Source organism: Xiphophorus maculatus, chromosome 2 (assembly GCF_002775205.1).
Source record: "Xiphophorus maculatus strain JP 163 A chromosome 2, X_maculatus-5.0-male, whole genome shotgun sequence".
In the NCBI taxonomy this organism is placed as follows: Eukaryota; Metazoa; Chordata; class Actinopteri; order Cyprinodontiformes; family Poeciliidae; genus Xiphophorus; species Xiphophorus maculatus.
The window spans coordinates 15,419,574-15,563,752 of NC_036444.1; the positions used below are offsets into that span (position 1 = coordinate 15,419,574).

Genomic DNA, 144,179 nt, shown 5'->3' on the forward strand with positions numbered 1-144,179 from the left:
ACAATCTTAAATTTATTTCATTTGAATTTTATGTAATAATTGAACAAAAAAGTTTTTTGCAACTCTGTAATAGAAGTAAAAGGAATTTTCCTTTAGGAATAAATGTTATAAAATCAGGCTGGTCACTTGCCTTCGGTGAGTCTGTACTCTATGGAAGCACTGCTTTTTTGCAAGTAGAGCTGCAAGTCGTTCGGGTATGCAGCTACCAATTTGGCACATAGAAACTGAAATCTTGACACGTTTTTCTTCACTAAACAGCTCAAGCTTAGCCAGACTGAAGTGAAAGTGTCCATGAAGATTGGATGTTAGGGGTGCCGGTGCCACTGATTATGATTTGGAGAGGGTAATGTATTTAATATTATATACAATGTGAAATGAGGATGGATGGATGGATGGATGGATGGATGGATGGATGGATGGATGGATGGAACACTGAGTTTAGTCAAATTTTGTATTTATTATACAATATAACAGTACAGATAGAAGCTCAACACTGACAGAATAATAGATCCACCCAAAACAGCAGAGTATTTATGTATTCTGATCCACAGTGCAACTCATTTACATATACAGTATAAGTAGAGCAGCTTGACAACTGACTATATTAAGTTGGCCATCATATTACCCCAGGGTCTCAGCGTTATCTGTTCAATTTATTTGTTTCTCTTTACTCTGATGCAACGAGATTAAATGCTGAATTTGTAGACCCACATGCATGCAAATAGCAGAGCTAAATGCCAGCTGCTGCGAAAATAGGTTTCTCTGAAATTGGGCCCTAGAATCAGTGCCTTCCATTCATCGCGACATCCTTGAAAAGACAGGATACTTTGCAGAGGTAATGATCCTAGATAAATCAAGGGTAGTATTTGGTGAGGAGAAAGGAATATCTGAGGATTTTTTTTTTGTATGTCAAAAATGAGGCAGTTTGATTTATTGTCCAAGAAAGGATGGTTCTTTAAAATATGCAAACTTAGTCTTAAATTCAGTGCACGGATTAAATTAAATGCAGCGTATTTGTGTCTGTTTTGGTGTGGCAAAACACCTTTCACTGACTCGGTTTCAGCAAAATTTCACATCCCTTTAAAACAGGAGAAACACAGAAGAATCCTAAGAGAAAATCTGAACTGCTAGTGGAGCCAGAGAACTTTGATAGGATCAAAGTTTCATCAAAAAGCTGAGAAAAGTGACTTAGTGATAGGAAGTTTTTATTTTTTCACTATTGTTAAGAGCTTGTAAGGACTAACTAATCTTCTGAAGCATGGATTTAAAAGAGGGTTTCCCACAATTGTGGCTTTAAAAAAAGTGTTATCGTCAGTAGGCAGTTGGCTATTGTTCGTAGAGATTTAGTGAGAAGTCACTTGTACAAAAAGGTGTAGTAATTGTCTAGGCTTTTTATGATTATGGCAGTAGAAATGCCATCTATAATCACAAAAACAAATCAGTTCCCTTGTTTGGTCAAGGCATGAAGATTTTTTTTTTTTTTTCTGCAGATGGCAATGTGATTATAGACAAAGAACAACAAAAGCTTGTATTGAGACAAGAGCCCAATTGGCCCAGGATCACATGGACTTCAGGAGTATTGTGCAATAGTATCCCATGTCATTTCATTGTTCCTAATTTTTTATACTTTACGAACACAAGCTGCTGTGTATTTTATTGGGATATGTGTGACAGACCAACACAAGATAATTATGAAGTAGAATAAAAATGAAGCATGACTTTCAGTACGTTTGTCATCTGCAGTATATTGAAATGTTTTAAATAGTATCAATTGGTCTAAAAATGCACAGAGATAAGTAAACAAATATCAGCATCAGTAAAAATGAGCACTGTCGAAGGGATGTTTTCCATTTAGTTCTTCTGTGATAATCTGTATCATTGTCTGTCCTTGTATTTCCCTCCCTCTCAGTGTTTCTTCTGTTGACTCCCCATGGCGACTTCTTAATCAAGATGACAAGCAGCTTGAAACCACATCCTAATTGGATCCCCGAATGGTAAGATGTGAACTGAACATGCAGACATTCATGTCTGCTGAATCAGCCTCAATAAAAGATGTTACTTGAATTTTTTAGCAATATATTTTTTAAATGGACAGCTAAATTTGAATGGTTGTCTAGAATTGTATATATAGCGCGATCTTTAACTTCTACGTTGCACTTCTTGCATTTAAATTTGCATTTCAGTGTAGCTGCATGTGATAAAAAAAAAACCCTAGACACTTGCAGATGTGCAGATCTGTCAATGACCTCTACATCATAGGAGGAAACTCTTTCTATTTTGTAGGTTCCTGCTTGTTTTCCACTTTGTGTGCAAAAAAGTCAAAGAAAATGGAAAAAAGGTAAAGTTCACATAAATCACTTAGAAACAGAGGCTTTTATATCTATGAAAGTTGTAAAATTAGCCACATTTACAGTTTATACCACAATGGTATACATTTATTCAGATGGCTCTTCTCCAACAGTTTCATTCAGAGAATGTTCTTAAATTTTTAGAAAGTCTCAACACTTGCCACAGAGACTGAGGCCCCTTTTTTGGCAGTGCAGAGTGAAAATCTTGGATTTTTTTTTATTAGGCTTCTTAACTGGAGCAGCAAATTGGCAGAATATATATTTCCATCACTTGCTTTGTGGTTTTGCTTCTCCTTTATGAAGCATAGCGTATGCAGTCTCAAGGGGAGATATGTTCCTGCAGGAAGAGACAGAACTACTTTACAGGTGGAAAGAAACATAATAAATAATGTTTCAACTGAGAAGCATTTTGAAAAAGAGAGCAAAATCAACAAGCCATTTGGCAGATTCTGCACCTGCTGGTGAAAACTACTGGAAATAGGAAATATCTTTCAATGTGTACATAGAGCTCAGTATGCAACTAGCAAACATGCAACTTGGAATTATGTAAATATAACTTAAAGAGCTGGAGGCAATTTTGCGGGAGGTAAAGGGGTAGAAACATTATCTCAAACTCTAATAGTTGTACATTTTCATTTGCTGCCTAGGAATGTGAATTATGACAGAACTGACACTGTGGGGATGGAATAAAGGGAAATTAAATGTGGTACAAACTGAATTCCAGTATCTGATACAGGGAGGCAACTTAAAAGTGAAAAAGTTGAGAAAGCTCTCAGATGATATTCAGTATTAAATTCTGCATGATACTCACAGAAGCAGAAAGGGATTAAAGGTATTTATGCTTTTGTCTCATGTCCACAAGAGCCTGAAAGCCCATCGTTCTTCGATCTCATTGTCTCTCCAAAAGTGACTAGCATCCATTAGTGGCGGCAGGCCGGGTATTGAGATGAATGTGTTCCAATTTTCACCGCCCCTCTGAGTGCCCTGCTAAATCTTGCAGCATAGTGGGACTGTGAAGTGAGAGCTGTCGCTGTCCCAATCCAATGACTGCCTAAATGTCTCTCAGCCTAAATCTATACGCTGTGGGTTGAAAACTTAAAAAAGCAACCTTTGAATGTGCTAGTGCGGCTCCTTAAAAATAGGTACATTGACAAGGTTTATTCTTTTTTCTTGTTCTTTACTCCTCCTCTCACTTGTGCACAGTTACATAAGTCCATCTCCAACATGTAAGCACTTCAAATGTGTCCTCTCTCTGCCATCACAATGGGCTTTATAGCAAACAATTGTGTAAAAATATGGCAAGAGTCTTTTTTTTTTTTATCTCCAGACGCTGAGATCCCAACACAATAGCACAGAGGAAAGTGAATAACAATTTCTATTTATCAGCAATGCACTGGAGTCACAGTTCACTATATACAGAATCCTTTCCTTGTGAAAGCTTTTTGTTTATCTCAGCAGGGATACAAAAAAGCTCCTCATTTATCCTATTGGAAATTTCAAAGGAAATTATTAAAATATTTGCCTGAAGTTATGATATATTATTGTATGTCCTGCTGGAAGGTAGCAGCTTGCTGCTGCAATTTAATTTTTTTTTTTCAGACATTCCTTTATTGACTTTCTCATATTTTCTTTCTAGGTTTTGGTGCTGTGCATCCTGAAGGACTTTTGTTGTTACCGTTTTACTTTCGTCATCTTGTTATAATTTGTAACCATAGCAATGAGACAGGTGTGTCACAAGAATGAACAGCTGATTGACATCTCTAGAGCTCAAGTAATACTCCAAATGCGACCCTTAATCCCTGAGGAGTTAACCACGAGATGTCACAGATGTAGAGCAGGGTCAAAGCAAAGAGAGAGAAAGAGGAAGTTCAAAAATAAGATCTCCCCATCTTGCTTTGTTTAGTTCTTTTTAACTTAAAAAAGGAACAAAACACAATACATTATTTTACCAGTTTGTGAAAGCTGCATGCGACACATACACTGAATGCCTTTTATATGTATTGGTTTACTGACAGTGCTTCACTCCTTTTTTTAAGGATTATGACTAATCATAGTTCGTCCAACTCCACAGTCATATATCTTCCCTTCAAACACTGGTGGGAAATTCCCAACAGCCTGTACACATAGCTGTATTAGCTACAGGGCGACTTCAGGAATACTCCAAAGGGCACGGAAATGTGCAAGCAGGATTTGTTAGGGAGCTTTCTTTTAGACTGTTACTAAAATTGTTTATGCACTTTGTGGGTAAGCTCCAGGATTCAAGTCTGTACATAAGTCAAATTGCTTTTCAAGAATTTTTTACCCCTGAAAAAAATTATGTGTGAAAGTCAATTTAAGACACCTTGGGGTTTTTTTGTTTGTTTTTTTTCTTCTCTCGATTCTCTGTTGGGTGGCATTCTGACAGAATGCTTGGAATGTTGAAGTTATTATTTTTGTTTTTGTGTAAAGGTTTCGTGTTGTTGAACCTGCAATAAGGTGGATGATTAAGGAATTCCCTCCAAGTGAAGTCATTAGTTTGTGATATGTGTGCACGCCATAAATCTTGCTTTCAAGAAGTTCAAATCGAAGTAGGAGAGGTTAGTGAACTTCAAAATGAAAGCATTACAAAGTAAACCTCCTGTCAGACAATGCAAGTGTTCTTCACTTACGTTGAAGAACACTTACGTATTCTTCAACGTCTCCTTTAGGTATTGTAGAGGAGATGCTCTCCAGCACCATCACTGTTTGTATTTAAATGCCACAGCAAAATTTGGATTTTGCTCAGCCCCTGCTATGAGATTCACAATGAATTAAATTCACTTTATATATATATGCTCCCTTAAAAACACTAATGAACTTTCTCACATTTTGTCACATTAAAACCTCAGACTTAATTTTATTATCTTGGAATTGTGTGTCATACACTAACACAAAATATAGAGAGCAAACAAATTTAGAAATTAGCTCATCATCATCATCATTATTATTATTTGTCAATAAGTGTGTAATTTAATCTCAGAATAAATGAACAGGTATTGCACAGCTATGAACTACCAAGACATGGCCGTACATATAAACTGACATGAGCAGAGGGAGAATTAGCAGGTAACTCTGAAGAGGAGTTGCAGAGATGAAAGGACAACTGTTAGTGATTCACTTCACAAATTTGAATCTTTATGGAACTGTGACCAAAAGGAAAGTGTGCCACAGCTGACAGGGAAAACAGCAGATGGAAAAGAAGGTGCTCTTGTTTGATGGGAGCGAAATGGAAGGTTTCAGGTTACATGCAAAGTGCTGTGTGTGATAGAAGGCTAACACTGCACAACACACTGAACACACTATGCTGACGGAGAAATACGGTTCCGGCATCACCTTGCTGTGGAAATATTTTTCTTCGGAAGGGAGAGAGAAGCAGGTCAGAGCTGATGGGAAACTGGCTTGAACTAAACACTGGGCAGTCCTGGAGGAAAACCCAGAGGTTCCAAGGTTCTTGATACTGGTGGGAGATTCACTTTTCAACAGTAAACATACAAATAGAGATACATGTTATTGAGGAGTCCATTTAAGATTGCAGTATGTAACTTTAATTTAAAAAAAAAAAGTTTTTTACCTTGTTAAAACTATCACTATGTTCTGACAGTATAGTATGAGACACATAATCTGTGAAAAAATTGAGCTCCTTTGCCTTCTCCCAGTGCTCCTAGTGCTGATTGAAATATGTTGTTTGCTCAGAAACAACCAGTAAAAACCAGAAGGATGGTCTTAGTACTGTCAATCATGCTGATGTACGAGCTCAAACCTTTCCCACAGATTACTTGTCTTGTACTGTCACGACATTGACAGTTTTGACAAATGTAAAAAAAACAAAGAGAATGAATGGTTAAACATTAATACTAAGACTAAAATTTACAAAATCATCAGGTAAAACAGAAGTCTAAAAACAAAGTACTATGTTGGGAAAATATGGACCTTACAGATCTGAAAAAAGCTGCAGCTTGGGCAACAAGATCTAAATATGGAAGAAAAAATGTGTTGTTTTTTTTTGTTTTATTTTTTGTGAAAAAAGTTAGTGTAGGCAAGTTAAAACTGGGAAATATTCCCAATGACCACTCTCACTGCAGGCCTTTTTTTTTATTATCCTGATTTGTCAAACAGAAACTAGCGCCATCTGTTGGAGGCTTCTGTCCTCTCTCAGTGGATCAGCTCCGCCTTACATAGAGCGTGCTCTTGTGTGAAGAACTGCGTCGATACATGTCAACAAAGTCCCACTGCCCTGCAGCAATGACTCTAATGAGAGCACGCCCATGGCAACACAAGAGAACAAAGCGATTTGTTTGTGTCTAGTGCTGTTTGTGAGTGTATTTTGCCAATAAATTAATCAGTGTTTGGAGAAAGAAGCTGATATTTGAATGTGAACATTTCCCACAGTGCTCTTGGGCTGGGACCCCGCAGCAGGCACTGAGCTGGTAATTCTTCACCCTGTGATCAAAGGCTCAGTTCTCAGCGAGCTCCCCTACCGCCGTTGCTCGGTTCGCTTTGGCCTCCCTTCATTCCCTGCTCCTCACTGCTCCAATCACAGTCAAGAGCAACCAGGCATGAGCTATAACCCTGTGGCGGTGTTGCTTATTAAGGTCTTGCTTGGTAACCCCCTCACCGTGCTGAGTTGTACCCCCTCTAACCCAATTTCCTCTTCACACGGTCAATCTGCGTGCTCTAACTGCACCCAGACAAACAACCACTGATTTAACTTCTTGCTTTTGTTGAAAACTTTATGCAGCTGATTCAGTGTTTGCTATTTTCCTCCTTGTTTAACTCTCCGTCATTCACTCGTCCCACTATTGACAGAATCTCTTAGCAGCACTCCTAACGTTTTAGTTCGGCTATGATATTTCACACACCCTTTCCTCCCAGCTCTTTTTGAAGTTGTCTAGTTTTGCTAATTTTGTTGCTGAAAGTGATGTGAACCGATGCTTTTAGCTGCTGTCCACCATAGCCTCTCTCCTAATACACAGTTCAATAGCTCAAACTTGTCACTTTCTCGCAAGCGCTTTACATACCCATTTTTACTCCTCATATGTTTCAACAAGACGCAGGACTATTCTCAAGGTTATTCTCAGCTTCACTCCTCTGCAAATCTGGGTCTTTTTTTTTTATTATCTAAAACTATCAAAGAGCCTAGAGCATTCTGATGGAAAATGCAGAACAGGGTACTGTCATGACAGGGAAGGAAGAAAAAAGTGGCCCATATTTGGCCCATAAAAAACACCCGAGACAGTTGGTGGCTGCCTAAATGAACGTAGCCTGTGAGTATGAGTAGGTCTAGCCAAAATGATTGCTATAAAACAGGCCAAGCCAGCTGGGAGCGATGGTGCCTCTTTTCACCTTGGCTTGTCTCCATTATATGACCTTCCAGACCTAACACTTCCATATATCTGGCTTTCTCCACCTCTTTACTGATTTTCTGAAATATTCCAATTCCTTATTTTTCTTTATCTTTTATTAGATTTTGTATGCTTATTTTTTCATGGCTACCATAGCTTTTGTGCTCAAGGGAGTTTGAGAGTTTTTTTTTTGTATTGAATGCAATTTTAATTTAACTGCATTCAAAATATTCATATCTGTTTAACCTTTACCATTTAGTCACATAGCAACAATAAATGTTCATGTATTTTCTTGAGCTTGTCTGTTACAAATAAACACAAAGTAGGGCAAATTGTAAAAAAGTGGAGGAAGAGGATACATGATTGTCAAAAATGCTTATAAAGAAAAATCTGAATGGTGTGGCATGCATTTGTGTTTAGCTACCATTCACTGAACTTCCCGCTTTGCACATCTAGAGACAGAAATTATTTGAAATGATGTTCAATTTTGACCAGATTACACTGTAAAAGCTTCAGATTATCAATTTTCTAAAGGGAGCAGTTTGACTTGTGTCTCGTTCCCTCTCTCTCTCTCTCTCTCTCTCTCTCCCTCTCTCTCTCTCTCTCTCTCTCTCTCTCTCTCTCTCTCTCCCTCTCTCTCGCTCTCTCTCTCTGTCTCTCTTTCAATTGACCATTTTGCTACTTCTCACATTATTCTCTCTTTTTCCAACAAATCAGATTTAAATGGATGGGCAAGTCTTGGAAGGTTTCCAAAAGGTAGTTCTCCCTTTCTCATGTGTGACTTTTCATGTGACATTGCCAAGAGGTCCAAAGAATCATCCAACAAAGCTTGTATGTTTCTTCTTTATCATTTAATCTAGCAGCTGCAAATATGTGATTCAGTGACTCAAGTGGGTCAGAGTGATGCTTTGTGAAGTAGGTTTATGTTTGCGGTGGAACTTACCTCTTTACTTGTTTTGCAAAGATCATATCAGGATTTTATTAAACAAAGAAAAATACTCTGGGGTCCGAAGCAATGCCTGTAAAACATTGGAAATTTGTTTGCATTCTTAGCTGTACTCGACAACCACGTTCCGTAAAGGCCATCATTGCTCCTAAATTTAAGCTCCCAGAGGACACTTAGAGTCTGACAAGCTGCCTCTGGTGTATCTTTTTTTCTCTAATCAACCATCATTTAAACTGATCTAACAATGATTGGATCATCTAAAGTGACGTGACAAGTTGCACGACAATCATTTTAGCTTATGTTTCTTTTTCTAAAGGGCAAAATTTAAAGAATGAAACCTTGATGGCGAATCAGTTAAGGCTTTTCTAATTACCCACATGCCTGACAGAAGATTGGCCATTGCTTGAGACTTTTCAAGACCTTTTTATGTTTTTGTCTGCCTGTTGTGCGGAGAGCAGATGAAATCGCGGATGACTGGAGTCTGTTGAACATTAACTAACTCCAGCTTGTTCTGGATTCAAGCTACAAGATTGAAGTTTGAAGTACTATATTGTTAAGTTTCTTGTATCCAGCAAAAGAGATGTATGCATCTTTCCATTTGAAGAATTATGTATTATTCATTCAATTGCAAGAACCATTAACTTAATGATTTTCTGCTGTATTGGTTTAATGAGCAATCAATAAATAGCAATCGACCAACAATTTACATTTCCCTAAAAATGCCCTGGGATGGATTCACTTTGTTTAATAACTGTGTTTTAAAACTGTAATATTGTGTTAATGCTGTATCAACGATGTATCAATTTTATTAAATTAGAAAGGTACTTGTTTATGCTTGAGGCATTACTCTTTGCAATTGTCTTTCCATAAAATCCCAGATCAATATCTGATCTTTATCAAATATTCTGCCTGAGCCTAGTAGATTGGCAGCTACATTAAGATACAGAGAAAGATAGGACAAACAACCAACTTTTTTTTTTCTTATTTATTCCCATTTTTCTAGATGAAATCCCAGAATGTATTTGTGCTGATGATTTAGTTGGAAATGTATATGGACAAGGGCAAGTTTCATGTTATTTATCCGCAGTGTTGCTCAGGAATAGCTATGAATGGACTGTTCAGACTCTTCAACATTTTAATCGGATTCTTGACAGGCAAAGCTGAGAATGTTACAGAATTCATTACAGCTTTGTAACATGACGGGTCCTGTCTCCTGTCATACTGCCATTTCAGAACCATGCACTCACTCACAAACAACAACATGCTTCACACTGGTGCACTGGTTATTAAAAATGTACAACGAATGTCAACAGGCTCTCAGCGGAGAGTGAACCTGCGTGTGCCAGTCCTCGAGGGGCCTTGGCATTTCACAACTACCTCGATTGCTGTCTGCTATGACAAGGACATGTCATCCTTAAAAGCACAAAAGCTATATCTCCCCCTTTGTCTCCCCAGCCCACATTCTGCGTAGATAGTCTGATATATTGTTGTCAAATTTTTGAGTGGCAGGGATTTCAGCTTTTTTGCATTTTTTTTTTTTCTGAAATTTTAATATCTGTACCCTCACTCATAGTGTGAAGCATGGAGTTTATTCTTTGGTAAGGTGGGGAATTCTGGGTAAGCACCTTCCTTCTCTGACTTGTTATCTCATATCAAAGAGTGATTTATTTTTTTTCTTCAGTTTTTTCCCCTTCTTTTTCACCTTATTTATCACACTTTTTTGCATCCTAGTATATTCATCCTTTTCCCTGCTTTTCTGAAAAAGCCCTTGTCTTTCTCTACTTCAACACATGCGCACACCCAGGAAGGCTTTCTTTTGTGTTGCTCCTGTACACATTCTTGTACCTCACGCTTAATCTGAGGCTGAATCTTTCTCTCTGCGCCGCCACTCGCCCGCAGGCAAAGCCATTCCAGGTTCCTCTGCCTTTTTTGCCAATCAGATTGTTGCACTACCTCAGAGCCATTCTTCAAATTCGGCCTCTAATTGGGTTTCTTCAGCGATTAACTCAATAACAGCCAGCATATTAGAGCTTAATGTCTCTTAATGAGTCCATTTGTTGGCCTGTAGCTAATTAGGTCCGTGCTGTTTATAGATGTCCTAAGCTATTTGATGGGCATTAGTGAAACACAATGTCAATCAGGAATGCATTCAACCACATTTCTGCTTTTAGTCCTTTTGTACAGACTCACCAGACCCCACAAAGAAAATCCCAAAAGATTATACTTTTCTGGTTACTGGATCAGGCTGTGTAATTTGGGAGACAGCTCAGCATTAACATTAATGATAACTCCAGGGGAGCAGAATAAAATCCATTTAACGCTGACTGACAAATCTTCTTCCTCCTCAACAAGCATTCAGTTAGACTAGTAGATGATTGTATCCGGGATTTGTGTTAAGGAGACTTGTGTCTGCCTTTGTTAACTCTGGTAATCACTGAGAAATTAATGTCTGCCAATTGTAGACTGTAGACAGGAGTGGTTACTCTGTGTGCTTGCACTCCCTCATCTCCCATCAGCACTCACTGTAACATAATAAGAACACAATAATACATGAGACCCTGCAGGCAGCAATGGGGGGAGTGGAGGACAATGGGGCCTTTGCAGAAGCTATCAAACTGGGATCTTTGACAAAGTTTTGACAGATTAGGCTGACGTGCCAAGACCCTTCCTTCAGAGTGTGAGCCTGCACAAGACTTTGGCTTGATAGCGTAGTCTGTGAATGGATATAAAGTGAGCTAAAGGAGTTAGGTATTGGGACTCATCCCAATCACATGCCTCCAGGTTAGCATGCTGTCAAAAAGAGCAGGGTTTGTTTGAAGCAAGGTTGTGTGTCTGCACACAGCTGCAGTTGTATGATAAAGAGGAGAGGGGCCTGATAGGTGAATCCTCTCGTTATTCTGTTCCTCCTCCTGACTTTCTACGATAGGGTTCAACCTAAATTACATTTAAACATAAATATAAAGCTTTGAAATACTTCCTTCCCTACCTTCTATCTTATATACACAGTGCCTTGTTAAAGTGCTCATAGTTATAGAAGATTTCCACATTTTGTCATTCTACACCCCAAACTTTATTTTACTGTTCTGGGATTTTAAGTGGGGTGATGGTGGCTGTCTCCAATGGGGACAGGGTATTCTTCATATCTGTGTACACTCTTCTCCTCAACTCTGAGCTACCTCCTCAAAATTCCAAAACAACAAAAAAGGTTATCTCCACATCATGTGTTATTCCTTAAACCCTGTTCCACAATGGAGGTATTATATTCAGGGTTGAGTCTTGCACCTTGCTCAGCATGTTTTCTGTGTACTCTACATGATTTGTAGTCAAATGCAAAAAGGACGTCTTGTGCGTTATTTTATTTAATTTTTTTATAAATGACTTTCTTCCTGCCACTCTTCCATGAAGATCAAATTTGAGGAGTGAATTAAGGAATTTATTACCATGGGCCTGTTGCCTGCTTCTCTGATTTATACACACTTTCCCAAGCCTGTCAGTTTACATAGAAAGCCATGTCTTTGGAAGTTTTGCAGTTATGCCATACTCTTTGGTGCAAATATGTAACCATGGTTTCAATCTACCTCTGACCTGTCAGTCATGTTTCTCTGTATTAGTTATATTAAATAATGGTGTCTAACAAACCTTGCATTGGATTGTATTTAGACATACCTGAGTAAAGCATATACAACAGTTTTCATGGTTTTACTTGCAAAAAAAATGTACAAAACATTCAATTTTAAAAAAAGATGTAGTATAGTTAATTTTTCTCTTCTGCTTCACATTATGATTTTATACCTAGCATTTGTCTATCATATAAAATCCAAGTAAAATATATGAATGTTTATGGTTGAAACAAGAAAAATGTGAAGGTTCTATGGTTATAAAGACTTTTAAAACTCATATGCATTTCTTACACATGCGCTGCTGATTGTACTGTAAATATAAATACATATATTTTTTACAGCCTTAAGAGAACATATAATGCACTGCATGGGTTCTTTATAACTGTGTGTAGAAGAACGACAATCAAGTTCAGGTCAGTTTAGAATTTTATCCTCCCTGATACAATTACTGTAAAGCAGAAGTTAGAAAACATAAATCCACAAGATAAAACATAACATGTGATTTGTGAAATGACAATTTTACCTGTAAGATTATTACTTAAATTAGACACAAGTATTATATTCCTCTTAAAAGAAGAGAACTTTGGATTAAGTATCTTGTCCACATGACACATGGCAGGGAAGGAAGCTGATATTGAAAAACATAATTGATGGCTCTGACATAAAGGTTTCAGAGTTATTGACAGTCAGGGTATCAGTGCTGACCCCCATCCACCTCCAAAAGAACTCATGTATCAAAACTGGATCATAGAGGAAGGGAAAAAAACTTATTTCACACAGATAGCTGGATGCATACTATTTGTCTGGAAAACACATGGTACCAGGAACAAGCCAAGGCAGCAGAGGCAGTATGTTGGACGATGTTTTGCTCAGATAGGTCCTCCCATCCATTTTTCTGTTTTTCGTTTTTTTTCCATTTTTTTTTCATGGTGTTACACATCCTACCTATCAAAGCATTGTTGCAGAGCATATAATGTAGCTACAGCTTTTCATGAAATGATCAAAAATGCCTAAAAATATTTTGATGTGCAGAACAAGTTTGAGACGATGAGTTCTCTAGAACTCAACCCAATCGAGCATCTTAGAGTGGTACTTCACAAAGTGCTAACATTTTAGTGCATTAACAAGTCGGGGCTGTTTTACCATGTAGGGAGACCAACACAATATTAGACGAGTGGCCATAATGATGGGTTTAAATGCTTTAATGGAAGCCAGATTTCAGAAAAGTGAAAGATTGTGAGCGTTTTATGTTTCCCCCATAAGCTGTCTGCAGAATAAAGTTTATTAATGAGTTTATTCATTCATTCATTCATTTTGTGGGGGTCAGCAGTCCTCAGACCTCAGTTTGAGAGCCGCTGACCCGGACAAGCCGACCTATGGTCTCCAGTACTTTGCCTCCGGCTCCGCCTCCCTCTCAGCACCGACCGACGGCAGAGCCAGCCTGCCCGCCACCCCGAAGCCCCTTCAGCTCCGACTTGTGAGCTTCTCTCCTCCCAGTCTCCACAATCCGGGCTCGGTGCCACTCTGCTAACGCGATCCGACTCCTACCGAACGAAACGCGCTCATCGTTCCGTCGGAAGCTACAAAAGTCCAACGTTAGAGGAGTTTCAGCATCGGAGAAGTTTGTTAGTTTTATTTTATTTTTTTCTTTTTTGCCCCCGGATTCTGGCCCCGTCGCGGGGCAGGACAACAAAACCAGGCCAACAACGGGTGAGAAAAGGGCGACCATACGATGTGGATCTGGTACCTTCTGCTTGGTTCGGGGTCAGGCTCGAGAACTGCCGGTAAGTTTTGTTTAAGCGCTCAGGGGAACTGAGGTTGTTATCACGACGCAGACACGCATCAGTGCGAGTGGGAAGAGGACGAATCTGCTTCAGGGATCTGCTGCTTTTGTCTTCAGAGAAGTTGGCATGAACTTAAAAAATAGCGTTTCTTTAAACTGAAACCCATAAAAATTATAGTAAAACAAGAGAAATGGAGTCTTATTATGCCTGGCAACATGTTGAGAGTTTGCACAGCTTGTCCGTGTCATAGTTATATTAATGATTGTGTTGGTCTCCAATTTCCCTTTGCTCTGTTTACAAACATTAGCTTGTTGTTGACAAGACTACATATAGGCTATAGGTCTTGTAGCCAGTACAAATTCATGGCAATGTCACCATAACCACAGACATTTTAAAATGAAGTAATTTGATGTCTTTAATTTAGCTTTGAATTCTATAGTTTAAAGTTCGAAGCTTTGTAAAGTTAGAATTTCAAGTGCAAAAAGCTAATTGTAATTCTAAGCCATATTTTGTGTTTATTTTTTATGTTTTGTGTTTAGATGTTCAGTTTTTTTGTGGTGTAAAGCCACAATAAATTTACCACAAAACCAATGCTAACCTAAAACTAAAAAGTAACAATTATCAAATTGTTGCTCTCAAGACATTATTACTTTTGGAAGTGCAACTGCTTCTAAACCACACAATATTTCAACGGAAAATGTTAAAACTTAAACACAGCATTTATTGATTCACATTGAACCAGTTGCATAGAAATAGTTCAAACAGCAAGAGTAACAAGAGTTTCTGAGATTTTACAGAATATCATCATTTTGAGTTCATCATTTTTCTCACAGAACAAATTCTTATTCAATAAGAGAAAGGAAACAAATGCCAATACTTCCGCAATACTAAAGAACCTCTTTTAAAGAACATGCTGCTATAGCAGAGAAATACATTGTTACTAGTTTTCATTGATAATAGTGGTTAGCCTGATGACTGAAGTTCTTCATGCAGCAATTAGCAAAAATAGCTGGTTTTCATCCTTAGACCTGGAAGTTGGCATGAAGCCATTTCTACATCCAAATTCTGAGATCAGATGTAAATGAAACACAGCATAAAAAGGCACAAACGCTTGTTACAGATTCACTGTTGTCCAGATACATTTGTACTTGAAGTTCTAGAAACATTCTCTATGCACGTCGCTTTTATGAAGTTTCCGACAAAGTGAAGATCAGTGTGCTTGAACAATTGGTCTTTTTACGTGTCACAATCTATTAGTTCTACTCCACAGTTTGTATTAATACTGCAAACAACTCTGCCAAAATAGTTTCTGGGTGCCACTAAAGACACCCAGAAACATGAAATACTGAGCTGTGGAAAATCCCTGTAAGTTTGGAACTTTCTATGATATTTTATTAAAGAACTCCCGCAATGTGAGAACCACATCACCAGATCATCTGTCTATATGAATGAATGTAAAGAGTTTATACATTTAGGATATGCAGTGCAGGACATATTTTCTCACCCCACTCTAGGAAATAACAGTTTTTAATAAAACTGTTTTTGATGGAACAGTGTAACTGCCTTTTACAATCAGGACAGGACTTTGGTCTTATTCTACAACATTTCACAAAGCCAGAGGAATATTTGGAGTTCTGGTTCATATCTAATTCTTTCCTCTCTTCAACTCACTATAGAGGTTTTGTATTGGATTTAGATCTTGGTCTTGGAAGAAGGTTGATTTTGTATCTGGTGAGCTTTTTGCCATATGCTTTGGATCACTATCCTTCTGAAAGATTCAATATACACCCATTATTGTTTTTAACAGTTAAAATGTACTTGGATTTTTCTAAGTTTGTGATGTCCTGCAGTCTAACAAAGTTCACATGGCTTTGAAGAAGAAACAGTCCCACACATCACAAATTCATTTGCAATTAATTTTATCTTGAAATTATGGTTAATGTGGAAGTTAAAAAGTACAGTTGTTCCATTCAAAATAATTTTGTTGTGTTGTTTAAAAAAACACAAGGAAAGAATTCAAATCTTTATTTTTTTTTTCTTTTGAAAGGACTAAGCCCGCAGCTTGCTTTATTGCAGTGCAAGAGTGGTTGTTGAATGAGAATAATGGACACTCATGATGCTGAATTGTTTCCATGCCTTTCAATAATTACTAAAAAGCTTTGAACTACATTTTTGAAACACTTGGTTGCACCTCAGTTATTGAATGTCAGGCTGAACTTCTCATTTGCATAATGTCACAATCTGTTCTACTTAAAGAAAATCTCAATAAATAAATACATAAATAAAAATCTCCAGAACTTAAAAAAAATGAAATGAGGAAGAACAAAAGGTGTAGAAGTTGAAGTGCACTGTAGGTCACATGTATTTAGAAATTGTCGAACATGAGTGGGACCTGGTTCATGTCATCTCTAGTGACGTTTTCGGTTGCTTTTCAACAAACGTGAAATCTTTCAACTTTGGCTTGGAAATCTTCTAGCAGTTTCCGATGGACCAATGTCTGTGCTCTAAATTAGGGTGGTCAGAAACGACTCATCTCTACTGGTGAAGTGTGCAGTGAAGGAGAGATTCATGCAGGGTAAATTCAGGGTGTTGGGAGGGGGTTGCATTGCATGAAGCCTTGCACCAAAAAAATCTACATACAAAGTCATTTATATTCTTCTCCTGGGCAAATAGGGTGTGGAGACATAAGTGTACTGTTCACTAACCTCAGCATGTACTCTTGCAGTTTTGAACCACTCAATTCCATTTGCCAAATGCAATTAAGATCACATGTGAATAAGTTTGTTCACATGAAAAGTCATTAATAAACATGCCGTGCCGCAATCCTCCAACTTATATTCTTCTTCGTGGTTTGTGCCAGTTGAAACATCTGGTTGTTATTCGTGTGATGTGAGAATAGTGCTATCATTGCTAAATACACCAATTATGATAAAGCCAAAGAAACCCCCTCACGTTTTAGCGAAAAACTACAGTTTTTTTTCTAAATTGGGGTGTTTTCAATAAGCACATTTGTTTTCAAAATGCCAAATTGAGAAATTACATGGTCAATGGAAACTCAGTTAGTGGTTCATGTACATCAACATGAGAAAAAAACTTGTTATAGTCTGGAAAATGGAAATCCAGACTGTATGCTGCTTGAAAAGTGAAACGGTACGTGCTTAAGATCATATTTTGACAGATTGGGAAACCAGCCATTTAATAAAAATGTTAATAATTTAACTTAGTTTAGTATTCATGCACCCATCAAGTGCACATGTCAGATTATTCATAAATAAACAAAAAGACGAAGGGCGTTTTAGCCTCTTGCCAGTGTATCCTGACCCACTGGGTCCTTTGCCAAATGATCTGCATATGAACCTTAACTGACAGTTAAGCTAATAGGTTCTGATGAGGGTCATATTGATGTTACTGCCTTTTGGGTCTGGAGCAGTGTCCTTGTTCAGTTAATAACACACTGACCACTTAATACATTTTTCATTTTCAAATCAAAAATTAAATCACATCAAATCAAAATTTACAATAATAAAAGATGAAAATTACAGTTCCTATGTTAAACTTCGATCATTTGAAACATATTTTTTCTTTAAAATGTCTCCTTCTTGTCCTGTTGGGTTAAATACACTCTTGATTGCTTTATGTGTCAAAACCTGCCCTTGTATTTTTAGTATTGGCACACCAGCATTTTCCATAAGGATTCACTAAAATGAGAATTTCCTTCTTAATGGGATTATGGTAGCATTGTCCTTCAATGCTGCTTGCTTTAGTAAGGTTGAACAGTATTTGTGGTAGTAAATCAATGGTAAGGTAAGGACATAAGCCACATATTGTGTTTGTTTGCATGTGTTGCTCTGTCATTCAGGTCAATTTGGAAGATAGAAATCTGCACAGCTGTTAACAGCCAATAATATTATCTTGTGGTGCTGTTTGTTGTGGCGCTTTTCATTATAGTCATGCACCAATAACACCAGGTCTACGTCGAATAAAGTTTTGCCACCCAGTGTGTTATAGTTGAACATTTAGGTCATAAATCAAAAAAGTGACGACTGTAAATCCTAGGCGGCATTCATTAGGATGTTAAACACCATTGTGACATTTGCACAGATGGCAAACAGAACATTATTTTGGCTGTATTTATTTCTCCATCTTGACAATGACTTTTAAATGTTATAGTTATGTAGCATATGGAGTGTGTGTTTAGTTTACGTCATTACTGTTATGAACGTGTCCTACATTTTAGAAACTTTGCACACATAAGCCAGGTGATTTGAACACTTTCATATTGTTCCCGGCACAGGCTATTTGGGTCATTCAGTGAACTGGATAAAATAATTACATTCTTGCTCTGCTCATTGTTCTTTGTATTTCTGTACAGTGGCTTTGCTGAAACAAGTCACCTGACTCAATCAGTGTTGTGTGTTTGTGCTTATGTTTGCATGTTATTGGAGCAGAAAGGAGAGGTGAAGGCATGTTTTCACAGTGTCCGTTGTGGTTGTACTGGGGGTTTTTCCAGCTATAGTTAAATGGCTCTGAGATAGCCTGAGATTGAGTGTGGTTCTAGTTCCCATAGTCGTTAAACAAAGCCTCATGACTGGAGTCACGTTTCAGAGCCCAGTGACAGAGCAGCTTTGACAGCTATTAATGTCATTCTTACCTCATCATTTCATAGTCTAACAATACCCCTCTATTTGTTTAATAGGTTGCACAAATACAGTGTTGGTGTGCTATTGGACTTTATAGTGTTGGCTGTATAAGATTATATTGTATGTGTTCTGACCAGTCTCTGTGCTTGTCTGATCAATAAATCATGGTGTGAAATATTTTATGAACTCCAGTGTAAATGGATTGAAGTGGACAGCAGAAACAAGGGGGTAAAATAAAGTGGGGGAAAGGTTTTGAGCATAGCTCGTTATTGATTGGTTTTGAACTTTAATATACTATGAGGAAATGGATAGGTTTTCTTGGTTCTTTATTGTTTCGTTATTCTACTGTTTATTGTCTGGTACTGGTCTGTTATGTCTTTTTAGCCTTGATCACACATCCACTGACTTATCTAAATTCATCATATTCATCTTAAAACTTTTTTACTTTTTGTTGACCAAATAATATGCAATATCAATTACATACTTGCATGCACAATTGTTGATTTTTTTTGTTATCATATAAACAAAAAATTATAACAACCCAGGAGCGTACTCCATGCTGGCAAGATGTGGTAACTTTTGTTGCAGTCAAGCATATTCCTTGACTGCAAGGAATATTCCTTGACTGCAGCTTGTACATTAAAAGCTGTAATAGCTTTTAATAGCAATAGCAATGCATAATGCCTACATTGTACATTAAAAGCTATTACAGCTTTTACATTAAAAGCTGTAATAGCTTTTAATGTACAATGTAGGCATTATTTATTGTTCAGTATTGTCAGGTAGAGGTATAGTCATACATTTAACTCATGAGAAACAGTGATACAAAGTATTAGGTTGTTGTGAATAAGACAATGATATTTGGACAACATAATTCGTCAAATTAGATGACCTCTCTTTTGTTTTCACAAGTTAGCAAAAAATTAACAAATCACAAAATTTGTTTTAAAGAATGACTTAGTGTAGAATAAGTCACTTCAGGGTTTAACCTTTAAATTGCACTTCTCATACATGCAGTCTCAGAGTAAGGCAGGTCTTATGCTTAACAAAACTTTGAAAAAAATATCTGTCAGTTATAGAATCATCCAGTTCCAATTTAATTAGTTTCACTATTTGAATGCAGGACGATCAAATGCATTCTATATTCATTTAAAAAAACAATGAAAATACATTTCCTTTATAATTGTAAGCTATGTATTTTAGACCAACTTCATCACCATTTTATTATTATGTTTGTGGAAATGGCAGCAGCTCCTTCAATGCTGTTGTCAGTGAGTCCGGTGAGCAGGTTTTATTTGTCAGCTGCAACAACAAAATAATACAACCTAACTACTACTTCCTTTCTTTCTTCAAAGTAAGAGTCTGAAATATGAACACAACAGGGTGTAAAGCTTGATGCACTTACTTTTGCATCCATAATTTTACCAAAAATATATACTAACACACCAGTTAGATAATGCTGCTTGAGACAAACATCATGTAGATGAGATGTAGTAAAACATTTTAATATCACAAGAACCACTTGTGATATTGTGCCACATGATCTCAAAAAAACCCCTACTTGTTACACAATGTTATTTAGGGGAATTTCAGTGTCCATAAATAATTTTCATCCTTATTTTCTTAATTACTAAAGCTGCAATATACAAATGGGTGCAGCAGGCTTGCAAATGTTGTATTTGAAGACATGACGAAAAGTGTACTTTTTGTGCAAACATAACTTTGTGACATTTCTCATAGTTCACTGGCAAAGTGCAGAGTCCAGTCACCTATGCGTCTGCTCACTGTTGCACCGTGAGCCCTGTCACACCCCTCACACGAGGTTTTTTCTTTTTTTGGGTATAGATAATGTCTCAGAGCTTAATCCATTAAAAGAACAACCTTTCTCCCTAAAGTGATATAAAAGAAAACTAGAGCACAAATCATTAGCAGAATCTACAACAGAAGTACAGTTGCAGTTCTCACTGTTTTATTGTGGTTTTGTTTGAAACCGCAAATACATTAACCTTGATGTTATTTTTTTTTCTTATTTATTTGATCAAAAAAGAAGGCTTGTCAGCTGCCAACTCTTTCAACAAGGCCTGAACATTAAGTCAACTTCACTCTGCTGGATGACCTTCCTAACTTTATATATTCATCTAAGGTGACCCATCGGGGATGAAAGGGATCTGCTGTATGACTCCCATGTTGCTTTGCCTGCTGTCAGAAAGGGAATGGAGGCTGGACTGGTGACAGCTGGCTCCCCTTCTGTCCCCCGTGATTAGCAGTCATTTGCTGTCCTGTTTCTCACAGCCAGCATGTCAGCCAGTGTGGACACTGGCAGGCTATTTTAGTCAGAAATTTCAGCATTCCTCTGTCAAACCAAACAAACACTACCTTAAAGGTCAACAAAAACCCATAGAGGATTAGAGATAACATCAGGGCTACTGATCCTTTGTTTGTTTGTAGACTAGAGGGAAACTATGTGTCGTATACATCTCTGAAATTTTTTCCTGACTTTAACCTTTTCCCCTTATGATTCTGAGATTGCTGTCATTAAAGATGCAAGCTACTACTGAGTTCTGATTTCTTAGTAGGTTTTTTCTAATCTCACTTTTTTCTCCAATGGGCTACAACATATAAACTAGGAAAAATGTGTTACAGTTTTTCTGATACATGTAGTAATTTTGAATCCAGTAGAAAATTTAAGTATTGCAAGATTACTCTGGCTTACATCAGAAATTTAATGGTCACTTTACTGGGTATGCCTAATTAGTGCTGGATTGGATCTCAGTTTGCCTTAAAGGTTGACTCCTTTCTTCATGGAATAGACTGATCAAGACATTTGAAATATTCTTCAGGGGTTTTGGTCCATACTGCCACATATCCATCACACAATTGTTACAAATTTGTCATCTGCACATCTGTGATGCAGATCTTCTATTTCACCACATTCCAAAGAAACTCTGTTGGACTGAGATCTGGTGGTTATGAAGACCAATTAAGACAGAAAACAACAGACATCCATCCCTTCATGGACCATGTCCATAAAGGGATGGACATGGTCATCAACAAAACTTAGGCAGGTTGTATTTGATTCTTATTTGGTACTGAGGGACCAATAGCATGCCAAAAAGTATCTTCTACACCATCGCTCCACCACCAGCCTGGACAGATGCAATGTTGTTTATGCTAAATTCTGAGCCTATATCTGTCTAATATTATAGGATTAAAATAATAACCAAATACATGCTATAGATGCTATGATATTGCAGTAATATGAATAATTGCTGGTTTTATGCTTTATATAAATGAATTTAGATCCAGCCATCCATTTTCTTACACCCTTATCCCATTGGGGTCAGTGCTGGTGCCTTTCTCCAGCTTAAATTAATTTAGATGATTTCCTAAAAAATTTTTGGAATATTTATGTAAATACTGTGAAAAAAATTTTTTTAAATTGATGAATTTAGATGAAAAATGGTCAGAGTTGTCCATTTTTACGTAGTAAATATGTTGTAGCTGATTAAGGACATAATGTCAGATCCCTGGCTGATTAATTGATGCATCTCTAATCATGTACTTAAAATGGAATTATAAAGCCTTTATACCATAACTTAAAAATTTTCCCTATAAAAACAAAAACTAGTGACTTTGTCAGTCTGTGGAATTTCCTCTTAAGCCTCAAAAAGAATCATAGGAAAAAGTCAACACACTGCATTAATATCATGCTTGCTTTTCTGCCTTAGTATATTTTTGCAGTCTTTATTATATCCCTATATTGGAAGATTACATACATCAGCTACAATCCCTGTGGAGGTAATTATGCAGAACTAAATCTTTGTGTGAATAAACCTTTAGCCTCATGCATGGTTGTTTTGTGCTCCTGATATACCTAGAGCACTTTAATCACCATATTGATTGGTCCAATTTCATTCTTTTGCTTAGGTTAGCATAATGAGATGCAATGCAAGTTTCTAAAACTGGTCTGTCAGTGAATGCTACCTGTGTGGATTCATTCATCGAAAGGATTAGAATAATCCGTATCATTACTGCAGAACTCTTTCTGCTGTAATGCACAACCAGTAATTCTGATTGTTCATAGGTCTGGGACAGATTCTAACCCAAACACTAACAATCAAGCACTACTGGCACATGAAACAAGCCCTTTGGTGAAGTGAGCCTCACAATCATAATTGAGGAGCTGCAGAGTGTGAAATTTACAGACTGCACTGAAATTCCCTTTCCCACAAGAACATAGCATATTCGTGTGTCTCAAGGATATTAATCATAGGATTTCTTTTCAGGGTTTAAATGAGATTGTGATGTGGCATCATTCTCTCACAGACGTCTTCATATGGATTTGGTTATCACATCTGTAGGAAAATGTCGGGTTATATGTCAGTAAATTACATTGGATAAAAAAAATTCTATACCCCATATTGGTAACTACTTTTTCTGATTGTATATACCAATCACATATAAAGTAGGAGTCGTCAGTACTACAGTTGTCAAAATATCAAATACATTTTTCAGTATAACTGATAAGTGAATACTTTTTTTCAAGATCTTCTTTACACCAAAATTTGTGTGAACCATCCTTATCTTCTGGATTTCTCACAAGAGCGTGACAGACACAGACACTAGCCCTCCCCCTCAGTTGCAGTGGCTTGCCTGATGGCATATTCCTCATTTCCACAGAGAGGTGTGGCCACATCAACCCCTGTCGTACCGCTCAGGAGGCATAGGAGTAAAGAGAGTAAGATGGTGCCTGAAGTTCAAATACTCATGTAACATGACACGTTTGCAAAAAACCAAGGCTTTTTGAACTGTTCTTTCTTTGAATGTCTATGAGGCATGATGAGAAAATAAAAACTGAAGGCTACCAGTGAGCCCTTATGCAAGCTGTAGTTAGTGGTGGCTAGGAAGCTAATTAGCTTCACAAACCAGACAAAGCATTTGTAAGACCTACAGTCAGGCAATACAATTTGGAACATTATTCCAAATAATAAAGAAACCAGGCATGTCAAGAAACACAATGCTTATGAGACTTCCATCCAAAAGGATTTAGTGCTGTAAGACAATTCACTGCCCAAAGCAGCCATTTCACAAATTTTTGTTCCCTTCTTCAAAAGATTTTTGTTTTTCACGGGTCACATAAAACACAAAAAAGTTGCGAAATCATTTCAATCACAAAAACTTTCTGCGTGCAGACATTTTATACCGGCTGCACCTTTGGGAGTATGTGTGCTTGGTCAGGCGTGATTGAGTGAGTGGAGACGACAGCTAAATCTTGGTTGCTGTGAGATCCTGTCTGTTTGCAAAAAGCACAAGAGACATGTGATCTGCACCTCCTTCTGCACCTGATTGACATTAAGTTGACAGTGCCAATTGAATTATTTTCACCTATCACTGTGACCTCATTCACACAGACACATGTTTAATTTAGCAGCCTTTTAGGTGAAATTTCAATCTATGGGTATAAAAGCTATTATGGACCCCTGCCTCTTTTTCCTGCAGAGTTCATAGATGGACAAATAAGATCAATCTCAGTTCTTCTGACTTAATAATTGACAATTTGTCACAATTAATTTTACTCTCCAAACCTACTTACCTGAAAACCAGTCCATGACATGGAGCTGAATCTGGAGCTTCTCTGTGATAAATGGAGGATAAAAGGGTCAATATGGTAAGAGATTATTTCTCTGTTAGAAAAAGAGGGAAAGAGAACTGGAAGTTAATGCATGGAAAAGGTGTTGCTCCACCTCAGCAGCCACACAAACAAGCCTTAACTCCCTGAGCTAACTCCCTTTTGACTGCATACTCTACTTGATTCTTTCTTTTCTGACAGCCATGATTCCTTTGAACTCACAGGGCACGTATAGTTTGTTTGTGAATGAATAAGGTATGTGGGATGGATGTGTGATATGTGTATAAGTGTGTATCATCTCTTGGGCCAGTACCATGGGAGGCGAAGTGCTCATCTTCACAGGAAATAATCTCCTGATTCTGCGTGCTGTTTGCAGAAGCAGCTCAGCCAGCCAAAATCAAATGCAAACCTCTGTTAATTGTCTTAATGCTGCTTCACTGTTAAGCATGACTTGGCAACAGCCCCCAGGACTAGGCCACAAAGCAAATTGTTTTCAATTCTTCATTGAATACTAAACACGAGGGAGATCCTGCTTTTTGTGAATGAAGAGTAACCAATAAATATCATGCTCTGATTTTTAGAATCAAACAGAGCAGAAAATAAGGTTGGAAGACAAATTTATTGTGAATGGGAAATTGGACAGAAGGTCAGGCCTAGTTATCTGGTCTGTTATCCATTAGCAGAATCTAATCTGAAAGAATTTATGCCATGATTCCTGGCTCAGTCTGATTTAGCATAGCTTCATTTTATAGAAAACTGCCAACCAAGTTCTGAATTTACAGTTAAGATCAAAATGATTCATTCCCCTGAGAGATTAAGATTTACAGTTGTTTTCATTCAAAACAGAGGTTTATTTTTTATTTTGATGTCGGCCTTCTCCCAAAACATAATAGACCAATCTACAAAGGTCAAACTCTTTGAAAGCACTCTGAAAATATGGTTTAGAACCCTCCTTACCATCATACTAATGTTTAGCTCACTCCATAGATCATCTATTTGATTCAAGTTGAGACTAGCTGTATCCATACAACATAATATGCAAGCATATTTTAGGCCTAATGAAATCTGTTTTAGTGAATGTTAAAATTTTGTTTTATTTTTCTAAATTCAATGTTTTACAAGTGAAGACAATGTTGTATATTCCTAGCTCATTACAAAGAGAGTTCAGGAACATGGAAGAGCTTAACCACATTTGTGTTTGCTAATTATGTTATTGTGAAGTATTAAACTGGTTGGTGTTTTTATAAATGTGTGTCTTGTATCCATGAAAATATCTACAAGTTATGCTATTTTGCAAAAAATATATGTTTTTTGTGAAAGAAAATGATTTTCCTTTGACTAACAATGCTCCTCAACTGATGAAACAAAGCACTGGGGATAAATTTTGAGTGGATCTGCTGACACTTTCAGTAGCAGCCTGATATGAAACTGTTTCTTACCTTGTAATTTAAAGTAGTCCTAAAACATCAAAGCAAGCACAGCTGGACGTAGATCTTATCTGAACACTTGTCATAACCAGATGAAGGATAATGCATCTCTAATGTGTTGTCTGGTTTTTGCTGGATCTTGCTCTTTGATTTTCTTTATCTGATGTAGACAGTTCAGTAAGCACATTTTAAAGCACACTACCAATTTCCTAACAGTGTGTTTTTATTGCTTTGATGTAATTTTAAAACACTTCAAAAATATCTCTTTAATATCTATTAAAATACATCAAAACCCAGCTCCTTCTAAGAAAAGTAAAGAAACAGAGTGATTTCACACTTTTGAACATAAAATGATCACAATGTATCATCTATAGGCGATTATAAACTGAACAGACATCCTGTTTCACCAGGTGTTTGCTTATTGCTGCTGCCGCTAATCTGATGGAGCTGTGTGGGGGAGGTCTGGGCTGCAGTTCTCAAATGAGTTGGTTAGCAGCTTGGTTGAGGACTGAAAGGCAGAGGTTTGGGTACATAGGTAGAAGTTTGCCAAAGGAGGCGCTAAGGGAATGGCTACCACTGGAGATTTAAGGACTCCTCAAACATGCATGAATGAGTAAAAGCAACACTCCACACATTTGTTTTTGATGAGGTAATGACACTATAATATGATCTAAAGCTAAAAAAAAAAAAAAGATTTATGATTTTGCATAATACCTGACTTTAAAAGTTCTCAGACAGTAGTTTCTCCCTCCATTTGTATAATTTAGGCCTACAAATGCCCTAATAAAACAGCAACTTCAAAAAGGTTGGGACTTTTAAGGAGGTTTGCCAAAACAACCTCCATTTTGGAGACTCTGTGTTACAGGACAATACAATCTTAATAAATATTCTTAAACATTTATTTATAAGCTATTATCATTACCATGACTGTGGTTTATATAAATAATTAAATTGATTTAATAACGGAAATGCTGGTTGATTAGGAAGAGACTAAATGATTGAGCAGCATGCATGAACACTGTTAAATAATGTAGCTGTTAAATAACTCCAGATGTTTTGAGTCAAATGTGGAGTCTTTTAAACTCTTTTAAAGCTCCTCCAAAAAAAAATACTATAACTGCTTCAATTTTCTCAGAAATGTAAGAATTACTTCAACCTGTCTGTGAAGCTAGAAAGTTTAAACGAAATCTCACAGAGAAACCAATAAAGGTGGTGAATGTAATGATTAACCTTCATGTGATTCTCATCCACAGCATGGCAGCCATAAGTCAGGAGCTCATCTATCCTGAAAAAACCCACATGGTAGATTGTGATGGATTCTTCCCTGACTGACCTTGCAGTCACAGATTCCTTTCTGAATTTCTACACATAACGACAAATGAATGGTGGTGCTGTTTGCACCACAACTTGGTCAGCACTTCATACCAATCATCCTGACACCAACAGTAAAATGTAGTTAAAGTTTATCATGCCTACATTGATTAAAAAGGTGCAGAGTGAACCTTTGGCTAGTTTATATCTCATTTTAAAATGAACTAATTTGTAGGTTTAATTAATTCTATGCACTGATTATAGACAGAACGATTAATTACAAAAATGGATTTTGTCTGTCAAGTTACAAGTCAAGTCAATGCTTTCTTCATTTACAAAGCACTCAGAACAGTGCCACTTAATGTGCCCAACTTTGTTTCAGGTAAAACAAGCATATTATGCCAAATTCTCTGTAAGCACATTTTTGTACTTCTATTTGGTTCTTTACTACTTCCAGAAACAGTTCAAGTGCTAAAAAAAAATCAAGAAGTAAATGTGTTGGTGTATGGAAAAGGAGCCGTTTCAAAAACTTCCCCATCATTAAGTCACAGTCAGCAGGCACTACCCTCACCTGAGAACTCAGGCAGAGCTCCACTCGATTATTCAAAGATGAGAACATTTGTCAGCTGCTTTTATCGCTGTCTGTACTACACAATGGCGACTGGAATAGCAAAGTGTTTTGTCGTTAGCTGCAATGAACAAGGCCATGCAAATTCTCCTAGTCACAAAAACATAACTGTATGGCTTAATTTTATTTTAACCCTTCTAGGACTACCATTATAAAAGTCCGCATGAGCATCTTTTTACATTTTTGGATGCTGCAGAGTCATTATTAGGAGCACTCCAATGTTCTTTACATCTATAAAATCCTTATAAGTCCTCCTTTCCAAGTTTGTATGCCATTTATCAATAATAACTGATTAAAAATAGAAAATTTGCAAAACAATAACAAGAACTCCATCCGTTTATAATTTTTTTGACATATTTTTGTAAATATGAAGAGTTTCCTAACTTTATTTACCAAAGTTCCCAATACAAAAAAGTTGCACACAAGCCTTCTAAACCAAACACAATTTATTTGGAGTTTTTTCAAAGCTTCGTTTCAAAGTTACAGCCAATTTTCTAAAAACAATAAAACGAGGGAAAATAAAAAAAATGCTTTTATCAGTGCAATCAGAAAAAAGAAGTGCAGAAGATACATTGCACATTGTACATCAACAATAAAATACAAACATTTAAATGAAAGTGTGTCAGTCTTTGTGTATTCACATGAGAAAATGTCTGTCCACATGACAGACATTTGCAAGAGCAGAGCCAAATAGCACGTGCAGGAAACGGAAATGACTTTCATGAAATCTCACCTGAAGTCATGTGACATTTCATGAAATCTCGTAGTATTTCATTCTGTCAACGTCAGAACAACACAGGAAGTGATTGGCCAGACCCGAGCTGATCTACAAATAGAGGGATGGATGCCACATCATGTTTGTGGACCCATCCTTTTTACTATAAATCTGTGAACTCGTCTGCGCGCGCACAGCAACTCGGGGGGGATGTTTAGGGTCGGAAAAGGAAGCGCAATTCTTACAGTTTAATATGCAAAAAAAAAATTGCTCTACCTTACGTGGTTCGAATTCTACCGGCATTTGAAAAATATGTATGCATCTCAGATCGCCGGCGATCTGGTAGCCCGAATCGGGTTAATAATGTGGTTTCCATCAAAATTTCTTCATGCCCATTTTGAAGTATCACATTAGAAAAGGTTGATGGAAATGGCAAAATTCAAAATATGTAACCACATAAGCTACTCAGGTTGCTGCAGGGAATTGATAGGTGCTCATTACTAGTATGGGCTGACCCCTGTTCAGCCATCTGGCCACTAAGTTGCGAAAGCAAATCAATGTTGAGCAAAGGCCATGAGACACAGTGGCTGAAGTGGAAGAATGTTAGTCGTTTTGGTATTTTGATTTCAGAGCACTGCTGCTCTAGACGTGAGTCTGCATGTAATTTCAGCAGTAGGAGGTCTGACATGTTGAAGAGTGAAAAGTAAATGGTTGCCCGTCATGCGAGTCCTTAGAAGCTTTTTGGAACAGTTGTGGAAACCCATTTTGCTCATTACCATGACAACATAGAGGTCTGGGTCTTTCTGTATCCGAGTTAAACTTCCAATTGTTAGAGGGGGAGTGAAGAGCTTGGTAAAAGGCATAAGCAGCAACTAGGAAAAACTGTCTGGATTGCAATCATCACGAGAAACATTTCGAACATTAGATTGTATATTTACATCTGCGTACCAATTTATTTGATAGTATAATGTAAATTGGATTTTTATTAGCTACTAGTGACAGGAATCAACGGAACAATAATATGTGACAAAATACTATCAAGAGAATCTGAATGTTAGCTTGCAGTAAACAGTGGTGAGTTTAAAAAAACAACCAACAACAAAATAGACAAAATATTTGAATTTTACTGAATATTTAATCTGATAACAGTTAATTAAAGTGCCCTAGAACAGCTGTGACCCTTTGACTTCAGTAAATGCATTCTTACAAGAAGGGCTTCAAGATATTAGGAAATTGGATAGTGAAATTATTGCTTCCAACATTATCTATGACTTTTAGAATCTTGGACACTGTAATCTGTGTCAGGTTTTAACATATACGGAAAAGAGACTCCATCTAACAGCTAACTCATATATATATATATATATATATATATATATATATATATATATATATATATATATATATATATATATATATATATATATATATATATATATATATATATATATATATTGTGCAGTCCTCAGTTAGAAGCCAATGTGTTGTCTTAAAACTACATGTCTTTTCTCATTCTCTACTTATATAATTTGATGCTGCACCAGGATGTAAATTCAATGTTCTTATTCAATGTTCTAATAAAACTATAGATAAAAAAGAAGAAAAAAAATCCACACTCTCTCAACAAGAGCCAAATTTGGCTCACACCAGGACTAATTTTTCAATTTATTTTATCTTAATTTTTTTCAAATTAAAAATGTATACTTGTTTAATTAATTTTGGATTTAATCTTAAGTTACTGTAGAGTAGTCTGGAACATAAGATACAGATATTGACTGTGAGATTTAAAATGCCCAGGTCTGCAGTAAACTGTTATTTACACTAAGGTCTACAATAATTTATACTGACCAGATGATGTTGGGGTACAGAAGGTCACAAGTACACTATGATGTTTGTGTACTTAAGCTATCTACAGTATATGGAACAGCCAAGTGGTGTGAACACAACAAAATAAGTCTTACATAGTTATTTTATTATTTAGTTATACATCTTTGCTGATGGATCACAAACAAAATATTGTTATTAGTTGGCAGTGCATGTTTTGTTTAAGTGTACCGCTTAGTTATGTGTTCTATTTATTTAAAGGTTTAAATTTAACATTTGGATAGGTACAGGAAGGTTCTGTGAAGTTGTCAATCCATGGGTGAGGTTTGCCTTGGGTCTAAAACTTTGTTATATTATAAGAATTTTTAAAAATTGTTTGACAAGTTTATGATTGTTCATTTTAAATATTTTACACACACAGAGTACTATACAAGCTCCTTTAGCAAACATGTTGCTATGGTGTTTGAAAGTGTAAAATGCAAAGATATAGTTTTTAACATTCTATTGTAATGACAGCTACCCTAGTCTTGGATCACAAGAATTAAGAAATCCCTCAGATTTTCCAACTACTAGAAAATGGAAAAGTTGCCATAGCAATGACATTTTACAAAACCGTTTCTAATGGAGCATAACATGAACGTGAACACTTATTGTTTTCCCTGTTGGTGCTTAGTAGCTCTACATCACAGTGAAATACTTCTTATTTACTTAGCAAATAGATCATACTAAAATTTCTTCAGAAGGCAAACCTCGGGCTGTCATAGGAACTTGTACCACAGTTTGAGGATAATAGATCTGGACAAAAATGTGGCAGGAATGAGGAAGCATTTATAAACTATCCTTTTAGAATGTTTTGAGAATAACTTTTTTTTTATGGTAGCAGAAATCTGCTCTGTTTAAATGTGTTTGTATAGATCCACATTGAGACAACTTTGAGTGTAGTTAATCCCACAAAAGCCAAATTGTAAATAAACCAATCCCTTATTAAAAGCACAGTCATGTTGATTAATGGACATCAGAATATGTTAACAACTTGAGTTGTTCATTTTAAGTTACCGGAGACATATTTCTCTCTAGATTTCCTGACCTTCTTTCACCATAACTCATGTCTTTTCCTGTCATGGCTCTTCGTCTAAGTTGACCTTTTACAGAAAGCATCTGCAAAAATCCTATTGGAATGAACTTTAGTCATGTAATCATTTCCCACTGTCAGAATTCAATACCGTTTTAATCCCCTGCCCTCCGTTTAACTTTTTAACATTTTAGCTCATTACCACTGGAAAGGTGATGTCTTTAAGAGACACAACAAGAGGAGACGATTATAACAAGGAGATACAGAGTACATGAAATGGCCACTGGTACTTGTTTGCCCTTATCTGCATTCTGTTGAGATACACATTTTCATTGTAATGCCCTCATCATTTCCCCTTTACCCTCTTCTCCTTAATAAGGAGGCTCTATATTTCACGTCCCTTTATTTCTTTTCTCTCTCACCTTGCGGTCTCTCTTTCAGTTCCTCTATCAATCTCTTTGCCCTCGCGCATTTGACAGATACAGTTAATTCCCGCTGCTTTTCAACCCCTGCAGTGACTCTACGGCCTGGCTGCACAATTAGGAGCTCATTACTTGCTAATACACAGAGCGGAAGGGAGACAAAGGCAGTCTGTGCCGTTTTTGTGTTGTGTGCAGCTCACTTCTATCATTTTATCTCACTCCATCCCCAGGCACATTTTAAGAAAAAGGGTGTAATTTGTCTTTCCTCCTCCTCCTCACTCTTCTCGTCATTGTCTACAGTACGTTTTCAGCGTGGTACATAATAAACCTGTGTGTGCTGGGAACAATTAACGGTTTAATTTCAGACATCTTAGGATGGTTTTCTTCTCAAAAATATTATTATGTAATAAACTTTCACCTCCTGTGATGATTACATTTTTGATTGTGATTCAGTTTTGTATTTTTTTACACTCTGAAGAATTTGTGATTCATTTAGTTTTCTGACTGCAAGAAGTACATTGTGAGACGGTATTTAGGGAGTCTCTATAGATGTACCATGAGGTCAGCCCTTGCAGATTACCACAGTGGTGCTGTCTGCATCATCTCTCCCAATCTGGCTGGCTGTGCTGAAATGCCAATTTAGTCTGTGAAGGCTCTCGCAGCATGGTGATGGATGAAGGTTATGTCCTGTTTACCAGTGTGTTCTGCCACAGTTGACTGCATGATGAAAGAGACGCAGGGGAGTGTTGACATTTTGTTTTATGAATGGAATAGATGTGTGAGAGCGGAAACATTTCCTCCAAGACTGATGAACAAAAAGCAACTCTACCTATAGTTCAGGTTCTAGATTATTTTTTAGAATTGTTTGGGTTTGGATTTGCTTTAAGCCGTGATTGTATTGTTTTTGAAAAATATCTACCATTTTATCCAAGTCATAGCAATTAGGATATGTAATGTAACAATTAGGAGTTTATATTTTACCTAATAGGATTAGTCAAATCTTCTACACAGACTAATAGAGTCTAAATAGCAAAATGATAAAGCATTGGTGTCAGAGCTCTTTTATATTACAGATTGTGGCTATGTTGTGCTGGTTTACCCTTAACAAGAATTAGTTTTAAGCTTGATTCACACAGGAATTATTCACATTCAAGATTCAGAACTACAGGAACATCTAAAAAAAATTATGTCACTCATTTCAGAATGTGAAACTAGGATATTATGTGGTTTCATTACACATAGAGTGAAGTATTTCAAGCTTTTATTTCTTATAAATTTTATGATTATGGCTTATAGATAATGAAAAAAAAAAATCAGTGTAGAGTATATCATGAGATCAATAAGTATATCTTAAACATAACTATCTGACTTCAGAAATGTTGGTACATTTCTATGCACAACTTAAAGTGGACCTCAAGCACACCAGGATTCTGTACCTCTCTGCTCTTGATTTGCAAACTCTACTTCCATCTTAAAATGAGCATTGGACCAGTGGGAAACCGTACCCAGGGAAAGTCTCTGGTTCAGTAGTGGCCTACATGAATAGTATTAAATTTGTATCTAAATTTGTATCTCTAATTGCTCATGTGCTGACTCCAGGCTTATTCCACTTCTTGTGAAGCCACTTTTTACTTTACAGTCCTCTCGATGCTGTGGTTGTCCATCTTGCTGATGCACTTTTTCCTATCACTTTTTTTCCTTCCACTCAACTATCAATAAATATGTTTGCATTATATGTGCTTGTAGTATATAGTTATATTCAACACAATCTGCGAAAAGCTTTAGATTTTACCTTAAAATTCCCAAATGTGCTTAAATTGTATTTTCTTTTGGAAAAATTTGTAACAGTGATACGATTTTTGGCTTTCAGCAACCATTTTGAAGTCCTTTCTCGAATTTGATTCTGTGGCATGACCGTAAACAAGTCCTTCATAATCGAACACCCTTAAATGTGTAAAAAATAATCTTTTCAATTATGGATGGGGGAAAAATTATTCTGCAGTCATTGTAAATGTTTGATAGGAGTTGTTGGGATCAATGTTGGCTCAATCAGATATCAAGTTGAATTTTTGCATAATATGTTGGTGATTTTTGAAATCTTTTAGCCTACTTAAGGTTGTCAAAAGAAAAAGAGAAGAAAAAAAACAGGCTAAAATGTCACACACAAACACTGCTTCTCAAAGCTACCATTTGTGATGCAGCTACAGGAGTGAAACTCAGATTCTATTGATTCAAAGTCAGGCAGCATTTTCTGTTGTTATGCTGAGGCTCTTTGAGTGGTCAGCAGAGTTTTGACCAACTTTCTAGAAGAATTTGGTCCAAAATAAGGCTGCAGAGCATATTAAAAGCCATTTCCATGTGGATGGCAGTGTACAAAATATTAGTATTGTACAAAAATCCTTGGGGTGCAAGCAAGGTGATTAAAATTGATACTTTTGAGTCAATAAAATATTTGAGAAATCATATTATTTCTTTCTGCTGCATATACCCACACCTGATTGGGAACATAGATGCTATAGTCAACAACAAGTATGTTGAGCATTATGATAGAATGGAAAGACTGAAGACAATATAGCTATATGTACCAATATTCCATATTCCATGTTTTCCCAATACTGTATTGTGCAGCCCTAATGCAAAACCAACAAACAATACCATCCTAGATTTCCAGCTGTTCACATTCTTCCTAAGCCACCTCACCTCCCCCATAGCTTTTCACTATGCTTTTAATGTGTTGACGATTGATGATGAAAGACAAGTGGACTTAAATGTTGCATTATAATGCAACATCAAAGAAAACAGGCAGTCCCAAATTATGGGTTTTTACTGGAAATACCAATCTTTATATCTAAAGACAAATCAAGTTATACCAGTAACATGAGGCGTGATATCAGTGCAGCCTTTAATTGGTTGGATCATCTTTCCAGCACAGGCTTTTCACAGCCTTCTTTAATGGCAGACTCTGATATCTGAGCTGTATAATCATCTAGATACATGATGCGCAGCAATTAAGGGAAATGACAAGCTGCACATGGATTGCTGATGCAATGATAGTGTAACAGCCTATATGCAAAAAACAAAAAAAAATTTCAAGGAGCATTTTTGCAATTCATATTATAATTCATATATACTAAAGTTACTCTGATGCAGTGCAGAATTGTAAGGGGAGGGAGTGTCCTCTTTTTCAAAATTTATAACCGTGTCTTTTTTTTTTTTGATTCTCACAGCGTTCAGGAACACTTTATCAAAACAAAGACCCAGCATGTCACTGAAGACAGCTGATAGTGACCACATTGCCACATGCATCTCAGTCGCTCTGATGATGATGTTACTGTAGAGTAATATTTCTTCGAAATACATTTTCCCACTGTGTGACTGTGTCACTTCGAGATTGTCTATTCATTTACTGCATATACACACAGCTGAAAGATATATAGATCGAGTGAAAAAGGCCTGCTGAGTAAGAAAGCTAAACAAAAACAACATGGTTTCTGCTGAAGAGTAAAATAATATTGAATCTTCCTTGATCAGCAGTCTGTGATTCATTCATCTACATTTTGTGGCATTCAATATACTAGTTTCAAGACAAAAAGACCCCATTCTGCAGACCTATTTGCCTGTAAAACTAATGATTTGAAAATGTCATGTTGGCACATGAGGAAACAAATCTTGAGTGAAATTGTGGTGTTTTGATCCTCTCACCATTCCTGAATTTTTGGTTTAAAAGGTTCCAGGCCACTTGCAATACACATACATGCAAGCAGCAGTTAAATTTAGTATTTATGAAATGAAATGTGTGATTTGAGCGGCTACGCTCAGGCTGAAGTGTAATCAGACCACCGCCACTGCAGTAGTGGGTGTGATGTGGCGTGCCACTGCGCCGAGAGGCATCGCTGCATTAGCATATTCATAAGACTTTGAATTTTTGATGAGAAACATGGAGTAGATGTGCTTTTAATCCTTTCCGTTTGTTTATTAAACGTGTTTGTGGAGAAAGAAAACATATTAGACAAAATATTATTCATTATAGACTACTTTGTGCACATCTCTCAAGAGAGAATGTTAATCATGTCAAAAAATTATCTTCTTAATATTTCATATTTATTAACTAGTACAAACAAGAATATAAAATGTTTGTTTTAACTTAAGCATTCAGATGTCTTTAGTGGGAGTCAAGATGCCATCTTGACTTTTAACTCTATCTTGTAAAAATTGTCCATATCAGATTGAACGGACATCTGTTGTCCACAGTGACCCAGACAACAGATGTCTGTATTGACCCAGATAGTTTTTCCTCAAATTTAGTTCCAGATCTATATAGTCCAATTCAAACTTAATCTTTCCTCTGGTGAAGTTATTTGTTGATTTAAATGCATTCTTGGACTCATAGTGAAACTGGGAAATGAAATTCTCCTTCAGCTTTCTACTAAATACCCAAATATCCAAAGGGTTTGGATCAAAACTGACTGATATTGGAGTGTGTTTATAATTTTATTCACCTTGAAAAAAAACCCAACTTCTTCAATTTGAGGAAAACTGAGCCCAGCTCACTCACTGTGAGTATGGCGTTTCTCCCACATCTAGTCCAGTTGTTTCTGTTAAACAGCCTTTTTGGAATTGCGGCCCAGAATTTCATGTCTGGTTGTGTCACAGTAGATTTAAAACCTTTTTAACTGGATGTTGATATTTCCTTTGAAAGAAAAAAAATCTGTTTTTGCAGTCCTACCTGTTAGACCAGACATATAGAAAATACCAGAGATTTTCATCATGTTTTACAGCAGAATTAGCATTTGACAGAATTCCCTACAGTTCCTTTACCGTAATCTTGCTGTCAAAATCTTGATAGATTCCAAAATCTTTTTTGGTTCAATTTTCTCATTCATTCTAGGCAAACATCCAGTTTCTCTTATGTCAACATTTTATCTAATTTTTCTAAATTATTGCTAACCGTCTTCACTGCACCACTTATACTATGTGGATGTTTGAGTTTTGGTGTTTATCGGACACTCCAGACTGAAAAATTATTTTTCTCAGGGAATTTTGCAAAAAAAAAGGAATTTCAGTACAATCACACATTTCTGTTGATCAGTGGCTCAAGTAAAGTTCTTCATTCAAATTGATTGAAAAAAACTGTGTATCTAAGAAAACCCAACAGATTACATTGAGTCATTGACTCAGTTCACTCCTCCTTGATAAGCCTGTGCAGCAATCCTTCAACCTGATCATGCATGTCGCAACAGTGGAGAGATAAATCTCCATTATTATTGTGTGTGGGGGTGCAGGTGCGTGGGGGTGTGTGTGTGTGATTCTGACATTCTTTTTTTATTATTATTTAATCGTTTTCTTAGCCAGCTGAATTTACTTGACTTATAGTGTGTGTGTCTGTGTCTCATTTATGACGACTGTGTGAAAGAATATATCTTATTAATTATTATCATCTATCACTTAATTGGCCTATTTTATATTGTGTATTTTGCTAAATTAGGTAACTGGCTTTCCTGTATGTATTGATCAGATGTTCCTGTTTGTTTTAGCTTTGGCATGTGTGAATCAAATTTTCGTGTCCTTTTATGTTTCCTCATCAATGTGTCATAGTTGCATGGTATTCTGCTGAAATAGTTCTATAGATGTTGGATGAACAGATACGTACGCCTTCACATACATACTTTTTCACACAAAGGCAAACAAAATAGATACTGATATTCGATTGTGCAAATCGAATATCAGTTGTGCAAATTTTTTTTTTCCAATTTCCAAAATGATTCAATGTTTTTAAAATGTTCAAGATTAAATTATTTTAACCTTGAATTAATTCGTGTGTGAACACAACTATAGTGCAACACGTTACAAATAATTGTCCTTAACCAATATAACAATAAAAAAGAGCCTCAAAACACATTAATTGTAAAGCGTGCCATATCACTTGTGCATCTGTTAATTTTATTTCATTTTTTTAAATGGTCAGGATGCATGTCTCTTTAAATTTAGAATGTTTTGAATTTGTTAAATTGAATTATATTGAAGTTATGATCATACCACAGCATCTAAGTTATTAAAATTCGTTTTGAAATTGAAGGTTGTTTTTCATTTTTCTCTACATCAAAACCCAAAATTATTTCTAATTAGATAAAGCATGTCAGAGAGTTATTCATGCGTTAGGAATCCTCCCCGTTGCACCTAAATATAAACAAGAACACCTTGTAATAAATACAGTATATTCTCCACATCTTAGCAAAACTTTTTTAAGCTTACACCTATTATTAACATTCCAGGGTATGAGGTTCAGGCAGCCTTGTAGAGCAAAATGTAAGATTTTTCATTAGGAGGAGACCACACAGCAACCAGCAGGGATCTACATGGGCGAGACTCACTCTAAAAGCCTTGGCCTTGTTAAAGAGGCTGGATTATTGATGGTGCATCAGTGGGCAGAAATAGAGAACCGGGTGGAGGGGGGGAGAATATCTGATGTTGGAGAGAAAAGGGTCATTTAGAGGGAAAAGAACAGTTCTTTAAAGGCACAGCGGTTTTAGAAAACAACAGAACAGCTTGTTATATTGACTACAGCTACAACCAGGTTTTTTCTCTTTTTTTTAGCATTTGTAAAATGTTAAAACTTCAAATGATCTACTGATCACTGGGGTTACTTCGAAGATCTCTTAGAAAATCCCAAATGTGGACTCTATGTGTACAGTTTGGAGAAACACTTTGTAGTTTCAGTAAAAGTGTAAACTCCAGCAGAGTAAAGTAAAAGCTGAGTCAGAAAAGAAAATATTGATTTTGTTTTCCCCCTGTAAGCAAATCCTTACAGTACTGGTTGTCAGGTTTGGGGAGATATATGAACATTTTAATATCAATTGAGCACTTTAGTGTGTTTGCATGATATATCTGTCATCTATGAAGTCATAATAATGTTTTTGAAGACTATAGATGCCCTTAGCATTTTAAGGAAAGCAGGCAAAATAGAGGCTACTCACAGGTTCTTTGAAAGTGTCTTTCTTTATTAGAATATCTATAAAAATATATATTGAAATGCTCCAGTTGCACCTTTTAGAAAAAAAACCAAAACATTAAATTATTCTAATAAGTGCATGAGATTAGCACCAAACTATTGTCATAAAAAAGTAGATCATGTGACTGCTCAAATCTCCAAAACTTACGATCTGAATAAAAAGCAAGAATATTAAAAATAGCCCCATTTCACTTTAGTATTATTATTTTTTTATATATGCAAAATCATGCCCACCTGTACCAAGTATTTATATTAATATTTAAACCTAACTGTGTTTAATCCCTAACCTGCATTACTTATTACACAGCTCTAACCAAGCTGTTACATAGATGGTCATGTATGTTGACCTATCTAAAAATGTGTTTTAGGTGGATCTTAGCTTGTATAAAATATGTTAACTTTGTTAAACATCAAATATTGTAATATTGCAATACAATAAAGTATGGGTTGCTGATGATGCAAACTAGTGCATGTGTTTTGGAATAGAGGGAACCGATTTGTTTTTATTCAACTATTGGCTAACCAGGTGGAAATCAAAGCACAAGATTATCAGCTAAATTTAGCAGAAAATAGCTTAGACTGTCCTTCAACTGGTGCCATTTCAATCATTCAGGATGCAGAGGTGAGGGAATCATCTTAGAAACCACATCTGCATAGCATGATAATAAGTACATTTACTATTTGGGCACATCATAACCTTTATAGACATAATTTGTAGGCACAGCCATGATGTCTCCAGTTCTGTTGGTTTCATCAGATCATAGTATTCAGATTTTTCTGGAGCAGTTTTCATCTAAGAGTGAAGTGGCTGGGATGAAAATCAACACCTCCAAATCTAAGACCATGGTCTTGAGCTGGAAAAGGGTACAATGCCCTCATTTGTTTTTTGTTTGTGTAATTAGTTATGAAGACATTACTATTTCTCTAAACTTGCACCTACAGCTATCTGGCAGCATTGATAGAGTATATTGCCTGGACTGTGCGTTATTATTATGTATTATTTAGAGGCAAATTCTTTATCAAGCAGGCCTTGCTCTTGCTTTAGTGTATTATTTGAATCTTTGGAGCAATTACTGGCTAAATTAGTCTCACTGGTGAAATTGCGCTCCATTAATCATAGGCTGTCCTCCCATTAAATGTGGGATCACGGAGCCTATAATACATTACCAACAGTTTATACTTGCTGTTTATGAGTCCATCTTAACCGAGATGCAAAATAAGGATTAGAACATAAATGCAGTACAACACAGTCTCAGTGCTAAAGTCTCAAATCTATATTAGTCACTCTCACAATGGCAGCAAAAGGAACTTTCAGACATCTAGTTTTGTTGCATTCCTCTTTTAGCCACTTGGGTATCAGACGGGCAATTGTCCATCTAATCCTCTAAGAGATGAGAGTGGCTACATAAACACAGCCTCAGCCTATTAGTGTCAGCTCAGGATTAACATCACAGAGGATGTAGGCAAAGACGAATGTGGAGGGGAATAGGGACTGAAGTGAGATATAGCTTTGTGGCAAAGCTATTCACTGATCAAATGTGAAGGAAAAAAAACAAGGATCAAATGTAACCAATAAGGTTTTTACAATAACAAAAACTGTCAAAAATCAACCTTGAGCTCATTTTCCAAAAAGACAAAATACTTAAAATAAAGTTTCAGCAAATAAGAACATTTCAAGGTACATTAACAAGGTTTTCAAGTTTCTTATCTCTGTGACACAACAGTTTAAAGCAGTTAACCTTAATCACCACAAAGTTATACCTAGTGCAACTGTGTACCTTAAGACCATATCTATGTATCCTAACCTGCCCTTCAACAGTTATTGTTTCCCAGAGACAAAAATAACTTGATTTGTTTTTGTAAAAATATATTGCAAATATGTAGGACAATGTGTAAATGGTCTGTACTAATGAAATATTTTTGTCAGAGAGTCTTGTACGTCTCTGTGGAGGAATTTTGGCCCATTTATTTTTGTTTTAAATCAGCCATATTGAAGGTTTCTAGCATCATGAAGCAGCAATTTGATTGGATTTAAATTTTAAAATATGATTTTATTGATTTGAGTCATTCAGACTCAATTATGTTTTTCGGCTCTTTATCCTACTGCATAATCCAAGTTCACTTCAGGTCACAAACTAATGACTTCAACCCTGAGCATCATAGTTTCATTAACATCAGGAAGTTGTCACTAGTTCAACAGAAGAAACCAACAAAAAATATGTTGGTGAATATATCACCAACATATTCTTTTTTTTTTTTAGGCTGAGGAGTGATTTGCTGCTTAAAAAATAATTGTGTTTAAATATGACTTAATAAGGAAAATGTTTTTTTATTTTTATTTGGATGAGCATAGTTTGAATAAGCTTTTCACCCTAATAAGTGGACTTTGTATTTACTCAGATTATCTTTGTCTGATGTTAAAATTTGTTGTCAATAAGTGTGAAAAATAAGCAAAGTTAAAAAAAAATTTGTTAGGGGAACAATACTTTTGTTCTGGATACTGGATGTGCTTTTTCCCCACTGAAGAATTCGTTTGAAGACTGGCTGCTTGTGAGAGTATTCATGTTGCTCATCTTATTGGTTGCTCACCTTGTTGTTTAGCTGGAGCAAGCATAAAAGAAAGCAACGTCAAGTTTCGTTTTTGAACTTTGCCTTGGATATGAAAACACATACCAGAGGAATTTAAATCAAAACACAAAACGTGTTGAAATGTTCGTGTCCTAACCTTTTTGATGTTCATCTACTTGGGAACAAAAAATGCTGTTCCCAAGTGAGTTACATCAATGTGACTATTGTTTTTGTTTTCATGAAGTTTATTTTTGGAATCATGCTTCTTGATGAAGGAGAAAATAAATGAAATGACCTACAAACTGAAATAACCACTATCATAACAAAGTCAACACACACACCAAGGTTGACAATATTAAATGTCAACCTTCCCATAAATGGGAAATGGAGTAGACCAAGGGTATACAACTTTAAACTCTTGCCACAATTTTAGCCATAAAAAGTATGCTGGGTGGCCTTTTCCATTGGAAATTAAATTAATACAAACAGATAAAATAATACTCTTATAATAAATTGCAGACAGTGGTACAGTTGGTAGCACCACTGTCCAGGTGTCTCTTGCCCTTGGAGATAGACATTTTAAATGCTGTGAATGACCATGTGGACGATAAATAACCATCCAAATCTTGGCCTGACATTTTTTATTCCTGAATTTGGCCATAACGTGAAATAGTTTTTCATTAATGATTTTTTTTGTGTGTGTCCTAGAATATAAATCCATAAAACAATTTTTTATGTATATTTTGTCGGGTCGCTGGTCAATTTCCTACTTTGCCATTTTATAATTTTATCTTTCTAGTAATTTGTGCACAATTTTTAGAGGTATAAATTTCATCTGTCTGCCACAGGTTGCTTCATGTCTGCATTGACAATTAATGATTTAAGCTTTTCACTTTATTTTATTAATATATGGTTCAACTGTGGGGGTTATTAGAATTATTTTGGTTTGATTATTGTAATATTTCATTACAATCAACTGGCTCAGATAAGGATCAGAACCTAAATAAATGACAATACAGTATAAAAATCTTCTTAAAAAACGGATACAATATTAGAAATATGAAATATTTGAGAAATTTCAGGATTATTTCCAAATTTTAAACTGTAGTAATCCGTTTTCATAGCTCTTCATCAGACATCCTCTGACTGACTGGAGTGAGTTTAACAAGCATAGGTTTACATGAACATTTTTCCAACTTGCACTTTGTTCTTCTCACAGTAAAATTAAATTAGCTCAAATTTATTGTGGGCCTTGCTCAATTTAACTTTATTGTGAATTGCTCATTTAGCTTTTATTGCCAAATGACACTACCTACATAACAGTTCATGGAGCCAGCAATACCTCCCTGTAAACAAATGGATCCAGAGAAGAGATTTGCCCTTTGACACTGAAAGAAAATAAAATGAAACAAGCTTAACAGCAGCTCAGTAAGACAGAAGCTGGTTTCATACTTTTCCGGCTTGTTGTTTATTTCCATGGATGACTGATTTCTCTCTATCTATGGCCATTAAGACCTTGCTTGCTCTGATGCTCACTGCCTGCATCAGGCTTCCTGTAAGTCTGTCCTTGAGGTGGCTCTAATTGATGCAGACCAGTTTGTTTACACTTGTGCCTATTTTTATTGAACGCTTCAGTGAGCTGAAGGAACAGAACAGAATATCCCTTTTTCTTTAGAAAGTTCTCTCTCTTTTTTCTGTCTCTCTGTCTAGCTCTCTCTCTCTCTCACTCTCTAACCAACACACAAGAATATATTGTGTGTCTTGTATTGTGAAGGGAAGCGCCAAATCACCTCCACACCCCTGCTGCGCCTCAAAGCCTCGAGCTTGTATAGCCAACCCATTAAAAATCATGTGTAATTGAAAAATACTTTTTTTATCCGTGAACCTGAAAGTGCTAGTTTTTATTCAGGGCTATGCTGTATTGATTCAGCCCTTCTCTATCCTCCATGGTAGCAGACCTTGCTGCCCATGTGTGAATTGATATCATCAGGCTGGAATTTAATTCGGCATGCCTTTTCATGCGCACGTATATCCACCTGATTCGGTTGAGATATTTCTGATACAGACTGGTACATTACTGGAGATGCTTACATTCATGGTCCACAAATAAGAAGATGAGATTTATTTTTTAGGACAGAACTGGTTGATTTTTTTTGTCTTTTATTGCATTCCTTCCCTTGGTATTACTTTCATTTTCACTCCGTCCTGCAAACTGAACAATGCCAGCCCAATCAATTCTCCGGCGCTGTTTCAGTCTGAGTTAGAACCTTTATCCGAGGCTAATCAATGCGGGTCAGATGTCCAGGCCTTCTGAGAAACAGGGGGTGAAAGCCGTAACAGCCCAGTCAACAGTCTTCTCAGATTTAGATTTATATCACTGACCTTTCTTCTGCAGAGCACACGGAATGAGAGTTGCTTAGGGTAGCTATTGCTTGGGATCCAGGGGCGGAAAATGGGACCCTTCATTTTTATTAGCCTACTTCTCAACCATTTTCTTGCTTAATTGCTTAGTATGCCCATGTCAAGTTCTTTTTTTCTTTCTTGGTTTCTATTCATTCACTTATGCTTCTCTTTCAGCATCTTTTTCTAGCACGGTGACGCCATTCAAAGAATTAAACACTATAGTCAGATTATTTGTGCATCACAATACAGATGTACTGATTACACTTTTGTGGTCCATTTCCAATCTCTTGGAGCATTTTGTGACGCTTTTACCTTCTAATATTGATTGATATAGCTGATATTAGGGGCAGAGGAAATGTCACAGTGGGTAAAAGCAGGGTTTTTCTATTACTTTATAACAAACAGAAAATTATTACGGTGTTCATAATTTAAATTGTATTTAGCTTTTAACACTAGTTAAAATATCTGTCATTACTAACATTGCAGGCTTTTTGTATTTTTTCTAGAGAATGAACGTCACTCTGAAATTTCAAACAGATCTGCAGCATTTCTAAATCTATTATTTTCCATGAGAAACTGAGGTTGAAAGCTCCAAAGCATAGAATAGATCACCTTTTCTGTACAGGAAGTCTTGTTCTCTCTCCGTCTTACGCAGCCTTCTTCTCACATACTACATATACGCCTCAACATTTTGCTGAAGATACTTTTTGAAATAAATGCTGACATCCCTCTGAGTTTCTTTCTCAACACCTTACTAATAATGAGTAAACTATTATCTTTTTCCCTTCATAATAACTTCCACACTGAAGAGTGATGTTGGCATGACCTTGTAGGGCTTAAGTTTTGTGTTTTTACTATTTGGCAAAAGTTCAGAATTTTGAGTCATAACTGGTTGGTCTTTGATCAGGGCTGATTAAGATGCCTTTGTCTCAATAACTGTCCCTGATTACAAGGGATATATTTTCCTCCAACAGTAAAGTGCTCGGCTTATCTCTATGTTGAGTTTTGCAGCAACATTTACTTCTAATTGACTTGGCCAAACAGGACTGAAGGGATATTTTAAAGAGACGCTAGGCCATCTAATATGCTTTAAAGTTTGCCATATTTTCTGTAGCTGCTGTCAAGAGTTACAGTGTAGATTAGATTTTAGATTTTTAAGATTTAACGACCAAATAGGCTATCCAGCAACTAACTGACATGTAGTGTAAAATATTCTTAGGATTTGTGTGTGTGGGTGGCTGGTCATAGTTTTACATATTCTGAGAAATGCTTTGAGTGCACTGAGGTCTCCAGGCTGCCATGACCAGAAGCATTATGTGCTTTAAGGAATCGTACCTACTGGAAACTTAACATGTACAATACATTATGTTATTTTTATATCCTCGAAATAGGTAAAAAAAAAACTAATAATTTTCATTACTCTAAATTCAGTACTTTGTAATCTAATTGGATAGAATTTTCTAAGATCATTCCAACATTCAATTATATAACATGCAGTTTTTGTAAAACTTAGGATATATATTTTCATTTTTAATTTTAAACAAACACTTGTGACTAAGTTGCATAGAGTAATCAGTTCATTACTTTCATCATAATGATAAATCATACATTTTTTGTAGAATCTGAAAACTGAGTGCAAATTTCAAAACATAGGTGCTATAGAGAATGTTTTCCTCTAAATATCTACCCTTCAAACATAAAAAAGCAGATAAATAATGTAATTTCAGGGCACTACCTGTAGGTATGACTGAAAGTCACACCAGAAAGTGCTGGATTGACTCATTATAAAAATGAGCTACAAGCAAGATGTCTATTAAGCAGCTGAATGGAGGCAAGTTCCACCAGAAAGCCTGACTGCAAAACTAATATCAGATTATACTTATGCTCCTCTTGAAAACAGCAACCCTTCACTCTCTACTCTCTCACTGTCTAACTCTCTACTTCCTCTTCTGAGAGGGGAGATGTGCTACCAGCTCTCCCTGTTTCATGACTCTCTCTGTCTGGCTATGATTTCTTATGATTAGATAGAAAAAAGAAGTAGAATTAAAGCAAAGTTTGCAGGAGATAAAAACATCACATTTATTGAAGTTTAAGTTTAAGTGTTGGGTCTAGATGTCACTTGTGTGATTAATTTTAAAGGTAACTTCTTTTATTGTTACTGTTAAACTAAAATCTCCAGCATGGGGAAGTGGGATGATCTCGGGTTTTCTGCTACTGCAGCAATATTCAAGCATTAGCTGAAAAAAATTATTCTGCATGAACTAATTCTATATTTTCAGAATCCAGCAGTGGACTTAATATTGCATACCATTTGTCACCCAACGTGTACCTATTGTTCCACCGTATCTGCTGAAATTTCAACAAATATATGCAGCAGGTAATTTAATAATCAGTTGGAGTTTTATTTAAAACCACTGGGAAATTAGACCTGAGTTTATGCTGAAGGTACTTTTTCCTTTTAAATTAGAATTAATGTGTTCTCCTGAAGATCACCAGCAACAACAGCTGAACTGAAAAATTAGCAGGGAAGAAATTTCCCCTTAGTGATTCGCTCAGGCTTTATTTAAAACAAGAAGAAATTTAAATGCTAATTAAAAAGTATCTAGCCTGCGTCTCGAGCATTATGATTTAACAGTCTAAATGTAACCTGAGAAGACGCGCAGAGATAGAAGGGGTCTGACTGTGTGGAGAGGCTAAGATAGTACAGTCAATATTTACTCTGAGTAATTGGTCTACACTTTCTTCAGCAAGATACACAGCTGTCCAGAACCATCCGTGCCTTATCTCCTTCTCTTCTCCCTCATACACACGCACTGTGTGACCACGGTTTTACGCAACAGTGACGTTTTGCTGCTGTTCACAATGCTTCTAGCTACCCACAACATAGTAAGGTATATAGATTTGTTATTTTACAGAGTGTGCATGGATACATCCACTGTCAGATGGGAATGTTGGAAACAACATAATTTCTGCTTTGAAGTTCTATGTTATGAGTTACACTTACTTTCCTAATGAGTTAAAATTTCTTGTTACCCCAGTGGTAAACAGCAGAAGCATTCAGGCTTGTTACTGTACCACATCAACAATTTAAGGTTTGGAATGAGATGCACTCAGCTTGCCAGAAAATAGGGCTCCCAACCTGCCTACAAAAGATTTTCTGTTGGCATTATCAAAGAAACATTGGAACAGATTAGCTGTCTATCAAGCATTCTTTCTCCTCTGCACTTTTTGGCCACACACAGTCCCTTTGCCATTCTGCCATGCCCTGAAAGCAACTTTCCAATTAACCCGCTGCCTCCCTGCAACAGTCCTTTGAAGTTATTTCCGCATGGTTCTCTCTTACATTTGTTCTGCGTTCCTCTGAGTGGACATTTTTGGCATGTTTTTCCCTGGAGTGCTGTCAACACTGAGAGGCCTTGAACATATTTTTGCATAAGCTTGTTTACCTGGGTATGATCATCAGTTTTATACTTGATTTGAAGTATAAAATGTGTAGGCTAGCAGCACCATCATTAATATATTCAAAGACATCAGGAACGGAACAAGTAATCTTTATTCTATGCACATTTTTGGTAAACTGTCTTTTGAAACAGAGTAAAATGTTTCAACTTTATGTTATAAATAACTATTGATTTTGTTTGACCTATTAATGGAGAGACAATATTAGAATTGTGATAAGATATTTACCTAGGGAGATACGACAAGAAAAACCAGGGTTTAATGAGATTTTAGCTACATTTTGGGAATAACTAAGAATACATTTAGAGTTTACAAATGGGTTCAAAGATTCTGTAATCATTGTAAGAGAGTTAGATTCATATTTGACTAGTCCTTAGATTGTGTTTAGCTTAGCCCTTTAGCTCAGCAGATATTTCAGCATCATTAGTAATTAAATATTCTCTGTTTCCAGGCTACAGGTTGGCCATTCACAGTAATTTCAAAGAGCTTAGAAAACATTCACATCATGTATGTCACCCTCTCTTTTGCCACCAAGCACTCAGAAGCTGCCACTACAATAATTTACAAATGATGAGGACGTCATCCATGCTTATGCAACGTCATATGTCAGCCAACATAACAGGCAATTTTTGTTTGTCTGCTCTGGTGACTCTATCACCCAACTCAAAAACTACTTCCTGTGTTGCTTTAAAATGAGAGTCACAAACATACAGATTATCAAGCTTAAAATATTTGCCTTGACACCCGGGCACAACAGTTTATACCAAAACAAATAACACTTTGGGATTTAGAATTTCACTTTGACGAGAAATATTCAGTTCAGTTTTTAAAATGACAAGATGTCGTTTCACATCTAATGGACATTGATTAGTAACGTGTTAGGTAGGTACACTTGCCCTACAAGTATTTTGCAGTGCTGTAAATCCTTTTTCTGGTGATGCTGAGCAAATAACAACAAAATATAAAAAAGACAGCAGGGACCATAGCATTTCTGGTAGAAATTATAATCTGAAATTTGGGCGTTTTTGTTTGTCAATTTCTTCTCAAATGTGAGAGTGTAATCTTTTGCTTCATGTGAATAACTACCTAAATTTGCATCTCTGTAAGGTGACCTTTAATTTGAGCGATATTCATTTTGCAGTCGTGCTTCTCTCATAGTGCAGACTAGCTGCTGGCCACTCACAGTGCTTACAAAACATTCATATCTCGTCTGTCACCCTGACACAGCCCTCAAAAGGCTGCCACCATAATAATTTTAATGTGGTGAGGGCTCTTATTTTAGCTGATGTATTGTGCCCCTAAACTTAACGGAACTTTTCTATTTTTTTTCTATAGGAAGGCTTCCGTCACTATTAGTTTTTGTAGTGATACTACGCATTGAGATTAAAGGGTTAAATGGTAAGCTTCATTACTTTACTTTACTTTACAATATATCCAAAATGAATAAATAAATAAATAAATAAATAAATAAATAAATAAATAAATAAAGAACACCATTTGGAAAGGTGTAAAAATGTGTAGAAAAAGATGGGAAGGCTGGATCTGTGCAATGCAAATCTAAACAGCTTACTAAATAATATTTTTAACCACAGAGTGTCTTAAAAATGACATTTTTTTTCTTTCCTTTATTGTGTTTACCTTCAGAAATGAAAATATGTTTTTAAGTCACTTTTTAAGCTATTTCTTGGCTTTGCATGTCAGCAGGAAATATCTTATTGACAGCCATGAATTTACTCGTGAACCAAAAGAAGTCTGGATTCATACATAATAATTTTTTTTCCAACCACCCTTGTCACAAGTAAGGTGTTGTTTACATGAAATAGTCTGCAACATTTCTTGTGACTGATGCAATTTTGTTATCTCCAAACAAGTATAACAGATTAAACTGCCACAGAGAAATATTGCTCTGTGGCAGTGCTCTGTTATTATGGGGGTTATTTAACCCCCATAATAACACATTTTGTGAAAGCAGCAATTGCATTTTTTTTTAAATATTGCAAGTCTTGAATAAGAGTAAAGGTAGACATAATAGAAATTATAACACTATTTTCTAATTATTTTTTTTTTTTTGGTCAATTTTCAGATGGAAATCCCAAATCTAAATGGCAAAAGCCAAAACAGAACTTTACATCATCTCAACAGATTATCAGAAAGGTGATGTCATTTAAGTGACACATAGTCATGTTCATGACTGTGGGGCGCTCACACTTCCTGTCAGTAGTTAGTTGGTCAGAGGCGCAGCACAGGACAGGTCTCCTGTTCAATTATTATTTTTTATTGCTCTAAAATATTGAAATATTAAACTATAGAATACAATATTTTGTTAACAATTTACACAAAATAATGAAGCTGCTAAATACAGTTTTTAGGTTAACTAATCAGAAAAGTGACAAATTTTGCACTTTTTTTTTTTTTTCATTTATTCATCTCTTGCCCTGACACTTAATTGCAGTTACTGTAGAAAATTCAACTATGTTCTGGTTTCCTTCACCACCATTAATATGAAAAGTGATCAAGATTTTTAACGGCAGGTTCACCTTTTGCATCTCATTCTGAATTTATATGAAGTGGCCCTTCAGTGGACCATAGTTTTGGCGCTGCAGGATAAGTGTTATCCGTTCTGTCCGGAACTCCTCATTACTGTCACATAGCTTTGTTTACGAGTGAAACCGCTCGCCGCACAGTGTCAACTCTCAGCCAAAAGGTCATGTTTCACATTCCAGCCTATTATGCTGCAGCTGCACTGCGTCAACTAGATCGGGCCCAACCTCGATTAGCGTGCATTCTTTGTGTGAAAGTGTCTATTTCTGGTATGTATGGGAATCAGTGCATCTATGTTGAATGTGTAAAGTATGTGCTTTGTGTATGTGAGTGTTTACCAGTGTTTGGGTTATTATCTTTTTTCCATTAAGAAATTGCCTCGCTTTAAAGGAATAGTTTTGCCAACCGTACTGTTATTCCTGAAAGACCTTCTCAGTTTTAGTATTCATTTTTATGGCTTTTTTTCCCTTCTGCTTTTTAAACAAAAGCTTTGCCTATCATATGTTTATGCCTTTAAGGGAGTCAAACCATAAAGGTTATGCATTTTCACTGTGCTGCTGATGCATCCTTCATTGATTTATTTATGGAGTGAAGAAATTGTAAAATACTCTGTTTTTTTTCCAAATCAGAGAGCCAAAAGCTTCCTGGGAATAACTTCACCACTGAGTGTAACAGTCCTGGGAACTTCATGTGTGGAGATGGAATGTGTGTCCCAAGTGACTGGCAGTGTAACAAAGTGCCCAACTGCGTTGACGGGAGCGACGAGAGAGGCTGTCGTAAGTTCAAGCTTAAACCCCATTATCAAAACCTGTTTTAGAGCTTTCTAGCTGTGCCTGAAAGTGCCAGATTGCCTACTTAGAGCCATGTAGTGATCTTTCAACTCTTGAACCACAAAGCGTTACAGTCTTCACTGCTCTTCCCACCCGGTCCACAGAGCCACAAGGGCCAGTAAAACCTAATTCTCTGCCGACATAAATTAACTTCCCTCTTCAGCGCTCACATTGCCCTCCCCCACTGCAAGCATCCTACTCCCTTTTCCTCCATTCCTTTAGCCTCAGTTCAGTACCATGGCAAAACATAATACCATCAAAGACAAGACCAATTACTTCTGTATGTGGAAATAGGAACACATAATTTTACTCTAAGGCAACTGTAGTGGCTCATTTTTGATCTTTGCATTTAGCTGGCTCTCCTCCCTCTGGTCTGCTGCTCCTCCTTTTTCTCCCTCCCAACGTACTTTGAGCTCCACACAAAGATGGGATTGCTCATGAAGATTGACTTTGAGTTTCTAAGACGAACTGAAATCCCTATCATCCTGTTCATTTATTTCTCTGTGTGTCAGCGTCTTCCTAATTTATCTTATTTGAGGGTTTTGGTTTCTAATTTGCTTTATAGAAGCTGTTCTATTAAAAACATTAAGGCCACTTCTTAAAGGAGTTTTACCCTTTTTACCTGACTAAATTTGTTTTGTAAGAAAAGCAAAATTACAAATGGCTTATCCTCTCTTCTGTCACTTCTCTTCATTTTCTGTTCTCCCTCCCTCTAGCTGTCTTTCATCCCTCAGTTGTCTTCTGGGCACTTTAGGGAACAGGAAGACAACTCTTGACAGTGTCCCATAGCGCATCAGTACACACAAACATGCGTACGGCTTAGTGTCATCAGCCATTTAAGTCTGCAGTGACTTTTTTTCTACAGATTGCAGATTTTCATCTCACTTTTAGAGCTGTACTATAATGCTATGACCCCAGCATGTTTTGCCTTCCAGCCTTGGGTAGTCATTAATTATTGATAACCAACAGCAACATCACACAGTGACTGTAAGAGAGCAGTCGCTTTTAAACAGCTTTACAGAAATCATTAAAACAAAGACAAAATTATTTGGGAGTTTATACTTTATATTTGATGGTTTGATTGATTTTCTAAATAGACTTGCAGACCCTTCAATATTAATGGTTCATAACAATATTTTCATGTTTTTTTTTCTTTCTGTAGCTTAGTAATGACAAGATATTTTGTTATTCCCTCATGGCTAATAAGCAGTAAGAGCAAATATAGGTGAAAATTGTTTGATTTTGGTAATTAGCCTAATAAAATATTTTTATCAACTAACCACCCATCCAATATACCTGAACTTGTGACTTTAAAGTTGTGAAAAATAAAACTTGCCCATCTGGTGCGGATTCTGTACACCAGATACAGTATCTGTATGACCTTATATTCCCACAATTGTGCAGATTGGCAAAAAAAACAAAAAAACATACCCAAATCTTAAGTTTGTCCTATGTCTGACTCAGTTTACTTGAAGATGTTTTTATTAAGAATAAGAGCAGCCCAGTTTCTTTTTTTTTTGCTGATATTTTGTGAAGCGCCTATGCCAAAAGATCTTCAGCCATCACACTCGGCCGGCCTCTGCTGTCAGGGGACTATTTGCACTTGTTGTAGACAACTGCATTATCTCTTCTGGCGTAAGTAGGCCCTATTATCCCTAAATAGATGGCTAGTTGTCAGGCGGCTGCCTCATGAAAAAGCTCTTGCTCCAAACGGGTCTCTGCAGACACAGACAGACAGATAAATGGAAGAATGGGGAAAGGGGAAAAAAGGAAGGAGAAGAGGTGCGGGAAGGACTTATTATGATAGCTTCAGCAGTAGTTCTGTCAGGAAGGGTATTATCTAAGGAGGACACAATGCCTGGAATCCTTAGGGCTTCAGTACTTTGCTCTGCAAGCATAATCATAATTATCTGTCCCCTGCTAAGATGAAACACACACACACAAACTCATGTTTCAATATTTATTCAACAGAAGGGCATGACAGGTTGCTGTCAAAACTGACAGTTTGCTGTCAATTTGTCCGTAAGCAATTTTAATGTTGTGTTACAGTACATATTAATATTTTTTTAAAAATCACCTTAGTTATTGTAAAATATTGTTGTCAAACTGACATTATGTTTAAAAGTTGTTAGCTAGAGGTGTATCTATGTTTATTAATATCTGCAACGCATAAAAATGTTTGCAAATTACTTATAGATTTACTCTGCAGAATTTCACCCAGGTACCAAGTTTTTGAAAAAGTAAGAAATTTAATTTAAATGGAATTTCAGGTTTGCATCATATTTAAGATGGCTCAACATTACATGATGTAACAAGACTCAACATTAATCAATGAGGATCGGCAGTAGGCAGTAAGGTTTCCGGTTATCAGCTTGCGTTAGTAAACACTGCAATGGATAAGGAGGCTTCATCAGCTTCTGATGTAGCGTCTAAAGATAAACAAAATGAAAAAAAAAATAATTATCTAAAAGTTGGAAAGAAAAGTAGGTATAGTTAAAGAAGGCAAGGTGTAAGTGAGTAAAAGAAGATGAAAGGATGATTTGAAAATTAGAATGATAATTGTGTTTAAGGTTCATAGCAGTTTGAAAGAACTTAATGATTGAAAATAGAAAATAGATCTTAGAGAGAAACAGCTAAAAATTCTTTGCATGATCCTAAGGATGTTTATAATATACAAGTAATAATTATATAGAATTGAGAACTAAAATATTAGATAAGAATGTTAATTATTCCTCCTAGGCTGAGAAGGTTGTAGAAAAAATAGAATAAATTACAAATGAGTTACAGTGGGAGCATTTTATTGAAATGAGAATAAAGATAAAACAGAGAAGATCTTTAGAGAAACAGGCCCTAACTGTAAGAGCAACTGCCCAGATAACAACAAACTACAGCATGAAGCTGATTCTAGATATTTTCACAAACCGTCTTTTTAATAATGACCAAAATGTTGTTAAAATAGAGAAATATTATTAAATTTATAGGATTTATTGATTACTGATTCAGTGAAACTAGATGAAACTCTCTTGGTAAATAGAAATTGATCAAACAAGGGAAGTTTTGGTAAATGTATGAGATTTGTGGTAAAAGGATACTTTAGCTTAATTTAAAACATTTAGCTGAAGAAGGTCACAAAGTTAGCAAGAACTCCAAATGTGCAAAGAAGAGGTGAAATATTTAGGACACAGATGATTGAAAGGTCATTTTATGACCTCAGTGTTGGTTCAACAGCATGGAGATAAAATGAAAAGAAATAAGAGAGAATGTTGCAAATAAAAATAAGAAAATAAAAATAAGCAGAAAAAAGCAACGGGTTTGTTAAGATCAGACAACAAATATTCCATGATAAGAATGTTAAGATCAAAAAAACAATGAGACTCCAGCAAAGGAGCTGGAACCGTAGAAACCCAGACAACAGCTCAGCAGGAAAGAACAGGCAGCTGTAATGCAAATCATTCTCTCACCCATCATTTAAAGTACCTCCTGACAAAATATCAGAATATAAGTTACAATTTTAGTAGTGGAACAACAAAAGGTACAAAAATTAAAATTAGATGAAACTTAAACATGTCTCATGATACAAGTGCCAAATCCTAATGAAGCAGTAGAAGAATCAGGAGTTTCTCCTGAAATCCTTATCAGCTCTCTTTCCTGCCATAAGATCATCCCCCTCCAAGAGGTGAGAGGAAGTTCATGAAAGGAGGGAGTGAGGATTGTTTTGTGGTCTATCTGACAGTAGAGAAGTCATTATCATCGCATAAGGCAAGATTTTTTATGTAGTTTTAGTTTTCTAAATTCAGAGAACAGTTTTCTCTTTAGAGTGGGTTGTTTAAGTAAGCAAATGATTTATGAGTAATGAAATAATATGGGAAGTTTTAAATGTTTCACAACTGCAAAGAAAATAATAATTTGGTATTGTGATGCCTTGAGTGGGCATCCAGAGAGGTTGACAAGCAAGTGTTAAGGTGCCAACCTGAACATTATCCAGCTGAATACCTTAATTTAGGCTTTGATGAGAAAAGAGCAGCTCTCTTCTCATCAAAGCCTAAATTGAGGTATTCAGCTGGATATTAGAGAAGATCTCTGAGATTGTTCTGGTTACCTCTGAATCCTGGGAAGAAGCTAAAGATTAGGAAACCGTGAAGTGAGTGAATCTGTAAACATTTAAGTTCTGCAATGAGCTAACACATTATGTTATGGAATTCCACCAACTATAAATCATTAAAGATTAGAAATGAATGATGGGGTTTTAGAGATATAATATGGACTGTTTTGGGAAAATAGAGTCATCTTGACAGTTAAAGCCTTTTCATCTCCTCTGTCAGACTTTTACCCCCAAGGAATACAACTTAGATAACTAAAAATATGAGCTTTAGATAAAGTAAGGGTCTGAGATCCAAAGGATTCCACTTTGCATGTTTTAACCACAGTTTGATTGGTACTGGAACTATGATGCCTACATGCATGGATGTCAAAGCTAAAGCAAACATTGATTGTCTTCCTGATTGAATGTTTTCCATTTGATTGGTTTCTGTCTGTTTACCTCTCATAAGTCACATTTTTCTTTTAATACTTGTTCTATAGATACATGTCACGCAGGACATAGAGTTATGGGGGATATACAAATACAAAGTGATGCACACCTAAAGAAATCATATGCCTGAACAAAATGTCTTTTTCTGGCTGCAGGGACTCAGTCCTTCCCTATGGTGTATTGATGTTTACAGCATGGGCTGTACTTCAAGTACAGGGATGGCAGGGCTAACTGGACAGATTGTTCTCATTATAGGTTTTCTGCCTTACTACCATCATAGCTGTAGTTATAGGGTATTCAGGTCTTGTCAGGATATAATATTTGGACTTGGAAATCATTTCTGAGTTCTAACTCCTCATCAAAAAGGCCCTTGGGTCTTTATAGCAGCTTGACTCAATATGATCTCTGCAGATCAGATAAAATCTTGCCATTTCCCTCCTCCCTGAGCCACTTCCATGTGGTTCATTGTTAAATTATTCTGAAATACAGTATTATTATCTGAAATGTGGCTCAGAGGTTTTGCCACAGCCATATTAATGGTGATTACATAAAAGTTTGAATGTTTACGAGACATTTCTAATTAAAAACATGCAAATAAATAACAAATAAATAAATAAAGATCACACTTACAGAACTCTTTGACTTTTGACTTGACTTGCTTTGAAGCTTGTTTTTGAAAAGTATATTTTATTGTGACACAATAACAATTTACAATCTAAGAGGCGAATAAAACTAGCTATAGTAATATAATGTTTTCATAGTAAGTCAAGATTTAAAGTGACATTGGTCATACTTTACAGAAAAGGCCTTACTTTAAGTTATGTGTGTGTTGTGATTTGCATTCTCAGATGTTAGGAAAGCTTTGCACATATTAAAATCTTAAATTTTTTTCCTATGTAACATGTGATGGGGGGCTTCCATCTGAATATTTCCAATACCCATTATTTTATTGTATATTAGTATAAATGAATCCTTAGTTGTTGACGTCCTTGTAATAATGACATACTTGTAAGAAAAATCCAATCGTGGAGCTGTAGAGTTGAACATGTTGGTTGCACCATAAAAAACTTGCCAAATCCATCTCAATCCAGCAATACAGCTTATGCTTAAATTGATTATTGTTTAATGTTGCTTATTTAACTTGGTTGATCAAAGTTTAAAGAAGCAAACCATCTTGGGAGTTTTAGCATTGCATTCACATCATATAAGGGCAAAGAGAGCTGGATGCAAAGGAGCAGGCTGGCAGGTGAATAAAAATGGGTTGCTTACAAAAGAAGTTTCAAACACGTACAAGATCTAAAGTCCAGGAGAATATGTCATAGTCCACCACAAGAGCAACACAGAGCGACAAGAGTGTGCTTTTTGTGCATGAACATATATATTTCGTATACAAAGTTTTCTCCAAATCAGTGTCTAATTTTACTGCAAGCATTTGAACCAGAAGACAGCTGTAGTGGATCCCCTTTAAGCCCATTAGGCAGCAGATTGTGCTGATGTGGCTGTCTCAGATCCAAGGAATACTACGTTGCCTCAAGTAAAGGTCAAATGTGATTACATTTTGCTGTCTCATTAACTAAATGTCGGTTTAAAATCAAGCATTTTGCATATTAAGCAAAATATGACTTTCAAATGGTTTTGACACTTGAAAATAACACCACTGGTAGTTTTGTCAGTATTGCTATTTAATTTGTATAAGCTTTGAAGCTTTCACTCACAGGAATGAATGAGCCCAATAAGCTGTACAAGGCTTTCGAGATAGATCAACCCACACAGGAACCTCAGCAGATAATCGGTGAAGGATTTCATACATTTTTATCACGAACAGTCGCTTTACCTCAAAAGTAAAGTTTGTCCATGCCTTCTTGTTGACCTGAATGCATTATATGCCGATGCTAACGCCTGTGCTGAGGTTTTTAAGTGAATCATAAAAAACTTCCACTGAGTTTTCTTCCTTCGATATATTATTCATCGCAAATGTTCCACTCTGATAAGCCCAATGCGCCAAGCTGCGAGAACTGTGTCTTCAATAGTCAAGAATGTTTATTGACCAACATAAGACAAACTTCTTTCTTATTTTGCGACCCAGGACTCCTCCTTTTGTTAGTGTGTCCTTCAGATTCCTTCTTGGAAAAAGGTCAGCTTGAGTCATGTAAATAAAGTTTTTCAATACATACTTTGGGAAGAAGCGTTCATCATGTAATGTTAAAGGATGCAATACACTGTATTAGTATCTTGCTGAGAAAGACTAGAATTCTAGGTTTTTTTCTCAAAGGTTTAGCAAAATTTCAGACAAAAGCCCATCTGTAGACTTTGTAGTATGTTCACAGTTGATTACCCTTTCTCTCTTCATAGTCCTTGTGTTGCTAATTCACAGTAACAGTGCCTTGCAACAGCATTCAAACCTAGTAATCCTTTTCACATATTGTCGCATTACAACCATATAATTTAATGTATTTTATTTTATCAGGATTTTGTTACATAGATTAACATAAAGTTGGAGGATCCAGTATATATCCAGCTGTTCTGTGAATAGATCAGAGGTATGTTAGAGAACATGCATGAACAAATAGCAACATGAAGACCAAGAAACACACCAGACAGTTCAAAGAGAAAAATTTATGTGGGTCAGTTTATAAAACTATATCCCAAGCTTTAAACATCTTAGGAGGTGCTTTTAATCTTTCGTAAGAAAATGGAAAGGATCTGATGCAACTTCAATACATGGCTGTCCACCTTACCTGACAGGCTGGGCAAGGAAACATTAATCAGAGAAGCAGCTAACATGGGTTCACAGCTCCAGTGAGAATCTGTTGACAAGAAACTTATTAGTTGTGTGCTACACATATCTTGCTTTTGTGGAAGAGGGAAGAAAATCAAACAATTGAAAGCTCTATTTAAAGTCAGTCATGTAGGAGTTGGTCAACATGTGGAAGAAGGTGCTTTTGTTAGATTAGATCAAATTACTTTTTGTGAGGCTGCTCTTCCTTAAGAAAGACAGACAACTTGGTAAAAGTTAATGAATAGAGGTGCATACAAATTCAGTCCAATTGAGAATCTGAAAATTGCTATGCACATATGTTCTCCGTTCACTTCCAAAGAAGAATTTGCCTGAAGGAAATTGAACGAAATCCATCAAAAGATGTTATTGTAGCGAGAGGTGATTCTGTCAAGTGTTGACCGAGGGGGGTGACCGCAACTGGGTGACACAGTTTTCAGATTTGTATTCATATAAATAGTCATCTGTGGTCTATAATCCTAAATCTCTGAAGGTGGTGGCGGTAACTAGACAAAAAGTATAACAGTTCAGGGAGAACGAATCCTTTTGGAAGGCACTTCACTTGCGTGGAATCAGCTGTGTATCACTCCATGTGATGCTTCAGTGACTCAGAATGGAAAACAATACATTTTGTGTTTGTGTTTGTGTGTGTTTAAAGTGACCATAACTGGTTGAATCTGTACCTGGAGCTTTTAAAACTTTGTGCGTCATTGTGTACTATGGAGCTCACCTCCTGACAACAGAGGGAAAAAAACAAGTCATGAATAAATTGGTTTAATAAACTGCTCTGGTAGTTGGAGTTCCTGCTTGTGGATATGCTATCCAGGCACGTCAGATGTTGTCAGTCTGAGCTCAGAGATTTTTTTTTAAACTGTGTGCATATTTTTTAGACATGACTTCTTTCTTCAGATGGAAAATAGGAAAGCAGGTTTGTGAATGACAAAAGTGTTGTGATAGAGGTATAGTTATGTAAGCCTGAAGGTGAGCTTCTTTCAGACCATTTAATAGGCTGCAGAGTTTTTCACCTCACAGAGTAGATTCAACTCAGAGTGCTTTGAACTACTGAGGTAGTAATAAAAAAGCTAGTGTGGCACAATATACTACCTTCAGTGGAAAACACCAACACAAGCATTTAGCTGCATTATTTGCTGGAACAGATTCATTAATATATTTGTTGGCATGATCAAGGGAACCTGAGGCAGAGATTAAGAGGGCATGGTCCTGAATAATTCCTCACAAAGAGGTCAAAAGTACTATCCTGCTCCCTGGTGTCCATAACACCGGCCTAGGAGGGTGTCAGATGAAATGTTTGCTGACAGAAGAGAGAAGGGAGAGAGCTGACTGAGCTTACTGGGCCTCAGAGCCAGGATTAGCCTCTTTGCCCTTGTCTGAGCAAGGCATGAGCAAGCAAGACAGCAGAAACATTGCAGGGCCGAAAGTCCGAAAGTGGGAGTGGACGTGACGCATACAGCAAGAAGTGGGGAGTCAAAGACATAGACCCTTGTAAAAATGGGTCTTGGACAGAGAGAGAAAGGGAAAGAAAGACTGAGAGGCACTTTTCAAAGCAGTGATTGTTCAGAAGTAGCAGACCTGCAGGCCATGGTCATGCCCTCTTTGTGTGGGAGAATTCATGTGTTCAGAATGCACCATGTACATCCATCTGTAAAAGTTCAGCTTTTACTTCTCTGACCATCAGCGGGATCAGTAGTGCTCAGAGACAAAAGATAAGAACGCCATGACATTAACAAATGGCTGCTCACTGGCTGCTAAGTTTCTACAAAGGCGAAACAGTGTTCAGTGACTGGAATCATGACTTTAAAATGTAGATCACATTTCTAAGATTTGCAAACTGGATCTTAATAAAGGGAAATTACTTTAATGTCTCACCAGTTATAAACAGTGTTGTGCAAACACATTTATACCCCTTCAAGTTTAAAAAAATATATTTATGTCACAACATTTAGTGTATTTAAATAGAATATATATCTATACCAACACACCAGTGCATAACTGTGAAGCAGGAGAGGAAAAGGGTATGGTTTTCAAAGCTTATTTTGAAATAAAATCATGAAACTGTGGCATATAAAGATATTAAACCCCTTTTTTGATCTCTCTAATTAAAATTCAGAGCATACAACATACCCATGGTTACGGTTAAGGACCTGCAGAGATTCGTAACTCAGGCAGGGGGAACTCACATCATGGCAACTCTTAGTCATGCTCTCTGCAAACCTGAACAGGGAACAGGGAAAGAAAACGCCACTGTTGAATGGAAGCCATGAGGAATCCTACTTACAGTTTGCTACAAGCAGTGTATGCAACAAAGATAATATGGAAGCGAGTCAGATAAACTCAAATTCAACTTTTTTTAACCTACATGCAAAACAGGTGAAGGACAGCAAATGTCCTAAACAAATCAACCTTTTCTTTTGAACGTGGTACTAACATCATCATTTTATGGGATACTTTTCACCAGCAGAGGTGGAGTAGTATACCAGAGTTGTTGGGAGGATGGATGATGTTAAACACAGGGCAGTACAGGAAGAAAACATGAGACTTGAGACTGGGGTGAAAGTTCACCATCCAAAATTACGACAGTATTTAACATGCAAGAAAATAATCAATGAAGTTTCTTTGAGGTAAAGGGTCTGTGGCAAACTTGAAAATTCATGTTCTCAAAAATCTTCCATCCAGTCTGATTGAGCTCCCTTTATTTTACAGAGAATAGGTAAAGATGTAATTTTCTACATGTGTAATGTTGATGGAAACTGAACTAAAGGGTGTGGCGATTTGTATCTGAAAAAACAGCAGGCATCCGTTCAAAGATGTGGCGTCCTTTTATTGCCACTCAACTTACAATTCTTGATGCAACAAAACAAAATGATCAGCAAATATCACACATAACTCCCTTTTGATAGTACAGTTGCTAAAACTATTGAACTACTGCAAGCTACTACAAAAAAAACACCTGTTCTGCCACACTCTAAAAAGTTCCAACACATTAAGGCTCTGATAGGTTGTCGTTGATCATGATTGACAGAACATCCAATCACAGTCCAGACAAGTCTACAAGGAGAAGTCCAGCGAGCTTGTGGTATTTTCCACAGAAACAAATTCCATAAGACTTGTGATTGTTGCAAAATTACTGATTCAGAAGGCCTGAGTATATATGCCACATTTTTAGATTTCTGTAAATAAATAAATACAATAAAGGTTAACAACCTATAGGGCAGTTGCCAAGAGATAACTCCTGTGGGTTAGGTTTCTGAAAAAAATTCAAATGTGTTTGGATTGCAATATGTTGGCAATATGAGCTGATGACATGGGTAGATTTATCCAAATATCATCCAACTTTGTGTCATTTAGTTTACTTAAATATCATCTTTATTGAAAATTATGTGATTATTTATTTTGTATTTATTTATTTTTAGATTTTGTATTTTGTTTATTTAAATTATTTCACTCAGTAGGAGACACTGAGTTCCCACAAAGACACAAAGACAGTATTATTTGTTTCAAAGTATGTGCTTCCTATCGTTGAGGGTTATAATTATTGGGAGTTTTGATTTCCCGCTTCCCTGTTTATTGATATAATTATATTGACGTAAGATATAGGAACTAAGTAAATTCCTCTGTTTGATATTATCCTTGATTATATTAAAGATTATTTCTGCATTATCACTTTGAGGATTAAAAACAAGCCTGAGCCTGGAGCCAAAGCAATTGGACTACTTTTTTCCTTGTGTACTGACCTCCACTGGATTCCTTTGAGATATTGACTTGAAAAGAGCCTCTAAATGCTTATCAACAGCAACAAGTTCTGCTTAACAGCAGGGGTGGAACATGCTCAAGAATGCTGAGGTGTTTTTTTCTTAAATTAAGATATCAAAGCTTAGATGCTGCAGTCTTTTAGCAGTCTCATCATGTAAAGGGAAAGGGTTGTCAAGATTAGCAGGGTGTGTTCATGTGATAAGAAAAGTGAAATTTTAACACAAAGAGAAGATTGGTGTTTTAGTCTCTTAATCTGTGGAAACTTGGCTAGCTTGCTAAATGGAATTTTTTCAGTATTCAGATATTTGCCTTTTGAGTAGCTATTTGTTTTTTCAGGTGAGCCAAATGACACACACACTCATGGATAAATCTAGTAATCAGTCAGCATTGATGTGCAGTAGCAAGAGGTTTTGTTTTTTTCTTTGTTTCTTTTTTGGTTTCACTCTGCTTTTTTTTGGGAGATAACAGCGGGCAACAGTTTTTATAAGAAAGACACAGTGTTGTTTTTGTGCTCTGTTAACTGATTGAGATAGGGAACCTTGGGAAAAAATGAAATCACATCCTTTGGACTAAGAATGAAAGGCTGATAGAGGGTGTGTACGTACGTATAAGCTCAACCTACCAACTAATGAGCCAGCTGTGGGACCCAAGAGAGTAAAAAATGTTTGAAATTGAAAGTGGTAACTGATTTGTTCAAGCAACACACTGCCTTTACAAGCTCATTACCAAGCTTTTTAACTCTCACCACCAGAATGCTGAGCTTAGCCTACTCAAGCTATGCTCCACTCTTAAGTGAGCATTTCCAAACTGTAAGAGTGATAAATCAATAGGAACACTCACTGAAGTTATTATTTGGAAAATTGTTGATTTCTCAACAATCCCCAATTAGGGGTGTGACACTACATTCAGCTCCAAAGGCAAGAATATGCCCAATATTTCCACAAGAAATGAGATTAGAACAAGTTCAAGCGATTTTTTTTTCAAATTGATTTCTGAATTGCAAATTATTTCTAATAAAATCTGTAATCATTGTAGAATAACGCAGTTCAGAGGAAACATTATACCTGCTATGGTTTTCATTCTTGTTTCTTGTTTTTCTTCTTGGAAAAAAAAAAACCTCTTCTGGGGTGCAGCGGTAACACAGGGGAAAATCGCACAGTCCATGTATGGAGACCTCAGTCTTCTACACGGTAATCTTGGGTTTGAGTCCCTACCTGTTGACCTTTGCCAAATGCCTCTCTCACAAGCAACTTTCCTGCTGCTTCATTATCAAATAAAGGCCACTATAGGTAAAAATAGACCACAAAAAATATTAATGTTTTTACAAATATAAAGACTATTCTTTATTCTTTAGACTACATCTAAAGCAGGGCTTTACAGAATGTGTTTGTAGAATGGATTTATAGCATGTCTCCTTGGAGCCTCTTTGGCTCCTGGGAGGGTTTCTTTTCCACTGGGATAACAACCCTGAGACAGACACAGAACTTATATCCTCCTATATCTCTTCTGGCCTTTGAACACCTCGACATCCACTGGAATGTGCTGCAGAAAGCGGATAAGCAGGAGGCAAAGGAAAGATGTTTGCTCAGTATAGAACAATCAGGTATAGATTTGATCAGTCTACATAATTATTTGATGGTCAAGTGATGGTCAAACCAAGTATAATTTTCTGAAAAGGAAAAACTGGTATGTCCTACTAATTAAGTGTCAATATAGACAGCTGCAAAGGAAATGTTAATATATAATAAAAGTTGATTAATACAAACCCTTTAACTCATTATTAAGGAAAAGGGGAGTTTAACTTTGGAAATTGTGATTCTGAAACCTGTTCGAGTATCGGTTTGAACTAAGAGAGAAAAAATCCAAACTGAGACAAAGGTATGATAGATAAATAAAATATAAAACATTAATATAAGAGAAAGCCTGGAAATCAAATAAAGGTTTCATGAGATGCCTGGTAGATTGTATTCCCTTAATGCGTTTCTGATCAATGACCGACTGTAATTAATATGAAGGAACAGGGATGAAATATTTATTAGACTTCCAGTATCATGTTTTCATTTTTTTTATCTTGCTTTGTCTCAGTCTTTTTTCTCTTCTTGCTAATTTGTCACATCAGTAGTCACAAATTAAGAAAATTAATTGCTTTGAATTCTTTAAACCGTTGAAAAAAAGTGTCTTTCTTCTTGTACGAAAACTATTGTTTAATAGGAATAACCAAAATTAGTCTGTTTAACTGTGTCGCCATTTTCTGTGTATGATGGATATTGCATTGGTTCGCGGATCTGATAAATTACACTCTGCTTTTTTTAGGTTTGCCCTTCCTTTGCTCCACTTTTTCTTTCTTTTTTTCTTTTTTTTTTTACCAGAAGCTGGTAAATTATGACAGCATTCTTCTTCATGCTGTTGCTGTATGGCATACAAACTAGAATTGCTGTATCATTTACCATGAAGCTTGATAGATTTGCAGAATCCTGGATGCTTTCCCCTGGAATTGAAGGAAGCTCTACAGTGTAATGCCTCCTACAAAAGTCTACTCTGCTTTACAGTACATTTATAAGGCATAGATAGTAAAATGTATAGAGTGATTATTTTGATAGCAGGGCCTATTTGAGTGAAACTGCCCGTTCTTGCTTACACTGCGACTCCATTACCTATTGATTTTTTCCCCCTCAGAAATGCCCAGCAAGGTCAGAGAATCCTTTGATGTCCTCAGATGTCTCCACTCCTTCTCGCTTTCTATTATCTCGTTCCTCTGCTCTCTGTGCCTTCTTTCTTGTTAGTCTCTTCTCCGAGGCCTTCTCCACACTCTGTCAATCATGCACCATGACTGAGCTTACCTGTACTGAAAGTTATTCTGTTCTTGGAGGAACCAAGGAGGAAAAGAAAAGGGGGCGTGTGCACGTGTGTGTGCGGGCGTGGGTGTGAGTGTGTGTGTGCCTCAGGCTAAGGCTGTGGGAGTTGGAGGGTAAAGAGGTGGATAAGTGAACGTAGCAGAGCACAGGATCCTGAATAGAAACCAGATATTAATCCTGAAGCCACAGGGGGAATGAAAACAAACAACAATATTCTGTTTTTACTTTGACCAAGATTATGTAAAGAATAATTTTCATTTCCAACATAGAACACCCTGGACTTTGTTTTACCTTTCAGAGTGTGGAAATTGTAAAATTATCTCATGGCTTTTCAAGAAAGTTGAGTTTTTCTGAAAAGAAAATTTTCTGTCATCCAAATCTAAAAATGAAACTAATAAACAGAATTACAAACTTTTTCAGTTAATTTTGATGATTATGGCTTAGAGCTGACAAAACGGCAAAACTGTTTTCTCAGAACTTAAAAATATTATATAAAAAACAGTAAATTAAAGAATTTGGAATCCAAAAATGTTATATTTTGACCTATACAATCATCTGGATGACTGCTGATTTCACAGGTGTCCAGCAGACACTCCTCACACCCTCTTTAATGGGCATAAGTCACAAAAGTTTATTTAGAAGGAAGCTGTCTGCTCTCATTGCTGTATCTAAGCCCATTACTGGAAGGTTTAGGGGAAGGAAAGTGTTTGGTATACAATGCTGTACAAGCAACTGGGGTTACTGCTGTCTCCAGAGTATTGAGATTAATGTTCCAGGGTCTGCAAGTAGAGCACCAAGGCACAGAATCTAAGTTGGTACATTGTTAAGTTTCCACAGTCTGTGATAATTTGGGGAGCCATGCTATCCATTGATATTGCTCTGTATTTTATCAAGTCCAAAGTCAGCTGCATTTGCTCCCATCTTCTGACAAGTTTTACAAAGATAGTGATTTTATTTCCTGCAGAACTTGGTACCTACCCAAACTGCCCAAAGTACCAGTATCTGGTTTAATGACCATAGTGTTACTATCCTTAAATTACTAGCAAAGTGATTGGACAAAGTCCAATGGACAGTCTATGGAATTTTGACAAGAGGAATGAGTAACACCAGGTCGAACAATGCAGATTAGCTAAAATCAACTATTAAAGAGATAGATATATTTTCAGGCACATAGTGACATTTTATAGTATAATGAAGTAACAGTGTTACCTTCAGTTGTTATAAAAAATGCTACAGATATATCAAACATGACTTAAAAGAAAATTGACTTCGCAATTTAACACCTTGTAATTCGGCCTCTGTTTCTTTAAGAACCTCCTGCTCTTTCCGACACTCTGCCTTAAATATGTCATCACAATAACCTGTATTCTCCATTAACCCTATAACATTACAAGTAGTTGCTATTTTAATTTGAATGGCATAATAAACTACCTTCTTGATGATATTCTAATGCCTCGATAAACACCTGTACAGTGTAGTGTTTTTATTTATGTGGGATTTAGACATAAATAACAAACAAAAGCTGTGGATTTTGACTTAAAGTTGTTTCAGTTGAAGAAGCTTAAAGGTATTTTCAGTAGCAAGTAGTAAAACAGAGAGACAATGGACTGGCTTATCTGTTTGTTTCTCTGCCTCTACGTTTGCATGCATGCTTGTGGGTGTGTGTGTGTGTGAGGGTGTGCGTGGGTGGGGGTGTGTGTCCACCAGCTGTGTGTTTTATTCTTAAACTGCCGTGTTTTTTCTGCTAGTGATAGTCTTTCCTCAAGGAATGAGCTCAACTGCTAACCTCATTCGTTTTCATTTGTGCTGCTTAGCTGAACATTGGAGCAAAGTTTGGAAGCAGTCCAACACTGCCTGATTTTTGTAAACAACTCCTAAAAAAAAACACTTGAACGGAATGGAGGAATATTTGGCATCAGTAAAGCAGAAACTGCACAAAGGTTTATAAGCAAGGTGGAACAGAACTGATTGTCGGTAATATCAGAGTAGACACAAGTGTTTACATCCAAAGTTCAGGACTATTGAACCAGTAAACTTTCATAGAATAAAAGTCAAAAGCTAATAAGTTTTTATCTTCAGCATGTCTTATACCCTCTGCTTTCTCCATGTAATTAATTTTTCAACTTCCTGCTCTCAAAACTACTTGGCTCAGGCTATAAATGGCTAAAAAGCCACAAAATACAGCTAAGCACATTACGTTTATCCTTCCGATGGGCTCTGCGTCTCCCACCCACAGCTTTCCATTCATGAGTTTGCCCTTCGTTTGACTTTTGAGCTAATTTGAAGCACAAACATTGACTGAGATGAATCGTAGCCAGCAGTTAAAGCGGTAATGAGGATTCAGATGAGGGAGGAAGTGACTGACGAAGCTTGTTGCAGAAAACACTTCTTTTAGCAAAGCTCGCAGAGCACCAAAAATAGAGAGAGACAAACTTGTGTGAAAGCAGAGTAGAAACTTTCAATCATAGCTGACAAGTACACAATTAAATTCCCAGGAAAAAGCATTGAAATACAGCAAATGTTAAGTAAATGCAGATAGAGAATAAAAAATGATGTTTCTTTTTTTTGCTAAATTAATTATAACCTCACTCTTTTGCAGCGGCGTGTATTTTTATTATCATTATTTTATTTTGGCTTCTTCTACAGCCCTGAAGCTTGTCTATTTTTCTTCCTTTGGCTCTAATGAATGTGATACAGCATGCTAAATGTGATTTGGCTGAGCAGAGCTTCCGCCATCCAGGTAAACAAAGACTCCCTAGATAACATACACATAGATTGGTTGCTATCCGGTCTTCCTCCTGCATCCAGCGGATTACGTTTCATCCCAGAGATGCACGCTCCAAACCAGTGTGGTTGTTATGCATCCTCTCCCCTCACCCTGATATACCCGGCTTGAAAGGGCTCATAAATCAGTCTGCCAAAGTATATTGTGCAGGGAAAAATGTGTGCCCCTGGCATTTGAGACAACCCTTTGCCAGCCTATGAGAAGGCCAGTTCCACCCTTTGTGTTTAGTACAGAAAACAAAGAGAATATACAATACACACAATACTTTGTGAGTTGTTTTCAGATTTATTGGAGGCCAATTAACTTTTTCTCTGTTTCAACTGTTTTTTTCTATTTTGTAGACATCAGAGTACTTTTAATGCTTTCATGTGTTTTTTTGGTATTATTTCAGCTCATAAATGATGATCTATATGAGCTTGATCTATACAAAATAGTGTAAAGTAGTAGAATATATGTGTAATTCTTACAAATATAATATAAAATGTTTAGTTGTAGATTTTTACTGTGCCTTTCCTAATTTAATACTCTTTTCCTACACCTGCAAGACTTCTAATCTCTCTACCAGCTTTTAGAGACTGAAATCTTGCCCTCTCTTTGCAAAATAACTCACCCTAAAAATGTACAGTGTTTGCATACAGTCGGTTTTTAGATCTTGCCAAATGTTCTGGGATGAATTTAGATCTGAATCATGTTGATTTTCGCACATTTAGCAATTTTCACTTTTTTTTTCTTGCTCCCAGGGAAGATCAAGATGAGCTAAAAGCTAGTGGGGATTTGTGTTAAACTGAGTCCAGTGAGCATTGATGTTCTACAGGCTTGTCACTCAAGTCTCAGGCCTGTCCTTGGAGATAAGACCCATGACCTACTTAGGCTGATCGATGATGGGATCTATACAAACACTCTCCCACGCAACTTGCTCTCTTTGTCTTTGCCGTTAACTTTGTTTCAGCTATTGGTTCTTGGTGTGAAGAACTATCCTTTTGTGTCATATTTGTCATATTCAAAAGTGAAGGTAAACCTTATGAGAAAATATGTGCTGGACAGTAATGTGCCTCTGTAACAACACATTTGTTCTAAAGTTTGGACCTTGAATATTATTTATGTGTGGTTCAGAGTTTTCAGTTGGAAATACTGTTCTACAGAGTATTTGTGCAAATTGCTTTATAAAACCTTGATGAAAACCCAGTTGACGTCTTTGGATAGTTCCTCCCTTTCCTTATGCATCCTATTTAAAGCCACTATTGTTTCAAAATATGATGTAGTATATTGAAAACTGGAGTTGCATCTGCTTATTATGCACAGACTAATCTTTTGTCCCTCTTTGTAACATGTCTCCTGACTCCTTGTGTCCTGACAGCTAAGGTCAAGTCTAAGTGTGCTTCCACATTCTTCGCCTGTGCTAATGGTTACTGCATCATCGGAAGGTTCCGCTGTAATGGCTTCAGTGACTGTCCTGATGGGAGCGACGAGGAGAACTGCAGTGAGTCTCTCACACCATGGTGTCCAGATTCAGCAACACTCATATGCTTCCAGGCCACAGTCACAAAAAGTTATAGTCTGTTCCAAGATGTACCAACCTCGGGTCATTACACTTTATGGATGAAAGAGGGCCAAAAATGTGGCTTCCTGGCATGAAATATTTAAATAGTGCTCCTACAAAAACTGAGCAGAGTGTTAAGGTGGTGATACACACTAGTAATTTTCCAGGAAGGTTTAATTTCACTTTATGAAGGGAGTTCTGGACTAGATGGCAAGATTGAGTGACAAAGTTCATTTATAATTCCATGTCAGAGATCATATGGATTTTGTGTAAATGTGGAAAATTTATAGTGTATTGGACAGTAAAATTTATAGGGTTTATGTATTGGATCAGGTCAATGTTTACCAAAATGCTACATCACCATTTTGATGTTTTTAATTCATAGCTTCTGACTGTCAACGATGAAGGAATGGTTCATTAATTTATTAAACAAGTTTGGTTAACCACCAACTGTTTTGCTGGTGTGACATACTATTTGCCTGGCAGCACAACTGAAGAAGCAGATCTCTCTTTTGAAGGACTTTCTGCTTAACTAAAACTTACTAAGTAGTAAAATGTTAGTGCACTAACATTTTACTACTGCGTATTGTAATAAACAAAAATATGGCAAGAATTTTATACACTCTACTGTACATTGGCTTTTAAATTAATCAAAATGAACAAGTCGGACTCACTTGTTTTCCAGAAGGTCACAAAGTGTCCTCACAGTTGAACATGTCGTGGGGATGATGGAATGCTATGTGAGCTGAGCACAAAATACATTTCCAGGCAGAAACTGTTCTTTTTAGGTTACAGACTTAAATCCAGAGTTGAATCTTTTGAACTGTCAGGTGAAACTTCTGCAGCAGAACAAAGATAAAGTCTTCAGCTAAGAACATTTGAATTCGTAATACTTGTAGTTTCTTGAGGCACTTCCCAGAGGATCACCTTTTCACTTGTCACTTTCATGTCAAATTAAAACAGGCAAAAAGGAATCTGACATTTTGTCATATTAGGGTGTGCATCGCCTAGTCCTCTATTGTTTTTCTCATTTTCAATATATTAGTAGCATCTTTGATTGTAAAATCTATCCTGGTGTATGTAGAACTGTTAACACTTCCAATTCTGTTACCTTTATTGAAAAAAGTCAAGTCATCTCCACTCGTTTGAATTGCATGACTTCCAGTAAAGTTTCTTCTCACAGAACCACTTCACTACTTTCCCACTGAGAATCACTTCTATCACTCGCCATTGTTCAAAGACAATGTTCTTTGCCTGCAGGGCTCACATGCAACTATCTAATCGTTCCATTTAAAGGAGCTTTGCTCCATGCTCGCAGCAAATACTGCTTCACCACTGTGTAATTGTATGAAAATTCTCAGAAGATGATTATGCCTCCTTTTAAGAAGAAGAATGAAGACAAAAGGGCTGAACATGAGTTAAAAAGGAGTTGTGTTTCATGTTTTTATTATTTTCTCTGGATTTAGGTTTTTATCAGAATTTACCAATCAAATCATGAACAAGTTTTCATTTTTCTTTTCATTTCCAAAAAGAAAATGCCCATCAAATGATAATATCATCTTCCATCCATTATCTTTCAAAGTCCCGAGGGGGAGGGGGGGGTTGAAGCCCAGCTCCAGTGGTCATCTGGCGAGAGGCTCAGTTTTATTTTATTTTAATAGAATACAATTTTGCAGGTTAGGAAGAAGATGAAAATAAAACAACTGCAGTTCTGCCTGTAGATTATTTGTTTATATTTAATGTGATTGAGGTCTCTCATAAATTATCTCCTGTTTTTCAGTTATAGCCAGTTTGAATAGAAACTTTGCTCTAAGACCTTCTTTGAACAAACTGCTGACCTTTGACACCTGTCCTTTCTCAACCACAGCAGGCAACCCCCTCGTGTGCTCAGAGACTCGCTTCAAGTGTCGAAACGGCCGTTGTGTAGACCGAAGCTTTCTCTGCAATGGCCAGAACAACTGTATGGACAACAGTGATGAAGAGCTCTGCTTGACCACAGCAGGTGGGTCTTCAAATGTATGAAGAAAACATGCATGCATAGAAAAAAATGACTGCAGATCTTTGTTTTTTTCTCTTTGTTTCTTTTTTACAAAACTCAAAATGGAAACTCTATTGTGGCAAAGATAATCAATCAACCTAAGATTGATGGTAGATTAATAATGAAGAACTCTGAACTGCAGCAGGAAGAATGATGAAACTATTTTCAAGCAATTTGACATTTTTATTCAAACGCACTGGCTATGCCTGATTAGGAACATACTGTACCTTACAAAGCTATATATAATCCTTAAACCTTTTTTACATTTTGTCATCTTACAACCACAGACGTAATGGGATTTTGTGTAGAAGCAGAGTTAAACTATATGTGGTTTTCAATATTCCTGACTAACATCTGGAATGGTGCCATACATATGCATTCATGCCCTGGTACTATGATATCCTTGAAAAAAATTTGTACACAGAAATATGTACAGTATGTACAGTGTAATCCCTGTGAATATGACTATTCTCTAAGGATCCCAGAGATTTGCTAGAAACCATTAGTAAAAACAAAAGTACCATGAGGACAAATGAGCACTGTGGACAGATCAAAAATAAATCCAAGGAGAAGCAATACACCAAGCTTTTATCATCCACTATCTAAATATAAAAAGTGAAAAACAACTGCAAATTTCCCAAGGACAAACACAGAACATTTATTAGAAAACAGCCAGTAGGCTAGGTTGCCTTTGGGGGAGCTGTTGAGATCTACAGCTCGGGTTGGAAAATCTGTTTACAGGATAAGTCATATTTATGGAACACACAAGTTTGAGCTTCATAGAAAAGTGGGAAAAGGAAGGCTACTGAAACACCTGTCTGCACACAAGTCATATAATGCAAGGCAACGGCAAACATATGAAGGGGCTCTGGTCAGGTAAGACCAATATCTGCATTAGTTTCTGTTTCATAGTTAATCTATAGTCATCTTTCATAATTCATGTGTGACAACACTCCAAATGGAAATTGTGATAGTAGGTAGTAGATTGTTAAGTAGATTGCAGTAAAGACTGTATAAACTATAGATAAAATGATTAAATTTAGGAGGCACTGTTCACTAATATTCCCATCATTTGGATCCCAGTTACATCTTATAGGAAATGTATTATATGGTCTGTGTTTCCAAGTAATTAACATTACCTCCATGCAAGGAAAGATATATGTTGCTTTCATTTTACCCTTTTGTCCATGAAGAACTTTCTTCAATTTCCTGGCTCAACTCAAACACACACATATGGTAGTATACACTGATGGGTAAGATACCTGCTGCTATAGGTATCCATCCAATTGGCAGGGATCTCCATTTTCTTCTGGCATTAAAAAGCCCAGCTGTCGACTACTGTCAACACTTCAGCTGTACTTTCTGCCAGTAGTCTAACCTTGACATACATATATCCACAAGCAGCCAAACGTGGAACTAAAAATCTTCCTCCTGCTTCGTCATGGTGAGGCTGTCAGGCTGATTACTGGTAGCTTGTAAATATGTTTTCAAAAAGAACAAAACAGAACATGTCTATAAGGTATCAGCAATCACAGCTAAAAATTTTACATTGTTAGTATTCAACTAGAGTGTGATAAAAATGCAAAAAAAAAAAATAATAATAGTTTCTGATAGATAAGATAGATATTGTGGCAATAATTAAACAAACAGTAATATTATGAAGCTTATAAGATATATAACAATGCATCCAGCACCATTTAAATTAGGTTTTACTTGCTTTAAGAAATTTTTTTCTCCCTAATATTGGAGTTGTTCGGTTTCCTCTGCCTTTGAGGGAGAGAGACAACCAAAGTGAGTCAATGCCTCATTACTAGCCGATGCTTTTCACACTCCACAACTCAATACAGAGACGCAAAATGCTGAATGGAGCTTTATTGTGATGAAGGAGTATTGATCAGTATCTGTGTCCACTGCACTCCATTTCCTTATTTATAAGTGAAGAATGAAAACTGCAGCGTATTCTTCAGCTGCAAATCTCCGTACTGTAGCATCCAAAGGAACTGTTAGAAGCATTCCTTTCAGCAAACACTAAAGCTGTCCAGCTTTCTTCACAGCTACAAAGCTTTGAAGAAACCTTTATGTTACACAGGCAAAACAAAGCAAATAATCACACTATTGTCAATGCTTTACTATGCTCTGTAATAATGTGTTTTATTATTTCTTTGAAAAATTTACTCAAGTAGTTACTAAATTCTGCCGAGTTGATCAGACATTTTCGATTTTTGAAACATAATTTCTTTAGATGGCTGCGGTTCATACATGACGCACATTGCAGGTTCTGAATACAGTTATGTCACCCACATTTCAAAACATATCTAGCCACACAGAAACTTCTCTGCCTTCGAGCAGCTTTATTTCAAAATGTGCGCTAAGATGAGCCTTTGCCAGAATACGTAGTGTCATCTCCAAGGTGTTTTTTTTTTTCACGTCATGCTGCAGCCACAAATGTTTTTGATTAGATTTTGCATGGCAGACAAACGCAAAGTAGCACATAATTTTAACCTAGAATAGGAAATGCTTAAGTGGAGGTTTGGGGTTTTGGAAGTGTGGTGTGCATTTTTGTTCAGCCCCTCCACTTCGACGTCCCAAAATAAAATTGAGTGCAACGTATTGGATTAATTAGTTACTACAGTTCACTTATGTATGATTTACTTCTCAAAGTATATACAACAATGCTATAAAGCTAAATGTGAAAAACTTAAAGGTGAATTTGTAGCATAGATGCCTAAATCTTTACATAACCAACAGAATATTTTTCACGTGGTCTGCCATATTTATTTCATTGTATCAGATTTGTACTAGTGCAGATATGGGTGCTCTATTGTTACTGCAGTCCCTATCACCATGGATCTTAATATAGTCCTTGCGTGTGTCTGTGGAGCACAGGTGACCTAAATGTACTCCTGCATATTTTTGCAGCTGCCTTTGCAGACGGTGTTGAAAGGTTGTGAGTTTCATATTTTCATGGCCTTTAGAACACATCAGAGGAGCCCAATGTTTATTTCTCCTTATATAATTTGTTTCATCCACCACACTCTGTGCTGTGGAGGAAGCGAGGGCATCGCTACAGTTTGCATTCAAACACTTGCCTCACATTCTGCTCTGACTTTGCCTCTTTCTATAATAAGCACAGACCTGCAGGTGACAGATAAGGCGTACAATATCCGCTCTAAGCCACCTGAGCATACCATCGCCCTAATTTTCGCCTCTGCCTCTCCTCCTCAGTCCAACCCTCCCTTTTCTTACTCATAATTACTTACTTCAGTGTCTGTAGCTTTGTTTCCACTGTTTGCAGCCTTTTTGTAGCTTGTAGCATGCTGATGGACACATTGCAGCTTTTCTTTATATTTGCTTATACGAATGGTGAAATGGTAAAATCTACATAAGCAGAATCTTACTCCATCAGAACGGTTTGATTAATGCTGCAAGAAGAACCAGAGCTGCTGGCACTGGTTGTTCAATCTGAGAGCCAGCTGTTGATTTTTGAAATTTAACACAAACAATGGAAGTGCAAAGAGCACTATGCAGCTATTCAGATTTTTCTGTAAATGTGTTTGTGCAATCATCTCAAAGTGAGACGGAGGATGCGGGATGGGGCAACTGAAATGGATACGTGAGATAAAGAAATGGAAAGAGCGCCACAGGAACATAGCACAGTGAACCTGAGATGGAGTCACAAGGAAGCAATGAATAACAATGTGCAGGAAGATGGAGGTAAGCAAAAAGAGACAGGTGATTTGGCAGTGAAAGGCAGGGATTTGGATAGAAGTCTGTAAGGTATACCGATAAGCTGGAGAGGATGAGCGCTGCATCCATCGAGAGCCGAGCCCGAGGCCGGGTGGTTGTAGCTCCAGAAACAGACATGACATTAAAGCTAGTTTTGCAAAGCTGAGCTTCTCTTTGCTCCTCCCCATCCTTCCAGTCTGTTTACAGAAAAAGAACAAGACAGCCAATCTACACACCTTATAGAAGCAACTTGTGCTTGCGCTTGAGTGCATGAACTCATGCTGATGCAATCAGACAGACAGAGAATTCAGGTTTCTGTCAGTGATGTCTGCATATTTACTTGCAAAAAAAACTATCTGAAGGTCATTCCACTGACAACTTTAAAGAACAAAAGTGATGAGCAGGGCTGCAGTGTGCTTTAAAGAAGTCCCTTTAGACTGTTTTCAGCATCATAATTGATTTGAAATGCTCACATCAGCACCTCTCATTATGCATTAATTAAGTTGAAGACACAAACAGAGCCTAATGTGGCGATGAGACTGTGATGGTAATTATGATCACATCTCCTTTTAGTTAAAGAAGCGGCAGTTTCGTCCTGTTTTTGTTGACTGAAGCTTTGAAGAGAGAAACTGTAGCAGTAATGGGAACTTTAAATGATGTGAGACTAAAAACAGAAAAGAAGGCCAAAGGATGATGTGAGGGCTTCAAAAGCTCCTTGGTGGTTTAAGGGGATTTTGATTTTGAAGACTTGGCATGCTTTCTATAGTTATAAACATCAAAAGGTTGTTTTGTTTTTATGTTTATTCATATCAAAAGTTTGTGAAGTTTATTTTTTTAATGATGGACTGCTCCTTCCTGAATATCAGCAAGATTAATGCCATCATTTCTGCATACTTTGTGAAATCTCGACATTATATTTGCAAAAGTAGCTACAAAGCAAACAGGTTTTTTTAGGAGTCTCATATTTGTGTAGTTCAACATTAATTTAGCAAGCCAACAAGGTTTTCAAAAGTTTTTCATGAAAGAGCCCGTCTTCAAATCTGCTAAAGACTCTTACATCAATCTAAAGAACCTTGCATCAGAACTGCTAGACTCCCGGTGTCTTAAATAGGAAAGAGCCTCTATTGGGTTCAGACAGTGTAATACCTTTGTATTAAACAGTGGGGTAGCGCAGCGTTTAAAGATGTCAGATGATTATGTCAAGAACGTTTTCAACACCCACAACTCAGTCATTTTCAATTGCATAATTTTGTTGCATTTATGGTCCCCTAAACTGCCCCTAACCTGAACCATTTCCCCTAACTCTACATAAAAGCTATGTTGATGAGATGATAAAACATTTAATGTTTATTTTTGTACTCACTGCCAAAACCTGGCAGAGAACCTGGAGAATTTTTCCTTTGCACATGCAGTAACTGAAACCAAAGTTAGAGATTAACCATAAAAGGTTTCAGAACCTTACAGTGGTGTTTGGTCTTAAAGTGGTGTGGAAACTTTCAAGTATATAGAATGGGAGGTCATTCTTGACATGGTGGAAAAGAAACCTAACTAGAATCTAAGGCAAAAGTAAAGAACCAATTCACAGGCCAAACCATGGATGATCCTTCCATAATAACTTTATGAATGTTGGCTTCTTTAAAAATAGTGGTCTGGATTAGATATTATTACACTCTGTGTCTGTTAGACTGTTGGCTACCTACCTGACATCTAACAGTAATTGGAGTATGATTAAAGACATTAACAAATGATAATAATACCCCAACTGTGATGAATTTCAGAAATATTAACCCAGTATCTAAACTTTAATGTCTACTATATATAATATCAAAATGTATCAAGCTTTTTTCCCCAAAGAACATGACTGCTGATAATTAAACCTGCCAGTTTCTTTTGTACATTTTGACGAGCCTCCGAGCTTGAATTATTTCTTTTCACAGTCCCTGTCTGGGGAATGCAGTCTATTCTAACAGTAACTAAAACACAGCATGGTAATTAACTTTCTTTTTGCTTGCCATAGGCCCAACCACCTCCTTATCCCTGCCAATAGCACAATAAGCAGTTCTAACCTCTGATTTGTGTGGCAAGCATGCAGTCTGAGATGTCAAATCCCTCATTTTGAACTCCAAGGATACTCCCCTCCCACTGAGTAATCTCCAGCTTTCTGTTTGTTTTATCCTCCTTAGGCCGTGTAAGAACTCTGCAATAGATTCACCAGCAATCCATCTGCTGTTTTGCATAAGTACCGTGCATTTGACAACCTGTCTTCATGGCATTGCCATTTATGGGGTCAATAAACGACAGTAATTCAGAAAGGGACGTATATACAGTGGCATTCTGCTGACACCTAGCAGTAATTTTTGCCTCACCATTACACAGCTTGTAAACTAGACATTAATGTATAGTGTCAGTCTGATATATAAAGAACAAAGAATGTCACAGTGATTAAAAGTCCCTTCACCAGTATCCATTGCTGGTATCATTTAGCTTGCTAATAGCTGCTCACACAACCACGTCCTCCCAATTGATTGTTGCTGTGGAAATAATGTAGGTGCTGCAGATTTAAATGACAAATTAATCCACGTGCAAGTGTTTGTGACGGAGATGTGTGTGACGCCTCGATGCTGATCTTCTCAAGCCCTTTGTCAGCAGCGCTCACAGAGAGCTGGCAGCAAGAGAACAGTGTAGGAGGAAGCGTGAAATAGTGTAGAGGAATATAATGGCAGGAGACTGAGGTGTGGGAGTGGAATGTAATAGTGCCAGTTTATCAGCGCCAACATACACTTGACAGGCACAAATAGAGGGGTGCTGGTGGTGAGGGGCTAGAGTTCTCATGTCACAGAGCTATGAACTTGAACTATGGAAAAGTTTGAGGTTTTTGCTTTGGGTGGTGTTATTTATTTCAGAAGGAAGCGCTGAGAGACTCTTGGTCTGAAAGTGAGGAAGGTCAAGCAGTTGGGAAAAATGTTTTTAGCTGCTGGTGGTGATGTTGGACTGTTGTTTCTGTGCAGATTTCTGTCTATTTGAATTCATACTGCGGAAGATATTGATTTTGCTTGTAGCTCAGCGTGAGTTTTTGTTAAGATGGCAGTGAATGCTCCAAGTTTAAAGATCCAGCACTATGAAAAAAGGGAGTGGTCTCTGCGCTTTGACTGGGGTTTTTATGTGCTTTTGTTTTATCTTCAGCTGTCTCTTCCCTCATCGCCTCAGCCACCAAGGCTAAGTGCTGGTCTTTTCAGAGTGGCTGTTTTTTTAAGAGCCTTGCAGCCATTGGCTGTGCCTGCTTGAGGGTCACTCTGGGGACCAGAGCCTGCGTGATTCATCCCTGTCCTTGAATCTGGACCAGTCAACCATACTTAAGGCTCCCTTTAAATTAACAACATTTTCCTCAAAACCTATCCTCCTCATATTGTCTCCATGGTGATCCTGGTCAAGTAGTGCCCAGTGCCCACTGACTAGCAGAGGAATTTCGCTCTGAACAGTTGCTCCTCTGTTGCAAGAGGGTTTATTTGTTCTGTTTAAAAGTTGGTTCAGTTTAAACACAGAAAACAATAGTTTTCTAATAGTGCAACAAAATACAAGAATAAAATTATGAATAATTCTTACCACCAACTTATGTAGATTGTAGATACACCTGATGAATGACCCAGACCAGCTATTATTATTACTGTTATTGTTATTATTATTGGTTTGTTTACCTTCGAGTACCTTCAGAAAGAAGAAGGATGATGGGATCATCCAAAGAGTGGAGATAGACCAGAAGTGTTGCTCAGGAGTGCAGTGTGATGAAGTGTGGAAGTGGGCGTTAAGGATGATATGTATGCAGCAGAGCAGCTTACTAAACCTTCTCCGTGGCAGAACAGGTTATTTTTGAAAAATCTGGAACCCAAGGAGGATTATCAAAATTATTTTATTTTATACTCAGCTTACTGGGAATATGAGATTTAACTTTTGGAACAATAAGAAAAAAAATATTGCAAAGAAAAAAGTGTAGCTTATTCCATGAAAATGTTGAAATATATAGTGACAGCATCTTGTGAATTCTCCACCTACCAGATCTGCCGCTACAGAACTCAATTTGAAACAATCATCTCTGACAATGCAGTTGAAGGGAGCTGCGGTTCTTTCCCTGTATCCATGAGCTGTTTTATTCCTTTTAATACTACTGCATTTAAGTGCAAGGTTTTTGGTTTATACATATATGAGAAAATGTCCCTTTATTTTCCTTATAACATAGGTGTAGATTTGCTCTATAATGCTACACAGAGAGTATAATAAAAGTATTAATTGTCTATCTTTTTGCCACATTGCAGCCACAAATGCCAATGCAGTTTAATATTTTACTTTAGTGCTTTAAGTAGGCAAAAACATACTAGTGTGTTATTATGAAGCAAATATTCATCTACCTTTTCCCAGTTAGCCATAAAGAAAATCCAGCATAACCTGCACTCTTCAGAAGTAGCTTTGTGAGTAAGTACTCTCCAACTGTGTGTAATTTAAGATTTTATTATGTACTCGGCAGCCAAACAAAGGCCAGACCAGGTGTAGCTTCTATGAAGAGAAAAATAACTGGGGGAAGTAGAAACATTTTAACAGTTGAAATATTAAGCAAATAATTCATTATTTGCTTCCCTTTTTAGAAGAGAATCAAGAAAAATATAAAAAGAAAACATTGGAAGAAAGTCCTAAGAATTGCATTTTGCAACAAACCATGATACTTTAAACATTTGGAGGAAGGTGCTGTGGTCAGATGAGACTAAAATGAAAATCCTGGTCTACATGCAAAATGTTACGTGTGGGAAAAATCAAACATTTCTCATCCTTTCAAATTGAATAGAAGTTGGATGTTACTAAACAGAAGTTTGAAAGATAACTTGTCAAATTGTTGAAGTGTAAGGTTAATGTACAGTCTCAGATATTATTGAAAGGCAAACAAATAAATGTAAAAAAATTTAACAATTTGATCTGTGAGAAATGATCTACTCATAGACCAGACCCAAATCAAACTTAATGTTTGGCCAGAACCCTTAATCACAGTTGATGTTGAGCTTTCTTGCAGAGAAATGCCTGTCTACATGTCAAAAGCAGGCAAAGACATTGTGTAATTGACTTGAAGATGACTGAAATTTTTTAATACTTATCTGTCTCTGAACTGTGCATGTTAAAGCAAATGACCACATTTTGTTCTGAAGGATTTGTCTTGTGTGTTTAAAATGAGGGTCTGTTGCAATTCAAGTGGTAAAGACAATTGCTGTTTGTAAAGTGTAAAGTGAATAATTTCAAGGAAATGTTGAAACATATACTGACAGTACCTTGTGAATTTTCCTCCTGCCTGTCAGAGATGCTGCTGTAGCACAGAGTTTGAAACAATTATCTTTGACAATTTGGGTGCAGGAATCTGAAGCTTCTACTCTGTATCCATGAGTTGTTTCACTGATCATTAAAGATTAATTCAATAATCTACGGCTTAAAATCCTTAAGATTTTCCCAGGATGTTCAGTTTAATTGTCTCAGGTGAAAACATTTTGATATCAAAAATCCACAGCTTGGATATGTTACTGTAATTGCTTTCTAACTTGATGGCCATTAAGAAACTAACAGACTTTTTTAGAGACGTTGGCCACTTTTTTTAGGTACACCTGTTCAATTGCTTGTTAGCACAGACAGCAAATCGACCAATCACATGGTAGGACCTCTGTGAATTTATATAAATGGTTTAAAGATGACTTAGTATCATTTTACTATTGCAGGGTGTATCTAATTCTAATAAAGTGGCCTGTGACTTTAGTTCAAGTCTCATCTACTGACTGAGCCTGTATGGTATGTGATTATGAAGAAACAAAATACTTAATAGATTAAAAAATAAAAAAAACATGAGCGCAAAACACAAGCTCATTAGCTTAATGATCTGCAAAAAAGTATCAAATCAAACATGACCTCAGGTGATGCATTTCTCTCCTCCAACCACACTTTGCCTGATGGATTTGCACCTTGCTGACTCTGAAGATGTCTGACAGCAGAAGGTAACATATCACCATTTAAAATGTTTATCGCATGAGTGAAGCCCCGTCCACATCTCCATCGGAATTATTTTAAGCATTCATAGCACATTTCACAGTGCACTTTAAATTTAGAAAATGTTGCTGTCTAGTTGGTCTTGGGCAGACTCCAGATGGCTCACGAAAGCATTGTCTTCTTTATAAAATGTCCTATTAGAAAAAATAAAGAGCAAGTTGTGTTTTTGGCCACACCGACCCTTAGATTTGACAGTCCATTAGTCATTTTGTTAAAATCCCTAAAAGCTCAAAACTAATGGAAGACATATCTTCTTTGCAACAGTGCTTCTTTGCAAAAGTTCAAAGATGATTAATGAAGACCCTAATAAGTTCAGTGTGCTACAGAAGAAACATAAAAGTGAAATTTAATCACTCCTTATTTGTGCGTTTCCCCTTGAAATATTTTCATTAGGTTCCACATTATTTTTTCAATTCAACTGTTCCTTTTCAAAAGAGGAAGAAAATGCTGTTTCCACATTTTTAGTCTGCGTACGTTCTAGTTAAGTTCAGAGAAAAGTATGAAACCATAGCGAAAACGTTTTATGAATAGGACTTAATTGTGTTGCATGACTTTGATGAATGTTTTTTTGAAATTTGGACAAAGTAATTTTCAAAGATAGTTAGGGGGTCCAGTTCTCAATTTAATTCATACCGCGCTATTTTTACGACCGCATTATCTTTTTTTCCCAAGCATGTCTAATGCACCCATCCATATATTTTGTATGAAAGTCATTCAGCTGTTTTATGGCTCTTGCCTGCTGTAATTACAGATGGGAAATCAGGATCTTATCTTGAGGGAGTTTTATTGGAGAAAAGAATAGGATCCCTATGCAGCATGGGAAAAGTGCAAAAAAAAGTATGAAATTTGATGTGATTATTTTCCAGGGCTTGATAAGTATGGAAAAAGAAAATGTTTGTATAAGTTCATCCATTCATTCATCCAACCAAAGTCAACGTTTGTATCTGTCCTTTAGAACTTCAAGAATATAAGCCTAAAAAATTTTGGACATTTCCTGACAAAAATCTGAACGATATCAAAGACTAAAGAAGTGGAGATACTCTACTGGACACACACAATTTAGTGTCTATATGTATAAAAAAGATAGAGTTACACTAAAAGACTGACATTTTAAATGCAACAGATGGTGGTTCTATGTGAAACGTTGGTTCTTTAAAGCTTTGACAGAAGAGGTGTTCAAGGGGTATTAATACTTTTGAAAAACAATTGTGTTCTCATTGCAACAAATCAGCTGTCATGGCGCAAGGCTATGTAGTTAAATTAGACTTTTTTCAATGTCTTGTATGAGCACTAGAGCTACTGGCCACTTTACCAGCATGTTAAAATAAGGGATAATAAATCTGCGTACTTTGTATTTTTAAAAATGCACCGATCTTGCTTGTTCTGCAAAGTGCTGCTTGTAGGAAATAAACATTGGTGGTCCTATAAGGCAAATGTGTAAAATCTGCAAATACTTTAAGCACATGTTTATCCCATTTACTAAAGAAATCGCATTGGACTGCCTTGCTGCACAGTCCCAAATCTTTTCATCTAAACTTGCCATATTTAGTATTTTGGTTGATAGCCTAGAGGGTTATGTTTTCAAAAACAGAGGATATTTTGAAAACTGGAAAACAGAAAGAGAGACAGAACAGAAGCAGCTCAAAAGGAGTAGCCAGCAGCTAGTCTTATATCAGGAGACATCATCATATGAGTCAGCCTTCTGGTCTGACTCATGGGGTTAGAGATTTGGATTTAGATCACCTAAAATCTCCAAGAACTGAATATCACCCCATAATACCATGGATTGCATTTATTTAATAGTCACTCTGACAGTAAATAATTTTGTGTTAATTACTAGAAGCCAGCATTACCTATTTGCAGCTATCAAGAGTGAATGGCGTGTCAGCTGGCGATGAGCTTTTCCTGCCAATAGTTTTAGTGTGCATTTTCATATTAGGCTATTGCCACAAAGGCATAGCTCCAAAAACTAAAAATCTCCAGCAATTACAAAAGGTGTCCTTTGATGTAATGGCATGAGTGCGGTTTAACAGGGTTAAACATTTATGTATGTGTCTGCCTTGAATGTATCCACCAAGGAGCTGCCAAATGAAGGGTAACTTAAATGGAACGAGAAAAGTGTAAGAGTGCCCTAGAGTGAGAAAAGAGAGATTGCATGCCAGCGAATGTGAGAAATTGATGTGTGAGAAGACAACATTGGAGGCAAGGAGGTAAAATATGAGCTAGCAAAAAACGTAGTGTTGGTGTGAAGACAATGGAGCGGAAGGGGAAAGCAAAGCACGAGGGACATGGTGGTAAAAAATGAGAAAGCTGATTGAGATGAGAGATTAGGAAGGGAGGCAAAGCTAGATAGAAAAAGGCATTAAAGCTTCTGGGGGCACTGTATGTAGAGTCAGGGAATTAGAAGATAGACAAAGAAGTAAAGAAAAAAACAGCCATGTGAATAGAGTAAATGAGGACTGGGTCATAGAAGCTGGCAGAGGTAGAAACAAAGCACCAAGCTGAGCAGGGAGAGGAGCGGTAGGAAAATGATGAGAAAGTTAGCAGGAAACAAGGTACGCACGGAAACCAGAATAAGTAGACAGCAACCTGAGAGGCAGGTGCAAAAGGAAAAATATGGGTAGAAGAGGGAGAAAAAGCATTTGGGGAAACAGGGAAGAACAAAGGAAAAGGATCCGGATCAGTGGTTTGAAGACGAGCCAGAGTGGAGAAGTGGGAATGAAACAAAGCAGGTTAGACAAAAGTGGTGTGAAGACACAGATGAAAACAACAAGCAACATAGAAGGTGAGGTATTTGAGTGATGACAGGATAATGCAATAGTAAAAAGCAAAAACAGAAGTGTTGTGAAAAGACTTTTTTAAAAGGGTTCGTAGCTAAACACCAGACTGAAAAGAAGGCTAGATTAGACCCATTATCCAAGAGTGGTTCTATTTCTGCACTTCTGAGACTTTCTTATTTTCTTGTCAATCTCTTTTCTTTTTTGTCGTTGCTCATGTTCCATCAGCCTTCCATCTGTTTTTGTTAGCTTTGACATTTGTCCCTAATCTCAGGTCCTTTTCATGCTATTTCTTATTTTAAATTTCACCTCAACTGCCCCACTGTCTTAACTCCCCTCATCGTGGACGTTCTTGTCTTGCTGTGTTTACAGTGGTTGGCTGCATACCCTGTGTTCAGATCCACTATTATAAACAGAAAGTGCTACACAATAATTTGCCATCCCTTCTAACACCTTTGCTTTCCCCATCACCCTTCTCACTTCCCTATTCAACTCTTTTATTATGTTTTAATTGTTAGAGGCGACCACACCTGTCGTATACTCATTGAAACTATGCAGGGTTTTGATGAAGCTTGGGGACAGGAAGACAAAAGCTGAAATGGATTTAAGGAACAATATAGAAAATATTATTTTTTTTTGTTAGTTCATGTTTGCTGTCTCTTCTAAGCTGGTTTGTTTGATCGAGAGTGTGCAGAAAGCGAGGCCAAATTTGGCTTCAGGACAAATGTGTGTGCAAATTTGTTCATGCACACTTTGCATCTGGGGGAGTACAATCAGATTATGTGGTTGCAACCTAGATATACAGCCTTTAAAGCACAACAAGCCATAAATATTCTGGTATTGACATACACCTACATTCCACTCTTAGTCATTGCCTCTGGTAGCAAGGAGTTTCTGCTGTTTTTTCTCAAAATCTTTCCAAATCCAGTGTCTCCATACTGATTGCTACATCCCTGTTTCTATGTGTCAGTGGATTTGGGATGGACATACTAATTATTAGGAGTGTTTGGTACAGTAATTATAAAGTAGGCTGTGGTGGTTAAATGACACCCATATACTATTTAAGGGTCTAAGGTGTGCCAAATAGAAACCCCACAAATCATTACCTCACTATCAGAAGCCTAAAGTGTTTATACAAGGCAAAATGGATCAGTGTTTTCATGGCGTTTACTCCTTCCTCTACCATCTGAATGCCACAGATTTATCACACTAGCCATAAGCCATGTTACCATCAACAGTTAGTGTATGTGCATTTTATTTTGAAGCATTGCATTAGAAAAGGTTGATAGAAACTTAAAACATTCAAAAGCACTTCCTCATATTTGCAAAAATGTTTTTATGCTTGTTTGAGGTAGTTTTTGGCTTTTCCAAAACAGAGTTAAATGGGAGATGGGAACACATTTGCAGGATAAGTTCTGACATAGCAAACATCCACCGGCCGCTTGCGGCTTTAATATTTTAGTTATTATTTTTTGTAGATATGAGAGAAGAAGACAGCTGCTTTTTATTGTTTACTTTCTCCTCTACAACTATTTGGCATTTAACTACAATAACTTTCAATGTTTTTACTTGTATTTCTTATTCAGTGTGTTCTCTGTTACTTGAGTAAGACTGTGCTGAATCTTTCAAGTATTTTCCACTCTTCTTGACATCACTAGTATTTTCTGATTTAAAACTGAGTATATTAAATGAGTTCTGAGTTCAAACTTGCAGCAGTGCACTATTATTCAAGTCTTATTCTTATACATGAGAAATTGATTTTGACTTCTGAGACATACTCTCTCTTCTACAAATGTGCAACAAAAAACATGTTTTACATGTTTACATGTTTTTTGTTCTGTTCTATGCCATTCTATTCTCTACCATTATATTGTAGCTCAACTCATAAATTTCACCAGTTTTTCTTTGTGTCAGTTGTGTGTGTAAATATAGACAGACAGACAGATATGTTTATCTAAAACTTTGCCTTTAGAAATATCAAACAACTTCAGAAACACCAGAAAAGTTTGGCAGTATGAGAATTTTATGGTTATATCACCCTTGAACTAGCCAATTTAATAATTTTTCATCTGATAATATTAAAATACTGCAATGTATTGCCCAACCGTCCAGCAGTTTTTCATGAACACTATATGTATTGGGAAACCTTCACTCCTTCACTATCTTTAAAAAACAAGCACCCCTGCTGTTTTTCTTCTTGCCTTCTTTTCATGATCCATTCCACGGTTGTTGTTTCTTTCTTGATAGTTTTTAACAGGAGCTATGGCATTGAACACTTCACACAGTCCTGTTTCCATGCAGATCTCTTATTAAATTGGACTGTAGATGTCAAACATTTCCAGACAGTGTGGGCCAATTCACCCTAATAAGGTTCAGATATTCTGCAAAACTGACATATGGTACTGCATTTCTCCTTCTGTCCTCAGGCAAATGTGGTTGTTTGTAAGAACGGCATAGTCAAACAAAAGATAAAATCAAAACAAAAAAAAATGTTTTGGCCATTGTGAGTTGGACTTGCTGTTGTGCTAATGTTCTGCTGAAAAATTGATTTCAGTGACAGTTTTTCTCTTCAGTTTTTGAATTACTGTCAATAGGTGAATGATATGCTCCTTTGTGGTTTCTGCTTAGTGTTGTCAGACATGTTCATTTAAAGGCATTGCTTGATTGTAAAGTTTTTTTTCACAGTAATAATGTTTGAGAGTGTCAGTACATTCATGCTTTATCAATGCAGAAATGGCTTTTTCACATAAAAGGTTGATTTTATATAATACCAAACTTTCAAAGAAGTAATATATTCTATCCCTTTGCAGTGTTGATGTTGGGCAATTGATATGTTTGGCTCTTATCAGAGTAATTTATTTTGCTAATATAGTCAAAGATGGAAAAAATAGTTTTTCTGAAAAGGAAAACCATTTCCTTTTCAGATATTCCTTTTCAGCTTACACATAAATTGGGTGGAAAAAAAAGAAGTGTACTATGTGGGTTTTTTAAAGTGAATCAGTTTGTGGGGGAACTTGGGAGTCAAAGATAAATTACAAATAGTTTCCGACCAGACATCACCATTAGTTACTCAAAGACACCAACTGATGCCTGCCAGCAACCAGTCATAATTTGTAGTGTCATTTAACTTCCTCAGTGTATAGATGGTGAGAAGCTGGAAGCTGAAATATTAATTAGACTGGCACCTGCTCTCTGCACCACAATCATATGTGTGGTCTGTCCCAGCTGTGGCTACTCGGTTGAGAGATTGTGTTTCTGTGTGTTATCTAATAAGGCCAAGCATGCCTGAGACTAGTGCTGATGGATGGCATCTTCGGCAAATGTGTGTTATTTCAAAAGCCCTAATTACAGAGATGAAACAAAAGTACGCGAGTGCAAGGATGAGGATTGATAACACTGATGCAGCTGTGTTTCGACAAATAAATCAGCTGTGTGTTATTTATATAGAGTAATCCATTAATGTGGAGGAAAAAATCACTAGTGGTTCTTACTGTAAGAAAAATCCACTGGTCTAAGAAAGTGAGGTAAATTGTTTGATATCTCTATGAAAAAATACATTCAATTTAGAGAAGAACAAGATTCCACTCATCAATTATTCGTCACATACAAAAATAGTCCTGCTTAAGAGGGGGAGGAAATCCTTCCAATGGTAGATGGAGTCAGTTGCCTATGTGACAATTTCAGAAATAACTAATTTAGGGTTAATTAGTTAGTTAGTAATTAGTTAATTAGTTCTAATCAGCATTGTTTGCAGCCCATCAGCAATCTGGATCATTTGAGAATAGATATTTGCTGACATTGAGTTCCATTCCAGTACTTCATTAAAATTAATGTCATGTCTATGACATGCTCTATATTAGGAAATTGGTTGTGCTACACTTTACTCATGCATTAATGCTGCTGAAGATGCTATCTCTCTTATACAGTGACTCATTTTTTTCCAGGTTTCTGCTTATCGGCCTCAATTTGCTGCTCCAACGTGGGTTAACTGTCATTTGTTTCCAAATATGTATCTGATTCAACACAAACAATTGCAGACCTCAACAAACTTGTGTCATGTACCTACAGACAATGTTTTCATCTGAAGCAATTCAATTATAAGGTCCAGGTATTTGTATCACTCACTGATAATTTGGCTCAGGACATATTTAGGTGTGGTTATTCATTTTCTGCAGTCAGATATGTAAACACAGCACCTTGTTTGTTGTTTCACTCAAGGTGTGCTGGAGATCTTTTAAGTCACGTAACACAGACAAGTACCTTAAGCAGCCAATGCAAACTCTCTTTCTCTGTCGAAGAATACTTTGAGTTTCAGAAAAAACCTCAATTTAATAGAACAGCAAAAATATTATATGTAACTGTTATGCAATCAGTCTACACCAAATGCATAGTTATTTTTATAACTGATGGCTTGACAACCCATAATTTACACAAACAAAAGCTCCTCAAAGAGGAAAGCAATCATTTTTAAACATGAGGCAAACTTGCTGGTTAACATTGACAAAGATTGTTCATGAGGCTCATTTTCCTACTCTTAAATCTTGTTTTTTATATCTTGAGTGCATGTCCTTCTCTCTTGGGTGCACTTGGCAATATTGTACAGAAAGAAGTATTGGATTTGAGTTTTGTTAGAGATTCAATTACCAATCATGTAAATAAGGGCAATATAAGATTGGGACACCCCAAGTGACTCTAATGCTGGACTTTGATGATAGAGACATTATCAGAAGAAGAGGGAAAAGGAGAATTTGAACAATTGAGATATGACAACTATAAGGAAAAGAAGTGCAATCTGACTTAAAAAGCTTATAGAATAAAAAATGGGACCTCCTTATGGACTAAAAGTTGAGGAGATGAACATCCAAATCTCTAAAAAGAACTGAAAACAAGATCATTTTAACTGGCAACTTGCTGTAAATGTGATTTGTAGCAGCAATAATCAACACATAAATGTTACTTGTTTAAATTAGAGCTTTGTGCAGCTCTCAGTGTTTGTAGGGTACTACTATGCTGTCCAGTCTGTCAATATAGAATGGAGTGTGCATGTGTTGGTATGCCTCTTGTGTAGCAGTGTCTGCGCTTTTCTCAGAGCCTTATTCTTTTCATCACTTCAACATGAAGGGGATGCAGAGTTGGAGAGAAAAGTACTACAAACACACACATCCATTCAGTGGGTTTCAAAAAAGGGATTGAAAATAGCACAAAACTTCAAAGGAAGCAGGGAACCTTAAGTCACTGAATTCATGTCCATAAATCATATTCCCATCTATGTGCACAGAAATATAGACTCAGGTAAATCTTTAAATATTTTTTGACAAGAAGTTTTGTATCCTTCAGGTAATCATGGTAGCCATCATGCTAACATACATATGAAAGAGTATGTTAGGAAGAAGTCATATGCCTACATACGTATGTCTTCTTCCTACATATTAATACACCTAAGTCAATATTTAAGATTATTGAATTCTGTAGAATGACACATTCATGTAAACTGAGATTCCCAAAGTCTACTCTGAAACTAGAAACGTCATAACACAGCACTTCCCTCAGATAAAGCCCTCTATTTCCAGACATCTGATCTGTAAACTAACAGAGGTGCAGAAACCTTCATATCTAACACACTACAGTAAAGAAGTGGCTCACAGGAGATGTACTGACATTGTATTTGAATGAATATAAAAAAGCTGCTGATACTTTAAAGAGAGTGAAAAAGGAGATGACTGAACAGGAAAGGAACCTTTATATTAAAAATGTGGGAATTACATAAAATAGTGCAATATAAAAATATATACATAACACATGTCTAATGAGTCTAGCCACAATCTTCAGTCTCAGTTTAAATATATACATCCTTAATGACAGATCCTCTGCAGCAATGTCAAAGTTGTATTTTTTATTTTGTTGTTTTTTCTTATCACAGTGACCTTGCATTCCAGAAACCTAAACATTGGAATAATGAACACAATTAAATTCTTCATGATACAAGACTAAAACTGCTGTCATGCTAACTCATCTCTTTGTATCTAAAGACAGATTTCACATTAATGCACTTAATGTGAAGAAATAATGTGGGTTGCTTCTGATACAATCTCTTTATTGCATGTCTATTCAGATGAAGGGTGTCAAAAGTTCAGTTTTACTACTTTGTCAGGCAAAAGGGGGTTATTTTTTGTCATGACATTGCTATTCCATTTTTGGAAGATTGTTTGTTTTGAGTATTTAAAAAATATATCTATCTAGCTAAAATAAATGTAACAAACTTTAACAGTATATTGTGTTACTGTTAATAATCCATTAAGACTGTGTTGGCTCTCACTGCTACAACCAGTTTTACCATGAGTTCTTTTAAATTGCTGAGGTCAGCTAAAACAGCCAATACTCTTAACTAACTTGGTAACTTATATGATTAATTCCCTTTTCCAACAATCAGAGTGATTAAACCATTTTCTGCTACACAAAATCTTCTGAAGCTATCTCATAGCTTCACAGATATAAGATTATTTAAAAAAAAAAAATCAGAACTAACCCGTTAGTGTTTGCTTTATGATCTGGGGATGAAAGTTAAATTCTCCAGACGCCATCTTTGAGTGCATGTTGAGTTCTGAGAGTTTTGATCACCACAAAGATTTGCTAAGCTTAGATATAGATGAACTAACATTATCAAGTCATTTGTCATTTTCAACATTTGTACTTTGCATATTGTATATGTTTTGACACTCACGCTACAGAACTGTTCACTATGTCCAAATATCTGTGTAAACCAGTAGCTGATCAAAATCATTTGGTTCCATATTAGGTGTATGAGAAGGCAAAGTTAAAATGTTTTGTTTAGGGCCCTGTATCTAATTGAAATGGAGATATGCTGGTGTTAATGGGGTATGGAAGATTCCTGAGACAGTAGCAAACTGCTTGTCTGCTACCAGAAAACCTGAGCCTGCACACTTTGACACTAGAAGGTTTTAAATTTCAAAAAATGTTCCTCTTTAACATAAACCTTCAGTTGATGCTCTTGGAAGGACATCACCTCCTTATTTGTGTCGCATCAAATTTTTGTCAGATTAGTCTCATAGATTCCAGTGTTAACACATTAGTCTGGAAATTAGCAAAGTTTCATCAAACGGTTAATTGTTGACTCAAAAATACAAATATTTTTTCTTATTTACAAAACCTTGGATAACTAGAAAAGGTAGCCAGATATGTGAAATTGCATATAAATTCTAAGCAATAAATATGCATTTCTAAAGCATGTAAAATGCTTTTCTGTAAGTTATGCACCCTCTATAATGAAATATTACCAATTTGTGTTACAAACTAAATTTATCAGCTTTTGTTGTAACTGAAGCTTTAGTTGTGATAAGGAATGCAAGACACTAGACAGGCAGATCAGTTTGTTTACTTAATTCATGCAGAAGTCAAGCTTTTACGTAAATTGGACTCATCTTTCTCCAACAAATGGAAAAATAGGAATGTTTTCTCTGACATATTGTGGAACTCTGTTGCCATTTCTACTTAAAATTCCTGCCATTAAAAGGCTTTCTGGAAGCTTTTCAATGGCTTTCTGCTGAGGAAGAAAAGCACTGGCAGGGGGCTAATGAGAGCTTCAACACAGCGCCTCATAAAAGAAAAAAGTGCTCCCACTCACGTCACTGTTGACAACGCGACTCACAAGAAGCTTGCAAGTCATACAGTCATAAAAGCACAACACTCTATTCCAGTCAGCATCAGTGCAATCCGTTCCAACTAACAGGCTTTTTTCCCTGTGTTGTGATAATATCTGTCTGACAAATCATACAAGTTTATTTTAGGATAGATTAGGACTGTATGTCTTTTCTTTGTTGACAAGAGGAGACTTTCAGGCCATCTAGCTGATTGCCTGACCCAGTCATATGGCTGCATAACACTGGAGCCCCTCTAAGAAGAGATTATCAACTTCAAATGAAGATGGGTACCCTTACATCCTTGTTCCAATTATAAATGTTAAATTTACCCTGAACTTCTGGCTTCAATTTATCCAAGAAGCCCCAGGGTTTACAGTCATTTAATTTACTTTATGTTATTAAGCAAAATTGATTTTTGCTTTAATCCTAACAAGATGTGTTAGTAAAGCATTTCCCTTCTGCGATATGCAGGATTTACTTTACTCTCTTAATGAAGTAGTGTTTGGAGGGATGTTTTGATGAAGTCTGTCACAGCCCGTGTCCTCAGCTCCCTCTGACCGGCATATTTGAGATGATTCTCTGCCTCAACACACCTAATATTAATTTATAGATAATTAGCAGGCTGAGGAGGTAATTCAGTTATTTGATGGGGTCCAAAAGTGGGTCCAAAAGAGCACAACTGAGAAATATTTTGAGTGACAGTGTTGTGGAGCAGTTTTTCACTAGTATTTTTGTCCTAAAATAACATTTTTTATTGTGTGCTTGCAAGTTCAGGTATGTAAAAGGAAACTAAGATGAAATGTGATAATAACTGGATATTATGACAAATCTCTTGGGAGATGAGATTAAGCAAAAACAAATAACAGGTAATTAGTTTTAGATTATTGTTATTTTTTATAACTATCACACTGTTCATTCTTGATACCAATTGCACAGAATGCTTAACTTCCCAACACATTTTGGCTCCACACTGGTTCCCACACTTCAAAGGTCAGTGACTTATCTTTGAGAATGCTCTGGATGCATCCTTATCTCTGGCCTCCAAGTACCAGCCTCCCCTTGGGTCCATTATTCTGTACGCCTCCTCAAGCTGAACTGTCTCACTTGGGTACAACTGACCATCTTGCTTCTTATCACTCGGACAGAGGCCATTGATTCCTCTTTAGCTGAGCATAGATATGAGCGGGAACTGCAAACCTTCAGTCACGGACTGTGTTGCTCCATTGTTTGACTTTGATAAACCTCGCAGGGCCTCCTCATACCTCCACTTGCCTGACCAGGCCTATTGTTAAATGAGAGATTAAAAGATGGAATGAGCCCAAGTGTCTTGTTCTGTTACTTTACAAAGTGAAGAATAAAGCACAACTGAGGACTTGCACTCTGTGGGCCTGCACACTGCAGTTCTTGTTGGCCAGTATTAGTATTGGTGTATGTCTAATACTTTGTCAGTACAAACAGTATGAATAGTTGTGACTGAATACATTTTATCCCACTTTATTTAAACCCAGGGCTTGGCTTGACACCCTATACTCTTTTTTTTTTTTTCCCCCCTCTGAGATCAGATTTTATGTAGCATGACTCCCAGGATAAATCGAGCCAGTGCAGTAGGTGGATGGTGACCAGTTTTTTTGGGGGGGAGATTTCAAATCAGCAAGCAACACTGTAAAAATTTTATATTTATGGGGTTTCCAAGTCTTGTTTGAAAATTCAATTAAATCCTGAGCACTCTGCCTGTATTTATGTCTGGCCTCCAATGACATGTATATATCAGGATTAGCCGAGTAATAATCACTTATTCTACACATGGCATTTGAAAAAATACTCGTTTTGCACCAGGATAGTATTTACTTTATGTAGGTTTTACACAACAACATGATGAAATGACTAATAAAAACAGATGTTTATCGGTTTCTATCGTCACATGTAGTACACTAATCTCGTCTAAAACATTTGGTAACATTTTGAATATGCATATCATGGGTACATATACAGAAGTTTCCAAACATACTTACTTTGTGCCAACTTTACTTAAACCTGGTGTACTGCAATAAACATTTTTAGTTAAAGGTAGTTTGATTTTATTTTAGAGTTTAGCCGATACATCATCTAGTATTTTGCATTTATTTGCGTTTTATTTCTCTACGATTAACATTGCAATCTGCAACAGCTTGAAAGCATCAGAGTTTTATAATTTAACACCAGGCAAATTAACAACTGATCAGAACAGCTCACTAAGACATAACTGAACTTTTGTAAAGTTAGTTTCTCCAGCGATGATTGTTATAATTTAACTATTATTAGTTTTCTGCTACAGCTGTATAAATAGTGAAACTATTTTGGGAACTTTCTGATTCTTTGCATCCCATTTAAGGGACTTTTAAATGGTCAGTCTTAGAGTCCCTGAAAAATGCAACTCCATTTCTGCTGTCGGTGTACTGTCTGTAATCTAATGTCAGCTACAGACTCAGCGAGGTGTGTGGTCATGTGTTCAGCATCCAGTTTTTTTGATTCATGGCCTGTGAAAGGCTTGCAAAGATGTGTTTTATGCTGTGTTCATTACTTTGTTGATGCAATGGTCCTGATCAACTACTAGAGCTCTTTGGAACAAAGTGATCAGATGAGATTGTACTGTGGCAGCCCGGAGAGGACTGACAGCTTAACTGCCTCTTATGTGATCAGTAAAAGAGGCATTTACACAGGGGACTCGCTCCACTTAAAACAAGTTGCAATAACCATCCAGTGGTTTGATCACTGTGGAGTGTGAACATGGGGGCAGCACCCTTCAGAGTTGATGGTGTACTGCTGTACCATGCATGATGACATTTTGACATGTCAAAGCCATATTTATGCAATTTTATATTAATTGACTAATATTTTAGTTTTTTTGGTAGGTATGACCATTTTTACAGTGTTTAAACATGTACTGCACCACAACACATTAGTAGATCTAATTTAGCTGAAAGGCTAAACTGAGTATTTCATGATTCAGTTTAACCCGTGGGCCTTCATGTCAACTTTTGTTTTGTCTCGCGCTTCGTCTACATCCTAGTATTTTCAAAATAAATTTTGCTTTTGCATTTTTCTGTGTCATATTATGTGTCAATCACATTCATATTATGTGATTGACACATAATATGACTGTTGTGCTGCTTGCGACAATACACGTGTAATTTTGTGCAACTTCTCTTTTAACAAGAATCAGTTCATGCAATAGAACTCAATTAATTATAATAAATAATTTTATTGATAAAATATAAGTTCAGCTAATTGCTAATTGGGGCAAGGATCGGATCCGCTTCCTAGAGGGACTTTGGCGGAGTCACTCCAGGTGACTTCACAGGCCAAGCCTGGAGAAGGAAAACCACCGGGATTAGAAACGTCGACCCAGTGAAATGTTTCCTACCTCTTTTTTTTTTTTTTTTCTAAAAGACAAACTCTGGTGAATCACTTGGCCCACAACGTCATTCTTTTTTGGAATCTAATGTATTTGAGCGCATAACTACGGACTTTTCATTGGATGATTTTTTTGTTTTATTTATTGAGGGACATCTCTTTCAACATTAAATAGATAAAATTAATGCATTTCAGAGGCTTTTTTTCTTTTTCCCATGCCAAATAATACCTGTGAGATGTTTCAGTTTTTATTGGTGGGAATGAGTTAATGAGTGGTTGATTATTTTGAAATTTCCCTTTGAAACAGCAGGCGTTTTTTTTTTTTTTTAATGAAATATAGCAAGCCCCACACACCTGCAGTTAGTCTTATTTTCAGGAACAGATCTTAGTGTCCCCAATGTTCTCTGTCTCATGTTTATCTTTTCACTTCTATTGAATCTCTTTATTACTGACAACTCATTTTCCATTGCTTACCTCTCCAAATGCCTGGAAACTGCCTGCCAGTAGCAAATCAACTCCTGACCTTTTGTCATTTTCATTTTTATCTGCAACATCTAACTGAAAAGTACAACGTGTCTGTGAGAAAACAAGGTATTGAAGTCCTATTGCATGAATTTGACTAAGGAAAACTTTCCAAAATTTACATGTAAATTGCCCCAGTCGCAAGAATTGGAGTGGAACATATTTTCAGTCAATGGCTTGGTTCTCTTTAGAGGACATGAAAACCATTTCGAGCACACTTATCTAGCTGAAAATCATTTTATCTGAGACAATTGATGATAAAGATGATTCTGCTTCTAAGAGCTGAGCAAATAATTTTTGGCTCTTAGTGAGCCTTATGTGGATAGGAAAAAAAGCAAAAAGAAATCTCTGTTAAAGCAGTCAGTAAGAGAATAGAGAAAAAATCCAGTGGAAAATCCTGGCCACAATGTGGGTGAGAAATGTGAGACACTAGCAGTAGAAAGCTGTAAAGCCTGGTGTAATATCTAGTTATTAGAAAATTTGTCCTGCTGCAGAACAAACACAGTGCTGGTGCCTCACTGTTGGTAATTGGGCTTTGTCATAAAAGGTCTTTCCTCTGTTTTGCACTTCAAAGATGTTTTTTTTTTCCCTTTAAATATCCGTGGAATAACCTCATCCTTCCATAGTAAGAACAACAATTTCTCTTATTTCCCTGCTTGGTATCAAATTTTGTTCCCTTATCTTTATGACTAAAGCCTAATAAAAGCACAGTGAAACTGATGGTAGAGCTTTTATTTATTTATTTTTTTTCACCATAAACTAATTAGGCATGTTGCAGTTTGAGGTATTAAGGTCTAGTAAGCGTTAAACTTTCAAAACTGCAACATTATCATGCTATTGAAAGATCTTGGGACTGTCAATTGTGTTTGGGTACACAATGCTCAATGTGCTAATGGCGGAGAAACAACTTACATTTACAGGAAAACTGTTTATATGCTGTCATTGGCAGCCATGATAACTAGCCTGAGCATTCATTGCAAGCTCTGCTATTGGGAAGAAGCTCTAGCGAAGCTTATAGTAAGGGAGTTAGGGGGGTGTGAGCAGCACATGCACAGGAGTGATTGACAGTGCTAAGACCTTCCTCTTTGCTCTGATTGGTGGATTCTGTCACAGAGAGGTGCATTTCTGAGTAACCCTAACCCAGGGGGGAGGCAGAGGAGCTCAGTCTTTTTCACAGATTATAGTGACAGTTTTAACAAATATGTAAAAAAAAACCACTTTGTATATAAAAGTTACATACTGCAACTTTTTTATTTCCCCTCCAGGGGGTCTTTTGTGGGCTCTAGTGTCCCTTATATGAAAGTAGGCTGACAGGAAAGGGGGAAAGAGATGCAGCAAATATCGCCGGGTCTGGGAATCGAACCCGTGACGGACACGTCGAGGACTTAAAGCCTCCAAACGTGGGTCGCGCTACCCCCTACGCCACCACAGCGCGCCCCTACTGCAACTTTAATATTAATCAAAAAGTAGCCCCAATTGTTGGTATATTTTAATTAAAACCTTGAAAATTGGTTCCCTTACTTTGTAAAGCTATATATTTTTTGGATGCTAAGTAAAATTAATGGACTGAACATGCCAGATTTCCTCTCATATAAGCATTCAATAACAAGAGGATTTTACTGGCACATTTCCACTATGGATACTTTATTGCCCTAATTCATTTTCCCAGCTCTTGTTAACATTCTTCGTCTTAAAGGCACTTATTAATCAGATTGTTGTCAACAAGTATGACAGACAGGTTCTCTACACCTATATGTCCTTCCTGCAGGCTGTTCTGTCAGTGAAGCCTGCAGGCGGCAATTTATAGCTTCCATTTACCAGAGCTAGATTAAAACTCCCGAGTAAACATTGCTGCACAGTTCGCAATGCCTCCAAACAGGAATATTTGAAGCCTTAACACTCATCTGCACCACATCATGACTTTATGTCCTTGCCTTCTGTTGTTGAGTTCTGTTTGTGTCCACATTCAGGCTACCCGATGCCCTTCCGCTCATTCTTAGCTCACCTTTTGGTGCCAAAGAACAGTTGCCATGGAGATTTTACCCATGAGGTTTAGTGGGACAGGCTTATATTCAAAAGCCCTCAACAATTCCGTGCAACCTCTCGCCCTCCCCATCCTTCCTTTTATTCCAGACAAAACAGAGCAAACCCTTTTTACATCCACACTGCTCTACTAAAAGGTTTCGAAAAATAAAAAAGCGTTTTATTCTGTTCACATCTCAAAGCCTTTCTTCACTTAATTACATCAGCCACCCCTCTGTGTCATTTCTCACTTCTCTACACGTTCCCTTATGAAAAAGCAACATAAAGTGCATTCGAGTTCTTGTATTTACACAGATGTATTTGTTCTTTTCGCATCTTGCCTTTTCAGTTGCAACAGAAATGTTCTAAACTTTGAACTAAATAATGAAATAAATCTCCTAGCTCCAGTTTTTGGACTTTCTTGTACATCGTAACGATCAATGATCACATTGTCGGTTCTTTATGCCACTGCAGTACCTGACAAAAGTAGTAATACTCCTTGAACTTTTTGGCACTTTCAGTCACAATGTTCAGTGTATTTTACAAAAGTTTGAAAATAATAGACCTACAGTAAATAATTGTAAAGAGGAAGGACGATTTTTCAAAAATTAAAAGTACAAATAAAATTCTGCAAATTAGTAGGCATTTTATTCTGCCTAATTTATTCTAATACCACTGAATATGTAATACCATAATCCAGTGCTTGCCTGCATAGTGAAGGCAGTATAAAGTTGTGGGGATGAGATGGGACCAATCTTATGGAACAAGGATGCATCTTAACCCATGCATATCCATATGTTCCAAAAGCCCATGGTATTAATATTTGTGCAAGCTGCTATAATTTCTTGGAATCAAAAACTATGACTTCTGCTTCCAAGAAATTAAGATTTCAGGATCCTCCAAGGGCAACTTTCTTGCATTTGAGAAGCAGGTCTTCATTAAAAATCCCTCACACATTTCTGTTCAAATCATAACAATAGAGCTAAAATTAGGAGGAACATTTCTTGGTGAGTTTTTATTCCACAGGTGCAAAAACACCATTGTCTAGTGGTAGCTGTCATAGTGCAGGTGTGAACATTGTCCTGTAGTTAAAAAGTCAATGACCACATTAATAAGCTCATTAGAGTATTTTTAACGACACCAACACCTGGCTCTACAGTTTTGCCTGTGTTCAGCCTTCATATGTGTTTTTTCTCTTATCTATGTAGTGCTGACTTGTAAACTAGAACATCTCCCTCAGGAATGATTCACTTTAGTGGGAACTCTTTGTCCAGAGTATAACATGTACAGAGCTTTTTCAGTATTGTGTTTATTTCTTTCATCGTCTTTTGCCAGTCTCTACCAATTTTGCCCTGATTTACTAAAGTTTAGTTTTTACTTTTGTTTTTTTGAATATTTCTTTTGGTTTTATTGCTGCATTTTTAACTCAGTAGAGTCACTCAGGTGTTTTCCTAAAGTCTTCCTTTAACTAATCAACTTCTATTCCACTTTTCCCTCAGTAACAACATTGAGTGTTATGATGAGATCCTACAGTGGTAGTCAATAGAGCAAACAAGCTATTACAGGACAGCAAATAGAGACCAATAAAGCATGAACCTCTTCCTTCCCATAAATAACCACTTCTGCACAAAAATCCTATGCTGCTCAATATAAAGGAAGACATATTAAAACACGAGCATCTATGCTGTCTTAAGAAACTACTAAAATGTAAACAAGGTCATAGAAAATAATGTAGTCTTCTTGTGTATTAAAACCTTCTTCAATGCCAGCTATGGAGAAAATAAACACGTGAAGTCGACATGTAGTACAGGACAGGCCAAAAGTGAAGGAGCTGGGTGACAGCACTGAGTATAAATATTAATTGTGGGCTGCCAAAGAGAATCTGGAAAAGTGCTGCGGTTAGAGCCTTTTGCTTTATACTGTGCTTTGGCAGAGCAGCTTTCACTCAATCAGCGTTTTATGTTCCAGGAAAGAGAACTTTGTTGGCAGAAAGGTTGGCAAAAAACCCTCTAATGCATACCAGAAGATGGTAAGGGTGATTAGTCACTTGAGTAAAGACTGCATGCGCCTAAGATCTTAGGAGAGCAGGGCTTTCAAACATTTCAGTGTAGTTTTACAACCAAGTGATCATATTATGAGAATTGACAAGCTATTTCTATTAAATCTAAAATAAAAATATGATTTTTATTTTTGGCTCAATGTATGCATTATGCAAAGAACTTTAATTCTGGGACTTGGCCTGAGAAAACCTTGTGCCCATCATCTACCTTATTTAAAATCCAATATCCGGTTCTCAAAGATGTGATTGGTCTTAAGGTCATACAAGATAAAAAAAAATTCCAGTATCTCCTAAATGAAATATACTTTAGTATTTCCCATTTTCTTGGTGATAACTCCTATATCTACAGCCATTTATCAGCTCTGCCTGAGTGGACATGTTTCATCTGTGCGATACAGCAACACAAGAAAACACCATACATCTTGAGCTGATTGGTCCAAATCTGTGAACTATATGAAGGTGAGGGGTTTATGTAAATAATTATAGACTTTAATCTAGATGTCTTATCTAGATGGATAATGTAATAAGCTGCACTTACACATTGTTGTCATAATTCATGTATTATGAATTAATAGGCCACTTTTAAAGGTGGCCCAGATTGCAGAATAATTGATTTTATTAGACAGCCAAAAAACCAAAGATTTTGAAGATATAACTGATCAGAGTTATGCAGCATGATATTCAGTTTTAAATTAATGTGTTTACTGCGTCAGACACACAGGAGAAGACCGAACAGTTTCAGTTTTATTGTCCTTTTTATGTTTATTGGATTGCTTTAAGAGTTTGTTTTTTATCCTCTCAACCTCAAAACTATATTGTTGCTGGAGTCAGAAGAGAGCAAAGTCATTACTGCAACCCAAGTTTCTTTTAGTGGTTTCCACCCTGTTTTTTATCAGCTTTCACAACATGGAACGGTTGAACTGAGCTCACTTTGGTTCATGATGAAAGAGGCGTTGGTATTTGTTTGTTCTGCTGTTTTTAGCCATGTGACGATCTAAAAATGGCCTGTCTGTGAATGTCAAGGTGTGTGTGTGAGAGTGTATTTTTGAGACTTCTTTTCTAATCATCTTTATGAATGAATATTTATGCATGGCAATGGATGTACAGTATCTTACATGTGATGTACATAAACTATCCTGAAATCATGTGGATCTTTTTGTGGGTATTTTTCACACCATATAGAATCTTGCTTTTCTCACACTCTTCCACCTACTGCACACACTAAGCTCACTTTAGTGTCTACCAAATTCTTAGCATAAAAATATGAGATTCCTGCCCCCTAGTGGCACCCTCTCTTCCCTTATTCTGACGAAGAGCTACATCTTTACAGATTCCAGATCTCAAATTAGTCAACTGCTTCTCATCTGCATTTATCATCAGATAGGAAATGACCACCTCCAGCACCAACAAAAATAGCAAAACCTGGACTGCCAAAGTTGAATGTTTGAAATTGGATGCTTTTCCAGATGTGGATAAGTATAGAAAATGAAAATAGATTCTGAAAAACAATTGCATTTCCAGACTTTAATCCCACTACCAGTACATATCTATTAATCCATCCATCCATCTGACCTGAGCCCTTTGCTCCATGTTTTCTCTTTCTACCCATTTTCCTGTCCTGTAAAGCTGAATATTGCCACTAGTAAAAAGAGCAAAAGAAAAATGTGGTTATAAAAAGAACAGGGAGCTCTGGAAATCAGGGTCTGGAAAACTATGGTAATTTGACATAAAAAATTCAAAGGAAACTATCCACCACAAACCCATCTACTCTGGTCTCCTTTAAAGAATGGATTTTGTGAATATGTGAATTTTACACTGCACCTTTTCAGCCCCCTACTTTTTTCCTCAAATGGCTGAAAACACATCTCTCTTTTTTTCTAGTCAGAAGTGTGTTAAGTGTGGCATTTATCAAATGGCTCTTTCTTTCAGCCCATTTTCTTTTCATCTTATTTTGCCTGTTCACCTTCAGATGGGCCTAATTTGACAGCAGTTGATTAGAATTTTCTATGGCAGGTAGCCAAACGAGACAAAGGAGCTTGTTCCAACAACATAAAGGGTCTTGTATCTCAGCAACCCAACGGCTAGTCTGCTCTTCATCTGCATCATTATTTGATTAACAGACAAAAGAAAGCTTCGTTCTTGTATTAATCACTGCATGCTCAATCGCCCATTGTGCGTCTGCAAAGGCCTTAGCTTTGCTTCAGTGGAAGTAGGTTGTTCTCTGATCTTGTGTGTGGCCTCTCTCAGCAGATTTCTGCTTTCCTTAAACTCCTGCTAGTGCATATTTTTGGTGATTTTGATATGAAAGCTTTCCATCTTATTGCTGTGGGTTGTTTCAGATTATAATGTAACTCCCTTTGGCCTTTCGAGGATGTTTTTTGAAAGAGCGTGGAGGATTTTAACACGCAGCCACAAAAACAAATCGGTATTGTTGGATATCTATGAGTGCATCCTCAATCGGCTCCTTTCAACTGGATTCTATTCTAATTTTACTCATATTCCCTTTATCATCATAATAGTGGGTGTTTATGTATACAAAAAGCAGTGATCCCTCATGGCCGTTCTCAGTCTTCAGTATTAGTCTGCATGGCAGGCAAAGGAACTGCTGGGGTTTTGGGAAAAAGTCTGAGTCATTACAAAGACTCAGATGGTTACTTTCATTTCCCCTTTTAAAGAAAAAGACTCGTCTGTAGGGTCTGGGAAGGATGGCACACAGACGTTCATGCAGAAACGAGTGTGTTCCTGTTACTGAGCAAAGCACACAGTGGGGGTCTGTATTACTCAGCCTCTTGTAGCAGGTTTTTGGAGCAGAAACTGTGAAGTTAAGTTTCAGGAAGCTGTGTGTAAGATATTTCAACTGGCACTATTCATGTGTAAATTTCTTTTCTCCTGGTCTCTGTTTTGTTAGTTTTTTTTTTCTTCTGTATGTTTTTACTGTGTTGCTGGGACTGTAGCATGTTAATATATATAGTATTTCGCTCTTGTGAACTTGTCCTAATTTTGTCAAGTTTCACCTTTAAAGGCTTGCTAGTGTCTTGTTTCTTTTGATCCAATATTGGACAAAGGAAGCTGGTACTAGTACAATATTTACTGCTAGTAAATTGTACATGCAATTTAGTATCAATACAACTTTATTTTATGCATTCTCCCTTGGTTTCTGTGTTGTATGTGCTGTTGGCTAATGAAACGTGCCACAGAGGATTGACCAGGACCTGTCCATCGAGCAAATTTTGGCGCAACCCGGCTCCAGTTTCGAGTTGGGATCTGGTCAGCCCGGGGTTTTAAATCTAAACTCTAACATGCAACAATTTGCATACAGTTTGCGATTCATTATTTGAAGCATCATTAAAAGCAGACATTAAAAATGTTTTTAAGGGTCTCTTCAGTCTATGTTTTTTATTGAAAAATTTGAAAACAAAAAGTTCCTTAAACATTCTTGAAAGATAAGAAAAAAAACCTCCACATGCACATTTCTAACTCTATAACGTTGATAAAATTGTAACATAAGCTTAATTTTACAATCAAGCTAAATCAAAATAAGCTAACGTCATCATCTAAAAGTAGTGAAAACAACACATTTTTAACAAGATAAGAACAAACAACTGCAAACACAAATGTTTTCTTCAAATATGCCATTTGACAGCTATCTGGCGCCTGCTCAGCCTGACTCACCAAGAGCCCAGCGCCGAGCCTTCTTTCTAATAAAGTGATTGATCATGTCCTCAAAGTCTAGCCAACTGACTTTCAGTGGACAATATGGCAAGACTGTAAACCCTGTCTTGAGACATAGTGGACCTCAGATTCTGTTTTTCAATTTTACTGAAAGCCCTCTCCCCACCAGCACCAGTCACAGGCAATGTACAAAATGTATGTAAAGCAATGCAGACTTCTCCAAAACAGTTTTCCTGTTGCAATTTGCTAATTGCATTTTTCAGACCAGATCATGTCTGCACATTTGCAGATTACAATAGTCACCCAACTAAGCAACTTTCTTGCTATATTTAGCGACATTTCAGATACAAAAATTTAAAAAATTGGTTTTGGATAAAATCAGGCTTTTTAAAGATTGGCGATCAGCCACAAACAGCAATTGGTACACATCTATTTACAAGGCATTGTATTGGTGAAATCACAAGGTAAAAGACAAAATCCATAAACTACTGGAAAGACTATTTCTGTTCACAGATAGTTAATTCCCCATCCATACATTTGTTGTGTTTTAAAACGACAAGGCTCATGTCATCTCCAGGACAACTGAACACAATGAAGAGGTGAATGCTGTGAAACAGAGTGAAGAGTAGAGAAGAGAGCGATAGAGCTGAGAAGAGGGTGTGGGAAACAAGAGAGGAGAAACAAGAGAGGGACAAAATGCACTGGGAGTAGTGGAGTGGAGGCAAAAGAGGGTAGATGAGGGATGTGGGGAGATGGCACTCTGATGTAATTAAAGTGGCCTGTTTGAAAGGCTGCACCTCTCCCACAAGCCTCCACATATGAAAGGTTTGGGAGTTTATGAATACAGTATGGATGCAGTGGGAGAGGTGGCAGTGTCACAGGGAGAAATGCAGCGTGAGGTTGTTAATAAGGAACCTAAGTGCATCTGTGCTGCCCCAATTACACGAAATGACTAGCTGGCAGTTCAGAGGCACATGTATGCTTAAACTAGGATTTTCCCTTATAGCAAGTCCTTTAAGATTAGGCACCTGCTAATGTTTATTCCTCATCAGTCAAAAACAAAGCAATGTACAAATATATATTCTTCAAATCTTAGTTTAGCATTACCTCTAGGCCTCTATTTTTTTAAGAATAATGTTTTTAATAAAACTTATTAAACATTTGCAGTACCAGCAGGTGGTGATAACATAATTAACAACATTAGAATTCAAAAGAAGACTATCCTACACAAAGCTAAGCATTGTTAGACTGAAGATTCTCTCATACCAACACAGTCTTAAGCAGGTTAAGATGTGACTTAGGTGACAAAACAGCAACATATAATTTGTTTTTTTAACATGTATATCATGCTCTACATGTAAAACCATAATATTTATTAATATAATGATTTTTTTAAATTAAATTTCCTGAAGGGTTAAGCTAATGTTGGTAAGCTTTTCTCTGCTTTGACATGCCTCATTGACAGTTTGTCTAGTAGTTTGATTCGGTTCCAGTAAATCATGTGATGGTGCCCTGTATCAGAAGCTTAACTTTTTGTTTTGAAGATTGTACATTTTTGCTATGTTCTTTTATTTGTTCTCTCCCACACACACAGCTGTCTGGGAAAGACGTGCAGAGCAGGTCAGTGTTTTAAAAACACTCAGAGAGGAAGGTGGAGTTGTAAACACAATCTTTCTGTCACTCTTAACCTCATTTTAAAGAGCACAACATTTCAGATTTGTTAGTTTAACAAAATAACAGGCACAACCTGCAATATAACTTTATAAGCAATGTAATTGAAAACGCTGAGTTTGCAGTGAACTGCCAACTGCACAACAACAAGCAGAAGGCTGAGTTATCCAATGAACTATAATGATCAACTAAAACACAATACTATTGATCGGATCAGGACATCACCAGTTTAAACTTCCTATCTACTAGTTTTCCCTATTTTGCTTGCTACTTTCAGGTATGTATTTCAACAAATATTTATGTGAAGTTTGCTGCTTCGTGACTAAATAGTTATCATTTGCTTACATCAGAAGTACTTTGTGGATTTTATACTTTCAGCTGGAAAAAGGTCAACATGGAGGGTTATTTCTTCCAAACAGCTGGGCTTTTTAAAATATTAGTTTTTTATGTTGCAACACAGAGTTTGTGTTAAGAGAATGAGGAATGTGTTTATCTTTGACTGATCAACAGTATCCTTGCAGATAGTTTAAAACTAACTAACTGGATGTTCATAGGATTTTTAGGAGCTACAGGCCAAAGCTGGATGTTGAACTTCCCCTAAATGAGTTATGTCATATAGTACTAAAAACAGTTCCTAAAATCTACAAAGCAAAACATATAAGGAAAAAAAAAAGATTTAAAATATAATGTTATGCATTTACATGACCATGTCAGTTTTCTTTCCGTTTGGGTTTTAGCAGAATTTTAAAAGGATTTTGTACGTAAATCTTGCAAATAAAATCCAGAAATTCCTGTATAGTCTTTCATTGTAGCAGCTACATATCTGATCATCAATAGTGATGGAATATTAGTTTCCCCAGAAGAATATTGCACTCGAGTTATGTGCATTTTTTTCTTTTTTTTATCCCTGCTCATATTCTTTCATGTGCCCTCTTCTCAGCATCTTTGATCAGTTCAGCCTTCCGAGACTTTGATATGTGAAGTCATTCATTACTGTAATTCAATTTGGAGGCACCCGACAGCAAGGGTTTACAATTCAAATTGTTAAATACCAGGTTTGAGTGTGAGCTTTTAACACATTCCTGAACGGTCCTGGCTAGGGATTTGGTGTAATTTAAGCTTAGAGTTCAAAGCAAAAAGATTGAACAGGACATCCAAAATACTGTAGGTATAAGGAACAAAAAATATCCAAATATATTGAAACAAAATCTCTGAGCAAGTACATGAACTATAAATTGAGGGTTAAAGATTGTGATTGGTCCAGAGAGAGAGAGAAAAAGTGAAACATGTTCAAACCATAAAAGCTGAAGGTACACCGTTTCAGGCAAAAGAAAGACAAAAACAGGTCATGTTAAAGAACAAGGTCACACAAACATGTAGATTGTAGAGATTTTCAGCAAAAAATTAACAAAAGAATAGTACACGTCTGGAAAAAGGAAAATACATGAGGTTTTTTAGCAGCACATATTTTGAAAAACAAAATGTTATTCTCTCCCTCCCCCAAACTAACTAGAGACACCGTTGCCGTTTTTAAAATCCTTCACTTTTCTTTTTCTTTTTTTTGCATATAATACTTACAGCTTTTCTTTTTCTGTTGCTAGAACTAAAATGGTAAAAGACAGATTCCAAAACTCAATCATAGACATAGCAGGGTGCCAGAGACTCCTGGGACCCCCCTCTCCTCTGACAGAAAAGCGGGGCCTGTGCCTGTCTCCACCCTTTTTCTTTTGCCGCCTGCCTTTTCAGGCAGTGTGTCATTTGCGGCAGGCTTTCAGGGCTCCATCACAAATCTTTTCGAAGATGCTCCCATTGTTCGCGTTACAGCATTATGAGATTCCTTTGTGTGTGTTTTTCTTTGCTCCCCGAGGACTTCGCTGAATCTTAAAAGCAGCATAGGTTGGCAGTGGTGGGATCTCTTTATTTTAGCTTTTTGTTTTTTGTTTTTTTTTCTTTTGCTAGGTAATTATGTGAATAATTCCTCTTTGTATTGGCCTATCTCTGCTGAGAGTTCGGCGTGTGATTAATTGGTAGCGTGAAGGACCGACCAATTTTAAATCACAAGGGAGGGACCTGTGGGGCTTGTTTTATTGGCTGTTTTTTCTTCCTTTGGTTGGGACAGCATGCAGGTGGAGCATCTGAATTAGATTAAATTTAATTAAGGCATGGGCCCCCTGACTACAGTGGTACATTACAAAGGCTGTATGCCAGGATAGTTGTTGGTAGGTATTCAACAATGTGTGCGAACACAGTTACTCACACACTGAAGAAGCTCCCTGAGGCCCTCAGGTCAGATAGACAGAGGAAATAAGCACTGTGGTGTCTAAAAGGAAAGAAAAACACAGAGAATCAAAATGTATCATTTGTAAGCGTGCTTGTTTTCCCACATTATACTCTCGGTGTGACAAAGTGGTTCAGTTTGTGTTCACCACTTGTCCCTTATTCTTATTTCTGATACATTTACTATTGGTTAAATAAACAATAACTTGTTTATTTTGTTTCAGAATATATTCATGGTATTTGTGTTTTTACTTACCATTGTTTGTCCTTTGTAGATCTGCAGCAGGGCAGGAGTATGGGAGGGTCCGGCCCAGTATTTCCTGCTTAAATGGCTAGATGATGTCACTGATTGCCTTGCTGGGTTCTACCAATTAGAGGGTTTTCTTTGAATACTGACCTGTTTGTTTTTCTTTAAAGTAACGTTTTGAGTCATCTTACAAGGTTTATTTTGCAGACTATTTCATTATGTAGATGAGTTTGTAAATTAGATTAATAATTGTATTTTTGTTTCTGTTTAGACTTTGTTTTTGTTTTTTTTGTTTTTCTGTACCTGTTCAATTGCGGCTTGGGCCACTCATGTGCAGGTGTGTTGCCAATTGGCTATAAAAAGAGTGTTTTGGGAAGCTCAAGAAAAAAAGGTGGTTGTCAGAGAGTTAAGAAGCAAATAAAAGTTAATTGGAAGACTCTGGAAACTGGTGGCTGGTGCTGTTGTTCTTGTTCACCTTGTGGCTCCTTGACCACACTATTTTACACTCGGAAAAAAAAATGTGTACATATCCTTTATTTACCAAGGTAAAAGAAATATCTCATTGAAATAGAATATTTCTTTCAAGACAAATCTCAGCAATTGCATCATGCTTTTAGTGACAGTTTAATAGCATTGTACATATTTACAAACAAATCGCTCGTGATCTGTTGAAATGACAAAAAATATGACACCTTTATTTTCTACTTTTCCATTTAGCGACCTTTATTACATGTCAGCGTAAGAAATATATCTGTGTATGACCCACGATTAGATTTTATTTAATCAGCAAGAATTAGTAACTAATATTAAGAAGCAGCTTTATTTATTACCAGTAAAACTAATACATATTTTGTAATGATTGACTAACCAAAATAACATTAACATAATAATATGATTGCAATTTCAGTACAGGAATATGCTGTTGCCCAGCTCAGAAGGGTGGTGTCTTAGCCAAGACACCACCTTTGTGGTGGTCACTATATCTCTCAGCAAAGTAAGAGATATTTAAATCAGTGAGAGGAACTCAATCAGTTGGGTTCCTAAAGTGATTAATCTAGTTTGCTCAGTCAAATGGAAGAACCGTTTAAAAATGTGAAATGCTTTCACTAGTTGTAACAGTAAAATGTAAAATTATTAAAAGCTGATTCAATATTTGACCTCAGTGTGGTTTACTTAAAATGATCTGCTAGATTACATTTTATCGATGAACACTAATAAACTTTATGTATTTTATTTTTAAAACGTTCAGCTCATTTTACCTGGGTGCCAACAATTTGCTTTAGAAAATTAAAGATTGGGTAAGAAAAAAAAATATTTTACATGTCCATTTCCATAAATCATGTGGATCGGTGTCTTCAGTTGTCCATGTGGAATGAAATGCATAAAGCGAATAGCAGCTCGGTTTTGTATATATTTGCATTACATTCCAGGTCTTTTGGAAACTCCATGTGCATGATTTGAGCCCCAGTGCGTAAACAAACAGTATACTGCCTTCAAAAGCCTTCAAAGTGACAAAGTGGATCAGAATGAGTCACATTAGTCTTCTTTGTTTTGTTTTCCCTGTTCTCACTGCTCTTTAAATGTGGAACTGGTTCAAACACCATTTTATTTATAAGCCCATAAGTGTATCCATGCATGGGATGATTCAAAAAGCTGCAAGATGGCTTCCTTCTTGCAGTTTCTTGCTATCAAATCCCTCCAGAAGGAAGTGTTTTTCAGAACACTGATTTAAACTTGAGATTTTCTGCAATGGTCATTTCCTGGCAAGCATTCTGGGTAATATCCTCAACTGCTTGATGGCTGGTAGACAGAGACTGGTTTACGTTTCAGGCAATACACATGAACTTTTAAGTACCACCACAGAAGCCTGGAAGACGAAGCTTAGAAAGCCTCCCTTTGAGTGTTTTTAAGCTTTTTTATGTGGCGTACAGACGTTTGATGTTCGCAGTCCCCTAAGGCAGAAGTTTAATTTGAAGTGAAACGGCAACTGTAAAATACTTTTATGTAGCTCGTTCCTCATTAGCACATGCTTTCTGCAGCTCTGTAATAAATAAGATTCCTTCCCTTCGCTCTTCTTCTCTGCTTAATACAACAGTGGTGTCGGCTGATAAGCTGAAACACCATTTACACGAGCCCCATTCCAAGTGCCTGATTGAAATTCTCTCACTGTAATATCAGTCAGTGGAAATGTTTAAGTGCTAGTCCCTCATCCTATCCAGGATAATAAGCTGCAGTTCTCTCTGGCTTTATAGTTGTCCCTCTCCTCCTTTAAGCTAGTAGTTTGGCTCGCTATGAGTTTGTTCCTCCTAGCCCTAGCTTTCATTGTAGCCAATAAGTTCCCTGCACTTCCAAGTGTTTTGCAGAGTCCTTATGTGACTGTGACAAACATGGTGATGTGTGACAGCTGCTGGTGTTTTGCAGGCCTTCTCTCATCGTTGATGCGGAGCAAGCAGCATTTGATATCGGAGTGCTAAGGATGGTTTTGTCCTCACAAAGACTCATTTACTTTCTGCCTCTGTTCTGGTTCCTTCATATTAGCCTTCAACAAGTCTCAGCAGTGATCCATGACTTGTCCTTTATGTCTCATAGAGCTCATTGGGCCTCACCTCTCATCTCCAAGAGGGGCTTTTGTTATTGAATCACACGGAATATATTTCAAAACGATTGTGAAAACAATTTACTGATTTGTATTCACGACTGTCTCCTTCACTACTGTCTCTGTTCCCCCCGGCTCTTCATCTCCACGGCTCATCTTCCTGTTTCCTCAGCCTCTGCATCTAAATCCTTCCTTCCTACCCTTCAGCATCCCTATTTATATCAAGCAACACACCCTATCATCTGTTTTCTCTTCTCCTTTTTCTTCCACACAGAAGCTCCTGGCTTTGTGACACTGGACCATAGTCTGCGCTATTACCCCAGCATCACATACGGTGTCATCGGCAGCGCCATCATCTTCGTCCTGGTGGTGGCTCTGCTGGCCTTGGTGCTTCATCACCAGAGGAAACGGAGCGTCCTGTTGCCCAGGAGTGTAAGGGGAAGCACGCATCACCACCAGCCCCTCCTGCTGTCCCGACTAGTCATCCTGGACCGAGGTCACCCTAATGCCAGAGGTCTGGGTCTCAGCCCCGGCTCCAGCAATGCTGCGGGCCACTACACTGCAACTCCTCAAGCTTTGCATCTGCTGTCCGGGGCCATGTATCCCTGCTCAGTGTCCTTAGACTCGCCTCCCTCATACTCTGAATCAGTTCTGGATGTCAGGTAAATGAGCATTTTGCATTTTAAAATCTGCTTAAGTAAAATACAACAGACAACTCGCCTGTTGTAAAGTACAACAATTAGCCTATTATGTAGTTTATTCGACTACATAAACCAAATAAACAGGCTTATATATATGATGTGTACCTTATATGTAGCAAAATGCAAACAATAATTCTTACAGCTATTTTCAACAATCACTTTCTTCTTGCCATTCTCTCACAAAGACCAGATTTATGGAGTTCATAACTATGAGTCCGGAGCCACAATGGACCTTGACTCCTTCTCTGATTAACGCTCACTGTTCAGTTCGATTAGATGTTGTTTACAGGTATCAGAGTAAAGGGAGGTAAATACATATACACACCACTTTTTTCATTTAGGTAATTGAAATAGATTTTGAAAACCATGTGTCACTTTTCTTTCACTTCCCATTCATATGGTACTTTTTATTTGTTATGTAAAACTTAATTGCAGTCTGAGGTTATAATGTGAGACAATATGAAGAAGTTGATGCCGTATAAAAACTTTTCCCTATGTAATTGCTCTGTAAAGTGTCAATGTGCTTTGTTTTTCCCTAGTCGACCTCCTTGGTTTGATCTTCCCCCTCCACCTTACGTCAAAGACAGCGAACTTTCTTCAGATGGAAATCTTCCTCATTACGACAATCTGCAGGATGGTCTGAGCCATTGCGCATCGCCTGACTCTGCATCCCCACCTCCCAGGATGCTTCCCCCAGACTCGCAGACGGGTCCCAGTCCTACGGAGGAGTCAGACCAGCTGTAGCCCCTGTCATGTAGGCTGATCAGACTTTGGACAGTCAAACAGCTGGACTCACTATCCCAGCCATATAGAGCTATCAAAGACTAAAGGACAGCCCTAAATAAAGGCCCTTTGGAAAAGATTCAGGGGAGTTAATCAACTTCAAAAGGGTCCCAAACTGGCTGCCTTCACTTCAGCCAGCTGAAGCTCCAGCATTTCTCCTGTAGACTGAACCTGTGTGCTGGTTCCCTCTGCTGGTATGATAGATTAATTACATTTCAAAGTGTTCAGCTGGTGTTAATTCAGTTCCTTGAAGACATTTTATCTATTATACTTACCAGTGAAAATACTGAAGACTACAAAGAAGAAATCAACTGCTCATCTTTATTGTGGTACACTTCTGATTAGCATAGGATGAGTTTTGCTAGATTTTAAAATACTCCACAATGTGCCTATTTACATTTAAAATATAATTAAATTAGATTTAGCTTAACTTGTTTATTTCCCAGTTCATCAAATGAACCATCATATGAGACATACAGACACAAACTAATACCTTGCTGCTTGTTTGAAACAATTTTAAACAGATCGGCTTAGGCTTTTTTTTCTTTTTACTCATTAAATGTTTTCCTTTGTGTCTCATCTTGCCATTTAGTTAAATACCAATAACAATATGTAATAGGACCACCTATGTTTTAGGAGACAATGTTTGTACTTGATGTTCTAAAATCATTCCTCTAAGCAGAAGAACCGAGACGTTTCGAACCTGTAAGACCAACAGGGTTCATACGCAATCTGCTTTATATTCCATAAGAATTCAAAGGGGGAAATGCGGTTTGACAAAACATGTTATTGCTTATTTGGTTTTCTAAAAGAAAAATGTACGAACTTTTAAAATAGAAAAAAGTTCTGTATTTTTTTAATTTAGATACAAATTAAATTGTCACATCCCAGCTTGAGTTGAACATTTTAGCCATCGGTACAGTATTTTTTTTTTCCTTCCATTTCAAGGATGGAACAAGCATTAGATTCTATACTACCTTTTTCTCTTCTTTCAAATTTTTAATCTATGTCCATAACAACAGCTGGGTATGAGGTAGAAAATACATTAGACTGAACTGCACATGTAAAGAAATTGTGCACAAAAGACAAAACAAATCAATCTATTTAAAGCAGAACACTACTTAGAATGTGAAGTAAAATATTCCTTTCCTTTTAGATAATGTAATTAATTCTGGTACAAAACTAAATTAAACCAAAGATACGAATACTAAAAGTTTACCAATAAAAGATACAACTATGTGTTTGTAATTTTATCACCAAAACAACTGCAAATGTTTGATTGGGTGAAACGGTTTTGATTTGAGATTTTGTTGCGATCAAGACCTTCTTTATTTCAGATTTTTAGTCCTAACTTTATCTATCCACACAAATCCCAGATCTGTGAAGTTTTCTTTCATGATTTCTTTGTTCTATGTAGTGTGTACATTTGAAGTAAAACAAATATCCGATTCATATCCTGAGTGGATATTTCTTTTTTTCTACTGTCAAAATAGATTTCTTATTGGTTGTTGGTCAGGCTTTTCTATACCAATAGCTTAGGAGCATGTACATAACATACTAAATAATCCATAAACAGTGTGATAAAGCTCTAGTAACAAATAGAGACTGATTAGAAAAAGGGTTGTAAAAGTTTAGACTCTGAAGTCCAATACCGCTTTCGCTTATTTGAACTCACACCAGTATCCAGATAAAAAGAACGAGAAAGAGATGGATAGAAAATCTGAACACAGCTGCTAGAACTGACTACTGGAGATCTTGGAAATACTGGATGGCAAAAGTGACGTCAGCAGTAACATAATTTGGCTATATGTTTTGGTGGGGGGTTGCAAGTATTCATAATAATATTGATTATATTAGTAGCAGATATATAACACAGCTGGTGAAAAAAAAACAACTATTTCAACAACTTTAAAAGCGGGTGTAGGCATTTTGTCACAACGTTTTCAGACATACTGTAAGGATGCCAACATCTGCCTTGTTTCAATAGGAGGCTCTCCTGCCTCTGACATTGAAGTGTGGCTAAATGAAATACCACTTGTGTGACTGAATCACATCATATTTACACAGTCAGAAAGTAGGAGGTTTGGGATTTGTAAATAAAAACTCATGAGCAAGTGCGGTATGATGATATAGTTGCTGACATTATTGCTTGCAACTAAAAGGTTCTGAGTGGACAAGCCTGCAGATCCGTTCTGGTATAGATCGTTTTACGTCAATTAAACAATTTAATTACTCAAAAACGTGTTAGATTTTTACTACTGAGTTGAAGTTTATTAACTTGTATTTTAATTATCAAATGAAATTTCAAAACATCTGCACAACCTAGATTTCATGAGCAGATCAACAACATGTACATTTCACAGAATCAGATTGCCAAAATACATCTAACATCTACAAGCTCAAACTGAGCAAATTCAGATACACATTATTAATAGAGATGCAGTTTCAAAGCTTTCTGTGTGCACAAGAAAAGCTTTGTAGGAGCAATGAAACCCCCTTAGAACAGACTCCATATTCACCAGTACCATTATTGTTTCCTCCATGTCAGGGAGAGAGAAATGAAGTGCTTTGTGACTAAAGCAGTTAAAACAGTACTGAAATGGTAGAAAACATGCTTTTATTCAGTGCAATTAGGGAGCATGTAAAATGGGATATCTGGTGAAACTAAATATCAATTTAGTAGAAAGCAAATTAAGTCAAAAAAGTGATTTATTTTTTAACTATAGAGTGGTGTGGTTGGCTTAACCAAGGGCATGCAGTTCCAAAACTTTCCAATAGATGTCACTAGGTCACCATTCATGACAAAGTTCAGTAAAGCAGGATGTCAAAGAGAAGCCTGTCTTGGATGTTTTTGGATGTTTAGCACATGTGTTTTTGAACATTTTATCCATTGTTTGCTTTGCTTTTAAATTGACAGTATCTATTCAGCTGTTTTTTCAACCATTTGACTTTAAATTTGTCTTCTGATGTATAACATTGAGGGTAAACATCTACTCCATGTGTCACATTCAGTTTAGAATCAAACAGCGCTTAGCAGCCGCCTCAAATTTGCATTGTAATGATCCCTTATAACCTTCCATCTCATTTTGTCATTCCCACCCTAATATCCGCATCACATTGTGACACATCAGATAACATGATACCATCTTTGACTTCCCTGCCTGTTCCCTTTGCTTGGGTTTCCCATCACTTTATCCGAACATCACTTTATTCAAACCCTTTATTTCAGCCTGCTCATCCTTTTTCCCCCCTTCATCCAAGCACATAACTCATTTTCATCCCCTTAATACCCCCACCTCCATTTTCTAAAATTAACCAGTCTTCTCTGGACACTGCACTCTTCTTTACCTCATCTTAAACTCTGATGCTGGAGGCCCATGTTTGCTTAGCCTGAGCCCTTAACTACACAGACTTTAATTAAAAGCCTGCACACTTCTTGCTCTGCCTGTTGCACACTTTTTCTGTATGACAGCTGGTGCACAAGCAGGATGGGAATTGTGCTATAGTGCAAAGTATAGCCTATTGGTCAGCCATGCTTTATGAATGTCATGTTAAGTTACATTAGCACAAAGAGCACTAAGCAACGATAAACCAAGATAAGGTGAGAATCACCAAGATAATAACTATTTCTATCCTTCAAACTGCAGTAGGTAATTTTTATTTAAAAAAATGTTTTTTGGTTTTTTTCCATATTTGTTAAAACTGTCACTATGCCATTACAGAATAATATGAAACAGATGATCTGTAAAAACTCCTCTGCCTTTTCCCTTTGGTCCTACTGTCATCTGCAGAAATATACCACTTAGACAGACAACCAGTCAGAGCCGGAGGGAGAAAAGGAGATAACATAAAAGGTACAATAACCTGGTTGCAAAAGTGTGCACATTGATAGTTAAATTGATCTCCTTTTGGGTCGCTTCCAGCATTCAGTCTTTTTGGCTTCCCACCTGCCATCAATTATAGTCCTGCCAATAAGGCTCAACTTTCCTAACTGGACTTTCCTGACATTAGCTCATTTTCACCTTTTATCTTAAAGCCACAGTTTTCAGATTGTCTAGAAAGGATTAAAATGATTTGGCTGTACAAATGGTATTAGATATCAGTTGGAAAAATTATTCCAAAAACCCACTCCACTATATGTGCACCATAAAGACAGTCATGCATAATTAAAGAAGCTAATGAGCAACAGTGGTGTTACAGTACGTTTATTGAAGTAGATGTATAATGTTGTCTTGAACTTCAACTCCATGGCCATAAATAAACTGCAGCAGGTCCTGAAAGGTATTTATTTGCTTACTCAGGTGGGTCAATACTAGTCTCTCCGAGACGGTCACAATGTAGCAAGTCTGGGGGACAGGTTTAAAGGAGTTGAAGACTGATGCACAAGCATTCCAAGGTACGGGATCAAGACAGCTCAAGATGTCTTCCACAGAACTGGAACCTTCTGTTGGGTCAGGCTAAGGTTGAAAAGGTGCTGCAGAATGCCACATAGCTGGTTCACAGTTCTTCAGGACTCTGGGGCTGACACCATCCACATTTTATAGTCTAACCCTGACCTACTGACCATAATTCAAAGGTAAATTTGAAAACTATAGATCACCAAAACACCACCTTTCCCACATTAGATGAAAATGCATCTTTAGGTATGACTGAGGTTTTTACCATGGTACATGAAGTTATGAATATTTCTAGATACTAGTTGGTTTTGATTCTAAACCATTTGGTGACTTCTAGAAGACTGAAGATCAAGACAAATTGTATTCAGTAGCATATACGTGCCTCCAAGAACACATTCAGATCAACAAACCAATGACTTCATGAGAGGAAGCTTAAAGTACAAGAACTGATGGCCAGAGTCCATAGCTAAATTCTGCAGAAAATGTTTGGGCCACCTGAAAAGGGACTGTGGACAAGAGATGACCTCACAACCTCATGGATGTGGAGAGCAAATATTACAGTCAAGATACTGGATGCTGAACAGTTCCCTTCCTAGACTGAAAGCTAAATCAGAAGGGGTTTCCACAAAGTGCTATAGTTTACGAGTCAGCAAACTTACTTCACTTATGTTACTGCACTTTTCTCTTTCATTTAACAGACTTGTTTGCTGCCAGATGAATTTTTACAGGATGAATGTCTCACTATATGTTGAAAACAAATTGAAATTATTTATTATGGTTCTGAAAACTTTTGAGAGCCACTTTATTAAATAAATTATTAATATGAATGTTGTTAATAGTCTGCATGGACATATTTCGAAAAGATACAGTAAGGAGACAAGTTTTTATCTCTTGAGAGGCTTCTGTTTTCTATCGTCAATTTATTTAGCCTTCAGATGTGTTTCTAGTTTGATAAAGCTGTCCAATGTCCCATTAGGTTCTTGAAGTGACTGTGAAATTAATTTTTTCATGTGTTTTCTATTTAGAGTTTAGTTAGAAAAAGTAACTAAACTCAGCAAAGGCTGAAAATACATATAGTTCTGGGCACAGGACTGTTCTCCATTCACTTTCCTTATACTCACTCAGCTCTTTCAAGGCCCCTCTCTCATACATATACCAACACACACTCTAACTAGGCTGTCGAGCCATTGCTCCAGCGAGCTGGAGATAAGACCCAGGGTTTTCACATGTAAATTGTGTGAGGTTGGAGAGGAAGGAGGGTGCATTGTAAGCATGGAGCAGCTCTAAGCGGCTCCGAGGAGCTCTGCTGAGGGTTTGGCCAGTACGACCCTTATCAGATGAAGAGCAGGCCTCCGAGGGAAGGAGGGGGTCGGCGAGGGACGAGGGCCGGGTAGAGTTGAGGGGGCCAACTGGAGAATAGAACAGCTGGCGGAGTCACGCGTGCAACCCCAAAAACACACAGAACCCAGACATGCTGAGCACGGTGGGAATCTCCTCGACTAAGAGATTCACGAAATACGGCCTCTTGTGTTATTATCAGCCGCCAGCCAGCAGGGCTGAGCACACAATCACACACAGCAGTGGCAGGAAGAGATGGACGTTTCACACAATCACAGCTACACATGCTCACAACAACACAAATGAAATTTCAGGTTTTATGCATGCTTTTCACATAATTGGGCTAACACATGGAAAAAGAAGAACTATGGTTACCTTGGTAACTGATAACTTACATCACTGATAACTTACATCAACTTTCAGAAACACACTACAAGCATCTTCTTCCTCCATCTGCTTTCAAATTCTCTTTTTTAATCTTTAAGCAGAAATCCAAGAATGAAACATCAACTTTTAACATGTTAATCCGTTTTTGTTTCTACAAATATGTGTCCCTCTAAATTATCAGCATGCTATAGTTAACAAAAAAAATACTTTTAACCTGATATCTGGTGGTATATTTTTTTGCACTATCAATGAAGCAAAGTTGGAGAATGAAGTATGGATTTCCACCATCAGTAAGCAAAAGCTAAGCTTTTTGTCAAACAGACTAAAGAAAGAAGTTAATTCTGCTACATGTGAGTAGATGACATCTCAAGAAGCAAGAATGGAGGTGTTCAGATGGCATGAAAATAGAGGATGAGTAAATTTTATTGTACTTCAACATAGGTTCTGAAGATTTACAGTTGCAAGAGATTTGACCTTTATTTGCATGAGTTTTGACTTTTTTCTCTCTCTGTATGCATACTATTTATATATTTATAGTTGGACAAACAGACAAATACAACAGCTAGTTGTATTTGTATTTGTAACATTCCATCAAAATGATCATGTCAGTAGATCAAGGGAATTATAATTTCTGTATATACATGTATTTATGCATATATATGCATAAGTCAGAGACGCATTAGTAGCTGTAACAGTAACACTTCCCTGGCTAAGAATAGGCCAGGGTGTTGGCTCTTGTCCTCTCCATTCAGGCCAGTGTTAAACACACAAACTAGAATGCTAATGGGTAATCCCTGAGGACCAGCCACCTTTGTTCCAGCCTTAAGAGGATGTCTCTCTCTGGGCACTGGGTGACAGCCACCAGCCTGCCTGCTTTGGACAAACAGCATGCTGCTAGACACTGATCCCCAGGCCTCCATAGGGATGCCAGCAGGTTGCCAGTTCATGATAGGGATGATGGGCTGAAGATTGACGTCTGGGCTGGTTTTCTCTTTATGTTTTCTAATTTTGATGGAACAGGAGGAGGTTTGGTATCTTTCTTAGAGGGAAAAAATGTGAAAGGCTGACATTGGAGAGTTTTGTCATGCCGCAGGTGGTTGGTATGGGTCAGCAAAGGGCTCCAGTTAATATAATGGACTAACGCAGGAATGGGCAGAGGTTTCTACATTTGCAGCTGGACCTGCAGTTTTTTCAGTGACCTTAACAATAAGCAAAAGAAAACCAAACAAGATTTTGAAATACTGGATTACAAAATAAAAGAGTTGCAAATGCTTATTTTGCTGGCAACAGAAAGGGGCACACTTGACACTAAAATATATTAGTGCAATAGCCTCTTAAGTAGCAAGACGTTCCCAAATAAAACCATGTCAAAAAAAGGAGAAGGAGGCTTTTTCATGCAAATTGATGAAATGTCAGAGCAGCATTAGCTCTGACATTTCCTAGAGTTATGTGAACCTTTCTCTGTTTCTCTATGGATTAGGACATTCCACACTGCAAGGTGGACAGTGGGAGAAGGAAGTGACACGGGCTTTCATTGATTTCCTGAGATGACATTCCAGAGTGCAAGGTGCAGTAAAAAGGCCAGTGAAGGAGTTGATTCTTCTGGGTATACTATTAAAACACAACAGAATATCTTTATATTTGTGATAAAAGAAACACATCATATGACAAGAATTCGGGAGACCATAGTTAGCTTTCAGAATTGATGACAACATCATCTGCCACATGTGTGGCATCACATGTTCTTGGGAAGAGAAAGCTGCGTGATAAATATTTTAAAGAATTTATCCAGCTCTGGTCCTATACTGTCCGTGATGAAATATTGTGACTTCCTCCCAACTCTGCACCCTCATCTGTCTTTCTCACCCCCAGAGAACTGGGCTCGCCATACAGCAGCACCCACTTCTTTTACACACATCGTTTCATTAGTAGGGTAGCAGGCAATGCAACACGCAAGTATCCTTTCACTTCTATGATAAAACATCTCCCATATTACATATTTGGATGTAATTGCTAGATGTGTGCAGGTCTATATATCTATATTAAAGTGGAACTATGTGATCGACTACTTCATTGTTGTTTTCTTTTGTATCTTAAGCAGGTATGAGGATGTGGTAAATAATACCAACCAGAAGTAATTAATAATAAATCACCTCAGGCTCCTTCACTGCTACTTTTTTTTGTTGGACCCCTTTTACCCAATGTAACTGTCAGAAACAGAGCAGTATAAAAGCTATTGTAATTTAAAGGGGCAGTATTATTTGTTTTCAACTTGCATTGTGTCATTTTATTGCATAATCAAGTAACTGTGCTAACTGCAGTTAATATTAAAATGCTAGATATAGCAAATATGACTTAAAATAAATTTTACTTCCCAATTTAACGGCTTCATATTGGGCCTCTGTCTCTTTAAAAACCTCTCCTTTTTACTCTGTGTTGCACATTGGTCAAATATAACCAGAGTGAATACAACATACTATTTTCAAACAATCACATTTTAGCAACAAATATAACTTACCACTTTTTAGTCCTGCACCACAAGGGCTATTAAGATATGATTATCTCATTTAGTGTAAAGGTGTTTTGGCCTTTTGTAAAGCTCCTTTTTCTGTTATATCACTAACTGCTTGCAAAAAAGTTGGCTTAAAAACTAATCAAACAGAAACGCAAACCAACTTCAATGTGGCTCCCATCATTCTCTGAATGATTTACCCCTAACCTGAGCCTCGAGGCCCACCCCACGCCTCGCACGTTCCTCTCAAACAGGCAGCACGACATTGGGCCCCTCTATACGGATCTACCCTGTGGGTCCCTCCCCGCTCAGCTCATACATGCCCTCTAGTAACATCCATCATATTTGTCCCCCCCAACCGTTCATCATGCTTCCACAAAGACAGCTAAACCAAAGAATAGAGAAGGCAGAAATAAAGGGGAGAAGAATACAGCCGCTACCATGCAGAACAGTGCTGGCCACAAGGATCGCCTTTTGTTTTCAGCCATGCCGGTCTTTGCCTGGTTTCTTTTGCTAACACACCCTTTTCTACAAGGGAACAACAGCCTTGAGGCTGGGGGGGTGGAACTGGGGTGTGGTACTATCCAAAGCAGTATAGTTAAGGCCCCCTAGATGGCCCCTTGGTCACCAGCAGACCTTGTGTGTTGAGCTGTCAAACGGGGCCACCCTGTCCCTCCCCTTACGTCCAGCGGAACTCCCTCCACAGGGCAGTAAGAGCCCTGAACTGGTGACTTAGGGTCCAAGGCTCACAATGCTCTGCTAACCTGACCACTGAGACTCTGTGAAGTGGAACCATGTAACTCAGGTGAAGCAGGACCGAGAGCACATCTGCATTGGAAAGATGAATAAAACATGGGATTTATATAAGCTGACTTTAAGGACAATTGAAGTTTGAATTTTGGCCTGGCTATTTCCAAATGTACAGAAGGAAACAAAGGACCATTTTAGTAACGACAGAAGCTTTCTTTGCATTCATATCCCAGGAACTTTTTCCACATTTTCTGACATTACAACCATAAACATGTATTTTATTGGGATGTTAGTCAAACACAAAGTGGTGCATTATTGTGAAACTGAAGAAATATGAGACAGTGTCTTACATTGGGTTACCTTGTATTTTTATTCAGCCCCTGCTAGGTTATAAAATTAATTCTAACCTTGGGATAACTTATGAAGCACTGTTAAATCTTTTATGAATGACAAAATAGCACGGTACATCCACCTAATTTAGTAACCCAGGCAAAGAGAGAATTTACAAAACTAACAGAAAAGATGCTCATAGTAATTCTGGAAGTGTTGCAGCGAGCCATAGCTCAGGTGGGAGAATCTGTTAAAAATGCATCTAATTGTGATGGACTTTACTTTATGGAAGAAAATAAAAAGAAAGTAACTGTTGGGGGTGGGGGGAAACAAGACAAGTTCCACAAGCTTCCACAGTAAGCTTGTGGAAAAAGCTGCTCTGATCAATTCTTGCAAGACAACAAACAGAAAATTAGACATAGTTACCCAAACACAAACAAGAGCGGACCTCCAGCTAGCAGCATCCTAAAGGAACCGTGACTGACCATGCTTCAGCTCCTTTCACTCCTGGGACAATAGTGTGCTGAGGCTGCATAAAGCCAGTTCAGTGTGTGCTTTTACTTTTACTTTTGTGTGTGTGAGAGAGTGTGTCTGTTTCAGACCCGAACCTCGTCATCAAGTGCACAGATTGTGATTTTCCCAGGTGATCTGCACCATACGGAGCGTTGCAACTTCAAGCTCATTAAAGGCGATTCTGAGCCATTAGAATGCATTCAGCAGGGGTGTGCATTCCCCCAGACTGCTCTGTCAGGGCACAGAGCCATACCCAAAGGCCCCAGGGTGGAGACCTACTCTTAATGGGCCAAGGGAACACACCAGAAGGAGCTGATCCCTTTTCTTCAGACATCACTGGTTGCTGCGTTGATGGATAGGAAGGTGGGGTGGGTGGTGCTGAGTTTAGCGATATTTGGGATAACAGCTTGTTGCGTTCCCTTACTGGAGGAATTCAAAACTGCTGAATACAAACAAATGTCTGAATTGATTATATAGTTTATGTAACTTCAGGCATGGAAGTTGAACATTATGAGAGCTGTAAAAATGTTCTAAGGCAAAAATTAAAAACATAATCTTTTTTTATTATTATTATCTAAATCTAAAACTTTAGGACGAAATAAGACTGTGGTAAAGACAGAGAAATAATTTTGTGAAGTTGCTAGACTTCAACTTTCTTGAAGTTTATCAAGAAAAATGCAACTACTGAAGTATATGATAGTAAAGTCGTCTACGTGCTTTCTAGTAAAATGAAATTTAATGTATACATGTTGGTTCATGTGTGCATACGAGAATAAAGAAAAGAGAACCGACAGGACCAAGAAATAATGGGAGCCACCTCCACCCCTGATGGTTATAAATGATTCATGTCAGGAAAGGGACCTCAGGCCATCTGTGATACTCACACAATTTTAAATGTGTTGGACAACCAAAATTCCCTATGATTGAGACTTTTTCAAAAGCAAGGATTTTAAAGAAGTGTCTGTCAGTGAAATCAGCCACTTTGACAAATCAGATATACTCTGTAAATGCATAAAAAACCCCTGAAGACTAGATATCTGATTTGTGACCATAATACTTTAAGAGGTAATACTACATTTGTAGTAATTACTACATTTGTACGGGATTGTATTCCAAGTGAAACAATTACATTATCTTGGTATTATTGGTTTAGTTATCATTATTATTTAACCAAAGCAGCCACACAAATTAAATCATGTGCAACTTTAAAGCTCATGTTGGTTGTTAACATAAAAGAGAACTTTGAACATAAAAGAGGATTGAGCAAAAATTTACAGAGGAGAGAAAGTTTGAATTTAACCTTACCAGAATGAACTTTTGGTAAGGTTATATGAGTCTTGAATGATTTGGGACAAATCACATCATGAGACATTTTAAGAGCTCATTTTGCCAGATAACCAAAATAGCAAGGTAGTTGTTGAATTAGCTTATTTATTTTGCTGATATCTTACAAAACAAGACTCTTTGTACTTTATGCTTAAATAAGACTCACATTCAGTCTTATAGTGTTTGATAAGAATACTGAACTGAACACAGAGGAAGACACTATGAGAGAACAGATTTCAAGCATGTAGTGAGTGAAATACACAACTGCACAGGAATTCTGCAAGAAGCAGGGTATGCAGTGCTGGTGCAATGCTTCACTGAAAAAAAGGCACTGATTTACTGCTGAATAAGATGTTCTGCACGGTATGTAGGATGGGCCCAAACTTTTTCTAGGCCTCCTAAAAAACATGATGTATGTTCTCTTTAAGTCTATTAATCAGACGACTTGCCACCCTGTTCCCTCTGGTAAGGAGAGCAGGACTAGGCACAGCCTCCTCTCAGGGTGAGGACTAGAGGAAGGAGAGTCAAATATTTATAGAGCTGCACACCAGGATTCATTTCTCTTGCATGACATTCACCAATTCCTGTTTCATCGTATAGCACCTTGGCAGCCATCTCCAGGTAGATAAATAGCTATGTGTCCGATCACATTTGAATTTATTTTAGCACTCTTAAAAGTCAAATGTAAACGTCAACAAGCTCCCACAGAAGATTGCATCATGAATCATGTTCATAGGAAGGAAATTAAAAGTCATAGTGACCTTTCGTGGAGCCACTAGAGACTACTACAATGAGGAGAAGCTCTGCTATTCCTCCAATAGTTTAATGTAGAGTGGTAGGAGTAGCCAGGTTAACTTGTGGCACGATGATGTGGTGCAGACTGAGATAAAACACAGCATGACAGGCTTGCCACCCCAGGCTCCGAACCAGAAGAGGAACAGAAAGTACAAGAAAGAAGGAGATGAGCTGTGCTATAATTGGAGAAGATGAAATAGGGGATAAGAACACATCAAAGTGCAACACTGTGGAAAAATAAACCAACGTCTCTGAAACAGCAGCCCTCTCCGTCCTATTCATTGCTGCATCTCCACAACGGGCAAACAAAAGGGCTGTAAAATACCACAGAGTTGTAAAATACAAAGAAAATAAAAGAAAAAAGGCCTGTAAAGGTGAAGGGTCAAAGCTGCTGCAGTTTGAACTTTTAACCTGCTGACCGGGATCTGCTACCCAATTAAAACAATACGCTCAGCACCTCCATAAGTGTAGCCCCGTGCACAGAGATACCTCCTGGTAGCTGTCTTTGAAAAACATCTCCTTCATCAATAATCATGTGTCTTATCCTCCCTCCTTCTGTGTCTCTCCTCCCCCAAACCTCCTCCGTCGCGGGCGCTCTTTAGCTCAACTCAAGTGGGGCTGCCTCTTTGCCAACAAAAGACATCTTTCTCTCATCCTCCTTCTCCAAGGAGACACAGAAACGGATGAAGAGACAGAGGAGCAGCAGTTCATCTCTTTAATCCAGGGTAGACATGGACTCTTCAGCAGTGAGGTGGAGAAATCCACTGATTGGGAGCTTAAGATGCAAACCTTGCAAAACTTCTGTGGTCCCAGTTGGGCTTGTCTCATCAAGGTGGAACATCTTGCTTTATGAAACACACATACTAGCAAAGAAAAAAACCCACAAGCCTCACAAAATGCCACAAATGCCAAGTTAAAATGTATCAATATAATATTTGTGTAAATAACTTCTTTGTAAAATGAAATCATCTAATTGTCCTGAGCAATAGTTAATGAGGTTTGCCCCATCACCCAGCTGAAAAAAGTTGACCAAATTTGTACCTCTGTTATGAGAACAAAGATAATAAGATAAAAATATTCATGTTGAAAATTATGCTGACCGTCATGCTGTAGAAACTAAAGTGGTGCTAATCATTAAAATTACAAACACTTCTGTTAGTCAATTTAGGGTAAGAAGATACTGTAGGTGTGAAGCTGCTTTGATACAACAGTTGAAAATAGAAAGTGTTGACTCTGTAAAGCAGCAGACTGCAGGCTACCACAAAGTAGCCCCAGCCTCAGCAGATAGCCCAACAATTGCTGCATTTTTTGTCTGAATGCTATTTTACTGTGTAAGTTTTAGTGTAAGTTTTAATTAAGGCTATCACAACAAAACAATATCATAAGTCAGTTACTTAAATACGCTAAAATGATAGCACATCTTTCATAAACCTAAACCTTCGTTCATGTATATAAACATATTTTTGTGTACTTACCGATGAGCAAATGCATTAGTGTGTGAGTCATAATGTGTGTCTGTGTCATTGTTTTTTTTTTTTTTTCGTTTTTTTTTTTGGCTTTCTTTTGCTGTGTGCGCCAAGTGCAGCGAGTGTGCGTCTGCATTCATCCTCACCCTGTGGCTAATGAGTGGCGGACCACCTCTCCAGCAGGCCTCACGGTCCTTGGCTATGGCGCTAGAGCTGGCTGTTTTCTCATGGTAATCACACACTTTGTCCCAGGGTGGATAATCCTGCGCAGGCTTTGTCTGAGCCCCAGAGGAGAGCCCCACAAGGTCAACCTCGCCTCACAGACAGTCACAAAGACCCCGAAAGCAGCAGCAACAGCACCCTACTGCAGGCCTGTGCTCCTCAGCACACACCCCAACACGCGAACATGAACAGGACTGCATGCTTTCACACTAGCTGCTCATTAGTTAGCCTAGTTTCTGGTATCTTTGTAAGTACATTTTGATTGCCTATGCAAAACCAAAGGACTATATTTTACTGATTTATAGTAAAATAATTTTCAGTACTTTAGTTAAGAAAGTTAACTTAGACATTGCAAAGCAGCTAACATTCATTTTGCTTGTGATGTAACATCCAGGACAAAAAGGCATCAAATAAGATCAGCCTGTACATTATTACCTGTAATTTATGAGTTGTTTCCAGTTCAAAAAATGGATTATAAAATATATTGACTTTCTACATTAAAATTGACCCTTCAGCTATGACTGTTTTCCCACCTTTTCATAACATTTCACTTCAAAATGATTTGATCATGAATTTGTTGCTGGAGGCAACTTGGCGTGGCTTTAGAGAGGATCGGCTCAGCGGAATATCTGGAGGGAGACAGTGAGATGATGGAGGATGTAGGGAAGGAGAGTAATAGACAGGCTCCCACAGGTATCCTTTACACTCCTCTCCCAGAATCACTAACCAGTGGACCTGGAAGAGTAGCAGCTACCCTTTCTGGAGCAATAAGATTGTTGATCCCTTTACACATAGTAAACATGCCTGTCATAGTCAACGCTCAGAACAAACAGGCCTCTTTTAAATTCTGCTTTCTGCAACTTTTTTTCTGGTTGCGAAACCAATGATTAACAAGGATGAGTGCAATGAGAATTAGAAAGAAGAGATTTCTGGGTTTTCTGGTAATCAGGGCCTGGTGTTTATTGTTCAGTACAGAGGAACTATCAGGGTCTGAGCCAAGATCTGATGTCTATTTGAAGGAATGAATGTGTCTCACTGGGTCATTAGCCAGGGGAATCGAGCACTGTGGAGCAGTGTGAAGAGGCAAAAGGAGGGTTTGTAATCCCCTACGACCAATGGGACACAGCCAAATGTCTGTCTGGGGACACACTAGGACATTTTTATTCCACAAACAAGTGAGATACACACATACACTCACGCACACACACCCCTGCATACATACATAAATACACAGACACAATTCTGGAGATCCAGTTCGGTAATCCTCATTGGGTATTCTGGCTGAGTTTTGCTATGGACACCAAGTTGACAGACATAGCTGAGAAGTATAAGAGGAATGGAGGGAGAGGAGGAGGGAGAAAAGAGAGAGGAAAAGGCACAAAAAACCTCCCTCTCTTTTCCTCCCCCAGCAGTCATTGGTTGATGGCACAGGTTCTTTATTTCCTTTTTGCTAATTGGCCACCCAGGCGTCGCCTCTAGCATGTGCATGCCTACATCCCTTGGTGCCCCACTTCCCCCATCCACCTTCCCACAGCACCTATTCTTTGCTCACCTTGCCATTTAAATGGCACACAGGATGCGAGTGACCACAGCTGAAGGAAGTATTCCCTGGCGGTATGAATAAAATTGATAGTAAAATTGATGTCGATGTTGCAACTAAGGCTCATTTTGAATTCACAACCCTCCAACAATTGGTAAACTGAGTCATGAATGCATCAAAGAATAATTAAGCTTATGTTTAAATAAATACATTGCTTGAATATTTATCTCCAGTCTTTATCCCATAAATAAATATATTAAAATGCAACCTTGCTGTCATTTTTCAAGATTTATTTGACATAAACATTGTTTGACATACACCAATCAGCCTATTACTGGTCAATACCAATGACTTTTTGTTGTTATTGTCTTGTTTAGGATTAGGAATTTTCTACACATGTAAAAAGTAAATTAATGACATTTTAAAATAATAAATGCAAGAAACATCAACTGTAAAAGGAAAAGACTGCTCCTGGTCCCATAACAGAAACAGCCATTTTGAATCCAACAGAAATGGAAGGAAACAAGAAAGTTTTTTTGTTTTTAAAAGTAATTTGAAAAAACAATCGTTCATTTAGTGATAGAAAAAGTGTGAGATTTTAGTACTGAAGGATGGAAAAATTAGATTGTGCCGTATTCAACTGACCAATCATGTGATTTGTGCATCACTAGTATTTTCTTAGAACTATTCAGTTCTTGATGGGCATTGAAAAATCTTATTATTTCATTAACCCATTAGGAGTGTTGGAATCTGTTCACATCAATGACATGGCCTCACTGCCCTGGGCTGGTAAATGCAAAGGTCCTCACTAATTTCTTTAAGAAAAAAAAAGAAAAGACAAAGGGGGGAGAAGAAGATGACATGAGAGAAAAGTAATTTGATTGCTGCCAAGCTCCATATGGTTCAGTTGCTTTTAGGTTCACCCTTGCTGGCTGCTGGCAGACTGACCCCTTTCACTTTCAAAGCAATGACAAACTTCCCTATCCTCCCTTCATCCCACTTCTCAATATCATCCCTTCCCACCCCCCTCTAAAAACCACCCAAAATACCCTGAATCTGGTTAGAGGAATAATGGAAGAGGCAAACAATGAGGGCGAATGGCTGGGTGCTGGAAATAAGAAGGAGGGGGATGTCAAGTGACCCACAGAAAATATTATCAAACAAGACTGGAACTCTGAAGGGTTGACAATGAAGCGGCCTGCTCTTTTCTGTGCTACACCGCTGGTGAGGCAAGATAAGGGAATTCCTTAGTATAGCAGAAAGAGAAAAAAGGGGAGCCCTACGTTTGAAAGATTCAGTCCTCCAACCCAAACACTCCCCCCGTAGATTATAGCTTGCGTGTTTTAAAATAAAGCGGCACTTTGTTAGACAAGTTAGCCTTGTTGGTGTTGATCTGCACAGCCATTGTGAGCAACGGTTTTATGCAGTTCTGTGCAGATGACTGGAAGATTAGGAAAGCCTTGGTCTATGCAGGCCTTTAAAGTTGTGATACAGAGCTTTATCACAATTATTCAAACGGTAACACAATGGCCCCAACTGCTGCAGCTGTCTGAATTTATTGAGCTTTGAAATACAACAGAGTAAGCAACGGATTTAGCTGTTGGTCCCACATTTCTTATCAGAACCTCCGATGCACTCTGTTTGACTTACGCGCTCCAAACTAGGATGTCTGTGGTGTTTGAAAAGCCATTGCTATGGTAATCTGAAAGTCAAACAGTGGCCAAGATAGTAAAGTCGGCCTTGGGCCATATAAAGGGAAACTTTCAAGATGTGGAAAAGGCAGTATGTCAGAACCTTTCGATTTATTCTGACGTAGAGTAAAAACAGTCCACATGCAGCCCCAGGCTTTGCAGGAGCAGTTCTACCCCGGTTTGAATAAGGTGAAGCAGTTCAGGTCTGACTGTGCCAGTTTAATGTCAAACTCACAGTGTCACCATCACAACATTCAACGTGCCCTGAACACAGAAAACCTCAGTCTCTTCTTTTACATCACCAGGACTAAAAGTAAAAAAAGGCATAATTTCAACACCATAGCAAAAAGTTGTTCTCCTCTCCTCCAGAGATTGATTATGTGGACCTATCGAACCACCAGGAAACAACTAGCCAAATCTAACGCATAAATGTGCTTTGATCTAAACCATCCCTCCAGCTGTGGGTTTAGGGTTATTGTCCTGATGAAAGGGAACCTTCTGCTTCAGTCTCAAGTGTTTGTAGCTTGTAAGAGGGTTTCTTCCAGGATTGCTCTGTATTTACCTCCATCCATCTCCCCTTAAATACCCATCAGCTCTCTTGTCTCTGCTGTGAAGAAGCATCCCCACAGCATAACACTGCAACCAACATGTGGAAGGTGTGTTCAGGGGAAAGAGCACTATTGTTTGGCATATTGTTTTGCATGAAGCTAGTTTTTTTTGTTTGTTTGTTTTTGTCTGACCTTACAGGAGCATCATCTTCAATAAGCTTGGCACGTCACTAATATGGCTTATGGAAAATTGCAAAAGGGACAAGGGTTTTCTGCTCCACACTCCTTGATAAAGGCCAAAACTGTGAAGTGCATCATTATAAATTGTTCTGTCCACAGATAATCATATCTGAGTTGTGGGTTTCTAGAGCTCCTACAGAGTTGCCACCAGTGTCTGGTGGCAACCAGAAAAAAGTTGCAGAATGCAGAATTTAAAAAAGGCCTGTTTGTTCTGAGCGTTGACAATTCTCATGGCCTGTCAGTTTGGGTAGCTAGCTGTATCTTGGTAGGTTTGCAGTTGTACCATACACTTTCCTTTTTTTTTTCTTTTTTTTTTTATTATGGCTCAGAAGTTCAAAGGTATTGTTGAAAAAACTAACCCAGCTTGAAAGTTCTCAACTTTATCCCTGACCTGTATGGTGTGATCCTTGGCCATGAAGATTATTAGGTGACGTCCAGGTAAAATATGTGGATTTTTCTTTTATAACGAGACAGTGTTAAAAAGTTCAAGGGACATGAATACTTTATAAATAACTTCATAGAACATTTTAGCATCACTAATGACTGAACTTCTGCACCTTCATATTTAAGTCTTTAAAACACTAAGGTCAAATTCCAAAAGGTAGAGGGGAAATATTGAGAAAAAGCAACAAGGGAAGTGGGATAAAAAAAGAATAAAGAATTAAAATTTTTCTGATATTTTACATAATCTTTTACCTGCATCTCTACAGATACAAACTTATTAGCTGCACTGTCGCCAGATAAGAATAACATAATCCATCCATCCATTTTCTTACACACTTATCCCATTGGGGTTGGGAGGGATGTTGGCACCTATCCCCAGTAGTCAACGGGCGAGAGGCGGGGTATACCCTGGACAGGTCGCCAGTCCATCACAGGAATAACATAATTCCCTAAAAGTATTAATCTATTACTATATCATTTTTTGTAGTTTTGCAGCAGCAATAAAACCTTTCATGCTCTTTACAACAGGCAGTTGAAACAGCACCTTATGAATAAAATCAGGCTTGCTTATCTCAGCGTTTGGGGCAGTAGGAGCTTTACATTGCCGTGGAGCTACTCAAACATGCACTATTTGCACAGTGTACAACTCCCCAGTTGCTGCGGATTAGGCAAACAATGCAGCTCCTCCGTGGCAGCCCCCTCCACCAAAAAAAAGCCTCCACCCAAATTAGTCCTTCTTTGGCCAGTTATAAAGACCTGAGTATGAATGAGGGCCTGTGTTAGTCCAGGCAAGATAACAAACTCACAATCAGGGGGAGCTGCCAGAGTTGTATATTCCTCTCTGTCTTCTCTGATTTTCCTACAGAGAAAGTTTTTATGCCGACAAAAAATGAAGAGTCCTGATTGGTGAGCGAGCATAACTGATCCGGACAATTTGTACACCTGTCCAACAGTTAACGTTTATGATATGTGTCTATGTGTGCATGGAGCATGTCAAGACACAGTATATGTTTGAATACTTGAACATCTCTAACTGAGACAAACAGTCCTCTGGCCTCTTTAAGAAGCATCAGGGCTCAGAAGATTTTTAGATAATTTGTTTGTGTAGTCTATAAACATTGACTCTGACTAAGCTGTACAAATAACGGACAGTTGGAGGGGGGGTGGAGAGGGTGCTCTGTGGCATAACGCATGAACCGTTGGGGTGAGGTGCGGTTGAACCACAGTGACTTGATTTATGGAGTTCAGGTTGTATCTGCCATATGAGGGTGCAGATGCACCTGGAGCACATTCCTCACCGTCAAATAAAAGGCAAGACTGCCCTCCTTCAATCACTAAGTGGTGGAATAATATAACCATTTTACAACACCTGAATGTCAGAATGTTGTCACAAGAGAGCAACTTCAATGGTGTCAACTTTTAAAAACAGCACATAGCTAAATTAGGACTCTTTAACAATTTGGTTTTTCTGTTTTGGTCCTTGTATGTTAGAAGAACCTAAAACATTAAACTTAAGCAGATGGATGCCAAAATGCATTAGTTTAGCAGACTTCTATTAGACTCTGACAGATTACAAGATAAATAGAATATGCAATCATTTCACTGCAGTATACAATAAAGTCAGCAAATAGGATTTGATGTACATGCTTTGCAATAGTATTAATGCCTTTAACTTTTTCATAATTTTGTCTTATAATAGATATAAACTTTATTTATTTTATTGAGATGTTATTTGATAGATAAACTGACTGATTTATGATTTCCTGATTGTGTGTTGGATGGAAAATTATAAGTGGATATACATCTGAAAACTGTGCTGTGAATTCACCCTGTGCCTCCTTTGCTTAAATATCCCTAAAACAAATCCAGTCCAGCCAACTGCCTTGAAATGTTACCTAATAACATAATGTCAGTAGGGTTAATAAGCAAAATAATTGTGAACAAACAGCATGATCAAGACCAGGAATATACATGATAGGTAAGATATAAAGATTTGAAGCAGTTAAAAGCAGTGTTAGATTCTAAAACAATATCTGATGATTTGCCATTTCACAGACCCCTGTTCAATTCATAGTGCAATTATGGAAAGAGTTTGGGACAGCAAACCCACCAAAACATGGCCTGGCAAGGAGTAAATTCACTCAGAACCAGTCAAGAGGTTCGTGCTAAATCTATAGGAGCCACGGGACAACCAGCATAGACACACTGCACAACTTGTCTTTACGAAAAAGTGGAAAGGCTGCTGAATTGCTATTGCTAACCTTAAAGAAGGCCAGAAGAATTTGCCTCTGCAGTTTGCAACAAGCCACACAGGGGACCCAGCAAACTTAGAAGAAAGTGCTGAGATCAGATGAGACTACACTGGGACATTATGGCCTCAATGCAAAGTGGTATGTGTTGCATGAAGTCAGTCCTGAGCACACCATGCCCATCATGATAAATGGTAGTGGCAGCATCATGGTGTTACTTCAGCAGGACAAGCTGATTAGAGTTGACGAGATGGATAGAGAAGAAAGCTAGCAGTTCCTTGGAGAAACCCTATAAAACACAGGGACATAGGCTCACATGACATGGTTTTTACTGAAGCAAAGTTTTGTGCTAGAACTTCTGAGACCTACATCTAACTGAGAATGCTGGCAAAACTCTGATGCTCTCCAACCAGTCTGATGGAACGTAAGCTATTTTTCATTGCAGAATTAAAAAATGTCAGTGAGCTGGTAGAGCCATACTACAAGACCCACAGTAAACGTTTGCAGCAAAAGGTCTTGGTATAAAATAACTTGTTTTCCAATTTAGTCTAGTACTTAAAACGCTCACTGAAATAACCTTAAAGCTTCTGGTTGTAATGTGACAAAATGTGAAAATGTTCTAGGGATGTTTAAACTTTTGCAAAGGAATGTATGTGTTGATCACAATCTCTCACTGGTATGAGTATGGATATCCAAGCACATAAGTGTATATCTCCATTTAAAGGAAACAAAGTGCAAAGAAAGACAGCAATACAAAAACATTTTAATTAAATTCTGGAACGGGCTCTGAGTGTTTGTGATCTAAACAGCCCTCGAGCTGAAAGAAAGGATTAACATAGAGCATGGACAGGCCTGCAGCAACTGCACGCTCATTACTGCAGAATGGAAAGATAAGTTAGAGAAAGAAGGAGGAGGGAGAGGAGAAAAAGAAGCTGACAGGTGAAATGCAAAAGGTTGGTTTCAATAAAAACTCACCATAGTGTAATGAAGATGTAGAAAACAAAAGTATGTGACAATACATTACATTAAACCAGAAATTGCAGTGATTTTTCAATAGCACTTAAGTTTGATAAGAAAAAATAATATCTTAAAATGCAATATGATTCAAATATGTCTCAAGTTTGAAGTGCAAAAAATAAGAGAAATAAAGCATTGCAAACTAAATTAAAATAAAAAAACAAAGCTAAATTGAGGCATTAGTAAAACTGCCATTTATATTCCTATTCACTTTCAGTCTCAAGTCAGAAGTACAAAAAAGCTTCTTTTTTTCAGGTCATTGATCACCCGGTACATGGAATGTTAGTTAAAATGTATTTTTGTGTAATGTATAATATGCCAGATTCTGTGCTAACAATCACAGTTTTTGCAAAGGGAACAAACACCTCACCTGTTAGCAACCACACACACGTTTTATGTACTGGTGAGGAAAGAAAAAAGTAAGATGAACAGGTTAATCCAACTGCAAAAGGCACAGCATGCTTTATGTCCACACAGCCACTTCCTGCTCCGCTTCTACCAATCACACATCCTAGAAGATTTGCAGAGTTTCAGTGACAATTATTGAAGAAAACTTCTGTACAAAAGGAATTTTACTCTCATTGCTGTTTGTGACATAATGTCCTTTGGTGTAAAATAGGAGATTGAGAAGAAATGTTAAGTAAATCAAGTCGTTGCAGGGATGAAATGAAACTCAGGGAACATGATCAAAAATACATATATAAATATATATAAATAGACAAAAGTTTTTTATAAAGCAGGAAAGTCATTGGAGTAAAGTCATATCATACAAGCTAGTTTAAGGTCAAAGTTGTTCTGAGCAAATAATGGAAAACCCAAAGGTTTGGTTAGAATAACCTTTTATCTCCAAAAAAGTTAATATTGACTCTCATTAGACAGACATGGTGGGCCAGAGACATCAATATGGCACGCCTCTTCCCAATCACTCCTGCTCAGTGATAGCTGTGAAGGCAAAGACATGCACGTGAAGCTCCTTATCTGTATTTATCTGGCGGCACATGAGCAGCTTCTGAATCCTACCACCGATAGTCTGGATGTGTGATTGTGAAAGCCCAGACAATCACCATGACAGAGGAGACAGATTCCCAGAGAACCTGTGAATCCAATTCAAACATGTGTATGTGTGCGCTCGTCTTTATGTCTGTGTGTGTGCCAAAGCCTGTAGGATTTGGACCCAAATGAGTGCAGTGTTGGTGCATTAATGAGTTACAAACAACCCTCAAGTACAACAATAAGCCCACACATATTCACACTCCTAAAAAAAACACCTCGGCCCTAATGCACATCGTGGCACTGTCGCACCTCCTCCCTCCCCTCTGACATTTCAAGGCTGTGTTGGGAGCCAGAGGAGGAACTTCTTCATTTGGACTGTGAGACAATGTGGCAGGCTGGTTGGCTTTGTGCTCCTGACATCCCGCCAAGGCACAATATGGTCCCGTCAGGGATCAGTAGGAACACACAATGCCCATTACCCACGGGGCCAAGCGGACGGCCTTAGGGGCAGGGCCGGGATGGGCCAGTTTCCAGACTACAGGGTGTCTAGGCCACACTGGAAGAGAGAGATTGAAGCAGGGAAAAGGTCCAAAGAGAGATAGAGACAGAATTAAAGCTAAAAGACATGGGAAGAGATGAGATAAATGCAAAATATTTGTGATGAGAGACAAAAGAAAGGTTGAGGATGACGAAGGTTATGAGAAAGAGTATCACTCAGAGTCTTGATAGCATATGAGGCTAAAAGATTAAGAATACCAAAGAGAGGGCGATGAAGGGAAATAAAATGGAAGCAGGTTTTCTGCCAGTGATGGAGCCAGTTAAAAAAAAGACATTGTGCCTAGGGGGGTTTTCCAGGAGCAATGGAGGGGTGGGGGTTGTTTGGTTTATCTTGGAGCTGAACTTGGTTTCTTAATCACGTCCAAAGTAATGACAGCCTTGAACAAACAGGCTTTGGGAATGGATGCGTTTTCTCCTTCACTGCTGCTCCTTTGACTGTTTGGCTCTTTGAGAGTATGGTGTGGGTGGACAGAAGCCAAAATAGGGGTGGACATCAGGGGGCAGAAGGCCAGAGGTGCTAACTAAGGGGGACAGAGGGCACCCACAAGGACAGACCGAAAGGGACGAGGAAGAGACATGGGTCAACGAGCCAGCTGAACTTAACCATCAGTCTCCCATGAGAATCTTTCCTGTCACTTTTTTCCACCTTTCAGAAACCACTAAACTGGTTAGCTGGACAAACAATCTAGAAGTCTAGAATCTTATCCTTAAATGTTCAGGAAGGGTGGGAAAGTGAAGCAAAAAGGCATGCCATGACCTTTGTGTTGAAACACTAGATTATCCTAAAGTCAACCAAACCTATTCAAATGCTACCTATGTTTTGCACATTGTTGCAATTCCACATAAAAGACCTGCAGGACACACAGGAGCTGAGCCATTCCTGCGGCTCCAGACCAAACGTTTGCTCTCACCTTAGTTAGGGGTCAGTACAAGTCTGATTAAATGGGTCAGTGCTCACCTATTTTCAGCCACTGCTGACAGGGAGATGCATTGGTAATCTGGGAGTACTTCCCTGGAAAGAAGTGGAGAAGATAAAACTGCTGTGCCTGTGAGTTTGCATGTGCCCATAGGAACTCTCTCTGCATATCTCCCAAAGGTACGTACTTCAGGTGTTAAAGGTTCCCTTATCTATATTGCATTCTAGCAGAAATGATGGGAATTTTAGTCCTACTGTGGTTTGTATTCCTTTAGAATTACCCTGGGCATATTGGGGGACTGTGCACCGAATCCCTTTTTTGACTTGGCCTGCTAAAATTGACAGATGGTTCTTCATCTTTCTTTTGCTGACTTGGATTAATTGTCTCTCAGTCTGCTTCCTGAAATGCCAACCCTTTTCTTCCCGTGTCTCTCTCGCACACACATAAATCTGGAACAAATAATCTCATGAAATTGGGATAGACAAAAGGGAACAAGGGCTTAGTTCACTGAGGGTCAGAGGGGAAAGGCACTTATGGAGAATTACGGAAATGTGGCGGTGCAAAATGTACAAAATTTAACTAAGGATAAAATATTTTACAATACACACTGTGCAGGCAAAACAGCATCAGACTACTGTTGAATGTTTCCCATCAAACTCCCCTTGTTCCCAGGATGCTGCCACAGGTTTATTTAGATCTGGGGGACAAGTCCAAACTGCACAGCTTGCTTGAATGGAGGCTCACAACATGTGGCACACCCCACTCCCTCCTCACACACATAGACACACACATATTTACCATCTGGCCTGTTCCTCTCTGCAGTGTGAGTGTCCCACACAGCTCAAAGTGCACAGATGTGCAATCAAAATATTCCCATGGTCATGCACACATGGAGACTTTCCCTGTGTCATGGTAACAGTTCCAGTTTCTTCTGAGTAATTGGATATGTAATTTCATTACAATGTACTAAGGCTGTTACACACAAAAAATAAAAAATAAAATTGTTCAATACAGGCTATGGCTTGCATGAGATATCAACAGTATGACAACCTTGAGTAAAAATAATATTGTTTTGTGGCATCACATTTTACACACAATTATTTAAAACAAAAAAAAATTAGAGTATTTTAATTTTTCCAGTGTTTTTATTCAGTCAAAAATGTGAAAATTGTTATCAATGCAGTCAAAATATTATACAGCTAGTCTGGGAGAGGTCAAAACCAAAGTAGACTTCTACAACTACTCAAGTTTAAAAAAAACTTGAGTAGTTGTAGAACTACTCAACCCTAACCCTAACCCTAACCCTAACCCCAGCGGTTTATTCCAAGACGATTTATGAACGTATAAACTAGTGTCATGTTTGTTTTGAGTTGTTATTTGCACCGATTATTTACACAGGAAGTGGGTGGGCAACCAATAGGTTTCTGAAACATGTACTTAGAACAGAACATGTACAGCTTTTTGGACAAAAACATATCTGATGTGAAAATACAGTCGTATGAAAAACAGAGTATAGTCGTTTTGGTGTGCACTGTTTTATTTGTCTTTCTTTACACTGCCTTGCTTTTTATTTACCCTTTGCTTACTTCTTTGTGTGTTTAGTTCTCAGTATATCTCTACTTTCTTGCTGTAACTATTCTCATCTGCTTCACTACTAATGCAAATACAGTATATTGAAAGTTTAAAAGTAAAAAAATAGCATTCCATATTTGCTAATGCCATTTGGGGGTTTGAGTTGTTTAAGATGTTAGAAGTCTGCTTTTGTCTTAACTGCTCTTGGACAAGCCATTAGCTTTGTCCTCAGATAGCAAACTAATCTGAATAATCATCAGATAATACCAAGAAACTTAGCTTCTGCAGGTTACTGATTGTCTTCTAAGAACTTTTTACAGAAAGTCTCTTCAAAATCTCAGAGCTTGCTATGTCAGTGTTTTGTAATATTTTAAGCTCTTCAGTTCAGTTTGAACTGATGTTGACTTTATATATTATATGTAAGAAATTACACAAAAGTTTCCCACAATATACAAAACTTTTTTCAACTACAGTGGGCAACAATTTTTACCATTACTCAGAGGTATGGTTGTGAATTTGTCTTGGTTTTGGCAGCAATAACCTCAGCTAAAATTTCCTCACATTTCACTGTTCTCCAACAGGCGCTCAATGCCCATAAGCATGTTGACCTTTTGGGGTCAAAAATCATTGTTTCCTCTCCTTCCACTGTGTGGTCTCTGGTGTATAATTGACATTTAATAAAGGCCTCCGTTAGCACGGGGCCATAATGGCACTGAATAAAAGAATAGAGAGAGTGGAAAAGAATAAAACAGGGGGGAACAGGACAGATTTTGGGACACATGTTGACAATGAATGTTTGCGTGAAGAGTAAAATAAAAAGAAGACAGGGCAAGTGAGAGGGGGAAAGGCAGGGCAATCTTCAGAGATGGAGGACGCTAGGGGGGAGAGTAAGGGAATGAAGCCCAGAGGATGAGGGACTGTTGTCTAGCTGCCAAGCCCATCTGTCTACTTTCACATCATTTCAATCAACCACAGAGAGTGAGAGTACTTCTGCAAGAGATAGAGAGAAAAACTGTATGGCCTTTCTTAGAAATAAAGGATGTGTTTAAAGGAGTGGCATTTTTTTTCATATGTTTTAGACCAACTGAACTTGGCCCAGTTTCAAAGTCTGCACAAGGGGAAAACCAAGTTGAATCATAATGGTTCACAAAATGTGAAAAGTAAACAACTGTGTGGGCACAGTGCGGTTTGTGACTTAATGATGCTGCAGTAAAAAGAGTTTTGCCTCAGGCCATGACTGAAGTCTCATTGAAAAGCAACTTTCAGAAGCCTGTTGTTTTCTGCAAGAGAACAACAAGCTTCAGATTACAACTTCAGAACAGAATTACAGTGTCCCTTATTCTCCTATTATTTATTCACTATACAAAAAAATTACAAAGAAGAAGGTTGGCAATAAAAGGAGACAAGAGGTAGCTCCACACTGTGTGCACGATGTTTTAAGGAATAAATGTAGACTTCTGATAATCTCTCACGGAAAGAGAAAACATTCCAATCTCATATGTGAACTACATGGTTTGACATCAGTAGAGCCAATTAATCTTTTTTAAATTCTTATTTTTAAATTGGCTTCACAACTCCCCTATGAACAAATTTATTTTGTAACATTGTTTAAATTGCTATGCAGAAAAGAAGAAAACAGTCTTGATAATAAACTGTTTAGCATAATTCCAACAAACACTTCCTGTAACGGCTTCTGGGTCTGTCCCAAGATCTGTTCCACTGAGACGTTTATAAAAACCATCTGAGAAAGAGGGCAAGAGAACGCACACTTCCTAAACAGGACCTATGCTAAATATTGCTCTTTAATTGAAGAAGAAACTTTTCTACTATAATTTAAAACAATCTTTAGAAGTCTGTGAAGTCATAGGCTCTAGGCTTTAAAAGCATCACATAACAATAGCATTATTTATTATATCTGCACCATATCACAACTGATTAAACCTCAAAGAAACAGCAGGAACGGGGCTGCCTTTGGGCAAAAGTAAATATAAGGGAGTCAACCTGGCATGTCATGAAATGCAACAAAACATAAATAAGAATGCATGACAGGCAGCATGTATCCCTGTGGTATAATTAGGCTACTTGATCACATCAGCCTGCAGGTTGGTTTCCCCTCACCGTAAAATATGCAAAGTGGCGCAGGAAGCCGCTTTCATAAAGAAAGCAGGTTCCCATATAATTAATTCAAGTCAGTTATTTCTTTTGTAATCTATAGCAATTAAAAAAGTCCCCCCTGAAGGAGGTTCCCAAAGTGGGTTCAGTAAACTACGGGAAGTCATAACTCAACAAGTGTGAGGTGCTGAGATCTTCTTCAGAAATGAAAGTGAAGAAATAAAAAAAAACGATGAAAAAACATAAAACATAAAAAGTTAAAATGATAATAACAGTAGTCACAAAAATAATGTTTTGGTTATTAAACCTGTGTGCGTTGCTAGTATATTCTTGTTTTGTTGTCACCTACGTATTACGATTTTTAGTTTCAAGTCTCTCTTTCATTTAATATTTGGGTTGAAAGACAAAAAATTAGAATGCACTGACTGTAGTCTCACACTTGAAACTGATGAAAACTATTTTCAGCTTCCGCCATTTAATAGGTGCGTCTTCGTTTTTGCATTTTTGAAATTATGTTTATAGGCTTTGTTGAAATAACATATAAATGAAAATGTTGATGTTTCAAATACCTATTTAGATCATTCTCAGAGACATTCCCAGAATTACTAAACTAATATACTGGCTCTTTAACTGTTTTCAGCTTCTTGCATGTTTTTTTTTTCTTTTTCTTTTTTCTTGTTTTGCTAATCTGTTTACACAAAATCTTTGATGCTGTTACATACACAGTGCTGTACAAAAGTAGATTTCTAGTGGACAGCAGTTTGCATAAATTAAGCTAAGATGTCCAGATCAAGAAATGGGGAAAGCAGCCCAAGACCATCAACCTACCACCTCTGTGTCTGACTGTTGGTATGGTGATTTTTCTAATAAGATCCTGTGTTAGTCTATGCAAAGTTTATTTCAAGAAAAAAAATATGTAAAATGTTTGAGTCAGAACAGAAAAATATTTTCATAATTCAATTCAGCAATTGCATGATTGAGACTGAGCAGACATTTTACTGAAGGTTTAGTCAAAAGGTCTTTTATGATTTCAGGATTTGAGATGTTCATTTTGCTTTATACAACAGCTGGATAGGGGTTTTATTATATTTCCTATTCATATGGTCAAACGGACATCTTGTCATTATTTTTGCCTCTTTCTTCTCTTCCTCCTTTAGTACCTGTAACCAGAGACTTGAAGCTGTTAACGGTCACAGTGTATGCGTGCATGTGTGTGTGTAGGTGCGTGGGCGTGCGTGTGCATGTGTGAATGTTTGTTTGGAGACACGTGTTTCATATAAACAGACTTGGAGTGAAACGCCTGTCAACACCATCCCTTGTCCACAAAGAGAGGCAACCAGTGAATCATAACCACACATTTCTTTTCAATTTGTGGTGTGAGAAAGAGAGAGAATTTGCATAATTTCTTGAAGAGTAACAAGTACGATGTAAGGGTTTATTTCTGAGAATCAAGATTACAACAGCTACCAGCGGCTTTCACCTTTGCCAGATCCATCTGACAACATATTCTGCCTTTTCTGCTGTTTTTCTGTCTTTTGTGCTTCTCGGCGATTTGTTTCAAGAGAGATTTTTGGTGCTGCTGTGTTCATATTCTTTGCAGAGTTGCACGTTAGGGCTTTATGTATTCCTGACACAACTTTTAGGGTTTCATATGCGTAGTTAGAATAAAGGATGGCAAACAAACATCTCCTTAACTAGAGGTTATCTGTCAGTCAGCAAGTCAAGGTTCAAAGATGCTACACTTAATGCTGTTTCATAAAATAGGAATACGTTTTCAAAAGGTTTTAGTCAATAATAATATCAATATCAATGACTCTAATTCCTTGTAAAAGTAATCAGCATGCAGCATCATTCTTTAAAGAAGTACATTATTTTAGCACTTTTAGGCTTTAATCATCTGACTACTGCCTTTGTGTGGGTCAGTTTTTGCTTCCACATAATGAAAACAATGCTAAATCAACTGAAGTAAACAGCTCATTTGAATCATTACATTGCCATTCAGTTTAGTAACACTGACAAAAATCCATGTTTTCAAAAGATATCAACGTAACCACATGATCACATGCATGAACACTGACTGCATATCAACTGTCTCCTTCCTGGGACTTTTAAACTTTTTAGCATACTTCTGAAATGACAGACAAAAATTCATCAACTCTATTAATAAGATGTTTTGATTTTTTGTTGTTTGGAATTTATTGTAACTAGTATTGTAATATAATATATTCTTCAAAACATGACAGACATCCTTGATGTGATAAACATCAATGACTTTAAGCAGACATACAAAGGCATGGAGCTGTTTGACTCCTACCTTTTACTTTATATTTTGCACTGAATTCACAAAGCAGACTGCCCAAAATACATGAAGCACTAACACAGCCTGTCATGTCTCACATTGGGAGCTTATTTGAACTGTCAAGTCGCAGTAGTTCTGTCTAAACACTAATTAACTAAGATCTCCAAAGTCCTGACAGGATATTGTTTAACACTTTGAAGACATCTCAATGGAAGAATTACATTTCGAAATCATGGTTCTGAAAATGATAAAACTGAGTTATTAAAAAAATGAACAATCCTTTTAACCGTTTTATTTGTGAATAATAAACATTGAAAGAATTCATGTTAATATTAATTACATATAGTGCACATGGATATACTAGTCTAATTTCTATTTGTCAATGTCAGTGTCATTTTATTCATAAAGGCATATTTAAAACTTAGAGTATTGGACTAAAGCGCCGTACTGTTCAAACTCAGAATTGACTTGCTTTAAAGCACACACCACTATTCCATCATGAAGCACTCAGGTTTTATTTTGAGCCTGTTTTTTTTTTTTCCTTTACGTATCCCGAAAAGCTTTATTTCATGTTTTTGTTTCATACACGCTTTTAGTTGTCAGCGTTCTTTGCGTTTTAATTAGTCTTTACCTTCTTCTGCATTTTAACACCCTGATTTTCTACTCTCTTTGGTAGATCCTTCATATTCAGCAATGTAATTTGTTTGGTCACTCACAGAAATATTGTTTTTCTTGTCTAAATTTAGATTTGCTCAGAGTCTATTTGACTGAAAGCTTTGAATCTATTATGTTGCAATTGTATTTCAATACAAATACAACTTTCTAAGTGTAGCTAAGGAGTTATGGTTCCAACAATTTCTATTTCATTTGATATGATTCATATGATTCATATGACGTGTCACTCTAGTCAATATATCCTCCTGACTACTTTCTGTTACACTTGGGTTGCGAGTCTTTGCATTTCAGTTAATGGCCTTAAGCTAAGAGGGAAGCGTTAGGTGTAGAAAGTTAAAAAGGTCAAAGATGTAAAAAAGACACCGTTGTTGCCAGTCACATTTTCACGCTGATACATGCTTCACCTTGGTGAAGGTTTAGTGAGATAATGGAGGAAAAAATGCCTGGGGGGCCAAAATATTTCCATATAACTTCTCTTTTTCTTTTCCATATTTATCCTCCCACTCTTCTCATTTCACTTTTTAAGGTCAAGCTCAACCAAATTGCCATATTCTAATTAACTTGGAGAAAGTAAACTGAGTCCCATACCATCTTCACAAGGTCTTCTGCTTCTGCTGAAAATGTCATACACACCTTTCACACAAACACAGAATATGTCTCTTTCCTGAATGATTTGATGGGTCGACATTCCCGTGGTATTTATATTTCCATTTTACTGTTTGAACAGATGAAAGTGACACCTTTTTTAAAATATTTCTTTCAGGGTGTTAAAGAAGAAAATGGCATCTTAAAATAGACTAGCAAATGTACCTCACTTTAACTTAAACGGTAATAATAATCTTTTAGAAGCTTACTGCATGGATATATATCATATATACCGTATATACAAATACAAATATCAATGTATATACAAAGATATATATACATATACTGTATATACTGTATATACATATATGGTATATATATGCATTGATATTTGTGCAGTTTCCACAGAAAACTGCACAAACAGCTACACATTTCTAAGACTGTGAACAGGGTGGGGAGCCCAGTAGCATCAGAGACAGCCAGCAGCCATTTCTTGTGCTTGGTGGAGCTGTCAGAATGCATTGCATTGTCCCCTTTCTTTTTGGTAGAGTGGGGCATGTAGTTGTCCGTCAAAGAGCGGAAGGATGAAGCAAAGTAGGTGTCTTCATCCTTGAGGACAAATTTTCTCACATGTAGAAAAGGTAGACTTGCAAACACACAAACTCTGACAGGGTGGATCAGCAGAGTGGAATGCAAAGTGAGGCCTGGTGATGTGACCCATCTGCTGGTCCTGCTGATTCTTTCAAGAACCTGACACAAATAGAACAGATTAAACCGAATGGTATATGACATGTGACTTCACAGAGTAACTCCAGCCAAGGTAAAGTTATGAAGTTTGTTCTGAATTTAGTTTAGACACCGATAGTAAAAATTAAATGATTTTCCCAAGTTTGCCACCTTACTTTACTTTGACACTAATAAACATCCATACTTCCTTCGGGCTACTCTAACTCAGTGATGTGTGCAGAGACGAGAGCAGACCTGCCTGTCACATCCCCAATTACAGCAGGAGAATGTAATTACTTGTCTATTTCAAATATTCAGAACTGTGCAAAAGCACGCCAACTGTTTTGAATGAAACTTTACAGGAAGAGGACTTTCATGTAAAAATTGTTTCTTCTGACTTTTTGAAAGTTTTCATTTTCTTTGCACGTCAGCATAATTTTCACAATCCAACTAGATTATGAACCAATGTTATGTCTGCACAGAACCAATTTTAATGTGAGCCTTAAATCACTTTCTTAAGACTAGCTTGTCTTAAAGGCACAGTCCATTTCTTTAACTGAAGTTAAATAAAATACCAAAACTACCAGAATATGAGGAATAACAAGAAAGCCAAGTCCTGTATGCAATTTGACAAAAGCACAGACACTGTTGTTGATAGACAATGAGGGTACAAGCAACTCTTATCAATGTTTGAAAAACTGGATTGTGGTTTTCTCGTAATATAATTAAATCTAGAATATGTATCTACAGAGCCGTTCAGGAACAGCCAGAAAGACATTCAGAAGAATTGAACTGTTAAACTGAAATAGTTTTCAAGAATACCTGGCATAAAAGCAAATATAACTTTTATTATATTCATCAAAATCAAATAATCAAAATCAGTTTTATTATTTCCTGGTTCTTTTTTGGGTTGTTTTGAAATAATGCCAAGAAAAATAAGACATCAGCCATAGGAAACTGATTTGAATT

General features: G+C 37.3%; 1 protein-coding gene across 3 annotated transcripts; it reads left to right on the forward strand.

The window, feature by feature from the left end:
• The first annotated feature begins 13,708 nt into the window (after nucleotides 1-13,708).
• On the forward strand, nucleotides 13,709-112,462 carry ldlrad3 (low density lipoprotein receptor class A domain containing 3). 3 transcript variants are annotated; one of them, XM_014469968.2, is made up of 6 exons: nucleotides 13,709-14,058; nucleotides 50,336-50,482; nucleotides 68,612-68,734; nucleotides 70,662-70,796; nucleotides 109,799-110,186; nucleotides 110,765-112,462. In XM_014469968.2, exons 1-6 carry the CDS (start codon nucleotides 14,007-14,009, stop codon nucleotides 110,967-110,969), a joined length of 1,050 nt encoding a protein of 349 aa, XP_014325454.2. In that variant the 5' UTR covers nucleotides 13,709-14,006; the 3' UTR covers nucleotides 110,970-112,462. The 3 variants fall into 3 exon arrangements, with proteins under 3 accessions (XP_014325454.2, XP_023198229.1, XP_023198233.1); XM_023342461.1 differs by lacking the exon at nucleotides 68,612-68,734; XM_023342465.1 differs by lacking the exon at nucleotides 50,336-50,482.
• Nucleotides 112,463-144,179: the final 31,717 nt, after the last annotated feature.

What these genes read in the sequence shown, in the direction of transcription:
- ldlrad3 (XM_014469968.2), top strand. Translation starts at nt 14,007, where the DNA reads ATGTGGATCTGGTACCTTCTGCTTGGTTCGGGGTCAGGCTCGAGAACT. An exon ending in GAGCGACGAGGAGAACTGCA is followed by an intron (nt 68,735 to 70,661) that starts GTGAGTCTCTCA and finishes TCTCAACCACAG; the next exon opens with CAGGCAACCCCCTCGTGTGC. An exon ending in GCTCTGCTTGACCACAGCAG is followed by an intron (nt 70,797 to 109,798) that starts GTGGGTCTTCAA and finishes TCTTCCACACAG; the next exon opens with AAGCTCCTGGCTTTGTGACA.